The sequence below is a fragment of the Dipteris shenzhenensis genome, chromosome 9 (genome assembly GCF_047967505.1).
Source record: "Dipteris shenzhenensis isolate YYH24624 ecotype China chromosome 9, Dip_SZ_1.0, whole genome shotgun sequence".
Classification (NCBI taxonomy): Eukaryota; Viridiplantae; Streptophyta; class Polypodiopsida; order Gleicheniales; family Dipteridaceae; genus Dipteris; species Dipteris shenzhenensis.
The window spans coordinates 12,433,642-12,562,724 of record NC_141604.1 but is presented as its reverse complement, the minus strand read 5'-3'; the positions used below and the strand labels follow the sequence as shown (position 1 = coordinate 12,562,724).

The window sequence follows — 129,083 nt, the reverse complement described above, 5'->3', positions numbered from 1 at the left end:
TTCTACATGTGTGCCATCCACTAAAATTGCATTATTTCCAAACTGTTGTACCAACACTCCTAGTTCATTTCCTCCATAGCTTTTCAGCTCTTGAGTTGAAGGAAATGTGGAGGGTACAAGGATTTTAAAGCTCTCCAACACATGATTTTCAGAAAACCGAGATTGCAAGTTACTTTTGCCTTCATTACAAAAAGCACGTTGAAATTCAAGAGCTTCAGCAAGATCACTGCCAATAACACACCTATCAATTCTTTTTCCATAGTACAGATCTCCTTTCAAAGCCCTGCGCATAGTACATAACCAACCATCTTGGCTGCCAAACTCAGGAATAGAAGGGAATCCATAACCATCATGACCTTGCATATTTATATTGATGTCTTGCGGCCCCATAAACTCCATCTCTAGTAGCGAAGTGATGGTGGAAGCCACAAGGCTAGGAATTGTTGTAACATCCACATAATACTTTTGAAAAGCATATGACAAGCTTGCGAGATGATCCATCACATCACCCAAGAAATGCAACATGTACATAAACTTGATGTTTGAAACCAATTTAAACAATCTTGCATTCTCCTCTTATAAGCATACCAAAAGTGGCTCATACATTTCACATATCTTGGAAATTACCTTAAGCCTGCTCAACCATCTCATCTTGTGTATTTTCTCCATCCTCAAGCTAGGACAATCAAGATGAAGAGCCAATTCAGCCAATCTAGAGGACCTTTTAGAGCTTTTCTTCAACATTCCAACAATCTCATTCAACACAAAATCCACATGTTGTGCATCAACATTATGCTTGAAAGTGTTGGACACACATAAGTGAGTTCGGTGTGCAAGACAATGAATCGATGTCAAGAAAGGACTCTTCTTTAACAATGCAGCCAATCCATTTGTAGAACCAATCATCACTGATGCACCATCATATCCAAAGCTAACCATTTTCCTCTCATCTATATCATATTCTCTAAAGAACTTTATTATTGCAGTTTCCAAACCCCTAGCTGTCCTGTCATGCACTTCAAGCAATCCCAAGAAAGAAACTCGAGGCTCATGATCACAGATATAAGTAGCATACACAATCAAATGCTCCACAACTGAGATATCAGTAAACTGATCAACTAAGAGACCAAAAAATGGTGATTTATTCAACCTCTCTATTGTAGTATTTAAAATGGACTCACTGATGTAACTAGCAAATATAGCTGTAGCTTTCTCATTCCGGTATAAATCTCTAGGAACCAGAACACTTCCACACAAGTGCAGTAAATCCAGAATTGCAAAAAATTTCAGAAACGCCATGTCTTCTCAAGACCATCGAACAAATACCAGGGAAGTGGGCATCATATTTTTCTCTCTGACATAAAGCGCTTTGCTTTACATTTTCTAGAAAATATACATTTTTTAAAATGACAACTCCAGAAATGGATGGTATGAATAGGGAGGCCGAGGAAAGGGCTAGAAAGGGAAAAGCGATAGTTGGAGAGGAAATACATGAGGAGGTACAAACTGAAACTCAAGAGGATAATGTAGAAATATGCGGAATTCTATATGCGGAATTCACTAAACTTGAAACTCGAACGCAAAATATAGAAACACAGTTAAGGGTTATCAGTGAAACATTAAAAACCCTCGCTGAAGCTATAACTAAGATAGCCGATTCTCAATCGGTATCTATTACTGAAAAATCACCAATTCCTCCTAATCAAGTTGAGAGGTCTACCTCTTGACTTAGGGAAACCTCAAACATCCTTAAGGACTTAAAACTGCCAATTTTCAATGGGGAAGAAAAGGAGCGTAATAAAGATGCAATTAATACGTTCTTGCAAAAATGGCAAGACTTTCATCGACTCAGGAATACACCTCCTGAAAATCAAGTCATGGAAGCAAGTCTTTCCCTTGGAAATAAACCCTATAAATGGTGGATGAGCCTCAGGGAGAGTAATAAAATTCCTAGATATTTGACTGAGTTTGAACAAGCCTTCCTAAAAGAGTTTTTACCAGAAAATGAATTAGAAAGAGCGTGGGAGGCTTGGGACAATTGCAATATCGGTAAAAACAATCTAGTCCCAGTACATAGTGAATTATAGGGAGGCAGTCCTTAAGCTGAAGGGAATTGATGAATTCCAAAAGATAAGGGGTTTCGCGAGAGGTCTCAAAGACACTTATAAGGTTGAGGTGAAAAGAAATTCTTCAAAAACCTTTGAGGAAGCCATTAAGTATGCCCAAATATATGATGATACGATGGGGAAATTCAGAATTGGAACTTTGGAGCAAACATGTTTTGTTCCAAAGTTCAATAAATTTTCCAGTTTGAAAAGGAAGGGGCACTTTAAGAAGGAGGTTCCTCAGGCACCACCTAAGAAACCTCAAACACAAAATTATCCTCTCTTGAAGAAAGAGGATTATGAAAGGGCTAGGCAAGAAAATCTTTGCTTCAAATTTCTAGGCAAAGACCATGCTGCTTGGAACTGTCCTAAAAATAAACTAGTGGGAGCTAAAGCCCCAAATAGACCTCCACAAAAACAAGTGCATGCAGTGCAAGTGTTACCGCTCAATGGTACTGAAAAGTACACTGAGGTAGAGGTCTATCATGAGGATAGCACCCATATGTGCTGTCTATCATCGGCAATGTGGCAACCCACCTTTGGTCCTCATGATTTGATGAGGATGCATGGAAATATCAAGGGGCAAAGAGTAAGAGTGATGGTCGATGATAGTGCAACACATAATTGCTTAAACTACTCATTAGTTAAGAAATTAAAATTGCCTAAGAGTCCAAGTGCCCATAAATATGTGGTCTCTTTGGCGAAGGGCAGCGATAAAAAAGTTTGGGACACCATGATATATGGTGTAGAGATGGATATTTAAGGCTATCAGGATGCCTTCGATTTCCAAATCATGCATCTTGACCGAACAGATGTAGTGCTTGGTCGAGAATGGCTGTATAGTCTTGGGCATAGCTTACAGAGGAGTTATCTTAATAACTCCATTATGTTTAAAAAAGATGGTAGAGTCTTTCAGATTCAAGGAGAACATGATGTGCCTAACTCTCCTCTTATTTGTTCGATGGAATTGGAACGACTACTACACCAAGAACACAATGCGAGGTATATCTTTGTGAACTTACTTTTATCGGTGATTTTATGTCTTTAGCATCGGAAAGAAGTAATGTTGTTTTTTATAATGTTAAAAAGTATAAATCTTCTTTAAAAGATTTAATGTTTGAATTTAAAGATGTTCCTAAGACACCATTTCGTACTAGGTATGGGCATTATCAATTTAAAGTAATGCCATTTGGATTAACAAATGCTCCAGCAACTTTCATGACACTTATGAATAGTGTCTTAAGGCCATATCTAGGGAAATTTGCTGTAGTATTTCTAGACGATATCCTTATTCATAGTAAAACCTGAAAAAAACATTTGGAACATTTGCAAAAAGTGTTCCAACTGCTTAGAGATAATTCACTCTTTGCAAAAGAATCCAAATGTGAATTCTTTGCAAAAGAAGTGAAATACTAGGGACATATAATATCCCAAGAAGGGGTTCGTATAGACCCTAACAAAGTAAGGGCCATATTGGAATGGCCACATCCTACAAATCTAGAAGAATTATAGATATTCTCAGGTTTGTTAGGATTCTATAGGAGATTCATCCAAGATTATGTTAAGATTGCTATTCCGCCGATGACAGACCAGCTTAAGGGGAAGGGAAGCACCTTCATATGGGATGAACCTCAAAAGAGAAGTTTTGAAAAATTAAAGGTAGCTATAGCAGCAGCTCCTGTCTTAAAAGTAGTGGATCCCAATGAACCATTCGTGGTTGAGACAGATGCCAGTGATTTTAATGTTGGGGCAGTACTTATACAAAAAGGTCGACCAGTGGCTTTTGAAAGCAAAAAGCTAGATCGTGCCCAACGGAATTACTTGGCATATGAGAAGGAACTATATGCTATAGTCTATGCTTTAAAGAAGTGGAGGCACTATTTATATGGTGCAAAATTTGAGATCATCTTTGATCAAGAAAGCATTAAATGAATTTGTAATCAGCCAGAGCTTAAAGGTAGAAAAGCTAGATGGGCTGAGTTAATGCAAGAGTTTGATATACAATTGACATATAGGAAAGGGAACTTTAATGTGGTAGCAGACTTTCTTAGCCGAATGCCAATTGTTAATGAATTGAGTTTTACTCAATTTCAGAATGATTTCCTAGAGTCCTTAAAAGGGAAATGTGAGTTTGATCCTCACTTCTCTGAAATATGGAAAGCAAGCACTTTTGGATGCAAAGAGAAAACAAATATTTTTTAAAGGGCGTTGGGCTATTAAATGGCAATTATTGTGGAAATGATCTCCATAAATGGCAATTTGAAACATACAACTTATTTTTTGGGGAATTGAAATCTTGTATAAATTAATTCTCTCTTTTTTTAATTACACATGAAAATTCACTATCTCTATGAAGGCAGTGCTAATAATAAAACAAGGGTGCACAAGTGTGCCTTGGCACTGCCTCCTAGTATAGAGGTAAAGCAAGTGCTTTTAGATGCTCATTTATAAAGGACATTGGGCTTATCATAAGGAAATTTTTATAGGACGATCTTCATAAATGGAAATTTGGAACACACACCCTAGTTAATTTTCTTAAACATAATTTAGTGGCAATTCACAAGAGTTTAAATCCTCCACTAGCACTACCACTGAATAAATAAGGTGGGAGGAAAGAGTTCTCCATGAGATGTCTGGTGGGTGTAAGTGCCTCACACGGCAAATCTGACTCTCAAAACAAAATTTACGATACAAGCCCGCTTTACTTGTTTATTTATTTTTTGCCTGCCCCCAATGGGATAAGGGCTTATAGTGATGATGTTTTCTTGAAAGGAAATCGTCCTTATTGGTCCATGTGTCAAGTTGGTCCATCCTCCCTAATTACTCTTGTTTGCTACCAATTGGAGTTCAGTAGGCATTGCATGCATAGCCAAATGACCCTCCACAAATGCTCTGTGATGCATGGGCCAGGTGTTAGCCTTGCCTCGACCGGTTGTTCATTCGTTTGCAAGGCAATTCATTGTTGCATGCTTTTGTGTGGTTCTGTTGATATTATTGAGCTATAGATGAGGTCATCTCGAGCATAGCTCCATTTGATATCACTTGGTGATCTCACTGAAGGCTTCCACGTGGTTTTCAATGATACATTAGTTTGTCGATGGCTATGAGTGCTTGGACCCTAGTTGAGGGAGTACGATTCGTCCTTGCAGTAGTTACTGTATATGGTCCAATAATTTGTCTTTAGTAGCTCCATTGATGTCACACATTCTTCATTTAGGGTTTGTCATTGGGCTCACTCCCTATAAGAAGGACCGATTTGTTGTCATGGTGTTCATGCAATTCATTATCTTTGCAATTTTGATTATTGTTCTTTGAGTTCTTATATCTTTTCCATGATGACTAGATGTGAAGCTTCGCATAACTCCATGGATACGATTTCCAATAGTTTTGGTCCACGTCTAGCATCTCTTTGATTTTTTACTTCTTTGTTTGACCTTTGCATTTCCATCTTATGCTTTTTCCCTTTCGATAGAGCTTGCAAAGAGATGTGCAAAGGGTGTGGAGTAATTTTGGGATGAAGTAAACTCAAGAAATGGTAAAACCCATGTGTGGGCATTTATCCATTCCATGAATCATTGAGTTTCCCATCTGCAACTTCACAATTGCAGTGATATTGTGTGTTTGGACAAACATTGCAAAGATATATGGAAAGGAGATGGAAGAATTTCCCTATGAAGTAAACTATGCATAGGTACAAGCCCTATCTTATTCTTTCTTCATTGTGTTGATCCAAAATATCATTATCCATAATTTGAGAATTCAGGCAATGTGCCTTCGCAAAAACCTATGGTTGGATAGCACCAACCCCAACGAAAGCAGTTCATTCTTTTAAGCAATTTGCATGTCTAAGTGCACCTGTCTTTTGGATTGCTCTTGGTACATCCCATAAGGAGTTCCACTTGCTGAAACATTCAACAATTAATAAAAATGCAAGAAGGCATCTATGTAAGGTGTTTCAGGCAGCAACAAAGGAGGCGTACACAAAAGGTTCATATGATCTTTATTTTGCCAGTTGTGTTTTCGAGATGACTTCTCTACATTTGACATCGTTTAATCTTCCGCAAGGTGCTTTTACTCCAACAATAGGTTGTCAGCCTATTGTTGCAAGTATAGCTCCTATTGGCAATGCCCCTTGTGTGTTGATGAATTCTTGAGACAGTTGTAGTTTTCAGTGAGAGTTGTGGCACCTGCAATTTTTGTTTCTAGTGTTTCATGGGCTAGACATGGGATTGAATGTTTGTTAATGGGAATGTGGATTTCATTTTGATGGTTGCAATGTCTTGCCAATGGCAAAACTTGACAGTCGAGAAGATTGAAGTTTGCCAATTGTGGGCCTTTGTAGAGACTAGCATAGGCGCTTGCATGCTATTCTTTGTATTTTTGGTGTGCCATTTTGATGGGATTGGCCAAGGTACCACCGTGTGTTTGTTTCTTTACACAAAGAGGATAAAGAGGAACTTTATCCAACATGGATGGACCACATAGCTTACTTGCAACCACCACGATGTGTCCATGATACTGGACCAAATACCCCCAGAAAGAAGATGAGATAGACACACTCATCCATGGCATATACACAAGCCAACAAGTCATAGAATGAGAGGACAAGGCAATACCTATTCTACGATCTGAAGGACTCAAATATCTGAGTATCTTCAAAGATAAACTTGGGAAGAATTAGTTTTCCCAAACCTTTTCTATGGCAACCACATTCGAGAGTGCACTACTTATTAAGAAATAGTACAATGGGAGCTCACCGATAGAGACTGATGATTTGCATGTCAATAGAATATCTTTTCTTCAAAACTATGAAGGTTTTGATCCGACAACTCCTATCCTCCACATGGGTTCGTATGCAAAAAGGACAACTTTGTGTGCATAAATTGCGAGTGAAGAATGCATTGGTACACACAAATTGGAGAGACTACTGCAGTCACATATAAGGTGCAGACTTTGCATGCATGAGGACGTCCTCCGATTACAAACACAAGCTAGAAAAGAACCTATTCGCAATGGGGCGACAACTAGGGGCACCAACTTTTCTCGTTACCTTCTCTACTGCCAAGAAATTATGGCTACCATTGTTGCAATGCCTAAAGGAGCTTCAACAACAAAACACGTAGGTGCAGATGATCAATGCTATGCATAGCAAACTAGGAACTAGATACGTGGGGATCCAGTGAGACAAGGGGCAATATTATGTCTACAGATTTCAGGTAGCTAGCACACACCAATGTACAACACATCATCGAGTGAAGACATAAAGGAATATGTGGACCGCTACATAAGCATAGACAAGTTGACAACATATTGTTGCAATTGCTAAACAAAGAGGTTCAAACTTACAAGCATAGGAAAACTTTCAAGAAGAGGAACAAAGGTTATTGCTTTGGATTTCCACATCTGTTGGATGTGAAAAACAAAGCTATTGCTACCCTTAGATAAGACATTAATCAACTCCAGGTCAACTCAAAAATTAAGAAAGACATGAAGGTCATTTCATCAACGCTCTTGGAGGAATCTACATTGCTACTTGACTTGGACACTTTCCTAGTAAAAATATCTTTAACTAAAAATGACTACATCATTGCTCTACATGCAATCACAACACAACCAAATTAATTTCTTAAGAGACAACAAAGGATTTATACACAAACAATTTCAACCTCGCATTGTCATCACTATGGGGTGTTAATATTGATCTTCAAGTCATCTGAACGCACATGGTGCTACATCATATTGCACCTCATATATGACTAAGGTTGAGAAGACAAGTACTAAGGCAGTGAAGAATGCATTGACACAATGCCTGCAAACAAATGCTCTAGCAATGAACGTGTTTGCAAAATAGGGAGCACAATCTTAAACACATACACATTAGCTCACAACAAGCAATGTACTTGTCCTTGTCATTGCCAGTAACAAGTAGCACTAGGGCTTCTACTACATTAACACAAGCCCACAAGAAGAGCAACATTGCTTTTAAAACTACATGCACAATTGGGAAAAATGCACCCACAAAGCAATTACATTTTTTTAAAAGACATCACCACAAAGTACATGCTATGAAGAAGGAAACTCAACGACGTATGTTTGGCAATGTTCAGTAGTGAGTATGCAACATTGAAAACAAAAATAATAGTATAACATACAAAATCCAAACAAATAGTGAGTACTAATCTGTATTTTAATAGTGAGTACTAATCTGTATTACAAAATTTGAACTCCGAACAATGAGTCCTCATTGAAGACATGCTCCTTAAGATGTGTGTAGACCCACCTCTATGGGTGCACTTATTCCTCACTGGTAATGCGAGCATATGGAAAACATTCAGGATGCTCATGTTGGTACAAGCATTACTATGACATTATTCATAGTAAGAAACATCAAATATAGATTTACCAAGAGCACTCCTAATGGCATACATGAGGAAGACAGCATACAACATAGGGGGCACAACCGTACATTTTGCACTCCACCTCCCCCTTGTAACCTCATCATACAAAACTTTCATAGGCGAAACCCTTCAAACTCTTTCAAGTGTACACAAAAACCTAGAGCTTATTATGCTAGACAAAGTGTCACTCATAGGGCAAAACACTTTCATTGCAAAGTTGACATGCACATGCAAGAAATAAACACAATCACATGGAGCCATTCGACAAACTGGATGTAGTTCTTTGTGGAGACCTATGCCAAGTAAGTCCAAGAAAAGCCGATTGTATTTTCTTTTAAAAAAAACACAATGTTAGAAGCTACCTTCGGTTTGGTAGGACCATGTAATGTACTACGAGCTTAGATAGCCAATGCACCAAAGAGAGAACTTCTTCATTGATGTTCTAAATAGGGATACGGGTGGGCAGGCATACGAATAAAGACCTTCAAAACATAAATAGGCTATATTGTTGCAAACCAACCATAAAGCATGCGATCTCTCATCTTTACAAATCCAAAGACTAACACAATGAAGAGTTGCTTGATATGCTAGACACAATGCCACATTGTCTAATAGTAAGAGATGTCAAGCACAAGACATGTAGCAAAAATATCTAAGTGCCAAATGACCAGAGATCCTCAAAAGACCTGCATGCAGAGCTGAGACAAAAAACACGAATGATACGTTAGATTTGCTTAGACAACTTGGACATTGCTAGCGACATTGTCAATGGAGCTAAATGTATTTTCAAGTCAACAATGGTAATTCACCAAGGCAAACACAGGCAAGCAAACACAAATTTCAGAACTCATTTCTATATTTCGAAAACACTCCACTACACGTGAGTTTCAATTAGACAAAAACCATCTTAATGCAATATGTTGATACCAATCCAAAATACAACTAGCAGTAATAAGGACAATTCATCGTTCACAAGAGTTGACCATTGATTCCTTATCATTTAACACTTCAAACATAAAGTTGCATGGTCTAGCTTACATAGGACTATCACGCGTATGTGACCTAGCAAACCTGTACATTCTGACAAAGCTTGAAGACAAACACATCAAGGTAGATACAATTGTCCTTCAAGGGATCAAGCGACTAAGGAACTCATGGCAATACAAAATTCTTCAAGTGGATTTTGCAATGCAGAATGAAATAATTTACACCTTACAATCCTTGAACACGAGAGCATACAAATTACATGGACACAAAATTCTTTCAAGCAAAAGCATACTAGCATCAACAATACTGTGCTTACAACAAGAAACACACAGCATACCATCACACAATGCAAAAATAGAGTGCTCTACTTACACTTTCATTAAAAAAGTGTCCTGCACAACCTTCTTCCACGTGGAGTAGCCCATGTCTTTCTATTTTTGTGCTCTCTCTCTCTCTCTCTCTCTCCCCCCCCCTTCCCTTTCCCTCCCCCTCCCCCCTTCCTAGTGAGTAGTAAAGGTACTTCTTGTCTGCCTCTCTCCCCCTCTGTGCCTCCCTCGCGTAGTAAAGGCAATGCTCACGAGTTCTTGTTCTAGCTTTCTTTTAGTTTTCAAGAGTGGATGAACGAATAAAATCCCACAAAATAATTTTAGCTTTCAAAATGAAAGGTGGCACGGGGCAGCCAAAAAACGCTCTGAAGTGAAAGAAAGGTTCTAGGTGTTGCTCTGCATTTTGGCACATCACGGTGACATAGGGCCTTAGCACATGGATGGGGCTAGCATGGGTTTAGGATGGGAATATTTTTGTCATCATTACTCCCATCCTACACCAAGTGGTCTAGGATGGATTTAAAATGGGAGTAGCCACTTTTTCTCGCATCCTGCACCATGGCCTCTAGCCAGAATGGGTTCCCCTTTTTTAGGGATTCAAAAACATGGAAGGATGACATGTGTCCTTGTCCCCACAAGGTCCCCATCTCTTAAACACATGAAATGATGCCATGTGTCCTCTTCCTCTTAAACCCATACCTAGTTCTTTTTTTGTGCTAACACATGAAATGATGCCATGTGTCCCCTTCCTCTTAAACCCATACCTAGTTCTTTTTTTGTTAGCACATGGTGCGATGGGAATAGGATAGAAATATGCATGGGACCACTTGGGACCACCTTTTCCCATTCCCATCCTATTTCTTCCCGTGTGCTAAGCCCCATAGGGCTATTTGAAGTAATTTGCAAGCTCCAAAGCTCTGATCACAGTACAACACTATGTATGGTAGCTCTAATGATGGCTTGGCGCTCGAATCTCAGCATCGACGCCAACAAGGGGGAGCAGCCCCTCTCCCCGGTGCTTCTGCCGGGGAATTCGCTGTCTTCGATGGCGACGGTCTAGTTGCCAACCTTCATTCTTGAAATTTCCATTAATTGCGCTTCTCAGTGCTCCTCCTCACCACAAATCCGTGTCAAAGAACCCCTTCGCTCCATTATGGTTTTGTAGGTAGACGTATACGTAGACCTGTGCATAGACGAACCGTCGATTACACCTCTACTGCGGTTCGTTACATTCAGGTAAGCTTTTTTTAGAAAAGGCTTAAGTTCACAAAGGGATACTTGTTTTACTTTTTTGTTGGTGTAATGTCGTCAGGCTAAAGAAGAAATACAGAAGCTACAAGCGAATTAGACTGAAATTTGCGTGACTGTTGTTTCCTGCCATGCAGACACGAATGTGGCAACGGGATTGGAGAGACTCTACAGTGTTACAGCCAACACCACTAGCCTGCATAGACGTCTGTAATCTCTTTGCACTTTTCTGTACTCATTTTTAGTTTGTGGGAGTGTAATTGTGTTTTTTCTCAGTCAATTGGCTACAAAGTATCCGCAACCGTGGATATGTCCGTTTTGAGTCAGCCTTCACACGTTCACATTTGAAAGAACCCTGAAGGCATTGCGAAGTTGTTTTCTATTCGCTCTGCTTCTTTTGGTTATCCTAGGGTCACGTGGGTCATTAATAGGAGATGTGGCGCCTAGTACAAGTGGCACCTAAAAATAGCTGCGCTTGGGGGAAGTACTAGCCCCCTTAAACCGAACAGAGAAAAGAGAAAGAGAGAGTCTAGCACTAGATACTGCAAGTACAGCAAAAAACAAAAGCAAACAAGGTGAGGAAAAAAGATGAAAAAAATGAGACCCCTATGACACATCTTGCATCTAGGGCACCTCTCTTCCCACAGCTAGCATCTAGGGCACCTCTCTTCCAAAGACCTAGATGACCATATCGTGTTCTGCTACCAATACTATATGTGATGAGATGCATGTCGAGTTTGTAGAGGTTATCTTTTTTAAGGATCCGTCTATCATTGTGTAGTGTATTCCACCCATAGGGTTAGGGTTAGGTTATTTAAGGTTCCACGAGTCGTTTTAGGGTTTGTTTGAGCTTGAGCTCTACCTATTGTGGTTTTGTGCTTTGCTTATCCTTTTTATTCCAACGTAAGAGATCAAGATGGGATTCCTACCTTCAACAAGAGGGGGGGAGGGGATGCAAAAATTTACCACACTAAGAGTTCTAAAGGAGGGCTTGCTCAAGGGGGCTGCCTATGGTCTCCATGAGTAGGTCAGACAATGAGGAGCGCATGGAGTCTAAACAATCATAGAAAACTCTCTCATTACAAGAGCTCCTTTACTCTTGCAATTCGAGGCGTTATCCCTCATGACATGCATAACATTTTTTGGTCCCACTTGTAATTAGTGAATTGTGATCCATATAAAGAGCTAATGGAAAATTTGCCTAATGCCAAGAATGAAAAATCATAAGATTCAATAGCATCATACACATTGCATGCTTACCTCTATAATCGTTTGTCAAATGTAATGGTAGATAAGCTCGCCAGTGGTCTTTCTACCATCCTTTCTTGCGCTAACTACACACAAGAAGTGTGTGCTAGCAAGAGGAGACAATGATATTGATAATACTCCTTATTCTCCACTTGATGTTTCAACCCTGCTCCCAACATCTGATATCATATCCTCCTCCATCTCTGGTGAAACTCCAAGAGCATGTGTTGTTGCTAAGTCTGCAAGGTTTGAATCTTGTTACATTATTTTATCAGCTACATTACTAGGCCCTATACCCTTACCTCCCAACTTGGAAACATGAGGGAGGATTTGCGTGATAGAGCTATGTCCCGCTGTGCCACAATAGTTGCACCTCCATTTCCTACTACTGGAGCCGGCAGGTAAAAGGGGATGAGAGAAGGCTGAGAAGGATTCGAGCTGCGAGAGGGCAAGGGTTGAGAGAGGGTGAGCATGGATAGAGAGAGGACAAGGGGCTCAGCAATGAGAATGTAGAGGGCTGAGTAAGGGGCTTGGGCTGAGAGAGGCAAGATGCTGAGAGAGCCTAGAGGCAGACTTTGAGAACTCCAGCAAGCTGCAGAGCCGTCACCCAAGAGCAAAATAAATGCCAAGCTTGAATGCAAGAAAGAGTTGTGTGGTGTTCTCATTGCCTAGGCGAGTTATGAGTTAATTTGTTTTAAAGTAAAGCAAGAATGTACCTAATCAATGGAAGTGTCCCAAAACGCCTGAACGCTTCGAATTGCATGTATCTTTAACCGAATTAACCATTATCACGTCCGAAGCTGACCCATTGCTATCCATACTCCATGTGAGAGATGAATCTGTAGATATTCTAGTGGCCCTATGAATCCATTGGTTAGATGGAGAGAATGTTCCTACAAGAGCCTAATCCTATCTCGTGCTGCATATGTCATGGTGAAGACCGGTCCCCTGAAAACTGCCCCCAAATAAGTGTACTCTCTAACAAGCTCAATGGGCTGTCCGTCATAAGTGAAGTAAAACTCATCCGTGCTGTAAATACGATCAGAGGTGTTGAAAACCATAACCTTGGTCTTGCCAAGCTATTGTAGCCCCTCGAAAGCATGCCAAGCAATAGCCTAGCCATCTTGGTAGAATCCATTCTTTGACCAACTACCGCCAACTGATCCCTCACTACCTTCATCTTGGTGATGTGTTCTTGTATTGAATCTTCCTCATCCATGCTCATGCCATGGAGCTCAATCCCGAGGTCAAGAATCCTCGCTTCCTTGTTCATCTCGTAGATATCCCTCAATGTGGGCATCTGCCGTGGTGCCAATGATAATGGCCAAGGCCTCCTCATCATGCATCTACCAAGCTCTTACTTAGATAGCATCCGCCAATACAGTCACTGACGGGTGTGGTCATCGGGGCTGGAGTCACGATGTTGAGGCATTAACTCTCTATCTGTTGCGATCTCTATCAACACCGAATGGCTCCGGACTTTGTCTCCCACAATGAGTAGTCAGTCCCATCTAGCTTGCCCATCTCCCCAAAATTAGAAACAGCATATCTGGTGGCCATGACAATGAACTGAAAAGAGATAGAGTCGAAAAGTCGTACACCTATCTAAACTTGAGCCTCCCTCGCAAGGGTACCGTCTTTCAGACATCGAAGATGATTGCCCTGAGCTTTGAATCAAGGTCATCCTTCAACAAGGTCCTTGCCTTCAAGCTCCACTTCTTGAGAAGTTCCGTCAAGGCTCCAATACCATGTTGGAAAACTAAGCATCGTAACAAAGGGTATGCACTGCAGAAAGACTAACAAAGCATCTCTAGGAATTCACAGGTGTACTTAACATACATGTGTAGTAAGTAAATGAGCAATGCATAGGAAAGATGTAGAACCAGCAAGACTTATATTTCCATCTATTTTGATACCCATTTGAATCTGTATGATTGGATATATTGTTGAAATGGGAGCAAGAGGGGATGCAAGAGAGCAGAGAGCAAAACTCAAAGCTGGAATAGATAAGATTAGAGAACAACAAGTGTGGAGGTGGTTTTGTTGCTTAGCGACAAAACCACACTAACCCACTAACTGTGGTTAGGGGAAAAAACCTCTAGTGGGGAAAAGTGCCCCTAACTCACTTATGGATTACATTGGTCACGGCCTAGAATATGCCAATAATTCTAACACCCCCCTGCAGTGCCAATGTGATGATGTACAAGGAAATGATCAATCACCAAAAGGAGATAAGTTCAAGGCATTGCGAAATGCCTCAAACTTCTCATGTGGAAGTGCTTTGGTGAAGATCTCTGCAACGTTGTCATGTGTTGACACATAGATCATACTGATCTCCCCGGCATGCAACTTCTCTCTGACATAATGATAATGAACCTCAATGTGCTTCGTGCGAGCATGAAACACTGGATTCTTTGCCACTGCTATAGCACTTTGACTATCAGTGTGCAAGTCACCCCCCTTGGGAAACATCAAGCCATAAGACTATGTGCCTTGCAAGTAACGGAAGATGCATTTTGCAGCCTGCCAATGTGTTGTCTTTGGGCTGTGCATATACCTGCTCACCTAAGATATTGCATACTGAATATCGGGCCGTGTATTGCACAAATAAATGAGGCATCCAACAGCCTGGCTGTAAAGTGTGGCATCCACTGACTCACCTGCGTCATACATAGTAAGCTTCAGCCCTGGCTCCATTGGAGTGGCATGTAGGCTTACAATCTTGCATGTTGAACCTATCCAAGAGCTTTTGCACATACTTGGATTGAGACATAACAATGCCATGCTTGTCTTGTATGAACTGGATCCCAAATAGAAATTTAACATGCCCAAATCTGTCATGTCAAATTCAGCTTTCAATTCAGCCTTGAAATCTACAATTATTTTCTCATTTGACCCTGTGAGCAGCATGTCATCTACATAAAGAATGATGACTAAAATATTCCCCCATCCTTCTTGATGTAGAGTACTTGCCAAGAAGGCATCAATCTTAGCACATCATGCACGTGGGGCTTGTTTCAGCCCATATAAAGCTTTATTCAGCTTGTAAACTTGAAGTGCATTGCCTGAAAGTTCAAAGCTAGGAGGTTTGCAAGTCCCCATTAAGGAAAGCTGTTTTTATGTCCAATTGATGGACATTCCAAACAAAAGTTGCAGCCATGGCAATATCTCATATGATGGTAGTCATCCGGGATGTAGGAGCAAAAGTCTCCTCATAATCTATGCCCTTTTTCATAGCATAGCCTTGGCAACCAGCTGTGCCTTGTACCTATCAATAGATCCATCTGGCTTCCTTTTCACTTTGAAAACCCATTTGGTACCAATGGCATATTTTCCTAGTGGTAAATCCACAACATCCCAAGTCTGATTTTTATCAATGGACTACAATTCATTGTGCATGTCATTCAACTAAATAACACATTATCCTTGGCTTCTTGAAAAGTTTCAGGTTCTTCTTCATTAAGAAGAGTACTTGCATAAGTTGATTCAACAGAAAGAGCCCCCCCTGCGTGCCTTGCTGCAACACTACAGTCCTGCCAGGCAAAGGTGCCTCAAGTCTACTCTCCTTGAGAGTCTGTAGCAACCAGTTCGGAACTATTTTTGCTACATGTATCTATTGAATTTCTTGCTTGACAACATCATCCACTGCCTGTGGAGGAACAAAATCAGCATGTGGCTGAATTGGGGCATGTGGAGTAGGTGGAGGCTTCTGTAAATGCTGATTTTCAGCATGAGCCTCAGCTGGGGAACCAAAAGCAATAGGAAGCAACCCCTCAAAAACATCAAGAGCTGGAATGAGCTGAATTCTCTGAAAAAATTACATCTCTACTCACAAAAATCTTGTGTATAGCCGGATTGTAGATTGCTTTGTGCACTATACCCAACAAAGATACACTTTAGTGCCTTATCTGACAACTTATGTCGAAACTCCATAGGCACGTGGGCATATGCAACACATCAAAAAACATGAAAGTGATCCACTGAAGGCTTTCTCCCATGCCAAGCCTCATAGGGAGTGATTGTCTTCAAAGCCTCTGTGGGAGCCGGATTCAAAACATAATTGGCACACATGAGGCCTTCGAGCCAAAAACTTCTTTCCATGCAAGAATATCTGCTTTCCCTTTTTGATTTGCTGCGTGAACTCAGCATGTTTTCCTTGCATGGTTGCTTGCAAATGTGTGTGTGTGTGTGAGAGAGAGAGAGAGAGAGAGAGAGAGAGAGAGACTTACAAGACTGGTGAAAATGGCAGCTGTTGCCATCTGTAGCCTATGCTGAAAGTCCAGCGACTAGCTTTGCCACCAAATTTGTTCACGCCTCAACAAACAAAGTACGGTGTTCAATAAATAAGGTTTTGGTATGTATCACTTCACATTTTCGTGTTTTCTCCTCTCATATTGAAGTTTTGATTCATCAAATACCAAGGGTTTTAAATTGACAATTGTTTGTATGCTTAGTAGTTAGTGGCATCTTTGTCATTAATCGTGTAGGACTGCATTGGATACATAGGTATCGTTGTTTGTTTGCTAGATGGAGCATGCTTTCCTAGCTCCTTTGTTCATTGAGATCTTATCTTAAGCACTATATGCTGAGGAACACGGTTTAACAACTAGCATACAAGCCTTTGCTAGTTCTTTGCAATGGCCTTTCTGACACATGTAAAAGGGTCTCAAGATATGGTTGCTAGTTGTGCAGGCACCTGAACTTTTCATACTGTCTTGGTCTATTTCATGCTTTATACTCGTTTATGCTGTGTCCAAGCAGATATCTTCTGAAATAGTCATATTGTTGAGGATCTTGTTTGTCAAATGAGAGTGATTTCTAGGGTTTTGTTAAGAATCCTTTGGCCATATCAATATGACAGTTGAATTGTACTGTGTTTTTAAGGACAAGCATTGAATTTGGGCTTCAACTAACACTAAGTTTTATCATCAATATATTGTTGATTGCCCAATTTGCTCTTCCATTGGGTATTGGAGGCATGACATGGATTTTGGAACTGGTTAGGGTTATGGGGAGCTCTTCCCAAGTCCATAGATTTTCCCGCCTTTGTACAAATAAGGAATCTTTTATCACACAATGTAGTAATTTGATCACTTTGCTAATATTGAAGAGTTATATTCCAAGAAAAATAATGAAAAAAGTATGCACAATCTTAGATATCTATGGTGTATTGCATCAGGCATGTTTAGAATGATTGAACATAAGCTGAAAACAAAAAGCGTGAAGCTGAACAGCCCGCTTTTATTTTAGTTTTAAAAGAGAGTTAAATTGAGTATGCATGTGCTTTCTAAGTAAGGAATTTAATCTTGCTTTGTTGTAGAAAGCGATACATTAGTGTAAGTATTTCCTTTAGTTTTTGAAGTTTTAAATGATTCATTCTTTAATTTATGAGAAAGAGAAAGAAAGAAAGAAAAGATATATCAACGTCTGCAGAAGACTTGACAGGCTTATGGGACAAGGTACAAAGTACACCAAATGATGATCTGATACAAGCCTCAGTGGGCTGGAGCAAAGGGCGCACTAAGGCCCTTGCTGAGTGCTAAGACTGCTAAACTGAAAAACTGAAAAAGTGATGGCTCTACAGAGTTCAATGGCTTGAGCAAAATTGGGTATAACCCGGAGACTAGCAACTATCTGAGAACTGCAGCATGCTGAGATCTGAGGTTTAGGCTTAGAAGCCAAAGCCCGGCACCATGGTGGCTTGCCTGTGAGTGGTGAAAATGTCTCGGATCTGCGTCTGTCGGGCTGTGCCATGTTGTGTGTGAGAGAGAGAGAGAGAGAGAGAGAGAGAGAGAGAGAGAGAGCTTTTATTCCTTTGTGTGTGTGTTTTTGGATCTCTTCTACTTTTTTGGGTCTCTCTTGTTTCTTGATTTGTTTGTTTATTCTTGCTTAGTCATCTTTTTCCTTTCTTGTTATATTTCCCTTTTGTTTAATTGACATATTTTTGTAAGCACTGGGTTTTCCCAAGAGACACTGAGGGTCTTTAGAAACCAGTATAGCTGCTTATGCTTGGGCACTGATGACGACATAAGCATTGCTTTGCTTGCTAGGTATGTCTACATTTTGTTTTTCAAAATTTTTTTTTGTTAGCTTATTTTTCTTCTCTTTCTTATTTTTCTTTTATTTCCATTATAGAATTTAGGTCTTTAGAACACCGAAGATCTGAATTTGTACGATTGGATATATTCTAGTTTTACAAAGGTATATACATATGGCGAGCTGTTTTGAATGACATTAATTATAACCAGCATTATTATTTTAATTCTTTTCATTTTGTTTAATGTTTTACATTTGTTTTTTCTTTCTTTCTTTATTTTTATTTTTATTTTTTTTGAATTGGTTAATCTTTATTTGGTTAAAACTTTTTATCATTTTTATTATTTTACAAAAAGTGAGCTTTTGCTTTTTGTTTTAGTTGATCTCAACAGCTTGTTGTGATCCTTTTGTTTATTTCAATGTTCGTTTCTCAATTCTTGTCTTTGGTAGTGTTGTTCTCTATTTTATTTTATTTTATCTTTGTAACTATCCTCTTCTCTTTCTTTTTTTTTGGTGCTTCTAGGGTGAAAAAGCTTGCCAAAGAGACTCCGCGGGTCTTTAGAAACCCAGTATAGCTGCTTATGCTTAGGCACTGATGGCGACATAATTGTTGCTTTGCTTGCTTAGTATGTCTTCCTTTTGTTTTTCAAAAATTTTTGTTACCTCTTTTTTCTTCTCTTTTGTTTTCTCTAGAGTTTTGGACTTTAGAACAATAAAAATTCTAAATTTGTGCGATTTGATATATTCTAGTCTTTCAAAGGTATATATACAACCAGCATAGATTTTGACATTTCGTTTTTTTATTAAAAGAAATATTTTTTAAAAATTTTGGGTTTTCTTTTTTTGGTTTTTGACATTTCAGAGAGAGAGATTGGATGTGGGCTTTAGCAACCCTCAAGTTCATCAATAATGCAGTCTTTACATAGGTGAAATGGATAAGACACTTTTTACGCATCAAGCAGCTTATCTGCAGTCACATGACTTTCTGCTTTTCTTGTGGATACTTACAGTAGCTCGTAAACTGAATCTATCTACTCCAATTTGCAGTCTCTAAGTCTAGGACTTTTTAAATATCTTGTAGAAATGGGATATTGAGCTTGCTTAAACCAAGGTCTTCAAGTTATTGTCATTGTTTTTTTAGAAATCTTGATTAGGTTGATGCTAGCCATTGCTGCCTTAACTTGTGCAATAGTAAATTGATAGAATATAGTGTGATAACTATTGATAGGGAATGATTAGACAACCAGCATACTTGCTGAAGTCTCACATGCAAGACATGCGTTTTTAAAGAATGTAGGATGATAGAAGGGACTCATTTGCAATGTTCAAATCTCACTTGATGCGGAGCTAGATTCAAGGTCATGAGCACTGTGTTTTAACTTCATGTTGCATAATTTATGAAGCAGTTAGAAACACGATACTTGTTGAATCCTCTTCTTACTTCTAAAGTGGCATGGGATTCCCTATAGCTACCACTACAGATGTGTAGTAGAATAGGTCTGTGAATGAGTTTACAATTTCACAGTTTTAAGCTCAATATGAAAACACTCAATATGTACTTTTGGGAAGCCTGGGAAGATCAACTGCTTGCCATTGTTGCTCCAGTGCATTTACGACTAATTGCATTGTTTTTTTAAGGCAAGACAGTGAACTGCTCTTAAATTACCAAAACCCAGGATAAAATCCTGTTAGAGCCTCATACAAAATTCATGCAGAAACGAGGTGAGGCTATCTAACCAATCTGGGGAGTGTAAATGCCATAAAGGCCTGAGGAACAGACTATCATTTCACTCTCGTATGAAAGAAGCTCTCCTGGCGAGTGTGGCATGTGAGGAGCCCTGAGTCTAACTCCAAGTGGCCATGAGGGTGTGAACAATGTCTAAAATTGACTGAGAGGCATTAAGTCTTAGTCCCATCTATAGCCTTCGTGCATTTGGATCTCCAAATTTGCCATGTAGTAAGATTGTCAAGCCCACTCTACAGAAGCAGAGCGAGGTCTATGCAAAGACACATGTATTGCATCTAGGATGATAAACTGAGGGACTCCTCTCTGGATCGGAGTGGCTGTGTCTGAATGTACTCCTTCATAGAATACTTAAAATCCTGACACTGTAAGCTAGTTCATAGAACCCCAAGTGATGTACCTTCTTCATTCTGTCAAGCAAGAGTGCAATGTCCTGCTAGATCCTTTGGGTCTCTTGGCGACCTTAAAATTAATGCTGAATGGACTGTACTGCTATGAAACATCACGAGTGCACCAAAGGCCTATATCCAAGTGTTGACTAGGAGGACAAGGGGTCAGGGGACATGGGAAGGTAGGATTACCTGCTGCTGTCTGGACCTGTTTGGAGGTTTGTCTGCATCAGAAAGTGGAGCAGCAGGACTGTGATTGGTTGGCAGCATGTCTGCGTGACAGCAGGATTGCAGGACAGCAGATGGCACTGGCAGGGCCTATATATATGTTGGCAGTGGGCAACAGTTGCAGCAGCAGGTTGGAGTCTGAACAGGAGCATTCGGAGCAGATTTCCAGTTGGGTGTTTTTGGGGCAGACCTGGTCTGTGTCTGCAAACACCAGTCAGGTGTTTTGCAGACAGGGTCAGCCATTTCTTGCAGGGTTCCAGCCCTCCTCTATGCCTATAAATAGGCGCCTATTCACCAGTACACGTCCTACAGCTGCTGAAGCCCTGCAAGGTCCCACAAACTGAAGGAGTGTGATAGGACTTTCTCTTCTGTAGTTCTCAGTAGTGAGTCTAAGGCTTGGGGAATCTTAGAGGAAGACGTCGGCCATCTTTTGTATTTTGGGTGAGGGGCAGGGGAAAATGGCTAGCATGACAGGGCAGGGAGGGGGAGATGGGCCAATTCATACAACCATTTTCAACTCATGCGGAGAGGAGAACAATTGCACACATGGCTCCAGTTAAGTTAACCTGCAACGTACTCCCCCTTTGCACATGAAATACGAGCATAGATAAAGACCCCTCTGATAGGCTTTACCTGTTTCTCGCTGACTAACACATGCTCTCACACCCAATAACATCGGTGGAGTATGTTTAGAGAAATTGAAGGTTTGCATATCTCTGCATGAGCTAATACTAACGAGAAATGTTAACATTCATAACATTGTGTCCAGTAGACTGATGCTCTTTTTGTATGATGTGTATGGAAGTGGACGCCAACAGGACGGAGGCTTATCACTGGGTCTCAGAGTGGAGAATTCACACTATGGAATGGCCAGTCATTCAATTTTGAAATGATTATACAGGTTTGCCATGAATGTGTCTCAGTATATCCTTTCTTTCTATATGTATGGCTGTATGGTGGGAAACTAGACCTCATTATTTAATAGTCACTACATCTCTGTCGGAGGGTTTCGACTTCTTAGCAAAAGATTTACATTTTGCCTAACAGGCACATGATGAAGCAATAGGGTCTATGGTCTGGAGTCACAATGAAAACTGGATGGTGACAGGGGATGAACGTGGCTGTATCAAGTTAGTACTTCTCACTTCATGGAAACTATAGATTTCAAACTGAGCAACTGTACCAAGTTAATACTTTTCAGTTCATGGAAGCTATAAATTTCATTTTGAGCAACCTTCCTAGCCCTGAACAGTTTGTGAATGTTGGTTTGGACAGGTATTGGCAGACAAATATGAACAATGTTAAAGCCAATAAGACGGCCCATAAGGAGGCTGTTCGAGATTTAAGGTGTGATATATAACATAAGGCTAGCATAACCAAAGCCATGAAACAGCATTGTGAGAGGGAAACTAGTTTTGTTAAGCTTTTTGAAGAAGCGTGTAAATTTATGGGGATGAGGTTTAGGTACCATGGATAGAGCTGATCGAAGAAAGGCAAGGCTAATGCAGGAAAGGCAACACTATTTGGAAAAAGAAAGCTATTTAGAGAATGGTTTCTATGGTTGGAATCAGATGCAAATAATACATAGAGCTAGGCATTTTAAATACATGCCAGGGTGAAAATGTAATCATTCTATCATTGTAGAAAAATTCATTCTAGTTATATAATTTAACCGACCAATGACCCCAAAGGTCTAGAACTCAAATTCATCAAGACTCAAACATGGAATCAGAGGTCCTGGAATGTAAGGATGCATGCAAATTTATGCAAAGACAGATTCTTGCTGCTAGAGCACAAATTTCACATGCAAAATCCGTTTCATGGCTTTTTATAAGCAATACCAGTGTATGTGTTTCCTCAGCGCCATTCTTTGAAGCTTCTGCGACTGTTTCTTCTTCTTTTTTCTTCTTCTTCTTATGGTCAATATTCGATGTAGTGAAGGGGGAAGGGGCAGATTTGGAGATGGGGAGAGAATAGTAGAAGGAAGGGAGGAGAAGAGAGAAGAAGGGGAAGGAGAGAGGAAGAGAGAGAAGGATGAGGGGATAGAGAGATAGAGAGAGGGTGGAGAGAGAGGTTTGAGCGTAGGCAGCAAGAAGCAGGAAGGAGGAGGGAGAGTAGATAGGATTATATGTCACATCAAAAAAAGGTCCGTACAAAGGTGTGGAGGTGGACTCATATAGTCTCCCTCCACTATATCTCCTTTTTGCCCCCCTCTAGGCCTAAAAATCCCCTACGCCAAATCAGGCCTAACCCTCACTAACTTGGCCTGATCTTGGCCTTCATTACAACCATTCCTGCTCAATATAATTTTGCCCTCAAAATTGCAAGTGGTGGCTGGAAACAAAGGCTCCTTGCTGCTGCAAAACGGTGAAACATATGCCACCCGGGTCAAAAGGAAAATTAAGATAGTCCTTGTCCCCATAAGTTGTGGCCGGGGTCATGTAAGTGTTGATCCCACCTAGCACACTTGTCATGAAGAAGCTTCAAAAGCACATACAGATTGGCTCTCCCCAAGACAGCTATTTTGGGGACCTCTCCGTGCCTTGCTGCCCACTTTTCCCCACATTGGAAGCATTCATTGTTTTGCCATATACCTCGTAAGGCAGCTTTGAAGGAGGAGTTGTTGCATTGTATTTTTTAACTGCCCATTTGCTAGGAAGTGAAAATCATTCTCATCATAGCTTCTGTACTCAGGCTCTAACACTTCTAGCAGTGCTTGTGCTTCCTTAGCGTTCCAAGGATTTTCAGTCCTCACCTGTAAGGCCTTCAGCTCTGGGCTGTATTGCTGTAATTTACTTCTAACCATGACACCCATGAGGTTTTTGAAAGGTGTGTTGGGATATCTCAAGGTGTATGCCTCAGGCACACCTTGGTTTCTATGTGTGTGTGCTAGTGGCACAGTTAGGTGCCCATAAGCACAGTTAGGTGGTGATAGAAGCCACATAGGATGATTGAGAGAATCTAGGAGCAGATTGAGGAGATGATTGTGGAGCTCAGAGGTCATGAGTGATGTCAGTGATCATGTAAGAGGTGCCTACTTAAGGACCTCATCTTTCTTCCCCTTCTTCCCAAATCTTGCTAAAGCTTGTTCTCCTCCGTTTCTCCTCCATTCTCCAAGACCTTCCTGCTGGAGATACCTCTCAAAGGGGCGAACCTTCACCTGCAAGGAATTGAAGTATCATCATCTCTGCTGGTCGCCATTTCGCGCAGATCATCGAATCTCTATTCTACGTTTTCTCTGTGCCTGCTCCACCTTTCTCTAATTCCTTTCAGGGGAAGCTTCTCCATACCGTGGGCTATCTTGTGTTGAAATTTGAGCAGCAATGGCTGCATATTCAAGGAGAAAACAAAGAAAAACCAGTCGACTTTGAAGAAGCTAGCTATGGCGACGTGACGCGGATTTGCGCCTCTCCTCCTCAGTGGATCTTCTCTGGTATATGAGCTTTCTTTTGCTTCAGAAAGCCCCTTTTTCTTTGCTTTGGAGAGTGAGATACAAGCCCTTCAAGTTCAGGCCTTTGTTTTGGACAGTTTTGACAAGGTTGTGAGTTTGATGCTACATTAGATGCTACTTTAGCATTTCTAATGTTTTAAAGTGTTAAATAGCATCAGTACAACTGTGGCTACAGCTTTGCTTTGAGTTGTTACACCTAGATTTGCGTGGAAAACTTTCATTTAGCCACCTCTGTGAAGCATGTAAGTGAAAGCATCATTGATTGAAATTTGGTCACAAGTCTTTGCTACATTAAATGCTTATACTTTGAAGCTTTTCAGTTGTTATTCTAGCCTTGTAAGAGAGAAGACACTGCCCAATTCCTGGGTTAGACTCTCTTATGGCTACCATATTGAATATAGATAAGTTCAGTGGTAAGGGCTTCCACACATGGCAGATGAAGGTCAAGTTTGCATTAATGAGGGAAAACCTCTAGGGGCTTGTCAAACCGGCTTCAACTTCTTCTTCAACAGCCTCCAATGCTGGAGAATCCTCAGCTCCGACACGCCCGGCAAGAGATCTTGCTAGAGAGGAGAAAGCATATGGCATCATTGCTCTTGCTTTAGGAGATGAGTATATTCATCACATCTCTGACTTAAAGTCTCCTTCAGAAGCTTGGCAGAAGCTTGACATTATTTGTGGTGCTAGCTCTCACATCTCAAAATTATCACTTAAGATTGCTTTCTTTGAATTGAAGATGGTTAGTGGCAATCCTTTGGCTGCCCATGTCAATTACATGCGGAGTCTCATGACTTAACTTGCTTCTATCAACTCTCCTATCACTACAGTTGATGCTATGGCAGTATTGCTTAAGAGTATGCCTGAAGATTATGATCATGTTGTTACCACTTTGAAAAATCTTCCTAATCCTAATCTTGAAGGTCTTATCTCTGCTCTTCAAGAAGAAGAAAGGCACATGGAACTCCGGAGAGGCAATGACACAGCCTATGCCATAAAAATCCAAAAGGGCAAGTTTTCACCTTGCAATCGTTGTGGGAAGACACTAATCACCTCTCAAAAGACTGCTTCAAGATCAATCCATGCAAACACTGTGGCAAAAACAATCATCATGAAAAGTTTTGTAGAGCCAAAAAGGAAGCAACTTCAAAGACAGAAAATGCCAATTACTTTCAGTTGATGTGCCTCCACAAGATGAGGCATTCTTTGAAGATTATGCTTTTTGAATCATCTCCATGTATGCTCCAGATCTCTCTTTTTGTTGAGTCAAGGTACTCAGCCTGGATAGTCCTCCAAAATGAATGAAATAAACTATTGTGTGTTTTGTAAACACCTTTGGTCACCGTATGATGTAGGCCATGTGTATGTGTTTTTGCTCCATGGTACCTCTTGCAGACATTGTGTGCATGTACATGCAGGGGAGATAACCATTGGAAGGTCTTTTGTATCCCTTTTGTTTACCTTACACCCATGGGAACCCTTGCTAGCTTGAGATCCTAGCCATTGATAGATCCATGACCACCATGAGATGGCATGTGACACCTTGTGCTAGCTGTATCCTTGACATAGCCTGAGGCATTCCCTTGAGGGGGGGTTTTGTTGGGATATCTCAAGGTGTATGCCTCAGGCACACCTTGGTTTCTATGTGTGTGTGCTAGAGGCACAGTTAGGTGCCCATAAGCATAGTTAGGTGGTGATAGAAGCCACATAGGATGATTGAGAGAATCTAGGAGCAGATTGAGGAGATGATTGTGGAGCTTAGAGGTCATGAGTGATGTCAGTGATCATGTAAGAGGTGCCTACTTAAGGACCTCATCTTTCTTCATTCCATAAGCAAGAATTCTGAGTTTGTGTTCACTCCATGCTTTCTTTTCAGTTTACCAACAAGCTGCCCATGTGTAGGGCTTCCAAGACAAAGCCCTCAACTTTAACCAAGTGTGGGCATGGTGCATGCCATCATGAGGAACCTTGCCCTCATCATCCATTGGATATAATCTTTTTTTGCCGAAAAAACAGTTCTAATTATATTACTTCGAGAACAAGATACAAGAGGTCAGCTTATAGCTGACGGGCTGCGTTCACAAACCGGACGCAGCCCAAAAGGTAGCATAATAAATCCTACTCTCACGGAGGAATATGCTGAGTGTGAATGAACAGCCATCGGGGTGGTGAGTAGTGCCACCGAAGGCCCTGCGTAGTCTGCTCGAAGAAGAGGCTCTGTGAATCCCAAGCCTGGAGGAAGCGTCTCCGCTTCTCCTGACCAGTCCGGGAGTCTCCCTGAATCTGGTCCCACTGGCCTCTGAGGGTATGAATAATCTCACTCCAAATCTCCGCCATGATCTGGGCAGTCGATAAGGAGGTGCCACCGAGGATCTGCGCGCAGCGCGAGGTCCAGATGTGCCATCCTGTAATGCTGCTGATAATCTCCCAGACTGGCTGCCTCTCCCGAACTCCTGTATCAGCCTCTGCTAGGTGCTGTGGGATACCCTCGAGCGGCCCCCACGTCCCCTGTGTGATAAGGAAAGTGGGGTCCTGCTGGCATGCCTCGAACAAGTGATGAAGACCAGGTGCGGTGCTGCACCAACAGAACGCGCCCCAAGTGATCACTCCTAGCTCTGGTGCTGCACGAGTAAGAAGCCCGAAAGTCCACCTCCACACTTCCTGGGCGCGCATGCAGCTCCACAGGCAGTGTTTTGGTGACTCCTCATCCGCATGGCAAATCTGACAGCAACCGTCCTGGCCTATCTGCCTCAACCAGCTCCCCACTGGAAGACCTTTGTGGGTAAGAAGCCACAGGAAGTATGAGATCTTCCGCGGCCGCCAGCTCTCCCACAAGGCCTTCCAGAAAGCCTGCAAAAAGAACCTGGAAATACCCTGTGCGTACCAGCTAGGACGCTGGGTGGGGGGGCGGCTCTGCATCCTCCCGAGAACTCGCCTGCCCAGAGTCGTGCTGTAAGCGAAGAAGGAAGTCTGCCCCTGTCCTGTCACAATCTCTGGCCACCACCACTCTCCTGGGTCCCACTCAAGCTCTGACAAGGCCCGCCCCTCCCAGAGCCAAAGACGCCAAAGCTGCAACTGGTCCTGCTCGATACTAGGGTCGGTATGCCAGACCTTCCCCAGAAGGCCTACGACCCTAACCCTCTGCCATGGGAGTAGGGGGTCAATGAGCGCATCCTCTCTCCTGAGTCGTCCGTCCCCTGAAACCGCGAAGAAGGCGATAGAGGAGTCATCCAAACGTCCTGCGACCACCAGTGGGATGCCACGGGGGGTGAACTGTCCCAGCCAGTGGGTGTCTCCAGGCATGAGGACCTGAGGCTCAGGTGGAGCCAACCAAGCGGCTGGGATCGCACCGTCGATCTCCGTGCGTCTCGCCTGGACTCCGCGTGCACCTCCCGCTGCGTCTGCCAGATCGGCCATCTCCAGATGTCTGTACGTGTCCCTCCAAACTCGAAGGGACCGGGCTGGCCCCCTCATCCAGCCGTCCCACCTGATATGTGATCTCTCCCCCAGCTGAAGGCCCTCGGCGTCTCTGACCTGCCCATTCCAGACGAGCGGCTGGCGATCGATCTCCTCCTGACAGCTGGGCTGGGACTGAATGAGACTGAGACGGAGCCGCCTCCAAACCATGAGGAGGCTACGAACGAGTGGGGAGCGGGACTGAGTGAGCGGGGCGGAAGTGAAGATCCACCTGAAGGACGGTAGCCACTCTCCACCTCGGCGCGGGACACAAGAGCCGACTCCCTGCTGAAGTAACATCTTCCACGTCTGCCCCCCTGGGGTCAAACCGCGGATGATAAGCTTGCCTAACAAGGCCTGACTCTGAAGCTCTGGATCAATGACCCCCAGACCCCCCTCCGCCTGCGGAAGAATGACTGTCTGCCAAGCAACCCTGGCTCTGGTATCTCTCTGCCCATCCTCCCCAGACCAAAGAAAGTTCCGAACCAACCTCCTGAGCTGTGCCACGCTGGATCTCGAGAAGCACCAACAGGAAGCCACATACCAAGCCGTGGCTAGAAGGACCTGGTTAACTACTAAAGCACGACCTGCAAGGGACAGCTTAGCAGTGCTCCAGAAAGCCAGCTTCCGTCGGATGGAATCTAGCACCGGGAGAAACTGCTGAGCTGGCGTAATGTCTAGGCCAACCTGGAAGCCAAGGTATCTAGCTGTCTGTCCACGTGGAATCCATCTGAAGCCCAGGAATCGCCCCCACTGAGAACACGCCCCCGGGTCTGTGAGAAAACCAACTGATTTGTTCCAGTTGATTTTCGCACCAGCGGCCGAGCAGAAAACCTCCAGGGCCATCCGCACCCTCTCTAGCATCCTCTCATCGTCCTGGACATAAAGGGCTGTATCATCTGCGTACTCTGAGTCCAGAAGCTCCGTGTCCTCCCGGAGTGGAAGGCGAACACCCCTGAGCCCTGTGGACCTCGCCCGAAGGTAGTAAGTCATGGCCTCGGCGAAGAAGAGAAACAGATAAGGAGCCAGGGGGCAGCCCTGACGTACTGATCTCTCCAAGCTGAAACGCTCACCCATCCTGCCTCCAATGATGACTCTGCTAGACGCTGTCCTGTACAAAGCTGAGATACCCTGAATCCAGCCTGCCGGGAAACCTAGTCGCTCCAGAGTCCCCTCCAAAAAGGACCAATCCACGCGATCGTAGGCCTTCTCGAAGTCGAGAAGTAAAATGGCAAGGTGTGAACCGCTGTACTGAGCCCACTCCGCCGCCTCTGAAAAGGTGAAGACATTATCCAGGATACTGCGATCCTGGACAAAGCCTGTCTGAGTGTCATGGACGAGGTCTGGGAGTAGAGGTCGAACTCTGGCACTGATCATCTTGGCGAGGATTTTGTAGGCAGTGGTAAGGAGAGTGATCGGACGCCACTGGCGGATCTCCTGTCTATCTCCTCCCTTCGGGATGAGGCAAATCAGTCCCGAGGAAAGGCTCTCTGGCATCTGACCGCTGCTGAAAATCCCCTGCAGAGCTGCAAGGAGGGGCTGATGGATCTGGTCCCAGAAGGAGGTGAAGAAAGCTCGGGATAGCCCATCCTCACCTGGGCATTTCTGCCCATCAATAGCCATCAAGGCCTCCAACATCTCGTCCGCGGTGAACGGCGCCAACAACGTCGCCTGCATGCTGGGCTGGACCAGGGATGGAATGTGCCTCCACACCTCCTCACGGTCACGACTAGCACGAGGGGCAAGTGGCTCCTGCTGGAAGAGGGTCCTGTAGAAGTCAGTGGCCAACCCCAGGACCTCCCCCGGGTCCGTAACAATGTGACCATCCGCTGTCCTGAGACTCCGTAGCTGATCACCTGCAGCTCTCTGGCCGTGTGTCCTGAAGAACTCCCTGCACATCCGGTCACCCTTCCGGGCCCAGAAGGAGAGAGAGGCGTGAAAGGAGAACTCGGAGCGACGCTGGAGGGTCTCCTCCAAGAGGGCTCTGGCTCGAAGGGCCTGGATCCGAAGCTCCTCCGAGCCCGGGGAAGACTGCTGAAGTCGCTGAATGGAGGCGAGGTCCCTCCGAAGAGCTCTCTCTCTGCCCCACCAATCCTGTCGAACCTGTAGGGCTGCGAGCTGGCAGATCTGGCTGGACTCCTGCAGAGCCTGCGCGACCGAGTCTACCAGATCCATGCCCTCCCCCCAGTCTCTGTCCCAAAGACTGCAAATGCTGCTACGGACGTCCGCCCTCGAGAAGATGGAATCGGGAATCCTGCATGATCGGGGGGGGAGAGTCTGGGCTGCCGAATCTAATGAGAGGAGCACAGGCGCATGGTCGGATAGTGTCGTCCCTGGAACAATGCCCGCCTGGCCACCTCTGCTGATGGCCCAATCGCTGACATAAAACCTATCAAGCCGCTCCAGGAGTCTGCCTCCTTCCCTGCGGAAGCCCCAAGAGAAGTCCAGGCTCCCGTGCCAACGCCGGAAGGACGGGTCTCTCCAACTGTCCCTCCCTCCTGTCGCGAAGATGAAAGAATCCCAAGCTGACTGCTCTGCCTGAGCCATACCTGTGAACTCCGGATCTCTACCCTGCTGGTCCTCCAAGGTCTCCAGGTTGTTGAAGTCTCCTCCAACAATCCAGGAATCCATGTCTGGAAGAATCCCTGTAAGTGTCCTCCAGAAGGTGGCTCTGCATCTGAGGTCTGTGGGAGCATAAATGTTGAGGATTCCTATCTTGGATCCCTCCAAATTCAGGCCTACCCAAAGGGCTCGGCCTGGGATCAACGTGCCGTGACCGAAAACTGACTGAGCTAACTGCTCGCACACGGAGGTACAGACCCCCCCGCTCCTCCCCTGTGCGCCGATCGAAGGCTCCCAATAAGTGTAGGAGCGTCCAGGGAGAACCTTCCCGCAGCTACGGGCATGAGCCGCAGAAAGCTTGTGCTCCTGGAGCAGCAGTACATCCAATCGACCAATCACTGCAGGCTGAAGTTCCTGACGCAAAATGAGCTTCCTGGGACCACGGGTACTCGAAGAGTGAAACCCGTTCACATTCCAGGATACGAGGTGTAGGCTCATGGAGAGGGATGGGGGGCTGCGAACAGCTGTCTGCTCGCAGAAGAAGTCGAAGAAGAATCAGACAGATCGGAGTGGAGGCGCTGCCGCTTGTGAGAAGGTTTGGAGGGGGAGACGGGGTCGTCCTGCCCGTTCTTCAACACCTTCAGCAAAGGCGAGAGGCCTCTAGTGCCATGAACAAATGCTTTCTCGAGCCAGCTCGAGATCTCTGAAGCAGTCATCCCGTAGAAGGTTCGGAGTTTCTGTTGGGACCAAGCTCTGACATCCTGGGGAAGAGGCCATGCCAGGGGGGGTCTGAGGATCACAATCAATCGGAAACGTTTGGCAGCGCAACGCCACCGCAAGCGCACATCGCCCTCGGACCACTGAGTCTCGAGGAGCTGCCCACCGGACGGGCCTATCCAGGAGCAAATCTGGGCGTGTGTCTGCTCTCTGAGAGCCTCCCACACCGAGTCGTCTGTCCAGGTCTCGGTGCCATCGCTGAGGAACGTGAAGGCGAAGCTAGGGCCATCCCTGGGAGCCAAGGCACCAATCCTCCCATCCGCCCCTTTGCGGAGCATGAAGATACTAATGTCGAGACAAGCCGGGAAGGTCCCAAGGTCGGCCACATCCAGGTAGTCCCAGGGGCCAGATCTGTAAAAGTCTCGAGGGAGCTCTCTCTCCTGGAGCTGAGACCCAGCTGAGTCTGCCACTGGGGGGCTAGCGGGAAGGGAAACCTGCTCCACTGGTGGTACAGACACCGGGTGTCCTGCAAGCGGGGGAGGAGGGGGAGGAGGCTGCGGGATAGGCGACTCGGGCTCCACGGAGGCGACTGGCGGAGAAGGTGGAGGAGGTGGAGCGGAGGCTGCACTCGGCTGGGAAGGCGACGGTGCAGCTAACTCTGTAGGAGGGGCGAGGGGAGCAGGGGGGGGAGGGGGATGGGGATGCATCTGGAACTGGGGCTGAGAGGGAGGGGGAGGGGGAGGGGACTGAGGAAAAGGAGGCGGGGGCTGAAACTGCGGGGCGGGCGAAGGGGGGGGAAACTGGGGAAACCGGGGAGAAGGCGGGGGGGTGGGAGAGAGGAGGATCTGAGGCTGTGGAGGGCGGGCTGCCGTCGAAGAAGAGGCTCTCCCAGGTCCCTGGGGCATCTGCCTGTCAGGCCTGTGGAGTGCTGCTGCAGGAATGGTGACCTCTGCCTCCTTGCCTTTATCCGAAATCTTCTTATTCTTTCCTCTTTTCCTTCGAACCTCGGTCCAACCGCCCACTACCTCTGGCCCAGGCTCCGACTGCCTCGGCTCCTCCTGACGTGGCTGTCCGGGGGGGGGAGGTGGGGGCGGAGGGGGCGGGGGCGGGGAGGGTCGAGACGAGCTGGCAAAGCGTGGACAAGTAGCCGCCAAGTGCCCAAAGCCATGGCACCGCAGGCACTGACCTGGCTGTCCGGTGACTATCATGCTCTGGGTGATACTGCCGGCACCTGTAACGATCTCGATCACTGCAGGGAGAGTCGCAGGATCCGCCACAGCCACATGGACTCGGGGAGCTCCTGCCGTGGTCACCGCGTCGGCAAAGGTGTCGTGCATAACCCAGCCAAAATGGGAGCCCAAGTCCCTGACAATCGGCCGCAGCTCAGTAGCAAGCCCTGGAAAAACGAGTGTCACTGGGTGGCGAGGTATACGGAACCGAGTGTCGAAATCCGCTGCGCTGAAACCACGGTACCACGGGACTATCATGATGATCTTCCCATCCACCGATGTGGGGGAACCGGCAATCAGATTGCTCGCAGCTTTCTCACTGGAGAGTTTGAGCCAGAAGATGCCCCTTCCCATAAGGGCCACCTCCTCGATATGGCCATCCTCTAGCAAGAGAGTGGACTGGAGCCAGTCCCTGATGGTAGACCTGGAGGGGGAGTGTCCAATGACTCTACCGTAAACAGAGGTACGAGCAAAGTCACTGGCTACCTCCTGAACACGAGATGATTGTTGCTCTGTCAGGATAACGCGGTAGGCATCTGGAGAGGGAGGGTCCGACTGGGCCTCCGGATCCGGGCTGGGGGCCGCCATACCGCCAAGACTAACTGCAAGCTTCCGATGAAGAAAAACAGGCTGCCACCCAAGAAGAGATGAAGCGGCGGTGGAGCCTGGGGGTGAGGCGGCGAGGCGGGATGGAGCGGAGGGGGCGGCTGGAGCGGAGGGGGCGGCTGGAGCGGCGGCGAGGCGAGGATGGAGCGGAGGCGGGCGAGGCGAGGCGGGATGGAGCGGAGGCGGGCGAGGCGAGGCGAGGCGGGATGGAGCGGAGGGGGCGAGGCGAGGCGGGATGGATCGGAGGCGGGCGAGGATGGAGCGGAGGCGGGCGAGGTGAGGCGGGATGGAGCGGAGGCGGGCGAGGCGAGGCGAGGCGGGCTGGAGCGGAGGCGGGCGAGGCGAGGCGGGATGGAGCGGAGGGGGGGGCTGGAGCGGCGGCGAGGGGGGGGGGTTGGAGCGGGGGCGAGGGGCGGGATGGAGCGGAGGTAAGGGGCGGGGATGGAGCGAGGGGGCGGGATGGAGCGAGGGGCGGCTGGAGCGAGGGGCGGAGGTGAGGCGAGGGGCGGAGGTGAGGCGAGGGGCGGGATGGAGCGAGGGGCGGAGGTGAGGCGAAGGGTAGCGGGGTGCCGGCGGGGGGGGAGGAGAGGGGACGGGGGTCGAGGGCGGACGGGAGGGGTGGAGGTGGACGCGGCGAGGGGGGGGGGGGGGAGCGAAGGGGAGGTAGGGGCTAACGGCGAGGGGGGAGGGGAAGCTCGCAGGAGCTCATCTCGCGTGTGGAAGGACTCTCATTGGATATAATCTGAAATATCCTTCCACAAAAATCTGTCCAGGTTGCATTCGAGGTCGCCTAGACTCTATGTAGAGCCTCATGTCTGATTCAAATCGAGGCCAAATCCTCTCATAGGCATTGGGCTGAAGCAAAGCTGAGAGATGAGTGCTAGAGGGACAGGCTCTCCCAAAAACATCAACATGAGGTTGGGATGTACCAAATGGCAGTGGGCCTATATCGCCTGCACGTAACTCAAGGATATCACCCCTTAAAAGAGTCGCTGGTGGAAGTCTCTGGCTGAAATTTCCCATGGGTGAGATCATAGTGGGCTGCTCACTCATACGCTTCCCAAAGATGGAAGGATTTGGCTGGTTGTGTAGTAAATACTCTACCGCCTGCCCACCTGCATCTTGTGTATCACCCTTCTCAGAAAGAAGCTGATTGCCTTTGTCCTGTAGGATACCCAACTTGTGTTGTGGGAAGTTTGCCTCACCCCTAACTGTAGCTCTACCTTGGTCTCCTTCCATCGCACTTCCATGTGCATCTTTTCCATCATCTGGCAAATCTGCATTAGCATGCTGCTGTGCACCCATGTAATGTGCATCTTTTCCATCATCTGGCAAATCTGCATTATCATGCTGCTGTGCACCCATGTACTGTAGCTGTTTAGACCAATATGGTTGTGCAAGGGTTGCTTGCCATCATACACCTTCTCAAAAGTGTCATAACAGGCATCTTCCTTCTGCCATCCATTGCCATAACAACCATCTTCTTTGTGCTGTCCATTGTCTTCATAATTTGGGCTGTCATTGCGAGGTTGTACCATGTACTTGCAGCTTTTGCCATTCCTACTAGTCATGAACATATGCCATCTGGTAGTATCCCAGAAATCTGCATGCTTGGCCTGGTTTCCATTCCTACCATTAAGTTCAGGCCCAGATGAATGCATCTCTATTGTGTGCTTCATAAACATGTCATTTAAGTTGAGCAGCTCAATTTTTGATTGCCCTTTGAAAACTTTGTTCTCAAATCTTGAAAGTGCCAATACATGGCAGCAATATTTATGACATGCTGCCCTTGCATTTACAGCAATCATGCGAAATGCCTTCATTCCCATTATGGCTGCTAAGTATTGGAGGCAAAACTCCCAGGTATAGTCATTTAGGGAGCAATAGTGAAGGGCATTATTCATGTGGCTTTCTTTCCCAATGTACTGCTCCTGAATGTGTGGTGATGCAGCTTAAGGGATTAAATTGTCATGCATACCTTGCTCTTGCTGCACAATCTGCTTCTTAGTAGATTTGCTTTGGCATCCTTTGTTATCATCACCATGGTCTTCCATATTTTCTTCCTTAATGGAGACTATACAACGCTGGATACTCACCTTCTCCTCAAAAACTTTGTCCTCAAAGTTTGCATGCCTGGACATGTCAAGTGCAAGTGCATCCACATCCTTACCTTGCTGGTCAACATCCGCATCTTGATTTCTATCATAGATTTGCTCAACATTGCTTTTCTCATCATCTGTCTTTTCAACCATTTGGCCTGCTTCATTGTCACTGTTATGTAGGCTTCTGCCATCACCATGCATAAATGTATTCCTTCCATTGGTATGCTGAACTGCTAGGGCATCGTCTGGAGCAATGTATCGGTCCTGCAAACTGATACACCAACATCCTTGCTGTCCATATTTGTTTCCATCATGTGGGCTGCTGCTTTTATTTGAGCAGCTATCCCAACATAACCCTGGTATATTGGCAGCAGTAATAGCCTGGAAACAACCAGATTTTGTCCTAGATATTGAGGCATCTTCCACGGCTTTGAAGCATGATTTAGTTGCGTACTAGGGAGATGCATAGCATGGCTGGGCTGCATGACAAACATTGGCGTGGCTGCATTCTCCTCAGATGTTGGGTGTCTCTTATAGGCTTGCATAGCCTTTGGCATCACTCCCCTCGGAATCATAGTTCCAACAACTTGCTCTATGGCAGTTGTATCTCGACATTTAGCATAGGACATCGCTGTCATGTGTGAGGTACAACCACCATCATATATATCCCGACCTTGCAAGCTGCTTCATGCTTGCAATGCACTAGCCTGTGAGGCATAGTGTAGTTCAGCTTGCAGACCACCTGAAATTGGATGCATGACAATCTTATCAATACACCCAAAAGGAGAAAATGCTTGATACAACACATCCAATTAATGGGGTACACCAGATTGTGGATGGTAATCAGAAGGATTTCATTGGGCTGTGAATTTCCCCATGTTGAGGCTGTCCTAAGCTTTTTGCATGCTGCAGAGAGCCCTGTATAACCTGTCCAAAACTAGAGGCATGTCGTCCCATTTTCCTTTCATACGCATGCGGCTGTCCCATCGTGTACATTAAACCTTTGTGGCTGCCCCACTATGCCAAATACATGCACATGTGCTCACTTTTTTGCTTGTCTCAAAGCTCAAAATGTGATGGAGAGGCTCGGAAGAAAAGTTGATGAAGATGCTTGGGAGGAAGGTCGTTGAAGAGGCTTTTGAACGGGGTCCAAATGAGCCCAAATAGGGCTGTGGAAAGCCCCTAAACGAGGCTGGAAATCTGAGTTTTTGCCCTTCGTTTTTTTTTGGAGGGTTTTTTTTGGCCGGGGGGGGGGTAGCTAAGACACCTAGGACAGTTACTACCTAGGACTTATAGGACACTGGGCTAAATTAGTCTATCTAGCACTAACCTCACCTAGCCTAACCTAAGCTAACCAAAGTAACCCAACCCACTAACTGGCTAGACCTAACCAAACCTAAACTAACCTAACCAACCAACTAACCCACTAACCCACTGTAGTTCCCGGCAACCTTAGAGGCTAAGGTTTGCAGGATAGGGGGCGCACGAGCGTGGACGGCGGCATAGCGATGGCGTGCACGGGCGGAAAGAGGCGCAATTGGGAGACGCATGGGAGCGGACGGGCAAATAGGATGGACGGGTGACGGTAACGGAGGTTGACAATGACGGGCAGAGTAAGAAAGAAAGAAAGATATATTAACGTCCACGGGAGGCCTCACGGGCCTATGGGACAAAGTACACAAGAAAGCGAACTCATACAAGCCTCAGTGGGCTGAAGCAAAGGGTACGCTAGGACTCTTGTAGAGTATTAATCTATGCTAATAGAATCATAATCATAGAGAAAAAAAAAGTCAACTACAATTGTAGAGTGGGCCATATCAATCAATCAATCTATCCAGGTGCTGGGACGAAACCGAAGCCTGGTACAGTGATGGCTCTCTGGTGGGCTGCGAAGATGTCTCGTATCTGCATTGAGGGTGATGGTAACGGAGGTCGACGGTGATGGGGACGATGGCAGCTCCTTTACGGGATGCTTGCAGAGGAAGCAGGGGCGAGACCTGCATGGTATTGTTGGCGTGCTCTGAAGCTGAGCAGTGTAAGAGTGTCGTTAGGCGCAGGCCACGAAGAGCGGATCCGTTAGGCACAAGCAGGTACAATCCGGAATACCCTAGCTAAGGAGGAGCTCTCCGAAATGTAGGATGTATCTGGTGCTGCTTTCGGTAATTCCCGTTTGCAAAGAGGCGTGGTAGAAGCCCTTCGCGATGCTAGCGTCGAATGCTTGCTGGCCTGATTCGTCAATTGCATGCTTGGTGTTACACGGCCATACCTTGTGCGCTCAATTATGATGTTCCTGCTCCAGGCTATAGGTTGTGCAACTGGCGTGTGCGTTGCACTTGTTGCTCACCAACACAAATCTCTATCCTGCCTGAGAGGTATCGGTGGGCTATGGCATAGCATCTGGAATTTGGAATGAAGGATGAAGGGGGAAGTGAATGTGCCAGAGATCGGAGCTCTGATACCAATGTAGTGAAGGGGAAAGGGGCAGATTTGGAGATGGGGAGAGAATAGCAGAAGGAAGGGAGGAGAAGAGAGGAGAAGGGGAAGGAGAGAGGAAGAGAGAGAAGGATGAGGGGATAGAGAGATAGAGAGAGGGAGGAGAGAGAGAGTGTGAGCGTAGGCAGCCAGAAGCAGGAAGGAGGAGGGAGGCTAGATAGGATTAGATGTCACATAAAAAAAAGGTTCGTACAAAGGTGTGGAGGTGGACTTATATAGTCTTCCTCTACTATATCTCCTTTTTGCCCCCCTCCAGGCCTAAAAATCCCCTAAGCCAAATCAGGCCTACCCTCACTAACTTGGCATGATCTTGGCCTTCATTACATTCGAGATGTCCAAGAGACATGGATTTCCTAGAGACATGGACATGTTGGCTAGGGAGTAGTGGCCTGGTGGAAGGGGTATGTGGTAGGGGATGCATGACAAATGTTCAAGCAAACTTAGCTTTCTCAATGATCTAGACCTCAGGCTAAAATAGTGAACATATGGTTGGGAGGTGAGCTTGCTAGCTCAACCCTTATCGGGAGGGCTACCTAGTGGTTCTTCTTTTTTGTTGCGGTTTGACAAGTTAGCATTACCTGGATGTAGGGACCTTGCATTGATGTCAAAGCCAGCCTTGTGATCTGAAATATTATTACTTGCTCAAACTATTTGTCTGGTGGCACTTGGGGTGAAATTGATTCTTTCATTAGTTTGTGCCTACACTGGATGAACTACTTTCAAGATGTTATTCCACTAATAATCTAGAAGTGAATGATTGCTTGGAACTTCTGGCCATGATTAGACAAGGGATGCCCATGGTGAAGCCATAGTGTAGTCCGATAGCTGTAAAGTTTGGGTTGTGCATGGCAAGGGCTTTGTGCTCAGTTAATGACGTCACCTATGAGAGTAAGGATGTTGCCATGATCAGCCTGAGCATGGATCAGTTGGCTAATTATGATATTGGCCAAGACTAGTAGAATTGCCACAAGCACCACCGGGCCCATCATGATAACCCACTCTCTTTTGGGGCCTCCACTCATGACCAGACTTGACATTGGATCTGATTGGATATGATGACGGTGATAATATTATGATATGTAAACCTAAGCATGGATCAGTTGGCTAATTATGATGTTGGCCAAGACTAGTAGAATTGCCACAAGCACCACCGGGCCCATCATGATAACCCACTCTCTTTTGGGGCCTCCACTCATGACCAGACTTGACATTGGATCTGATTGGATATGATGACGATGATGATGTTATGATATGTAGTACTTAGCATCTAACATGGGTGATGATGCTCGTAGCTCCTCCCTTTCAACTTATTGAATTAGGTTTCTCACATTCTCATATACCCACTGGTCTTTTGAAGACTTTAATAAACCATCTCTCTCTCTCTCTCTCTCTCTCTCTGCTGCCCCATCTCCCTCCATACTGGCATGAGGTCAGAGAAAGAAAGAAAGATATATTAACGTCCTTGGAAGACCTCGCGGGCCTATGGGACAAATATATCAAGAGAAGAAACTCATACAAGCCTATGTGGGCTGAAGCAAAGGGTGTGCTAGGGCTCTTGCTGAGTGCTATGCCAAGTTAAAGAAGTCAAGAGCTCAAACTCAAAACCTCAAAACTGAAAACTGAGAACTCAAAATCTGCCGTGGTGGCTCTTCAGTGGGCTGCAAAGATGTCTCGGATCTGCGTTTGTTGAGTTGTCTCTCGCTGTGGTGGAGGATGTGGTCTACTCGATCTCTGTATCCGGTGGGCTAGGTCAAGAGTGATGCCTTGTCTTTGACGGTCTTCTCTAAGGACAGCTGAGATGGACCGGACCTCGATCTTGTGTGCTCTGGTCACTCTCCGTGTAGTGTGGTTTCTGCCTCTCTAGCTCGGCAGCGTTGCGCTGTCTCTCCTTGCTGACCCTCATGCTAGCTAGCTCCTCCCCCTCCACTCCGCTATGTCCTACAGCTGACTCCGTCACATATCGCTGCGCTTGGTCTACCTCAGCCTCCTGTGGTGCGGTCCCCTCCTGTGCTGTTGTCTGATCTGTCTCAATAGTGTCTCTCTGTGCTGTTGCATCTCAATCAAATAGAGCCCAATGTAGAGATGGTCATGGAAGTGTATCAACTGTGATAGTGGACCAAAGCCATGCCCCTCATGAAAGAGGCGTCCATCCTCCGATGCCCTCAAGAAGTGGTTGTGATAGGACTGGATCTGGTGGGGAACTCTTGGTCCCCCCCCCCCCAAGTTCGAGGCATATGGAGCTAGAGGAGATCTAATCGTATGATATGGTTAATCTCATCTCGTGGATCAACTCGGGCAGTTCATCCATGTTGTACTGAAAGGGGGGAAACTGGTCCATCGGAATACCTTGACTGGCAAACCACGTGGATACGCGTGCATACCATGCTGTGCTGACCCTGCTCTCGCTAACCGTTTTGATGACTCCAGTGCCAGCCTCGGCAGTCTCTAGTTGGTAAGGCCCAAACTCTGTGGAGGAAAGTCACTGTCTGAAATTTGGCATCAATCTGGAGTGGTGTCATGGTGAACTCCACCTGTACTATTTGATGGGGTATTGAGGGCTTACTCCGAATTATCCTAGACCCCATAATCACATGTAGCCACTCAGATCTCCTCCAATCTATCGCCACGGATCTTGAAAGTGCACCTAAAATCACTGTCTCTCTAGTCAGGCCAAAGCTCCCTGTCCTCGTGTGAGTCGTGGGCCCTTGGTTGCATGGATTATTGTGAAAATTGGCCCTGTGAAGACTACCAAGAGTATGTGTATGACTGCACTATCTCCATTGGCTCACCTCGGTAAGTGAAGCTATTTCGGTGCAGTGTTGCACGTGAGGTGTTGAAGATCATAACCTTGATCTTCCCAAGATTAACTATCAAGTCTCTCTCTCCACAAACCACCTCTAGGGCCTCTAGATATCTCTGTCATCCCGCTGCTCCAAATGACATGAGGACTATATCATCTACGTATAGCAACATCTGTATCATCAAATTAGCAGCAGTGATCCCTCTCCTCCTAGGCGGTTAGTAAATAATGTGATCGTGTCAATGTAGAGCCCGAAGAGAGTGAGTGAGAGGTGGTATCCCTGCTTCAATCCGATCATTTTCTCAACCCAATCTAATAGGCCTCTTGGGGCACGAACTCTCCCTTTGATGGACTCGTATAGGCTCATCACCCCTCAAATCATGACCTCTGGAATCTGCATCTCCCGAAGTCTCATGATCATGTGAGATCGTGGGACAGTGTCGAATGTCTTTCGGGAATCCACAAAGAAAGCGTAGACTTTCCAGGATGTTGACCTCACCTCCTCAACGATACGCCGTAGTGTGAAGATCTGGTCTAGGTGGAGTGCTATCCCCGAAATCCTGCCTATCCTAGAGACCGTGGCTTCAGTGCCTCTATGTAGTTGCTGATCTCCCTCTCTAGTACCGATTTGTAAACCTTGGCCAAATTGTGGCCAGTTCCCAATGTCCATGGGATTCCCTGCTTTGTGTATTGGCGCAATGGTGGTAGTACTCCAAGCAGGAGGGAATCGGTGGCATACAACGTGGTTGAAAATCTGTGCTAAAATCTAAGCGAGTGTGAAAGATAATTCTAACTCTACAAGCACATATGAGACATCGAGCCATAATATCGTATATGTTGCTGGAGTAGATCCACATAGTCTTCTGCCAACCGAGAGATTCCAGGAGAGGAAGAGCTGAGCTCAGTGATGAGCTCTACGCTTAGAGAATTGCGCCATCATCAGAGTGAGCAGAATTCACAGGTGTTGACAGCTTCATGCACACCTCTTTAGTGCTAGCCTTCGTCATGGCTGAGTTTGCCCTTCACCTCCGGATTGCCGACATAAACTCAATACGAAGACTTTGTATAAATGGATGCTCAAGTATGTGTGGGTATGTGGATTTGTATATGTGAGAGCATACTTTTATACTATGGTCTACACCCACTGTTGGGCGCTGATGACGTCAGTGGGGATGTCATAGTAGCTAGTCCCTGCTATGCATGATGGAGTTTATGGTTTTCAATCTTACGAGTGACTATCGTGAGATTGAAACTGCACTATGTTGTGTTTTTAGAGGATGAGTTTGGGAATGTTCCTGGATTCATCTAGGTATATACACCTCTTAGCTAAATCTGCCACGTAGTGTCCATGCAAAGAGTCGTCCACACCCACGTGAGGTTTGCTCTCCTCCAACACCCCCCTCAAACAAAACGCTGGGAAAGGTGACCATGAGCTTTGAGAGAAAAATTCACCACAATAGGAACACACAAACAAAGTGCTTCCCAGACAAAGGTGGCATAAAATGAACCAAAATCGGACTCCCCTTATGAAAACATAGATGAAGGAGTAGGCATCAACAGGTTCGAAAACAAATCACCGCTCATGGCAAAAAACAGAGATCTTAAGAAACAAGCTCAACATAGTTGATGCTAGGAAACATTATGGACTCCCCTTTTTTTAAACGTGATTCTGAAGGCAAACCTAGAAGGCTCAGCCGCCATCAACCGAGCTTGGAACATCAACACACAGATTCGCAAGGTGTTCTGCAGTATGCGCAGTCTCTTTCTTCACTTTCTCCTTGGAGGCTTCATCGTCCTATTTCTTGAAGTAGAAGTCTTCTGTGTGGCCTGACCTCTTACAGTAATCACAGTACAGCTGCCTCCGATCACCCTTTTTTGATCCCTTCCTTTTGTCAACTATAGCATACATATGTTCTTCTGCGTGGGAAACTTGACAACACTCTTCATCTAGTAGGGTGTCTATCATCTCATTGAGTGTGATGGTTGCATTTACTCGAAGTATTTTAATTATATTATTATACACTAGAGGGAGGCTCGATAATAGAACAGCTTTGGAATCATCGTCATCAACCCTAACATCTAAATCAGACAATTGACGAAGTATTGAATGCATGCAATTCAGATGCTCACCCAGAGTACTTCCTTCCTTTGTAGATAGACTGAAAAATTGTTGTTTAAGCAGAATCTTTGAATTCTTCAAGCGTGAGCCAAATAGAGTCTCGATGGCGATCGAGTTGTCATGCACAGACTTTCCGAAATCCAAATGATGATAAGACCTACAACCAAGAGCTCTGCCAAGAATTCCGAATGCCCGTTCCTGTCTGTTCTCTTGCTGACTTGTCATGTTGGACGACGTATCTTGCGCCTTCTCCTGCTTGGCTTTTTTGAAATCCAAATGATGATAATACCTACAACCAAGAGCTCTGCCAAGAATTTCGAATGCCCGTTTGTGTGTGTTCTCCCACTGACTTGTCATGTCGGACGATGTATCTTGCACCTTCCCGTCGGTTTCTTCTCGGTGCCCAAAACAATGGACCAAAGGCCCTTCTCCATGAAATACAATCGAACTCCAAGTTGCCATGCAGGGAAATTCTCCCCTGTGAAGACTGCCAGCTTCGTTTCCATTCCTAGACCAACTGCTCTGATACCAACTGTGAAATATAATTCGAACTCTACAAGCACATATGCTAAGAATTCATTAACAAGAAGAAGAACCCAAACTGAAAACTAGACAAAGCACTTTATTATCAGACCGAAATCTCAGTACAACCATCTTGGGTCCTCCTCATCCCTACGCAGCTTGTTTGAGGACAATGAGCTACAATATTTCCAGACACACGGCTAGAACTACTGTCTACTGGGCTTCTTCACGTTGAATCCAAGACATCGAGCCATAATATCGTATATGCTGCTAGAGTAGATCCGCATAGTCTGCTGCCAACCGATAGATTCTAGGAGAGGAGCTGAGCTCAGTGATGAGCTCTACGCTCAGAGAATTGCACCATCATCAGAGTTAGCATAATTCACGGGTGTTGCTAGCTTCATGCACACCTCTTAGCCAAATCTGCCACGTAGTGTCCATGCAAAGAGTCGTCCACACCCACATGAGGTTTGATCTCCTCCAACATGGTATCAAAATTTTGGCGCGACCCCACACGTGTGGTCGTGGGCTCTTTGGCGGCGGATTGTTGCGATCCGTGTGGCGACTTGAAGTGTGACTTCATGGTGATTGTGGCGGCAACAGCTATTGATGACTCCTGATGTGTGTACCTCCTTGTGGACTTTGGCACCTGCGCTACTTGTGATGTTTGGTGGCAACTGGCCTTTGTTTAGTGGTCCATGTTGGAGGTGGTGGCCTTCACCCCTCGGTTGGCTAAAATGGAGCATGGTTTATGTGTGGAGCTAGCGCGTTGTCGACATGTGGCAATTTGATGGGAGACTAATCTCCTATGCATTGGTGCCCCCTTGGGGGGTTTGAATATAAAAGACTTGTTTGCCGTCTCTCTCTCATCCCTCCCAAGACTTTTTGGGAGGAGAGAGAGGCTCTGGTGCATGGCTAGGGGGTGGGGCTTGGGACCCCCCGTACCTGGTGTACACGTAGCACGCTCCGCGTGCTAACATGGTATCAGAGCAATCGATCAAACTACGGACTGTGCAGAATTTTGGCGCGGCCCCCGCGTGGGCGACACGTGATGATCGTGGACTCTTTGTTGGCGGATTGTTGCGATCCGTGCGGCGACTTGAAGTGCGAGTTCATGATGACTGTGGCGGCAGCAGCTCTTGATGACTCTTGAAGCGTGTACCTCCTTGTGGACTTTGGCATCTGCGCTACTCGTGGTGTTTGGTGGCAGTTGGAATTTGTTTGGTGGTCCAGTCTTGTGTTTGTCTGTGACCAGGTTTGGTCAGCTCAATGGTTTGTTTACCTCGAGGTTTGTCCATAGGGGGTTGTTGGAGTTGGTGGCCTTCACCCCTCGGTTGGCTAAAATGGAGCATGGTTTGTGTGTAGAGCTAGCGCACCGTCGACACGTGGCAATTTGATGGGAGACTAATCCAATATGCATTGGTGCCCCCTTGGGGGGCTTGAATATAAAAGACTTGTTTGCCCTCTCTCTCTTATCCCTCCCGGGACTTTTTGGGAGGAGAGAGAGGCTTTGTTGCATGGCTAGGGGGCGGGGCTTGGGACCCCCCGTACCCGGTGCACACGTGGCACGCTCTGCGTGCTAAAAGCAAGGACCTCTTGCCCATGGGTGAAATGCTTAGTCCGTAGCCCGTCATGATCTTGGGCTCTCTGGTTATGGTGCCGACGGAGTGCAGTCTGTACATTCTGTGCAGTAAACAAATGACAAATAGGTGGCTTCCCTTGAACAGAGACCAAGTGCAACTACTCTGTGCTTTTTAACGTCTCGGAGATAGGGATTTACAGACTTTTAATGTGGAATTTTACGAGGTGCTTATGGAAGCATATTGGAACGGAGATTGCATGAGTGAGAGCTTGCATAACTTGACAAATTGCTCAATATGAATAGCAATAAAGAGATATACACAATTACACTTGGATTGAGGGACCAAGACGGCCGTGCCCCCCCCCCCCTCTTCCCCTTCTCCCTTCTTCTCCCTTATCTAGGCTCTTTTATTTCTTGAAATGGAGATACAAAACTGGAGTGCCATGCACCCTACAGACTTTGACTCAAACTCTGGAGAGTGAAGACATAGATATGACTGTAGAATAAGAGTGCTCAAGTAGAGCTATCTACAAAGGATGGCTCAAAGGCTGCAGCTAGTGAGAACTGGACTCCAGGGGTACCTCAATCCGCAAGGAAGATCTTGCATCATCACAATTTCAGATGCATGTTCAGGATTTCTAGAAAAGAGAAAATTTCAATGCGAAAATGTACAACAAACAAACAGTGCTCAGAATCAAAACTTCCCTTCCGCTTGTGCTCCCTTGAAGATGGAGCCCTTGGTGCACTTGCAGCCCCTCTTGCTTGTATGGGTGAAATCTTGGGACTGGAGAGAGAGAAACTTTGACAAGTTCAGTTCTTCAACGAGATACAGAAAGAAGACTGCACAGTTGAGAGAGAAAGACTGGCAGAGGAGGGAGAATGCTGTTGCTGCTGCTCCCAGCCAGGGGGAAGAGGAATGGAGTGCTGTTGCTACTCCAGGGTTCAAAGAAAGGCCTGGAATTGTAGAGAGAGAAGCCTGCACTGTACAGAGAGAAGACTGCACAGTAGGGAGAGAAAGATAGGCAGAGAAGGAAGAAAGCCTGCTGCACCACCAAGCGGGAGCTTGTGTACTCCAAGAGGAGAAGGGGAGGCTGCTGCACCAAGATGAGAAGGAGAGGAGCTGCAATATGTGTGGGGTAATGTGCATGAATGGGGGGGGGGGTCTTCTTTTATAGGCTCAGCCCACCGTCTGCCTAGGATGACAAGTTTATGGGGGGCTGGGCTGGCCTAGTTTAGCCACAAAATTCACCCCAAACAGCTCGTTCTATTCCTAGCCCCCGCTGCTCCTTGCCACTTGCCCCCTCCCATTGCCAAGTGTTTGGGCCAGCTGACCCTGTTTCCAGCTTAGGCCTGTAGACTGCCATGTGGCAGCTTGCCACATGTCACAGAAACCGTAAAAATTCAAAGTTGTCAGAACTGAATTCTGACTTTACTATTGGGTTCCTAACAGGTGGTCTTAGACATTGTCCTACTTTAAAGTTATTTTTGAGCTTGATTAAGATTTCTTCGTTTGTCGTCTTATCTTGTATCTCCATGCCTCTTGCATGTTTCTTAGCTCACACCCAAGGCTTGGAGACATTCTCTTGGATGGTTGCTAGGTCGGTTTGCAATCTGTGCATTTGATTGCTCTAAAAAATGGATACTCATGTGGGGTGTGATCTGATGCCCCTCTTGGAAGAGGGCATCTCTCTTGTGGGTCACTAATGCCCATAGCCCGAAGCAAGGGGGCCCACATTCAAATGCTAGACCTAGCCCCCATGGCCTAAATGAATAGTCCCTCCATCTTTCATTCTGTTGTCCTCAACTGAAATGCTTCCTCATAAGCATCGAGGATTTCAGGAAATGCCTGAAACATAGCTGTATCCATCCTTCTTGCGTTGACGGATGGAAATCCATGAGATAAATCTTGCAACTCTTATCTCCTCGTCCCGTGGTGAGGTTGTGGAAGATGATTTGCTCCGGGATCAAAAGGATCTCATTGTCCTCCACTTGAGGTGGGTCGTCCAACTTGGCGCATACATGTCAACAAGCGTGTTCCCTACAACTACATCTGACCCAAGTCCACTTCTGTTTATCTGGTCATGGATCAGCCGACCCTCCCTTATAGCTCTTGTGCTGTGACATGCTTTTAAAAGGGACAAAAAAGTAACTCTATTTGGCTTGATGCCCCCCTGTTGCATCTTGCGATGCAAATGTAGAGCTCTCTCACCTTCCCCAAGATTTGCATGCGCTGAAATAATTGCATTCCATGAATAGATACTTGGTTCTGCCAGCTTCCAGAATACGTAATTTGCTTCCACCAAGCTCCCACAGACTGTGAACAGGCGGATCATATGGTCCCCCAGAAAGGAAACTGAATCGAATCCGTTTATGACCATAAGAGAATATACTCTCCTGCCAGCTGCCAAATGTTTTCTGTCGATGCATCCCTGCAGGAGACCGTAAATACTATCCCTTGATATGGCATTCCCTTGCTGAACTGTACGTGCCAGGACTTCCAGAGGTTTCTCCTTTCCCCGACAAAGGGTTTTACCAAGTTCACGTGGAATACATTGTGTATCTTCCAATGGGCTGGAAGGCTCAACCGAATTGACACATTGTTGATTACCTACAACACTTTGAAGGCACCATAATACTTGAAAGAGAGTTTGAAGTATATACTCTAGTTTTTAATCTGGCTTTATCAAACTTTAATAGCACTCATTGGCCCTCTTTTACTTCAAATGCTCTCCGTCTTTTATTTGTGGCTGCCCTTTTTTTTTTCTTGAGCTTTTTGAATGGCTGTCCAGACCGTTGGCATAAGCAGAGTCATAGTCCTCAATGAATTGACCAGCGGCAAATATGTTCTCTTTAGTTTGCATTAAAGGAGTTGATAAGGATCTTCCATAAGTAATCTCAAAAGGGGCCTTTCCAGAGGAGGAATGGATGGTGTTATTGTAAGCAAACTCTATAAGAGGGAGAAGCTTTTCCCACAACTTTTACTGATCATGCACATAAAATTTAAGCAAATCCAAGAGGTTGTTATTTGTAACTGAAGTTTGACCATCCGTTTGGGGATGGAAGGCTGAGGAGAAACTCAGGAGGGTTCCAAGATTCTCAAACAAAGCTTGGTAGAAGTTACCTGCGAACTTTGAATCTCGGTCTGAAACTATGGACTTGGGCATCCCGTGGTGCCTAAAGATGTGCTTGATAAATAAATTTGCAGCTTCAGATGCTTTCTACAAGGGATGAAGTAAGCTTGCTTGCTAAAGCGATTGACTATTACCCAAATCATATCATGACCTTGATTTGTCCTGGGAATTCCTATAATGAAATCCATAGTAATGTGCTCCCAAGGTCTTTCTAGAATGGGTAAAGGCTGTAATAAACCTTTGGGTTTCCCTCTGTCACACTTGGATTTTTGGCATGATAGACAAGATGAAATGTAGGCAGTTGTGTCCTTTTTCATGTAAGACCAGCAGAAATGTCTTTCCAAGGCTGCATACGTAGCCACAATGCCTCTATGGCCAGCATAGGGTGGAGTATGATTTTCTTCCAACACTTTGGACCCAAGGTCTTTTTTAATGCATAATTTTTCTTGCATGAATAAGTATCTATCCTTGAGGCGGTAGGTATGGTGAGTGCTTCCCGTTACTAGATGTGCCCATATCTGAGAGAAATCAGCATCTCTTGCATAAAAACCTTTAAGGGCTGTCAATTCATCATGGTAAGTGACTGAAATATTATGAATCTTTGGTCTACGGGAGAGGGCATCTGCCACTATATTTTCTTTTCCAGGAGTGTACTGGATCTGAAAATGAAGGGACTGCAGAAGAGTCGACCATTGCATATGTTTCTCTCTTATTAGAGGTTACTTAAGAAATATTGAAGGCGTTGTTGATGGGTTTTTATGAGGAAGTCTATCCCTAAAAGATAGTGTTTCCAAATCTTCAAAGGATGAATTACAGCCAATAGTTCTTTCTTGTATTTTTTCAGTAGATGTTGCACATGTTGTTTTATCTCTATTCCCCATAGTGTTTGTGCTGAGTTATGACTCTACAATCATTAAATAGGATGGCCAAGATGTGTACATTCCTACATATCCTTGGAAGGTTCTGAGTAGTTGTCAACCAAAGAACTTGGAGGTCACAGATCCATTCCCTCAAGATGTTGAGTCACAATTGATGGAACTAAAAATCTTACCTATGGGTGAGATTGACATTTTCCAAGTAGCTACATATATCAAACAGAATTGTCATAATGCAATTCAGCATCCCTTAGCCACCTGCTTTCATAGGCCACTGCATGCTGATCCTGAGTAAGAGTAGCACCAATGCAATCGCCACTTGCATCAGCCGCGACCAAGAAAGGTTTCCTCAAATTAGGAATGATAAGCGCAAGAACTGTGTTCAAAGCTGAAGGGATTCTTTTTCCTTGGAGGTCCATCTAAACTTGAAATTTTTCTTGATGAGGTCATGAAGAGGGGCAGCAAGTTTAGCAAAGTGCCAAATGAACCTACGGTAATATGAGCATAGACCCAAAAATGATCTTACCTCATGAGCATTCTTTAGGTCGGGCCAATCTACAATTGTTTGTATCTTGACCGGGTCCATTTGGACACCTTCACGGGAAATAATGTGTCCAAGATAGTGGATCTCGGCTAGGAAGAATTCACTCTTCTTTTCATTGATCAGGAGAGCATTTTCATAAAGGATTTGGAATACAATTCTCAAATGTCTCTATGTTCTTCTTCATTCTTGCTGAAAATGAGAATATCATAAAAAAGAATTGCTGAAAACTTCCTATGATCTCGAAACAAGCATTCCATCAGCCAATTAAAAGTGGCTAGGGCATTGGTAAGGCCAATGGCATTACCAGATACTCATGTAGTTCGAAAGTTGTTTGGAATGCTGTCTTATGAATATCTTTAGGCACATTACAGACCAGATGATAGCCACTCTTAAGATCTATGCGGATGAATATTTCAGATCCTACTAGACAATCACAGATATCTATTCGAGGGATTAGGAAGCGGTTCTTAACGTTCTTCTTGTTTAGAGCTCTATAGTCTATACACATCCTAAAAGTTTTATTTTTCTTCTAGACTAGTATGACAGGAGAGCAAAAAGGAGAGCTATTCGGTCGGATTAAGCCCTTGGCCAAGAGTTCTTGAACTTGACTGAAAGTTTCATCTTGTTGGGTTTGGCTAACTCTACAAGGAGGTATATTTGGTGGTGATGATCCACGAACTTAGTCAGTCTTGTGATCTTTAGGTCTTCAGGAGGGAGATGGCTAGGAAATTCTTGAGAAAAGCAACTTGAATATCCTCTAAGAAAATCTAGTCTTTCTTGCGTGATTGAACTTGAGTTTATTTCACTATCTTCCTTTGTGCGTGCAAAAACAAGGAAAGAACACATTCCTTTCTTAATTACTGTGGAAAATCGTGAATGACTTACCATAGGAAGAGTTCTCTATGTTGGAGGGTTATAATACATCAGCCCCTTGAATTGGAGCCACCATGAAAGACAAATGATCTAGGTACCCTTGAATGTGTAGTCGTAGCTTGCCGATGAGAGGGTACACCTTTTTTTCTTGACAGATGCTTCCTGGACCTTTCCTTTGTCTTCTGAGGCTATCCCTAGATCTTGTGCCAAGCGAAAAGAGAGCAGATTGATCCTTTACCTAGCCCCAAGTTTTGAGCAAACTATGGGCACCAATATTAGCTTCTTTTTCTGGAGGAGCCTCCACCTTATTGACCACCGGGGTTGTCTTTTTCAGGGCTGCTTCTTTATGTCCCATTGGCCATCATGTCCCTCTTGAATTCTTTGGGCAAGAAGTGGTCTTGTAGCTGCTTCTTGAAGCGCTTCTAGGTAGTGGCTTGCTGTCCCATACTTGCCATGGTTGTCCACCGAAGTGAAGCACGGTCTTGCAGATGTAAGGCCACAAATCAGAGCTTGGCCTTCTCTTAATACTTGAAGAAGTACTCGAGATCTTGGATCCAGGCTAGCAAGACTTCGGGCTGATCCTCTCTCGATACTTGTTGAATTTCAAGAGCTTGTCTCCAAGAGGTACTTTATATTTTGAATAGCTTCTTCTCCTTGAGCGCCTTAAGGAGATGAACTTCGGTGCCGCTTTCTACCTATAGGGGGATGGTAAGTCATCCTCTGTTTCCCCTAGATGTCCGCACGGCCTCTTTCTTGGGATTGAGGCTTTGAGTCGTGAGCTCCCACCTGGTTGCTTTCCAAAACTTGAATTTGTTGGGCTATATTAGACAATTGAGAACTCAACTCATGGAGGTTAGGAGGAAATTGCCATGATGGTAGGTCGACTAAACAAGAGAAAGAACAGAGTAGAGGACCACTGCCTAAGTTCTTATACCAATGCAACTACTCTATGCTTTTGAACTTCTTGGAGATAGGAATTTACAGACTTTTAATGCAGAATTTATGAGGTGCTCATAGAAGCATACTAGAAAGGAGATTGCATGAGTGAGAGCTTGCATAACTTGACAAATTGCTCAATGTGAATAGCAATAAAGAGAGATGCACAATTACACTTGGATTGAGGGTCCAAGTCGGCCCCCCTCCCACCCTTGTCCAGGCCATGTATGTTAGAAATCAACCAACAGAGGGTACACACAGCGGAAGACTGATAGAATAGCCCAGGAGCTCACACAGTGTGTGTGTGGGAGGGGAATCACAAACTTCTTTACTTAATTTGCATCAAATAGATGTGCAGACTCATCAATAGACAATAATCCAGCCAGATATAGAAGCCACCATTTCCGTCCAAAGCTATGGGTACAATACAAAAGAGATAGATCCAAAGTCCCACTAGAGCGTGGTCCTTTGATCTTACCACAAGGTACTTCTACTATCTGCCGGATATCTCTCGACTTGAGCCCGCATGCTCCACCTCGAGCGTATGTAGAATGTCGAGATCACAACACCGTGCTGCCCTAGAAGACAGCCAAGGTCCAGCCCCTAGGGAGCTCAGTCTGCAGCACACTTTCAACTCTCCTTCACCTCCAAGATGAGGCCCAACGGAATGCCTTCAGGCTGCTCCTATCTGCTCCTCTTTCTGCTAAACTGTTGGATACAAAATGAGGCCTGGGGCCTCTGGCTCCAAGAGCCCTCAAACTGACCGACCAGCTAGCCCTAAATGGACTGACTGGCCTGGTTGGTTGCTGGCCAACTTGGATGGCTGGCCCAACCAACTTGGTTAGCTCAGCCCAACCAGCCCTATATAAGGGCAAGGGGCCAGCCCCCCCCTTGCTCCTTTCTTGTGCTGTTGCCAGGGCCTTTTGCAGCCCTTCTGCTGCTCCTCCATGTCCTCCATGCAGGCGCCTCCAAGACCTGCTGGTTCCGCCTTTTGCTAGGCCATGTCCACGCATCCAACGACCTGTGCCAGTCGCGTACAGCCACGTGTACTCAACGGTACTAGAGGCGCTTCTGTTCCGTACTGTTCCTTCAGGGATCCTCCACCTCAGCGCTTTGGTCTTTGTGCTGTCCACATGACAGCCTGTTTGCTTTCCATGCGGCAGCTCCTTTTCTTCTCTCTTGGCTGCGAGGTGCTGCCCATGTGGCAGCCCCCTCCCTCTCTCTTTTCTTGTCTGATCCCTGCCCTCATGGAGGCCATGATGCTGCCCATGTGGCTCTCCCTTAGACACCAAGTTGACCCCCCCCATGCTCTCTTCATATGGGGGATTACAGATGGGGAGGTGACCTTTCCAACAATGCACCCTACAAACTCTAACTCAAAACTTTGGAGAGTAAAGACTTAGACGTGACTGTAGAATGAGAGTACTCAAGTAGAGCTACCCACAAAGGATGAATCAAAGGCTTGAGCTAGTGAGAACTGTAGCCTGCACAGTCACAACTTCATCCCACACAAGATGCATGTTCTAGATTTCTAGAAAAGAGAAAATTTCAATGCGAAAATGTACAGCAAACAAACAATGCTTAGACTCAAACTCCCCTTCCACTTGTGCTCTCTTGAAGATGGAGCCCTTGGTGCACTTCTCTTCCTTCGGTGTTGGTGGTTGCAAACTGTTTGGCCTGCTTACTTCCTTCGGTTAAGGATTTGTCTTCTTCAAAGATTGTCTCAAGCCTTCTTGTCGCTCTTTCAATTTTGATGGTCCACTCTTCTTTGTTATTGGTATCTTAGTTGACATCTTGTTCTTGCGTCCGTCAGCTCCGACATTCACCACCAGTTGATTTGCTTGCATGAGTTCTCTAGCGCAGCCACTTCGCATTCCGCTGCAGGATCACCAAATGTTAACGATGAATTCTGGTATTGTGTGCTTATGCTTCGGTTCTTCTTGTGGCCTTTCATTTCAGTGGGGCAATTACTCTTTCTAGATGACTAGCGGGATATTCACTATTTGTCGAGTGATGCCAATCGTTGTTCAGTGGATATGTAGCATGGGGGCAAGGGGAAATGCACAACGCAAAATGCGAATGATGAATAGAAAGAGAGAGGAAAGGTATGCACACGAATGGGGACTCAATACTCATCTATTACTTAGCCAAACCGCAATTGAAGGCAAATGGCTGAAGGATGCACTCTATGCACACAGGTTGCCTTCATAGTAGGAACGACCCTAACTCGTAGAACTCTAGGACCTTATATACATGACCTTCTTCAGAATATGGCAGTGGGTACCACCCACTGCATTTACAATGGTTCACACCTCTCCTCTAGAAGGGGCTATGGGCCATTACATTGTATCAGACCTTCTGACACTTTCAATTTGCAGATCCTATGTTCAACATCATTTGCCCATAGCTTAGTCCTCATTGTTTGACTCTTCTTAAGGTTCCGATTGTTTGACGGCTGGGCCATACTCTTTCTCAGAGTCCCTTCCTCTGTTGCTGCTGCAACATGGTTAGCTGACTTTGACAGGTGGAGTCCTTCTCCACATCGCCTTGTCGTGTAGTGACGCCTTGCTTCTCTTCTAGTGCTGTCTACGGGGGACGGGGCATCCAGTACAGAACGTTGACAGGCGACTTTGCCTTGGTCTTCACCCATTCACTCCTCGGAGCTTGGTTAATTCACTTCGCTCTTTGTTGAAGCATTCGCTTTCGGCCTTAGTTGAATCTTTTAAACATCAGTTCGAGGGTTCAACACCTTAATTCTCTAGTAGACAAAGAGATTAAGATACGAGAGGTTGGAAGTTGCTGATCAATTCAAATGATTTTCTGCGTAATTATAAAATAAGTCAATGTTTTTGTTAAGAAGGTACAATCCTGTGCAATCAGCATTTGGTGATCTAGAGAGGAGTTGGAATTTCATTATGAAGAGAATTAAGGTGCATGATGGTGATGATGCAGCTTCTCAAGTACAGATCTGAAGTTCTGCTCATGCTCGGATGATACCACTGTGAAAGTTTGGGATTTTGCTCGTTGCCAAGAAGAGCGCTCACTTACTGGTAAATTACTGCTGTACTTCTGTTTCTTGGGTTTCTTTGTTGTTTTAGGGTTGCTGCTACATCTTGTAAAGCCTGGTGTCTTGATTGTGGTGTGCATTTGAACTTTTACTAGCCATTTGTCAGCTTTAGGGGGTTGCTTATTCCACATGAAACAAGTCTTAGGAACTCTAAGCCTCAACAGGCTAAATGTAAATGAGATCTCCGCTGTTGCACAGAATGTTTGCCTATAAAGGAAGTATAAAAGTTCTATATTGTGCGAGTATGCTGCTTGCTATGCTGAATGTCATGGATATGTTTTACTCCTTGTTTGCTCGATTTCATTACGTTGGGCTCCCGCATGTTCTACATGATAAGTAGCTTATGACATATAGTGTGTGTGTGTGTGTGCCACACACTTTTTTTTGTGTGTGTCACACACACACACACACACACACACTTTCTACCCCTTCTTCCTTTTCTCCCCCCCCCCCCCCATTTCTTCACTTAGTTTTTCTAATCTACCTTTTTCCAAGTTCACGTTTCTCTTTTTTAATCATTTATAATCCATTTTTATCTTATTTATTCCTTTCTTTCTCAGTTTCCTTTAATATTGTCTATTGCTTTATTTTTCCCTTTTATTTTCCTAATTTCCCTTCATTGTTTCCTTTTTTTCTAAAATTTTCTTAATAATTATATATTTTCTAAATATATTCTTCTTGATCTTTACACATGGCTCCCCCTCCCCCCTCTTTTCATTCCTCTCTCATGGATTTATTTAAACCCCTCTCCCACCCCTCTCTTAGCTTATTTTTTTAATAGAGAAATACCCTTGTCCCTCCCCTTTACTTCGTACCCTTTGTTTCACTAATTTTGTAAATTTTCACTAATTTTGACTCAAACTGTATTGCAAACTCTCACTTCTCTCCCCCTTCTCTTTATGATTATTTCCTTGTTTCCGACTTTCCCTCTGCTTCTCTAAATTTATTATTTCCCTTTTCCTTTACGCGCCCCTCCCCCGCCCCCTTTTTAACTTTTTAAATCCCCCCATTCCTCTTTCTTTCTACTGCATTATAATTTCCTTTTAAAACTCACGCTCTAATTTTCCCCTTTCTCATTCTATATCTATTTGCTTTTCTCCCCCTTTTTATTTATCTTCATTCCCCCGTCTATTTATTGATTTCCTTTTTCCGTTTTTTCTTTCCTTTTTCTTTTGTCTTTTTTCTTCTTGTTCTCTTTCTCCCTTTTTTTCTACTATTCCCCCTACTATTCCCCCTTGGCTCTTTCTCTCTCTCTCTCTCTATATATATATATACATACATACATACATACATGTATGTATGTATGTATACATATCCCTTTTTCCCTCCCCCTCTCTACTTATTTAACTTCCCGTGATAATTTCCCTCTATGCCCTCCCTTTATAAACCCTCTGTAAAAATTTTCCCTCTCTGATTAATTTTTTCTATTTCACCTCCCCTTCCCCTCCGTTATTACCTCAAGATGGTTCACCCCACCACATTCACCTCAAATTGGTTCACCTCACTCTATAAGCTGTAAATCCATATATTTTACACCTTTAATGCCACCTTGAGCTATTTAAGTTTATGGTTAAGCTTCTAATTTATTGTGACTCCGATAACAAGGGAGGGGTATTTATGACATCTGTCTTCCCAATCAAAGTTAACCTGGTTCTTACCACATTTTCTTGTTGGATGGTGGCAAGTATGCACTCTCCTCTTCAATAAAAGAGACGCTTGTCTGGACTTCTACAAGCTCAAAATTTTTTTGTGTGCAATTTTTTGCAAATTTTGCAAGAACATTATTGTCATTTGTTATCAAAACTCTTATATATTTTGTATCTAATTTAGTAGGTGTTTTACCTACTTACTCAAACTCTTCCTAAACTCTATAAAATTCTTTCTCTATCCTTTACCTTCTCTCTTTTGTCTTTTTACTATGCAAAAGGGGTTTTTGTCTTGTCTTTCACACACACACACACACACATAGAGAGTCTATCAACGTCCACGGGAGACCAAAAAGGTCTATGGGACAATAGAAAATCCATCTAATACAACAACGTAGGGAGGGTATAGGGCATCTAGTGCATAAGGCAACTCCAGTTATTTAGAGTACCTAAACCATATCTTGAAAAAAAAACATATTTAATTGGCCATACATAATTTTAAACTCCTTAATGAGTGCTATTCCTCCGCGGTACACTACCCACTTTCCATCCTTCCTGGCTGACTTAACCTTTGGCTAATTCTATTGCTTTATCCTTTAACTGAGCTCTTGTAAGTTCGTGAGCTATCCATAGCTTGGTTCCTTTTAGTTGTGTGAACCTTGAGTCTTAAATCTCATGAGTTAAATGAATGAGAGAGAGAGAGAGAGAGAGAGACAGAGAGACAGAGAGAGAGAGAGAGATTTTATTAAAAGTCTTCAGAAAACCAAAGGGTTTATGAGACTAAAAAAGAAACCGATACAATGGGTTGAGGGTGGAGCCACTAAGCAGGCATCAACATCCATGGCGAATACAAATGGAAACCCAAAGTCTTGAACATAACGGCATCGATACATAGAAGAGAACTCTCTGGGCTCTCGGAGTGGGAGCAGGGCATCAACTCTGGGAGAGGGGCGTCGATGTGCGAAGCTGATGTGGTGGTGTATAACTTGTGGTGGGTCTCTCTGGTATCTGTGGTATGGGTAGGATAGGAAACTAGATAGGGATCCAAGGCCATCTATGAAAAGGCAGTAGTAGCGACCTCTGATATCATAGTACACATGCATCTGAACGTTAAATGCTCCTTTGACTTGATCTCCCGAGAATCACATATAGTGCAGATGCAGCCCTCTTTGAGTATCCCCTCTATCCGACCACTCTTAACACGGAGGCGATGTGATGGGACTTGGGCCTGCCCTATAGATATCCTTAAGGAGTGAGGGAGGTGGATCTGTGTATACCCTGGTGGGTTGACGAAGCCCTCCGCGGAAATCTGTAGGCATTGGCTCTGTAAAAACTGAGCTTCACGAGGAAGCTCACGAGGTGCCAAGCGTGTATTGAATGTGTGTAACTACAAGAAATCCTCTCGGATGACCTGGTTCACCTTGTGATGGATGAGCGGGATATATGTGTGTGTGTGTGTGTGTGTAGAGAGAGAGAGAGAGAGAGAGAGAGAGAGAGAGAGATGTATTAACGTCCTCGCGAGGCCTTGCGGGCCTATGGGACAGAGTACAAAGTACACCAAAAAGGAAAATCTCATACGAGCCTCAATGGGTTAGCGAAGGGTGCGCTAGGGCCCTTGCTGAGTGCTAAACTAATCTATTGAGCTCAATAGCTCGAGCCAAATCAGATATAAATATATGAAAATATATGAAACAGAGTCAGAGACTAGATGAAGTAGGCTTGGAGCCGAGAGAGAGAGAGAGAGAGAGAGAGAGAGAGAGAGAGAGAGAGAAGGAAAGTTGTATATATTAACGTCTTTGGGAGGCCTCACGGGCTATGAGACAAAGTACAATCAATAGAATAGCTCATACAAGCCGCCACGGGCTGAAGCAAAGGGCTTGCTAAGGCCCTTGTTGAGTGCTAAGCTAAACTAATAATCTCAAGAACTAAGAAGCACACTCTCAGAGCTCTTAGGAGACTCCAGTAGGCATTGTGAAAGCTCGGAGGACATATCCAAGAGTCGTGGTATCTCTATGATAAGAAGCGAAGATATCACATATCTGTAGCTATTGAGTTGTGTCCTGACGTGGTGGGGATAATTGTTTTTGGGACCTCTGTATCCGATGGGTAGCATCAAGGGTGACACCCCGGGTCATTCGGTCTCCTTTGAGTATAGCAGCGATGGGTTGAACATCTATCATGCCTGCTCTGATCCTCCTCTATGGCTCCCTATCATCTACTTTGTGTCGTCTGTGCCTAGTGATCCAAGGTGCCCTCATGTCGGCTATCTCCTCATCCTCTACTCTAATGTGTTTTGGAGCTGACTCAAAGGCATTAAAATCAGTGACGTGTCTATGTGCTTGATCAGTGTCCCCTGGTGCTGTCTCCTTCTGTTGTCTGATCAGGTGTATCAGAGTCTCCCTGAGCCACCGCATCTCCATCAAAAAGAGGCCAACACATACTTGATCATGGAAGTGGGTCAATCGGGAGAGTGGACCGAATCCGCACCCCTCTTGGTATAAGCAGTGGTAGCGTCCTCGGATCTCATATTTAGTTGGGCAAATACATAAAAAGTGCTCCTCTGTCCCCACTACTGCCAGCATGCATAACTTGCAAATCCGCTGCTCTCTAGGTGTGCCCGCAGCCCTTCCTGCCTCAATCCTGAGCTGGTGTGACGAGACTCACATCTGTCCTATGGAAATCCTCAGTGCACGAGTAACTCGCCTATCCTTCGGATACTAGGCCTGATGATCAATCCGTCATCTGATACCCTCAAGAAGTGATCCCGGTAAAACTGGATCTTGGTAGGGAACTCCTTGCCCCCCTCCCCCCAAGCCCCCCAAGCTGAAGTAAAATTCAACTGTATGATACGGCTGATCTCATCTTGTGGGATTTGGAGGGATGGGGAGTTCAGACTATACTGAAACGGGGGGAGACGGTCCATTTGAATGCCCTGAGATCGAAACCATTTGGAGATACGTGCATAGCAGGCTGTGCTAATCCCGCTCTCAGCTAGCTGTCTGGATGACTCTAGTGCTAGCCTCGGTAATCTTCATGGAGGTAAGACCCACACCCTGTGTAGATATGTCACTGTTTGGAACATGGCATCAATCTGTAATGGTGTCATACTGAACTCAGCATGTATGATTTGGTGAGTCACTGATGGCTTACTCCTGATCATCCTGGACCCATGACGACTTGTAGTCGCTTGAATCTGTGCCACTCAGCTGCCGGTAGGTCATAGCCCCAAAAGGGTAATGTGTACATGGCTGTCGGTCTCACTAGTGTATCAAAAAGCCACCCCTTCGTCGGGGGATCCTAGAGGTGTGCCTTGAAGCATTGTCTCTCCAGTCAAGCTAAGGCCCTCTGCCCTCGTGTGAGTCGAGCTCTAGTTGGATGTGTCATTGTGAAGATAGGCCCAGCAAAAACTGCACCGAAATAGGTATATGTCTGTACTATCTCTGCTGGCTCCCCTTGATAAGTAAAGCTGTGTTGCTGGAGTATTGCTCGTGAAGTGTCGAAGATCATAACCTTGGTCTTGCCAAGGTTAATTGTCAGGTCTCTCTCTGCAAAATACCTCTAGAGCCTCAAGATGCCGTTGTAAACCCGCTGTAGAGGAGGAGATGAGAACTATGTCATCTGCATACAACAAGATTTATATCATCAAAATTTGCAAGTAGGGATCCCTCTCCTCCTAAGCAGCCAATGAAATTCGTGATCTCGTCAATGTAGAGCCCAAAGAGGGACGGAGAGAGTGGGCATCCTTGCTTCACCCCGATCGTACTCTTAACCCAATCTTACAGACCTCCAGGTGCGCATACCTTCCCTCTAACAGATTCATATAGGCTCATCTCGCCCTAGATCATAACCTTTGGTATCTACATCTTTTGAAGCCTCCGTATCAAATTGACTCGTGAGACTGCGTCAAAATCTTCTGAAAGTCTACGAAGCAGGCATAGACTTTTTGGGATTTGGACCTTGCCTCCTCGATGATTGCTCGTAAGGTAAAAATGTGATATAGGGTGAGTGCCGTTGTCGGAAACCTGCCTGCCCCAATGCTTACTGCCCATGTGCCTCATTATAGGAATTGATCTTTCGCTCTAACACTGATCCGTATATCTTGGCTAGTGTATGGCCTATCATGAGTGTGCGGTAGTTCCTTGTATTCATTAGGTCTCTTGCTTTGTGTATCGGCACAATGATAAGCAGAAGGGAAGCCATGACATACCGTGTGATTAAACATCTGTGCTAGGATCTCATGCCCATGTGCAAAGTATACCGTGTTCAACCCCTTATGGTCCATGGCTTTCTGGATGTGGAGCCGGCGTAACCCAGCCCGTACATTCTATGGTGTGGGCAAGGAGGAGGTGGTGGGCCTTGGTAAGGAAGACTAGTCCGGTGGTGTCTGCATCGGGACATCATATAGTGAGGCCGCATATGTGTGAGGCCAAACTCTTGGATCAGGGATAGGAATGGGTGATTTACCCTTAGAGAGGAGCCCCCTTGCAAAGGTGGGATCTCCCCCTCAAAAAGACCTGATCACCTCATCCATCTGATGTGAGAGAAAAGCCCGTCTCTTGTGCGAGTCACTCGATGTAACATTCGCTGTGCCTCAGTCCTCGTAAGACGCCCCAAGGTCTTCTCACGTATGACGTGGGATCTCATCTCTCGGCACTCATCATCGAACCATGGATTTTGGGGCATCTTCCTTGCTGGGGAGTGTGAAGTAGATCGGGATGTGGGGAAGGATATGACTGCAGCATCCTGAACCACTGATACTAGAGTGTCTGAGGCATGGGCGAGGCCTGCATAGTCTCCAAGAGAGTCTAGCAGCTCACGAGATAGGTGACTCATGTATATTGTGTTAAGGGCATGGACCATGGTCAAAATGTACGTGGACCTGAGTGGAAGTTGGTGGACCCTGCCCAATGGTCAGCATGGGGGCTGAGATGCTGAAAATCAGATAGGAATGGTCAGCATCTAGTGGGGGGGTGGGTACAGCGAGATCATGTATATGTGACACAAAAGATGGGGATCGTAAAAGGTAATCCACTGTACTCGATCCTCCTCCATGTGGGAATCAGGTGAGCCCCCCTGACAATGGCCATATGGAAAGACCGTTGTATATAATAATATTGTGAACTGCTCCCATATCCAATAGATGTCGGCCATACGCAGAGACATTTGGTGCATCATGTGAGCATCTTGCAATTCCAAGCTCTGTCAGGTCTATTTCTGGCACTTTGAGGTGATCAGCCTTAAAGTCAAGTAGGCCCACCTGTCTATCCCCCGTATGCGCATTGAAGTCACCCAAAAGTAGGATTTCCCCTTGTTTGGAGAACTCCAAGATATTATCAAATATCGTCTGGTATGGGCTATGATCCTCTGTGGCAACCTCATGTGCGTACGATGATGTATCTGGAGGGAAGTAGCATACTGCAAGGAAAATCGGGCGTGCACCAGGTTGCTGAATCCGGACCCACATGTGCCGTGCATGTTCCTCTTTTCTCATGATATATATATATGGCCTCAAATGTGACCTGAAAAGAACTGCCACCCTCCTGATCCTCGTATGCCGTCATCTTTCCTTGTTTCTTTCCTATGGGCTGATTCCCACATGTACCCTGTCACAATGGGCAGTTTTTGTTTAGGATCATTAAGGTAGAATTTAGATTTATTTCATGGTGTTCTGAAGGCATTACCTTCTAGCAGTGGAGTCCCCTCTCCGGGCTCTCATGAGTCTCTGTGTAAAAGATCACACCTTTGTTAGTGTATGTTTTAGCAAAACCCCCGGGATCAGACCAAAGGGTTCCATTGCAATTCCATACAGCCATTTGGAGTCAGTTTTGCACTCTTGTCTCAAGGCCCCGACACCGTCATGTGCTGTCCATTTCACCTTCCTCCTCCTCTTCTCTCTCTACTCTATCTGCTCTGTCATGGATGATAACTTCAGTGTCTCTGTATGCAGCCCATTTCCCTTCCTGTTGTGCTGCCATTACTTTCACCATTCCCTCCCTTCGATGTTTCTGCTGCAAGAGAGCGAGATCATCATCTAGGAAGGTTCTGGTGCCCTTCAATGCTGCTCTCATACTCATTAAAGTAGATCTGTCCTCTTTAGTCTGGAATCTCACCACTAATTCTCTTGCCGGTGCGTTCACTTTACCTACCCTCCATGCTGCCTCACAAAGTGAGGTTAACTCCCATCTTGCCGAACATAATTTTTGGTGACTGCCATAGGAGTATCTCCTACCAGTAAGCCTTTGACAAGCACATGTAATGACTTGCTGTCCCGCTGTTTGTCCTCTTCAAGAGCATCAGATATGATTTCTTTTTTAGGGGCTAACGTACCCTTTTTGACCACATCCTTCCATTCCAACATCTTAGCTTCTCCCTTGTTGATTTGTTGCTTGAGTTCAGCGTCCTTCCCTTGCATCGTGGCCTGCATAGCTTGTTGGGTGCAGGAAGCAATGGAATGGGAGTGGAGTGCGGGAAGCAAACAACAAGTTGGAGTAATACTACTCAAATGTGTAAGGAGAATATACAAGAGGGTGGCCTATATGGCCCCCAAGTCAACCATATAGTAATGAAAAAAGCATGATTTGTGATTTGAGGGGCAGCACGATTTGTGCGACTCTGCTCCTCTTGCAGGAGAAGGGAAACAAGCTGGTTGAAAGTATAAGTGTTGGAATTGCCCATGGCAACCAACCTCAATGTAGTAGCAAACCCCTGGTACGACTCATGAAGTCCATTGAGTGTTGTGGACACTACCTGAGCATATGGAATAATTTTATTCACATTGATGAGCTGCTCTTGAAAATCCTTGATTTTTGTGATGTATGCATCCATGCTGTTCCCCTCTTCCATTTTGACATTCTCCAATTGCCAGCGTAACTGATCTTGAGACAATACCCCAAAAGTTTTTGGCAACCAGCAAATGTTTCACCGTGTGTGACCACATGGGATAATTGGGTCCATCAAGCTTGTCCTCAGCGAACATACCCATCCATTCGTTGCTTCCCATTGCAAAAATAAATCCCTGAAGGAAAAATGTGTGCTCAAGAGTAGCCCCAAGGCTTTCACTGCAAAATGAGCTGTCTATCCAAAAATGACAGCAAATTGACTGCTCAAACAATGAGCTAAATGCACATGCTGTCCCCAAAAATATGACTTGCAAAACAATATTTGTCCGTTCAAAGGATCCCTGCCAAAGATAGCTGTCCTGCAAAACTATCAGCCCAAAACAAGGGGCAAATGTCTGCAAATGTATCCAATGATCAATTGAGCTGTAAATGTCCCAGATGGAGGCTGCGTGCCTCAAATCTGATAGGACAACAAGCCCAAATCAAGGGGCAAATGCATAATATACCCAAATTTAGCTTAATAAAGCAAATGTCACTGCATGGACAGCAAATCTAGCAAAAGCCCCAAATTCTGAGAGGGCAAATATGCCAAAAAGAGAGCAAATTGGGAAAAGCCCCAAATTGTGCTGCAAGTTGCAAGTGTGACGCAATGTGCTGCAATTCCAAGTCAATGATTGGCTGTACCAAGCCAATGTTACTGCAAATTTCAACAAAGTTGACAAAACCCCCAATTTCTGGAAGGGCAAAACTGTTAGATTTGGGGCAAATGACCAAAAGTTTCAAATTTTGCTGAAATGAAGCAAATGTGACAAAATGTCCTGCAATGTTCTGCAAATTTGCCAAAGTAGACCAATCTGACTGCTAGAGATAACAAATGTCAGATTCTCTCACTCAAATTGAGGGAAAAAATCCCTGCAAATTTGCCAAAGGCCATGTGCTTTGCAAAATTGAGGCTAAATGTGAAAAGCCCCAATTTCTAAAGGGCAAATTGCAGCAAAAGAGGGCAAAAGCTAGAAAAGCCCCAAATATGTGCAGATTTCCAACTCTGCCTGCAATGTCTGTCGGTCAAGCAGTCAGAGAGTCAAATGAGATAACTAGATCGGCAAATGTAGCCTATGAAATGAAATGAGTGGCTGTACAAAAAATGTACGCTGTTGTACAACAGGAATTCCTGAACCAAGCGTACTGCAAATATCCAAGCGTATGGCAGATTTCTGCACCTGTATGACAGATGAGTGGATAGATTATGGCAGCTTGTACGGACAGTATCGCCTGCAAGCTGTACGCATGACGTTGCAACTGCACAACCAATTAGTAAGTGTACGGATGAGATGCACGGACGTTGGCGTTGACCAGTACAGCAGAACCTGTACAGACGGGGTGAATCACAGAACTTGTACGGACGTTGGCACTGACTTGCAGTACGGAACGCACATGTGGATATCTACTAGTGTAGGCTGTACGATGTGCGGAGGTTGTACATACAAAACTGTACGAACTAAACTTGCAAGTTGTATGGTTTGTATAGACGATGGCAGGCGCTGTACGGACGTTGCATGGCACAGTTTAGTAGGATGGCGTAATTTGATGCAGTGTGTACGGTGGTGACGTAAAATTTGTATGGCAAGGTCTGGCGATGAATCTCGAACGATGGCATAATGTTGGTGCAAACTCGCGGTCATGTCCACGCAAAGGAAGCAGAGCCGTTGATTGATGAAGGCACAAAGATAAAGATGAAGCAGGACAAGGGGAGCAGGCACTAGGAGCTCTAATACAACTATTGGGTGCAGGAAGCAATAGAACGGGACTGGAATGCGGGAAGCAAACAACAAGCTGGAGCAAAACGTAGTACAGCTCAAAATGGCCCCCAAGTCAACCATATGGTTGACCAGTGAAGTCATCTCTATGAGTGGATGTGACCTACAAGGCACATACTAGGGCTAAGTGGTAACATAGCTGCAATGTCTTTCCTGAGGTTGGCATTTTCTGCTTTGAGCTCTTCCATTGCCTTGCATGTCCCATCCTTCCTCGGGAGGCCTCATGGGCCTATGGGGGACAACACACATCAAAAAGTTAAACTCCAAACATCAGTTATAGACTGAGAGTCTCTAGTGATTGTGTATAACACTCACTAACAAAGTCATTATAGGTTACCTACTATCTTTTATAAGAGATAATCGGCCTGCATTACATCAGTTTAAGACTGAAAGTCCTTAGGTTTGGATTTGAAATCTCTATTAGTGCTTTTCCATCTTTGTAGACAGCCCATTTTCCTTCCTTTTGAGCATCCTTCACTTTAGTCAATTCGGTGGCCTTGAGTTTGAGCTGATTTGGGGTGAGCTCCTCTGCTATCCATATTTTGGTACCTTTCAACTTACTGGTTTGCTTGAGAATCTTGCTTCTTTTCATCTTGTTCTGGAAGCATACTTTGGCTTGTGTCCCCTCCTGCAATACAGCTATTACATCTTCAGCTTCCCACTCTATTTGTGCGATTCTTTCCATGATACTTTCCAGCTTTTCCTTTTGACTTCCTTCAAGCCAGCCCTCTTGTAACCCCCCTATGCGTATGAATCGTGCATTAACCACTCTCTTTTCTTGTTCTTGTACTTCTTCATATACATCCGATGTGTTGACTTTACTGTCTAATGTTGCTGTAATTTCTTGTTTCACTGACTGGAGTTGAGTTGTAACCAAGTCCTGCACTGTAGTCACCATCTGTGGTGTGGGTGCTGCTGTGTTATGTATTTGCAATACTTCATGGATGATTTCTTGCTTCCCGTGTCCTTGCCAGGCACTTGTTTTCCTCTCTAGAGCTGCAAGTTTGAGCTTGAGCTCACGGATTTCCTGTTGTAGATAATATATATGTTATTGTGGGTCTATCATGCTCACGATTCTCTTATGCTGTAGATAATTCTTGGCAAATGGGGAAGGTGTCTTTGCAAACACGTAAGGCGGGGGCGAAGGGAGAGCTGCAATGGAGGAGTATGAGGCTTTTGTCGGGGTACAAGTAAAAATGTTGACCTTGGGCAAGGCCACATGTGTCTTGGGATCCCCATCCATGTTGGCCTGCATGTATTTAGGCGATCCCTTGCTGTAACTAACCCCCAGGGTTAGGCTTGATGCAGTTCACATGCCTGCCCACGAACACCGTGCTCAGCCCAAAGCTTGGGCCTACGCTTCTCTTTGCTGAAGCTTTGTTGAGGCTGCTCGATGACTTGCTGAATGGTGGAGAGAGAGAGAGAAAGAGAGAGAGAGAGTTTATTAAAGTCTTCGAAGACCGATGGGTCTATGACACTGATAGAAAACTGATACAAGTCAAGCAGAAAGGGTGGAGCTACTAAACGAGCATCAACACCCATGCTGAATGCTAAGTGCTAAGTAGTACATAGTCATATCATCAGTAGTGACATCATCTTCATTGCCATCAACATCATCATCATCATCATCCTCATACTCAGGTCAGCCACCATCAAGGCTGGCTGGCACTGGTCCATGCAAGTGGCCCCATAGAAGTATATATGTGTCAGGGGGATATTGATATGTAGTCAGTGATGGAGCGCTGGCGACTATCTGTGGGTGCCGCCCGTCTCGGTCTCCTGGCAATGACTCTGCTCTTGACCAGGGCTATAGTAACCCCTGTGGACCGAGTACCAGGCCTGAACAGGGATGGGAGGTCGCTCAGTGTGATTTGCATGTCCATTCGCTGTTGAGTGCAGCGTGCCTTAGGCTCTGGGTCTCTACTGCGTGTGACTGTAGGGCACATGCGGTCTGATTGGAAGAACTCTGTGATCCTGCTCTGAGAGGGAATGGGTCCTGTGTCTGAGGATTGTCTTTGCGTCCTAAGTAAGTGATCCGTGTAGCGGACCGCCTCATGGATGAAGGCGGCGAGGTATCCTTGGTCTGGGTATGAGAGAAGTCTGGATAATGGCCCAAGACCGTCGTCCCTACAAAGGCAATGGTATCGACCGCGGATCTCGTAGTACACGGGGCATTTGAACGCGAAGTGCTCCTCTGACTCCACCTCTTGTTGATCACATAACGTGCATATGTGTCTCTCCCTGGGTATCCCCTCAGCCCGATTGAGATCCATCAAATGTGAACTGCTCATTGCGCATGACGGCTCGAGAGTGTTGAAGATCATTACTGTGGTGTGACTCACAAAAAACCTGTAGTGCATCTAGATGTCGCTGGAGGCCCTCAGCTGATGAGGACATGAGAACCACGTCATCCGCGTATAATAGTATTTGAATCAACGTGCCGCTGAGAGAGCAACCAGCCCCTCCCAGTGATCCCATAAAGGTCTCGAGCTCGTCTATGTAGAAGCCAACCCTGTTTGACCCCAATGGTGCTCATAATCTCATCTGTTTATCTAGCACCTATCTGAACTCTGCCTGAAACTCTCTTATAGAGTGCCATAATAGCCCAAATGTACCTATTCATAAATAATTAATCTCTGTGTCGCAACCCACCTATGCCTCAATTAACCTATGTCGAATACACGTAATTGATGTAATTATTTTACTCTCTGATGAGCCTCGCCTCGCCATCTCAGACTTTCTTCTCTGTCCCCTCCTTGCGCTACTTTGTGTCAGGCCCTCTCCCTCCACTCCCTCTCCTCTCCTCTCCTCTCCTCTCCCTCCCCTCCGTCTCCTCTCCTCTCCTCTCTTACTCTCTCTCCACTGCGCTCAGCCCTCCCTCACTCTCCCTCCCTCTCCCCTGTGCTCAGCCCTCCCTCTCCCTCCCCTCCCCCTCCCTCCACTTAGGCGCCCCCTTCTGTTCTTCCTTCTTCTGAGGGAGGCTTTCACAGCCCCCCTTCTCCTCTACCCCTCCCCTGTCCCCCTCCCTCGTCCCCTTATATACTCGCTGGGGCGGTTAAGATCCTTCTGGATCTTCGAACTTTCTAGACTTTGCTTGGATATTCGTTAATCGCGCCTCCTCCCTTAGCTTAATTTGTTGTGCTCGCCCCCCCTCCCATAAAGAGAGATTAATTAATAGCGGTTCTTTTCTCGTTGGGGGGCTCTATTAGCCCATATGATCTTCTGGTCATACCCCAGTATCTGTAGGCGAGTGATGAGGCAGGCTCGTGGGACCGTGTCAAAGGCTTTGCGAGAATCCACAAAGCAACGCTATACTCTCCGTTTCCACGACCTAGCCTCCTCTATGATCCCCATAAGTGCAAGTATGGATCCATGGTCCATGATCACGTCGAAATCCTGCCTTTCCCTCGGCCCTGAGCCCCTGCATTTCTGCGAATCTATTGACCTTTGTGTTGAGTACTGATGCATAGATCTTGGATATGACATGCCAATTCATAATGGTCTTGTAGTTTTCCGGGTTCGTGGGATCTCCTACCTTGTGAATGGGCGTGATGGTGTTGAGGGTCCATGTGTGTGGGAAGCCAAGGCAAACTGCGTCATTGAAAAGCCTTGCCGGGATCGGGGCCAGGACGTCAATCTCGTATGCAATAAACTCAGTGCATAGCCCCTCATGATCTTTCGCTTGGTCGTTATGGAGCTTCAATGCCGCGTCCTTGATACCGCCTCTAGTGAATAGAGTGCAAATGGTAGGGCGAGGTGAGTGTGATAAGTCCGGGGCTGTTTGGTTGGGGACGTCATACAAGCTACATGTGTAGGTATGCGAGACTTGAGCGTTAGTGAGGGGTAGAGGTGATTTTTGCTCAAGGAACTTGCGCCAAAAGTCTTTAGAGTTGTTGCTGAACAAAGTATTCAATAGCTCATCCTTGTTTCGATGGACAAATGGCTGCTTCTTTTGGCGTACTAGGCGATGATACTCGCGTATCGTGTCAGGTTCACTCGGAAGGCTATATTTGGCCTCGAGTCGGAGTTGTTGGCGAAAAGCCTTACACTCCTCATCGTACCAACTATTGCAGGGCACATAACGAGGAGGTGGAGGTCTCGTGGAACGTGTGGTGTACGGGAAGGCATACAGGGCAGCCTCATGGAGTGAGCGGCTAACTAGGGCGGCATGATCCTCTAGAAGGGGTATGTGATCAATGTATGTGAGTAGTGTGTATAGCCATGCGGAGTAGGCAGGTGATAAGTGGTGATCAAAGTGTATGTCATGATAGTTGTATGTGATCGGCGGTGTGTGTGGTGCTGTGAGACGAGGAGTGGAGATGTTGAAAAAGTGGTAATCGTGGTTTGCCCCAGGTGGGGAGTGGAGAAAGAGAGAAGTTAGTGATGTGTGATGTGAAGGCAGGAGATCCCATGATGTAGTCAACCATGCTAGAGCCCCCCACCCCCCCTTGCTTGTGGGAAACAAGTGAAGCCACGTGAGGAGGGCCATAGCACTGGTCCCTGTCTGTCTGCAGATGCTCGTGTCATCCCTGCCTCATCGAGGTCAATGTCTGGCAACAGTATGGAGTCGTCTCGGAAGTCCAGAAGCGGTACCTGACGTGTGCTCGTCCTAATAAGGAGTACTTCTCCGCGGCTCTAGAGATCCATAATGTTTGGAAAGAGAGCTGCATATGGGGACGTATAACGCCCCTCACATGTATTTGTGGCCAAGTGAGATGTCTCAGGTGGGAAGTAGCATATTGCTATGAATAGATCACGTCCCCCTGTGTGTCGGATCCAGACCCACATGAATCTAGAGTGTGCATCCCTCCTTTCGATCGAGATGACCCCAATGAGAGAAGATCTGTATAGGACGGCCACTCCTCGAGATCCTCGTACTCCGTCCATCTCCCTCGTCTCATCCCTAAATGCTAACTCCCATGTGTATCCACTGACGATCGGCAGTGGGCGCTCTGGGCTCTAGTGTGTCTCTGTGTAAAAGACTATGTCTCGTCCGACAAAGGATTATGAGAAGTTCCCTGGATCAGACCATAGGGTACCATAACAGTTCCAGATGCTGCAAGAAAGGGACTCAGTATCCTGGGTCTCATAGACCCCATCTCCCTATGCAAAAGAGCGGGTGGCTGCCTGACGAGGGCCTATCAGAAGTCGGCCGTCTCGGACCACATCCCACTTCCCCTCCTTGCGGGCCACATCCCGCTGGTAAGAGAACATGCCTCTCCTTGACCTGCAAGGGTGTCAGGTCCTCATCCATGGATATCGCAGGGTGATCACACAGGGCTTGTCTACGTCGGAGCGCTGCCGGTCGTGCTTGGGTGTCTCGGAAGCGTATGACAAGGGGTTGCTCTCGGTTGGGATCTCTCCCTACTCGCCAGGCCCCCTCGATCCCATGCTCTGAGATCCCCAGGGTGGTGGTCACAAAGGTAATCGCATTGTCCACAGGAATGGTATCTGCACGTGGAATACCACGAACTTTGATGTTGAGGGCCTACTGGCCTTGTGCTACTGCTCCAAGAGGGTGGCTGAAACGATTGCCTTTGTAGGCCCCCGTTTTGCCACATCTACCCACTTGGTCGTCTCTCTGATGGCAGTCTCGTCTCTGTGATGGCAGACTGCATAGTGGCGATCTGAGCCTCTATAGCCGTCGATGGGGTATCTCCAAGGGCTGTCCTCAGGGTGGTCACCTCCTCCCTGATCTGTGTGATGTCTTGCCTGAGCTCTTGGATGAGGGTGGCCTGTTCCTGTATGACTCGGGCTTGGTCCTATGCAAGTGCTCGAATGCTATGTACCTCTGTGAGTAGAGACTTCCATGTGGCAGGCGGCTCGACCCTGGGATACTCAGGTCCATGTGGGAGCTAGAACTGGTAAGGGGCTGATATGAATGTATGGGAATGTGGCTGAAACACAGATGGTGACTGAGTGAGCTGAGTGAGGTGGGTGGAGAGATGTTTGGGGGCTCCCTACGCAATCAATCCCAGCAAACGGGATGGAACGGAAGCAGTGAACGGGGATGGCACGGGAGCAGCGAACGGGGATGGAACGGGAGCAGCGAATTGAGAGAGAGAGAGAGAGCGGGGGAGACGTGAGGGCGGTGATGGGGTTGTCGGAGGGGCTACAGGGCGTGGGGGGGGGGAGAGAGAGAGAGAGAGAGAGAGAGAGAGAGAGAGAGGGGGATGGAGTTTATTAAAGTCTTTGGAAGTCCTATGGGTCGAAGACTGTGAGAATCTTGAGACAAACAAACTGTGAGGGTGGAGCTACTAAACTAGCATCCACACCAATGTAGAATGGAAAAATCTAGTGCTAAGTACTTTATAGTCACCTCCTCCTCCTCATCATTATCCTCATCATCATCATCATCAACAGGTCATCAAGGTGGATGAGACAACGCAAGCATGAAGTCAGCGAGAGAGAGAGAGAGAGAGAGAGAGAGAGAGAGAGAGAGAGAGAGAGAGAGAGATTAACGTCCACAGAGAGCCTCGCGAGCCTATGGGACAAAGTGACACCAAAGAGAAAAACTCATACAAGCCACAAGGGGCTGAGGCAAAGGGCGCGCTAAGACCCTTTGCTGAGTACTGTGCTGAAATAAAAAGAGCTCACTAGCTCAAACAAAACGAGTACAAAAATAAATAAATATATCATATCATATCATGTGCTATCTGCTCTTGGGAGCAGGTTGAGAACTGGAACTGGACTGGAAACTCAGAAACCGAAACCGGACACTGTGGTGGCTCGTCTATGAGCTGTGAAAATGTCTCGAATCTGAGTCTATCTGGCTGTCTCATACTGTGGCATCGGAGGGGAGCGTGGTCTCCTCGATCTTTGAACCCGCCAAGCTATGTTCAGAGTGACCCCTCGTCTCAGGCGGTCCCCTCTAAAGAAAGCTGTGATAGGGCGAACCTCAATTGAGTGTGCTCTGGGCGGTCTTTGTGTTGTGGGTGGCCTCTGCACTCCTCTCTCGGTAATCCAGGCTGCCCGCATAGTAGCTAGCTCCTTCTCCACCCCACTGTGTCTTGGAGCTGAGTCGAATGCAAAAAAATCTGTGACGTGCGCTGTCTGTGGTCAGCCTCTGCGTCCTGTGGTGTGATTGCCTCCTGCTGCTCTCTGATCTATCGTAGCAAGGTCTCCCTGTGTCGGTGCATCTCAAGCAGGTAGAGCCCAATGTAGATGTGGTCATGGAAATGGATCAAGTGTGATAGTGGGCCGAAGCCACTCCCGTCTTGATATGTTACGCTCTAGCCGAGGTAGCATGACCTCGGAAGAATCAGTCGACATTTCCCTTAATGGATCTATCTCTGTAATATATGTGGTTGCGCTTCATGTAAATGATCGGGAGGGATTTAATGTCAAGGTCCTAGGTGAGGGCTGATAGCACCAGACTAGGTAGATCTAAGGCCAAGGGCCTAGTGCAAAAATTGTGCCTAGGGGCAAAGGAATTAATGCATCCCAAGAGAGGGGTGGAATGTTGCAATAGGAAGGCCCTATATGGATGACATGTGGCATCTAGATCTATCTAGGGAATTGGGGCTTGCTGAGGCTAGAGTGAGAAGAGAAGGAAAGGATTCACGTTGAATTTGTAACGAAGATCTCTGTCTGCTAATCAGCCTCAGCGAGATATGGCTGGGTGGAGATTCATGGTGCTACTCCCGTGATCTTCAAGAGGGGAAGTAGAGATAGTGCTTAACATTTGGTATCGGAGCCTGTGGAGAGATCGAGGATAGGTGACGAAGGAAGGTTCGGAGCACAGAGGTGACGTTATCACCTGTTCGTGACGTGCGAGGGACGTGTGGATCGTTGGAGCGGAAGATTCCTGCATGGTCTGTCGACATCGGTAATTGGTGGCTGACCAGATCGATAGGAAGCCCAAGGAAAGGCGCTGACGGGCGATTGGCCTACGCACTGTGGGCGCTGGACTAATTTAACGGAGGTCCCATACATGCATACGATTGACGAAGGATTCTGAATTGAGACTGTTGGCGCTCCCGCGATCACAGCGGAACCAGAGAGGGATATGGCGTGACGACGGACAGCGGGAAATTGCCACGGTGCCAGAAGTGATGTAGTGATGCTTGCTAGCCGTGGCCTGCTTCGTTGGCACGCATATGTGCAGCGATCTGCAACGCCAGCAATCTGCTCGTAACTAGTGACGATCCAACAAAACCTTGGGAACCCAGATTGAGTGTAAGGCTAGTCAAGGTAGATGATAGGTTGACGAACAACCTATTGGTTTTGTCAAAGATCACGCAGGCCTCTCTCAAGCTGCGACACATTCCAAACAGAAGTAAAGGAGAATAAAGGTTGTATCAGTTGCAAGCAGATCATACGTGGAGGCTGCAGCCTTCGAGGACTCGGATTGTGAGGAGCTTCCAGGGAGCATCAAACTTTCCTTCGCTATAAGATTTCAGTTTGGTTATACAGTTTGTTGTTTCAGTATAGCGGAGTCTACGGTTACTATGCCTGTGTGTATGCATGTGTGCTTCGATCAGAGTCAGTTTGCAGGAAATTCCCTAGTATAGGGAAAAGCGCTGTTTGGGTTATGCATGTATCAAATGCCTAGTCAGTGTGCATGTGGGATTGCAGGAATTCCCTAGTATAGGGAATTGTGTCAGATTGTTGGTACACTGAATTGTGTCAACTTGTAAATACAGTTGGCTAGCGGTGGTTTTAATTAAAAAAAAAAAAAAAACCCCCCAAATCAAATCAAAACAAACCACCCATAGAATGGAATGGAAGCAGAAGAAGGGGCTTCTAGGAGGGACCCTGGTGAATCAGGAGTCCGGCCGACCCAGCAGGGATCGCGCCCAGTAGCTCACACTTTATCTGGCAGGATTGCATTGCTGGAGGATGCCTTGCAACAGTTGTTAGCACAGCAATTACAGGCCAATGCAGGGCAATCCGAACTTAGGAGAGCGATACAGAGTATGTCTGCCAGACCTTCTCGAGAAGAGAAGGGAAAGGCTCCAATGGAACTGGAGTCTAGTGTCCATACGGTCGAGCCTAGGAAGGCTAAAGTGCCAAATATTGCAAATTACAGACCGGAAAAGTATTCTGGTCGGATGAACGACCGTAGCTCCGATGTCATTGAGACCTGGTTACACAAATGGGACGAGGCGTTCGCCATTTGTGAAATCAGAAATGACATCAAGAAGATCCGCGAGGCCACCCACATGTTTAGTGAGGCAGCGGATCGGTGGTGGATTAAACAACAAAAAGATGGTATAGCATCCACTACCTGGGAGGGGTTTAAAAGAGAGTTCAGGAAACACTTCTTACCTCCTGACGAAGCATCCTGAGCTTGGGATCAATATAGGAACCTTCGTTGGAGAAATTTATCAGTGGCAGAATACACTGATAAGTTTCGAGAGAGTGTAATGAAGGTTGACGAACCCCTGCCTCAATCAATCCAAGTGAAAGATTTCATATTTGGATTGAATGATCGAATAAAAATGGAAGTTCGGGCTAAGTACGCGAACACGCTAGATGATGCAATAGCTATAGCCCTGAACTACGAGGATGCCAAGGGCAGCAAGCCAAGTGGGTTTGCACAGGTCGGAACCCAGTATGGGTATCCGAAGAAATCTGGGTTTAAGAAGAAGTGGGCTAGTAAAGGGAGTGGTTCGCAGCCGAGTGGTCAAGCCAAGCAGGCGAGACCGACTGAAACTCCTAAACCAAGTACCACCATTGGAGTGAAGAGGAAAGTAACCCCAATGGCAGCCTGGGCTTGGTCTAAGTCTCCCTTGAACCCAGAACAAAGGGAAAAAGCGAGGAGAGAGGGATTATGTTTTGGTTGCCTTCAACCTCACCAGTGGAAGGATTGTCCACGTAACAAAGATCGTCGGATGGCTGAGATGGTGATCTTAGAGTGCGACGTGGAGATGCAGGGAAGTCCCAGAGCGGAAGAGATGCAGATTCAGCTAGCAGGATCTTCTCAGAGGTTAGTACCTGGTTTGTTATGTGTGTCTGTTGCTAAGTTAGTGACGAGTGCACCTGATAACATCCTATCTAAGCCCGCAGCAACGGGGTATACGGCCTTTAATGATACGGAGTTAGTTAAAATGAAAGGGCAAGTGGCCAATCATGATGTCATTGTGTTGTTTGACTCGGCGTCAACTCACAATGTAATTAACTCCAAGCTCGTGAAGAGGCTGAAATTAAAGACAAGTCCATCTGACTATGCGTATACAGTCCGGATGGCAGATGGAAGTTCAACTGAAGTATGGGACCAAAGGGTTACCCAGTTGGAGCTTCGTATTCAGGACTATGTTGAGAAGCTTGATTTTGAAATGACCAAGCTTGCTCATGCAGATATAGCCCTAGGTATGGCGTGGCATTCTAGGAAGAATCCAGCCATTGATTGGGAAAAGCACGTATATCAATTCAAGATGAATGATGTACTTTATGTCTTGCGAGGTGAGAAAGATATACCTCAGGGACCGTTGGTTTCCGTGATGGAAATCAGAAAAGCTCAAGTAGAGTTTTTATTCCTTTGCACAACATCGGTAGAGCCGGTTGATGATTCTTCGGCTAGCACTGATGTTGCGCAAAGTGGTGAGATGGCCAAGCTGGCTAATCTTATAACAGAAGAGTTCTCTGAATGTTTTAGGGATGAACTGCCTTATGGGTTACCTCCAGAGCGGAAAGTTCAGCATAAGATTGAACTGATCCCGGGGGCAGAACCTGTAAATAGACCCCTATAGAATGAGTTTTACTGAAGAGGCGGAGGTGTGTAGACAACTGGAAGAATACCTCAAGTTGGGGCAGATTCAACCAAGTTTCTTACCTTTTGCTTCGCTAGTGATATTAAAGAAAAAAAAAGATGATACGTTTCGCCTCTGTATAGATTACAGAGCATTGAATAATATCACTGTTAAGCACAGGTATCCGATGGCTCGGATTGATGATTTGCTAGATGCATTACATGGAGCCGTGATTTTCAGTAAGATTGATCTTAAGTGCGGCTACCATCAAATCCGGATTAGAGCCGAGGATGTGCATAAAACCGCTTTCAGAAGCAGGTTTGGTCATTATGAGTTTTTGGTAATGCCCTTTGGACTTACCAATGCTCCAGCGACCTTCGTCATGCTTATGAACGATTTACTACGTCCGTATATCGGAAAGTTCGTAGTACATTTTATTGACGATATCCTGATATTCAGTAAAAGTCTTACTGAGCATTGTGAACACTTAAGAGTAGTGTTCAGTACTTTGAGGAAAGCCAGTCTTTATGTAAATAAAAAGAAAACTATACTGTGTACTTGGGTTCATAATTACTCCACAGGGGGTAGAAATGGATCCGAAGAAAGTGGCTGCGATACTAACTTGGCCAATCCCACAGAGTCTAACCGCGTTGCGATCATTCTTGGGATTTGTCCAGTTTTATAGAAGGCATATCAAAGGATATTCCGGAATAGTATCGCCATTGACTGATCTGACCTCAGATAAAGTACCTTTTATTTGGGGACAGAATCAACAAGAAAGTTTTAACACCATAAAACAAGCTGTGGTCATAGGACCGGTGTTAAAAATAGTTGATCCCTAGAAACCGTTGTTCCTAGAAACCGATGCAAGTGGCATTGCGGTAGGAGCAGTCCTCCTTCAAGAGGGAAGGCCAGTAGCCTTTGAAAGCAAGAAGCTTTCTCCCTCTCAAAGGAATTGGCCAACTCATGAATTGGAGTTGTATGCTCTTATCCATGCTTTGAAAACATGGAGGCATTATTTGTATGGTTCAGAGTTTTATGTGGATGTGGATCATGATACTCTGAAACATTTTTGTAAACAGGCTGACTTGAGGGGCCGCCAAGCTAGGTGGGCAGAGCTCATGCAGGAGTTTAATCTAACGATCCGGTACCGAAGAGGAAAGGACAATAAGGTTGCTGATGCGTTGTCTCGCATTATGCACAACCTGAGTTTCACGGTATTAGAGAGTGCTCTAATGACCGAGATAAGAGAAACTCAAAAAGTGGACGAGTTTGTCCAGAGCTTATGGCCTAAGGCTCATGTGTTAAAACCCGGGGAAAATGAAAGGGATGACCTGGCATCCAGAAAAGGCCAGACTTATGCAAGATATACCATAAGGGATGGTATGCTAGTTAGAAATGGCAAGGTTGTAGTACCTAGTCAGAATGATCTCAGGCAGAGAGTCATTCGACAATGCCATGATAGCCCGTGTGCGGGACATCCAGGAGTCGAGAAGACATATGATCTCGTGAAGTGAGATTTCTTTTGGCCAAAGATGAAAAAACATATTCATGAATATGTGACACGGTGTTTCTCGTGTCAGGTAAGTAAGGCCGAGCGGGTGAAGCCACCACTTTTACAGCCCTTGGAAATACCACTAAGTAAGTGGGAGAGCATTTCCATGGACTTTATAGTAGGGCTGCCTATGACGCAAGGAGGGTATGATTCTATCCTTGTGGTGGTTGATCGTCTAACCAAGATGGCTCACTTCATTCCGACTAGGGAGTCTGTTAGTGCCCCGCAAGTGGCGGATTTGTTCATTAGACATATATTTCGTCTACATGGATTGCCTAGATCCATAGTGTCAGACAGAGATGTCAGATTTACCGGTCATTTTTGGACAGCGGTATTTGAGACACTAAGGACTGAGTTGGGAATGAGTAGTGGGGATCATCCTGAGACGGATGGTCAGACGGAGAGAGTCAACCAAACTTTAGAGGATATGCTGAGAGCATATGTGTCATTGAGGCAACATACGTGGGACAAGTGGTTGCCATTGTTGGAGTTTGCCTACAATGATAGAAAACATTCGTCTACCGGGTTCAGTTCGTTTGAGCTGAACTATGGTTATAGACCAGCCAATCCAACTATAGTTGGAGTACCTCAGAAAGTGCCTAGTTCCGCGAACTTTGTAGTTCAGATGCGGGAGATGCTAGCACTTGCGAGAGCTAATATCCGCCAGGCTATGGATAGAGCCAAGGTGTATGCGGATGAAAACCGGTCTATAAGGGTATTTAAGGAAGGAGAAAAAGTTTTTCTCAGAGTTCCTTCGCACTCAAAGTCGTTGACTTCAGGATAGTGTGCTAAGTTATCACCTCGATACTGTGGGCCGTGGTTAATTCTAAAGAGAACAGGCAGTGTAGCCTATAAATTGGAATTACCACAGGGGTGTAAGGTGCACCCGGTTTTTCATGTTTCGCGCTTAAAGAAATTTTTACATACAGGTGACTCACTAATCGAAGGTGTGGTTTTGTTTCAGGAGATAGAGGATATTGCAAGGCGCAAACCAACAAGAATCCTGGACCGAGGAACAATGCAAATACGAAATCGGAAGATACCCACGGTGTTGGTTGCATGGCATGGTCAGCCTCTATCTGAAGCTCCCTGGGAATCCGTATATCAGTTGCGGAGAGTGTTCCCAGATTTTATCATCGAGGACGCTGATGTCTGAAGAGGGAAGGAATGTTACGCTCTAGCCGAGGTAGCATGACCTCGGAAGAATCAGTCGACATTTCCCTTAATGGATCTATCTCTGTAATACATGTGGTTGCGCTTCATGTAAATGATCGGGAGGGATTTAATGTCAAGGTCCTAGGTGAGGGCCGATAGCACCAGACTAGGTAGATCTAAGGCCAAGGGCCTAGTGCAAAAATTGTGCCTAGGGGCAAAGGAATTAATGCATCCCAAGAGAGGGGTGGAATGTTGCATTAGGAAGGCCCTATATGGATGACATGTGGCATCTAGATCTATCTAGGGAATTGGGGCTTGCTGAGGCTAGAGTGAGAAGAGAAGGAAAGGATTCACGTTGAATTTGTAACGAAGATCTCTGTCTGCTAATCAGCCTCAGCGAGATATGGCTGGGTGGAGATTCATGGTGCTACTCCCGTGATCTTCAAGAGGGGAAGTAGAGATAGTGCTTAACATGATAGAGGCAGTGGTATCGTCCCCGGATCTCGTACTAGGTTGGGCAGGTGCAAAGAAAGTGTTCCTCTGTCTCAACCACTCCCAGTGTGCATAGTGTGCAGGTCCGTTGCTCTCTAGGTATACGTGCTGCTCTCCCTGTCTCAATCCTCAGCTGATGGGCTGAAACCCGCATTTGCCCAATGGCGATCCTTAGCGCATGTATTAACGTCTACAAGAAGCCTGCGACCTCGCGGGCCTATGATACAAATGCAAAGCCAAAAGGTAACTCATACAAGCCACTAAGGGCTGAAGCAAAGGGCTCACTAAGGCCCTTGCTGAAAGCTAAAGTGCTAAGCCAATGAAAAAAGTAGTAGGAGTAGCAAAATATTAGGAGAGTGTTAGGTGCTCAGAGCTAATGCTCCTAGTACATGCCCAGGTTTCATATATCAAGGTAACATAGTGGCTCTCTGATGAGATGTGAGAAGCTCTCGTATCTATGTCTGTTGAGCTGTCTCTCGATGCCATGGAGGGCGTGGTCTCCTCGATCTCTGTATCCGAAGGGCTACATCAAGGGTGACTCCTTGTCTCTGGTGGTCACCTTTGAGGAGGGCTGAGATGGACCGGACCTCGATTGTCCGTGGACCTCTCTATGTCGCATGTGGAGTGCGTGTCTCTCATCTGGTCCATGATGCTCTCATCTCTTTGAGCTCCTCTCCCTTGGCCTTGCCATTAACTGACTCAGATGCATAGAAATCTTTAAAAAGTGTCTGTGCTCTGTTGATCTCTGTGACTTGCGGCCTCAATCCCTGCTGCTCTCTGGTCTGTCGCATCAGTATATCTCTTTATCGTCGCATATCAATCAGATAGAGTCCAACACGGACCTGATAAGGAAAATGGATCAACCATGTAAGTGGACCAAAGCCATGCCCCTCTTGTAAGAGGCAGTGATGTCGTCCTCGGATCTCATAATATATATATATAGAGAGAGAGAGAGAGAGAGAGAGAGAGAGAGAGAGAGAGAGAGATGTATTAACGTCTGCAAGAGGCCTTGCGGGCCTATGAGAAAGAAAGAAAGAAAGTTTATTAAAGTCTTCCGAAGACCGATGGGTCTATGAGACTGTGAAAAACCTGATACAATGAGCTGTGGTAGTGGAGGTACTAAACGAGCATCTACACCAATGCAGAATGCAAAAAATGCAAAATGGTAGTACTAAGTCCTAAGTACAACATAGTACAACATAGTCATGTCGATAGTCGACTATATATCAATCTCAACACCATCATAATCATCATTAGTAGCAAGACATCAGGATGGATGAGGCAGTGGAGGCATGAGGTCAGCAATAGAGCGTTGTCGTCCCCTCAAAGGTGCAGTCCTAGTACGTCTCTTGGTCGTAGCTCTACGTCTAACCAGTGCCATTGTGACCCCCGTTGGTCGGGCTCCGACTCTAAACAAGGTGGGGATGTCCCCAAGTATGATCTGTGTGTCACCACTCTGTCTGAGCTGTCGGGTCACAGGCTGGGTTACGGTCATGTCGAGGTCTCCTCTTGCGGGGGTCTATGTGATCTGGCTGAAAGAACTCCGTGATAAACCTTTGAGAGGTATCAGTCGAGGAAGAAGTATGCTTCTGTCTCCGTGCTCGGAGTATCCTCTCGCGGTGTCTAAGCACCTCATGAATGAAACCAGCCAAACACTGCTTGCCTGGGGGTAGGATAGAAAACATGCCAAAACCCCATAACTATCTTTGAAGAGGTAGTAAAAACGCCCTCGGATCTCATAGTAAACAGGACACTTGAAGATGAAATGCTCCTCTGTCTCACCCTCCTGCATGTCACATAGTGTGCATATGCACCTCTCCTTGGGTAACCGCTCTGCTCTGCCGCTCTTGATACGAAGTCTGTGTGAAGAGACCCAAAACTGTCCAAGAGAGATCCTCAGCGAGTGAGGTAGGTGAATCTGCGTGTATCCTGTTGGATCAATGAAACCCTCTGCTGTGATATGTAAGAAGTGATCTCTGTAGAAGCCCAGCGTCACTGGAAGATCAGTCGGGCCCAATCAAGTCCGGAATGTGTGTAGCTGTATTAGATCCTCACGGATAACCTGGTTGGCCTCGTGTGATAGGAGGGGAGAGAACGGAGCATCCATGCTGTACTGGAATGGAGGTAGTCTGTCCATGTGGAGCCCTAGTCCCTCAAACCATCTCTTTGTGCATGCATACCAACACCTCTGGTCTCCCCCTGCTGCAAGTGCAATAGAAGAGGACAGTGCTAGCCATGGTATCCTGCTACGCCCAGAGGTGTAATCCCCATACTCCTTGACTCGGTACAAATACGTGAGGACCTGAAATGTAGCATCTAGCTGTAATGGGGGTGACCCAAACTCCGCCCGAATGATCTGGTGAGGAATGGATGGCTTAGCACGGATCATCTGTGATAACATGAGATCCTGTAACCGCTCCACCCTGACTCACTCTGTATCCCAGCATGGACTGCCATACATCCCTGCTGGGTGGACCAAGGAGTCAAAAAGCAACCCTTTGGTCCGTGGATTCTGAAAGTGAGAGCGGAAGCACTGCCTCTCTAGTCTAGCCGATGAAGCATATCCTCTGCTCAAATGTGCATGCATCGCGGGTCTCATAGTGAAGATGGGTCTGGAAAAGACAATCCTAAGATAAGTGTATGATGAAACTACCTCAACAGGGGACCCATCAAATGCGAACTACTCCTGGCGCATGACGGCTCGAGATGTATTGAAGATCATAACCTTGGTTTCACCCAAGTTGACCATCAAATCATGAGACTCACAAACATTAAATAGCTTTGCTAAGGTCGGGGCTAGGAGGTTAATCCCATCTGCAATGAACTCAGTGCATAGTCCCTCACGATCCTTCGCTCGGCCATTATGAAGTTTCATTACGGCATCCTTTACCCCCCCCCCCCAGTGAAGAGGGTGCAGGATGTGGGGCATGGCATATGTGATAGGTTTATTTACTGGCTGATTTGGGATATCATAGAGTGTGCGTGCATAATCAAACCACACCTGAGTGTCAGTGAGTGGTGAGGGGGACCGTCCCTCTAGAAATCTCTGCCAAAAGTCCTTAGAGTTGTTACTGAATAGAATGTTTAGTAGCTCCTCCTCGTTCCGGCGAACAAAGTCAAGTTTCTTCCTGTGTACCAGTCGACGGTACTCGCGTAGCGTCCCTGGTTCGCTCGGAAGACTGTTTTTGGTTTCGAATTGGAGCTGATGGTGTAAAGCCTTACACTCATCATCGTACCAACTATTATAGGGTACGGTCCCAGGTAATGGTGGACGGGTGGAGTGGGTGGTGTGGGGGAAGGCGTGAAGAGCAGCCTCGTGTAGTGAGCGGGTGACTAGGGCAGCACGATCCTCTAATAGGGGTATAAAGTTAATGTATGCGAGAAGTATGTACAAATGGCCAGAGTAAGTAGGTTAGTGATTGCGATCAAAAAGTGTATGTCATGGTTGGTGGAGTAAGAACTCAATGGGGTAGAAAGTGTTGTGTAGCGGGGGGTAGAAAAGATAGGTATGATCAGCCCCTGGAGGGAGAGGTGCTACGGTAAAGTCAGTGATGCGAGATGTGAAGGCAGGGGATCCAATGATGTAGTCCACAGCACTGAAGCTGTCACCACAATGTAAATATCCTAAGTCAAAGTATAGTTGACCATTTATTTGATCATAATTAAAGAATTTTCCATCTAAGTTAATTATGGTCAAAAGAGTTCTTTGATTGGTCAAAGAATTGACAACAGTCAAAGATGCTTGCCTTCGGTCAAGTAAGCCTGATTTTCGGTCAGAAGGCTTGGTTTATACCAAGAAGGTTAACTGCGGTTAACCAAGATGTGCCAACTTCGGTTGGAGAGACTTGACTATAATTAAGGCGCCTTGATCCTTGGTCAAAGCCCCCTAATTATAATCAAGAGCGTTGACTCCGGTCAACCAGAGAATAAATATATTTATATATTTGTTATGTGTGCACATGTGTTTAGTGGGGACGCCCACTGTGACTAGGATTAGTCCACAGTTTATTAATTTTGCATGCAAAGCGCTAACAATTAATGGGTACCTTGGTGGTGCGCTTTAATTAATTGTTGCAAGTACTAGGAAGGGTTATTTTTCCCAAGCACTATGGAGCCTAACAAGCATCTAGGAGGCTGTTCACATTTGAGAATGTGTAACAGCAGCTTCCACGCTGAACTCCAATTCTCTCTGATGAATAAAAACCTTCGGGGGGGTCCAGCCCGATGATTGTCTTGGGCCGTAGTGTATCTGTAGAGAGAGGGAGAGAGGGAGAGCTTATGAGAGTGTCTTTACTGTCTTTCACGAAGGAGGTTTCATTGGTGTCAGAGCAAGGCATGAATTGCCTTCTATGGCAATCAGGATTAGAGAAGACAATTTGCATCTGTGTGATAATGGGAAAATGAGCGAGGTCTTTGCTCATAGCCCAACTGACCATATGCTTGCAAGGTTGACGAGACGCGATGGTGAATTATTAGTGCTGCTGTGGCCAGGTATCCAGACCCAGCAATCGCTGACAGGAGAAGTGTGTACGGTGTCTGCCTGCTCTATTCCGTAGGCACACATGCACAAACATAAAAATGTTATTACTTGCTGAGGAAGTAGACGGGGCACCATGCACGTATGGACTCTAGAGGCCTGAGGGATAGCTTTGCTAATGGGACCATAGGCCCTACAGGAAAGCTTCGTGGCAAGCAGGTGAAGGCACGCGCGTGTGACAGAATCTAGGCGATTGGCGCACCGTCACGCTTGACACAGACGGGCCTGGCGCACCTTCACGCTTGACATAGACGGGCCTGGCGCACTTTCACAGCCTGACACCGACGGGCCTGGTGCACCTTCACGCGGAGACGCAGAAGCATGCTGAAATCTTCGTCGAACTGTTGTGAAGGTTCCCGGAGGAGATGAGGTGGCAGCCAAGCTGACGTGGCAGGCAAGGCAGCCAGAGCTGACGTGGCAGCCAGCTCAGTGGATGATGTGGCAGGACACGTGGCAGCTGGCCTGGACTGCCAGCTAGACAGCTGAGGTGGCAGACCTGAGGTTAAGCCAACCTAACCTTGGTTAGTGGACTGGTTAGAGGTCTAGTTAACTTGACCCAACCAGACTAGTCTGGTCACTGTAACCAGACTGTGACCAGTCCAGTTAGTCTAGTTGCAGACTAACCAAACTAGAACCAGTCAGTCTGGTTAGTGTAACCAGCAGTTACCCATCCAGTTACTGTCAAAAAAAAAGAAAAAAAGACAGTTGCAGAGACTGTTTCTAACAGTTTTCACCCACCTGAGAGAGTATTTACTGTCAGAAAAAGCAGAAGTCAGAGAAAATCAGAGATTTGCAGAAAAAGAATATGCATGCCTTTGAGCAGTGAAAAGAGGGAAAAACAGATGCTATTTGAAGTCATTTGCAGCAGCCAAAAAAGGGGCACACAGCTTTGAGTTTATGCCTTGAGTTGACAGCCCGGCATTGGCATAAGTTGTGAATGTAAGACACCTCTTGTTGAGGTAATTTTCTCTTTGAAAAGCAAAGGCTGCGTGCATCAGTTGTATACACAGTGTGTGAGAGAAACTTGCAGATCTTAGACAAGTTGTAGGAGAATGGCTTAATCACCTATCCAGTGGGATTCACAAGATAGGGATGCACATCCAAGACAGAGAAGTGTGCAGCAAAATCAGCAAGAATTTGAGCAGATGGTACGCATTCGTATGCAGGAGATGGAAAATCTCAGAAGGGATCCAAGAGCTCAGCATTTGTTTCAAGTAGAAACTATGCCTAATGCAGCTTATGATGTGCCAATGCCAGAGGCACACTCTCGTGTACAGACCGAGAGAGAGGGATTTCATAGGGGACGGTCTCGTAGCAGGAATAGATCGAGGCATCATCACCGATCTCCAAGCCCTTCATCGTCTACCTCGAGCTCAACTTGTGTATCTTCTTCTTCATCAGATAAACCATCCAGGAAAAGAAGGAAACACAAGAAGTCTAGCAAGTCTTCCAAGACCAAGGAATTCAAAGATGGAGGTAAATTTGTCAAGTTTATGACCTATAATGGACAATATGGTCATACAGACAAAGCACTGCAGTTCATTAGGCAGTTTGATGCAGTATTCGGTACATAAAAATTTTCAGAGTCCTCCAAGTTTAGAATGGTCAGTTTGCACTTGACAGCGACAGCTGTGGAAGGGCTTCAAGAAAGCCTTCTACCAGCAGTTCATGCCTAAAGAGTTTAGAGATCATGTTCTTCAAGATTGGAATAGTTTACTTATGGATGTAGGAGATACAGTGGATGTGTACAATCAAAAGTTTTGGGATGCTTATTTGCAGGTTGTACCTTTTAAAAAGATCTCCAAAAGAATCCAAATGAGAAAAGACAGAGCAGGTCTCACTCCAAAATTTCAAGCAGAAGAACATTTAAGACATTATGCATTCAGCTTCAGTAGCTAGTCTCGTGCAGATACAAGATCCAGCCACAGTGCTATTCTTGCATGCAAGAGGTTCTGAAAGGAAGAAACCTGATTTTTCAAAATCAGAAAAGAAAGAGTATCCCAAGGTTGAAAAGAAAGGGTTTCAGCCTTAGAAGCCACATAAAGGGGTACTCATTCACTCTTGAACAGATAGCTGAATTCCACAGAGATGGGAAATGCTTTGGATGTGGGAAAGAGGGGCATATGGCTGCCCAGTGCCCTGAGAAGCTTTCGGGTTCTAAGGAGCAGAAAAAAGCCACAAGTACCACTAGGACCAATGGTGGGAGCAGTCCCAGATGTTTTGGGTAGTACCTCAGACCCAAAGGAAAAATAGCTTTTGCTATCATGGGGAAAGGTAAGAGATCAGCAAGCATTAATCCTATTTGATCGAGGGTCTACAGACAATTTCATATCCGAAGATTTAGCCTTGAGATTAGGGATTAAAACTGAAGAGCTAGGCAGAGCTCTTGATGCTGATCAAATGTTCGAGGGAAATCCAGTGCAAGTTACTCCTTTTATTGGAAAGCTTCGTGTCCATGTGCAGAGTTATACAGATCAGGAGGACTTCTTAATTTCTCCTCTCAAGCGGCATGATGTTGTACTTGGTACACCGTGGTTACATCGAAAGGAAGTAAAGATAGAATACCCTGAGAGGGTGCTGAGTTTTATCCGTAGGGGGAAAAACCAGCGTTTAGTTGCCAGGAATAAAGGAAAAACTACCCCATTGTATTTGATGTTACATGTGGTAAAGCAATTAAGTTTGTAATTTCCGCGTACATGATTTTTGTAAAAGAAAAAGAAAATGATATGCATGCTGAAATGAATGATGCAGACAGATAAATTTTAGTTTCTTGTGAACTTTAAAGGTTGTTTTTCAGATGCTTTGCCAGGGCAGTTACCCCCAGAGAGACCAGAGGATCATCAGATAGAGTTAATGCCTGGTAGTGAGCTACCAAATAGACCACCTTATAGAGTGAGTGCGACTTAGAGAGAGGAGATTATGGCTCAGGTGCAGGACTTGCTGTCCAAAGGGTTGATTCAGCCCAGTTCGTCTCCTTTTTGCTTACCAGTATTTTTAGTATAGAAGAAAGATGGTTCTTTTCGAATGTTCATTGATTGCCGTGCATTAAATAAGATGACCATCAAAAAAAGATTTTCGATACCACGCATAGATGATGTGCTTGACCAGCTCAGAGGAGCAACAGTTTTCAGCAGGATAGACTTGAAGAGTGGTTATCATGAAGTCAGAATACAACCACAAGATGTGCATCAGACAGCTTTTCGCACTACATTTGGGCTGTATGAATACTTAGTGATGCCTTTTGGGTTGACAAATGCTCCAGCCACATTCAATAGAATGATGGATCGCATCTTCCGAAAGTACAGGCACTTCACGGGTACTTTCTTTGATGATATCCTAGTCTTCTCAAAGACAGAAGAAGAGCACCGGGAACATCTTGCTTTGGTGTTTCAAGAACTTCGAAATCATCAGCTTTTTGCCAATAGCAAGAAAAGTGAATTATTTTTGGAAGAGATCCATTATCTAGGGCACATAATATCCAAAAATGGGATACAGATGGATCCTGCAAAGATCCGAGCCATCCAAGAATGGACGGCGCTGAAAACTATGCATGAGATCCATAGTTTTTTGGGACTTTGCTCCTATTACAGGAGATTCATCAGGCATTTTGCTGATATCGCAGCTCCACTACATGACCTTACTAAGAAAAATGCAGCCTTCACATGGGGAATGTCACAGAAGAAAGCATTCAATACACTCAAGGAGAAGTTCACTACAGAGCCTATTCTTGTAGTTCCGGATCTTTATCAACCTTTTGATGTTGATTGCGATGCTTGTGGAGAGTGTGTTGGGGCTGCATTACATCAAAATGGACATGTAGTGGCATACGAAAGCCGAAGATTGCATGATGTGGAGAGATATCTGGGAATCTCTGAAAAAGAATTGTTGGTTGTAGTTGATGCTATGAACAGATGGAAGCATTATCTTTTGGGTGCAGATTTTACTGTTAAAACAGATCACCAAAGTCTGAGATATTTTCTAACTTAGAAAAAACTCTCCGAGAAGCATATGAAATGGGCAAATATGCTGTCAATGTATCATTTTCAGATTGTCCATACTCCCGGAGTTCGGAACAGAGTGGCAGATGCCTTGTCCTGAAGACCCCAGGTCAACATTGTGACTATTGCTTATCATCAGGTTTTGGAAGGCATGAGGGAGCAATATGCAATGATGTAGATTTTACAGCAAATGCAAGAGGGGCAGTCCACCAGTCACTATTCCTCAAGAGATGGGTATCTAATGAAAGATGACTGCGTATGCATCACCCAGGAGATGAGGAAAAAGATTTTGGAAGAATGCCATGCACCTCCGTATGCTGGACATAGAGGAATTACAGCACCAACTCTAGCACTAGAGAGGTATTTCTTTTGGCTAGGGATGCGGAAAGATATACATCAGTTTGTTACTGAATGCCTTACGTGTCAGAAAGTAAAGTATGATAGACGGAAGGCACATGGCCTACTCATGCCTCTTCCCGTGCCCTAGGCACCGTGGGAAAGTATTACAATGGACTTCATTTTTGATTTGCCAAGATCAAAGTTAGGGAATGATGGGATTTGGACTATCATTGATAGATTCAGCAAGCAAGCTCGTTTCATTCCGGTTCGAAAAACCATAAAGATAGATCATATGGCTAAGCTTTTCATGGCACAGATCTTTAAGCACCATGGTATGCCTAAGTCCATGGTTTGCTCCTATGCGAAGCGTGACAGCTTCCTCTCGCGCTCTTGGATGCTATGTACCTCTATCAACAAGTTCTCCCAAGTCTCTGATGGGTCAGCTCGTCTGTGCTCTAGCAGAAACTGAAAGGACTGTGGCATGAAAGTGTGGGGATGAGACTGGAGGCTGGGTGATGACTGGGTGAGATGGGTGTGTTATGGAGATGATAGTGGCGTGGAGGAGGCGATCCCAGCTGGGTGTGGGAACGTGGGCTGACTGAGAGGCAGGGGGGAGAAAAAGGTCGAGTAGTGTGAAATAGTGTATGATCCCTCCAAAGTAGGTGTCATAATCGGAGAGAGAACTGTAGCGGGAGAAGAAGGGAGAGTTGGAAGAGATGGTGTTAGTGACAACCCCTCTATCCTAGGGGAGGGTGGAGCAATCGATGTCATGTGTAGGGGTATATCAGAGCCCGTAGCTGTAGCTGTAGAGGCTGTGGATGGAAGTGGAGCTGAAACTGGAACTGGAGCTGACGCTGAGGCTGAAGCTGAGGCTGGCGCTGAAGCTGACTATGAGGATGTAGCTGAGATCGAAGTTGAGACTGAAGTTGAAACCGAAGCTGAGACTAAAGCTGAGGCAGAGGTGGACCCCGCCTTTGCTTTGCAAAACCAAAAGGTAACTCATACAAAGCCACTAAGGGCTGAAGCAAAGGGCTCACTAAGACCCTTGCTGAAAACTAAAAGCTAAAGTGCTAATCTAGTGAATAAAATACTAGAGTAGCAAAATAACAGAAGAGTGTCAGGTGCTCAGGGCTAGCACTTCTAGTAGATGCTCAGGTTCCACATATCCAGGTAACTTGGTGGCTCTCTGATGAGATGCGAGAAGCTCTCGTATTTGTGTCTGTCGAGCTGTCTCGTGACGTAGGGGAGGGCGTGGTCTCCTCGATCTCTGGATCCAGTGGGCTACACAAGGGTGATGCCTCGTCTCTGGCGGTCGCCTCTAAGAAGGGCTGAGATAGACCGGACCTCAATCGTGCATGCTTTGGTCTCTCTCCGTGTCACAGTGGAGTGTGTCCCTCGTCTGGCAGCATCATGGCAGACACTCCTACTGCTAATCCATGATGCTCTCATCTCATCAAGCTCCTCTCCCTTAGCCACACCGGCAACTGACTCAGATGCATAGAAGTCTGTAACAAAACTCTTTGATCTGTTGATGGTGACCTGTGGCATCAGTCCATGCTGCTCTCTGGTTTGTGGCATCAATGTGTCTCTCTTAGGATTCAGCACGGGTGATGATGCTCGTTTCAGCTCCACCCTTACTGTGATTTGTATCAGGTTTTCTTTCAGTCTCATAGACCCATCGGTCTTCCGAAGACTCTAATAAAATTTCTCTCTTTCTTTTCTTTCTTTCTCCGTTGATGCATCTCAATCTGGTAGAGCCCAACACAGACCTGATCGTGAAAATGTATCAGCCGTGTGAGTGGACCAAAACCATGCCCCTCCTGAAAAAGGTAGTGATATCGTCCCCGGATCTCATAGTAGACTGGGCAGACACATAGAAAATGTTGCTCCGTCTCGATCTCCTCCATTTGGCATAGTGTGCAAGTCCTCTGCTCTCTAGGTATGCCTGCAGCTCTCCCTACCTCAATCTGCAGCTGATGTGATGAGACTCGTAACTGACCAATGGCGATCCTCAGTGCACGTGAGACTTTCCTGTCCTCGAGAGATACTGAGGATTGATGACAAGACCGTGCTTTGAGATCCTCAGGAATTGATCATGGTAGAACTGGATCTTGGTGGAGAACTCCTCTTCCCCCCAAGCCCTAGATGTATGGAGCTAGAGGAGGTCTAACCGTATGATATGGTTGATTTCATCTTGTGGGATCATCCAAGGTGGTACATCCAGACTATACTGAAAGGGGAAAGTCTGTCCATCTGAATGCTGTGACTACCAAACCACGTGGAGCATACCATGCTGTATCAACATCGCTCTCTGCTAGTCGCGTGGAGGACTCTAATGCTAACCTCGGTAGTCTCCACTGGGGTAAGGCCCAGACTCTATGGAGGAATGTCACTGTCTGAAAGATGGCATCAACATGGAGAGACTTCATGGCAAACTTTGCCTGTATAATCTGATGGGCGACTGAGGGTTTAGTCCGAATCATCCTGGATCCCATGGTCACCTGTAGCCTCTCAAATCTCTTCCACTCAGTCGCTGAAATATTACTCCCCCTTTCTATATGACCTGGGGTTCAATGGCTTCGTTATCTCTTATTGGCCCACAGGTGTTTTTCGAGGGACATGATCCAGATCTAGATCCAGCTTTCATTGTACGACGACATTCAGTGGAGTCTTGTTCCCTCCAGGATGTTCCCCTCACTCCTTTCAGAGCTGCTCATGCCTCAGTAGACACGTCTTGGGAGATTTTGGCTAGCATTGGAGCTTGGCATATTTGGAGAGCTAGGTGCATATTTGGAGAGCCAGGTGCACAGAGGCAATGGAGGGTATCGAGGTTCACCCTTCCCAGACTATGGCCAGTATTTGGACTGACACAGTACACACTCTGATGGCCATTTGGGCAAGCATGCGGAGATCCTCCAGAGCAGCCACTGTAAGGAGAGTTACTTTTTTTAGAGTTTGAAGGGGATCTCCTTTCTTCTTTGAGTTTCCTTCAGGGTTGAGATGGCATTTTCAGCCTCCACCTTGGTTCTTTATTAGCTTACTTTGAGGTTTTTTTTCCTCATGCACATTAGGGGAGAAATGGGGTCTCAAAAGGGCCTCCAATTAGTGGTTCCTAATTTGCGAGGTGTTGAAGATCATAACCTTGGTCTTTCCAAGGTTAACTGTCAAGTCTCTCTCTCTGCAGAACATCTCCAGAGCCTCTAGATGTTTCTGTAGTCCCTCTGCCGAGGATGATATGAGGACTATGTCATCGGCGTACATCAATATCTGCACCATCATGTTAGCGGGGAGCGAACCCTCTCCAGCTAGTCCATCGACAAAAGAAGTGATCATATCGATATAGCGTCCGAAAAGAGTTGGTGATAGGAGGCAACCTTGTTTTACTCCGATAGTGCTCTCAACCCAATCTGATAGGCCTCATGGGACGCGTATTCTCCCTGTGACAGACTCATACCCCCCAAATCATGATCTCTTGGAGTTGTAGCTCCTGTAACCTCTTGATCAGGCGAGAACCTGGGATAGTACCAAATGCCTTACGAAAGTCTACGAAGCAAGTGTAGACTTTCTGATGCCTCGACTTTGCCTCCTCAATAATAGCCCTCAAGGTGAAAATGTGATCCAAGGTGGAGTGCTGTCTTCGAAAACTCGCTTGCCCAAGTGCCTGCTGCCCGTGACCCTCTGTGTGGTTGTTGATCTCCCTCTTTAGTATTGACCCATATATCTTAGCCAAAGTGTGGCCAATCATAAGAGTGCGATAGTTCCCAGTGTCCATGGGATCACCTGCCTTGTGTATCGGTACTATGGTGGTGGTGCTTCAGGTACGCGGGTAGCCATGGCATACGGCATTGTTGAATAGCTGTGCTAAGATCAAGGTCAGGATCTCTTGCCCATGCGCAAAATGCTCAGTGCGTAGCCCTCATGATCTGGTGATCGCTGGCTATCGAGCCCGAGAAGGGCAGCTCGCACATTCTGCGAAGTAAACAAATGACATGTGGTGGGTCTGGGCATAGAAGACATATCAGGTGGTGCCTGACATGGGACATTATATACAGAGCAAGCATATGTGTGCCAGATTGCGGGGTGTGTGATGGGAATGGGTGACTTCCGTTCTGACAAGAGCCCCCATCCTGTAGTAGGATCTCCTGCGCGAAAGGAAACGATCACCTCATCCATCCTGTGCATGAGAAAAGCTCGCTTCTTACGCCGTGTCACTCTGCGTGAGATCCGTTGTGCCTCTGGTGAAGTCAAATGTCCCAGTGCTCGCTCACGTGTAAGGTGGGCTCTCATCTCTCTGCACTCATCGTCGAACCATGGGTTTTGGGGCATCTTCCTATCTGGAACACGTGCATATCGTGTCGTGGGAAAAGATCTGGTGGCAACATCTGTATCACCGATATAAGGGTTTCTGATGCATGTGCGAGGTCCATCCCATCTCCGAGTAGTACTAGAAGCTTAGAAGCCCGGTGGCTCATGTACACTGGGTCAAGAGCACGGTCAAAATGGATCTGAATGCGAGTGGGTGGCGGGGGGCCCCTCCTCATGGCTTGGACGGCCACTGATATATGAAGGTAAGATATGAGTGGTCGGCTCCGAGTGGAGGAGGCGGCACAGTAAAATCATGTATCCGTGGGGCAAATGCTAGTGGACCGAACTATGGTGACGTGAGTCATTCCCTTTTACGGAGTCACAAGTTGACAATCACATCTAACATCTACCTTGCATGCATTTTCACACTGTAAAGCCTTGGCTCGAGCGAAACTGACCAAAGGACATGCTTCAGTTGCTTGGTGGAAGAAAGAATGTTTTTTGGCCCACTTCTAGCATGTGCATGTATAAACCCTCCTCTTGGGACTGATAAACATCAACCGAGGGACACCATATTAATGAATGATACTAGGTTGAATTTCTTCCTTACAGTAGTGAATAATACGAGGTTGATGCTGAATATCAAGTCTATGGTAATTGGTTAAGAGTAAATCAACCTTTTAGGAGGTCTCTTTAGCTCGGCTATCAACTTGAGGCATGGATAATGAAGGCTATTGCTATGCTCTTACTTGTCTGATCTAATTGTTTTATGATGTTTTAAATGTTGATCATCATCTTCTTCTAGTTAATTCTTTTGGTTGGCTTATTTTAAGGCCTTCTTGGCATCTATAGTTTTCAATGTGCTGCTAGTAGCTGTGCTCCATTTCTGATTCAACCTAGGAGTTGCTTATTCTGGAACTACTATGAAAAAAATGATGAGCAACACGTGGAATACGTCGCATAAAGATAGTGGTGTTTAGAAATAGCATGGTTAAATATAAGTCAATGATAAGCATAGATTTAGTTATGAGTGTTACAAAATACATAAATTTAAACGTGCAATGGAAATCCAATGTCAATCAAATATTAAACCTATTGTTGTTGATTGTGTAGGCCATGGTTGGGATGTGAAGAGTGCTGATTGGCATCCTCAAAAATCACTCCTAGTTTCCGGTTAGTTATGTCAACATAAAATATCCCATTTTGTTATTCAAGTTTTATAAGAACTTTTCTTATGTGGATGGATTTGACGAAATCCCTTTGATTTGGCTACAGGTGCTAAAGATAATCTTGTCAAGTTGTGGGATGCTAAGACTGGTCGAGAGCTTTGTACTCTGTGTGCTTTCCAACCATTTTCTCTTTTTTATGCATGAATGAGAGTCAAGTGGGGTCCTTTTCCTATTTCAACATAGGAATACAAAATTATTTGCATGTGCTTTCTAAGTTGGGATTGTAATTTTGCATCTTTGTAGGAAGCAGTACATAAGTGTGAGGGGTTCATTTAGTTTTTTATGTTTTAAATATTTCATTCATTCTGTAAATTCTTTCTTTCATTCCTACATGAGAGAGAGAGAGAGAGAGAGAGAGAGAGAGAGAGAGAGAGAGAGTCTTCGTTCCTGTTTTTTGGTCGATTTTGTTTCTTGATTTGCTTGTTTGTTTTTGTTCAGTCACCTTCTTCCTTCTTTATTTCTTGTTCTCTCTCTCTCTCTCTCTCTCTCCTTCCTTCTTCTTCTTCTTCTTCTTCTTTCTCCCTTTTGTGCGCGCGCGCGCACGTGTGTGTGTGGAAATATTTTAGTAAGAAGTGGGTTTGCCCAAGAGACTCCGCAAGTCTTTAGAAACCTAGTATAGCTGCTTATGTTGGGCACTGATGACGACATAAGTGTTGCTTTGCTTGCTAAGTATGTCTTCCTTTTGTTTTTCAAAAAATTTGGTTACGTCTTTTTTCTTCTCCTTCGTTTTCTCTTTTATTTTCTGTGTAGATTTTTGGACTTTAGAATTACAAAAAATCTAAATTTGTATGATTGGATATATTCTAGTTTTACAAAGGTATATAACTTATTTGATTACACATCCCTTAGATTGCAATTTTTAATTTCAGGCATGGCCATAAAAATACAGTTCTTTCTGTGAGGTGGAATAGCAATGGAAATTGGGTTCTCACAGCCTCTAAGGACCAAATTATCAAGGTGAAGTATATATTCGTACTACAAAGCTGTTAAATATATCATTGTGCAATCACCGGAATCACCTGCACATTCTTGTTGATGGGGTATGTTCAATAGTGTTATTGTCTCTTCTTGCTTGCAATGTTTGAATGTTCTAAATGTTGGTGGATTCAATTGTGTAGTTATATGACATCCGAACATTGAAAGAGTTAGAATCATATCGAGGGCACCAAAAAGATGTTACATGTAAGTGGTGCTTGCATAAAACTATTTCCTTTCAAAGGTTTATGTGTTGTGTTGTGTGTGTGTGTGAGAGAGAGAGAGAGAGAGAGAGAGAGAGAGAGAGGTCCACAAGAGGCCTTGCGGGCGGACAGAATGCAGACTACACCAAAGGGAAAACCTCATAGCCACAAAGGACTAGAGAAAAGGGCCGGCGCCCTTGCTGAGTACAATGCTAAAATAAAGAGCTAAATACCTCAAGCAAAATTAAGTACAAAACATGTCATATCATATCATATCATGTGCTATCTGAAGAAGTATGAGAGCTGGAGCTGGAGCTAGAACTGGAACTCAGAATCTGAAACCCGGCTTTGTGATGACTCGTCTATGAGCAATGAAAATGTCTTGGATCTGCGTCTGCTTGGATGTCTCATGCTGTGGTGGTGGAGGGATCCGCTAAGCTATGTTCAGAGTGATCCCTTGTCTCTGGCGGTCTCCGCTGAGAAAAGCTGTGATGGGTCGGACCTCACTCGAGTGTGCTCTAGTTACTCCCCGTGCCACGGGTGGTCTCTGCGATCCTCTTTCGGCAATCCATACTGCCCGCATATTATCTAGCTCCTCCTCCTCCACCCCACTGTGTCCTGGGGCTGACTCAAATGCATGGAAATCTGACATGCGGCTGTGTCTGGTCAATATTTGTGTCCTGTGGTCTGACCACCTCTTGATGATCTCTAATCTGTCGTAGAAGGATATCCTTGTGTCGCTGCATCTCAAGTAGATAGAGCCCAACGTAGACCTGGTCATGGAAGTGGATCAATCATGACACTAGGCCGAACCTGTTCCCATCCTGATAGAGGCAGTGGTATCACCCTCGGATCTCGTAGTCGGCTGGTTAGGCATAGAGATTGTGCTTCTCTGTCTCAGCACACCCCTACTGTGCATAGCATGCAGGTCCGCTGCTCTCTGGGTATACATGCTACTCTCCCCGGATCAATCCTCAGCTGATGGGATGAAAGCCCGCATTTGCCCAATGGCAATCCTCAGTGCGTGTGAGACTCCTTTGTCCTTGAGGTACTGGGGTCGGATAATGAAGCCCTCCTCCGAGACTCTCAGGAAGTGGTCGTGGTAGAATTGAGTCTTGGTAGGGAGCTGCTGATCCCCCCCCAGGTCTGAGTTATGTTGAGTTGGAGGAGGTCCAACTGTATGATACGGTTAACCTCATCTCGCGGGATGGAGCATCCGTACTGTACTGAAAGGGAGGGACCCTATCCATCTGAACCCCGTGTCTGGTGAGCCATGTGTGTCATCCTGCTTCAACATGTATCCACTTGCTTGATACTATTTCTTTTTGTTTTTCAATAGTATGCTTATTAAGAAATGAAATGTTTTCCTACTGTTCAGTTACGGACAATGGGGACTAGGTCTAGCATTTGAGGGTGGACCCCCTTGCTTGGGGTTATGGGCATTAGTGACCCACAAGAGTGATGGCCTCTCTTTGAGAGGGACATCTGGAAACCACACCCCACCTGAGTACCCAAACATGGGACCAATCAAATGCACAGATTGCATACTGACCTAGGAACCATTCAAGAGAATGTTCCTTGAGCTTTGGGTGTGGGCTTGGCAGCATGCCAAGAGTAATGGAGATACAAGATAAGACGACAAACAAATGAGCTCAGTATGGCTCAATTATGACCTTAGAGTACGTCAATAGATAGTCCAAGCTGTTAGGAACCCGTGGGTGCGATCAGAATTGAATTCTGACAACTTTGAAATTTTAGGGTTTTTGGGAGTGACACGTGGCAGACTGCCACATGGAATCTGAGCTGGCAGGTCAGTCCACCTGTCCCACACATGTGGCACATTGCATGGCAAGTGGCAGGGCATGCAGGCCAAGTGTCTGGCCCCAAATCTGGTAGATTTGGGGCAGGTTGTGGATTGTCCTCTTTGGGACTGCAGCCCACCAAAAATCTGGGACAAGTGTCCACCTTCCACTCTAAGTGGGGGGGGGGGCGGCTGAGCCTATAAAAGAAGGCCTCTCCCCTTCATTCCCTACATGAAAAACTCGTCACTTTTCTTCTCCCTCCTTTTGGTTGATGCAACAGAACCTCTCCAGCTCCTTGGGTGCAGCCAGCTTCTCCCCAGCACTTTCTCTCTCTACAGCAGCACACTCTCTCTCTACAGTTCCAGCCCCACCTCTTCAGAAATCTGCCCCCTCTCAGCTCTTTTGGAATAGCACCAGCATCCTCTCTCCTTCTCCTAGCCTGGAGCAGCCACAGCCCCTTTCTCTCTCCTGCTGCAGTCTTTCTCTCTCTACTGCAGAATTTCTCTCTCTACTGTTCCAGCCCCACCTCTTCAGTTCCAGCCCCACCTCTTCAGAAATCTGCCCCCTCTCAGCTCTTTTGGAACAGCACCAGCATCCTCTCTCCTTCTCCTAGCCTGGAGCAGCCACAGCCCCTTTCTCTCTCCTGCTGCAGTCTTTCTCTCTCTACTGCAGAATTTCTCTCTCTACTGTTCCAGCCCATTCCCCTTGCAGAAATCTGCCTTTCTGTGCACCTCTGGAACAGCAGCAGCTCCTCTCTTACATCCCCTCCCTTGGGATCAGCATTGGCACTCTCTCTCTACAGCTATCACTTTATAAAGGCTTTCTCTCTCTACCCTACAGGCTGTTTTTCTAAGCTGTTCTCATTCCAGCCCCATTTCCACACTCTCCTCACCCAAGGTAGCTTCAGAGGCATCAAGGACTTCATCTACAAAAGGGTCAAGTGATGAAGGGAGTCTGTATTGTCAAGTTTATCTCATTTACAGCACTATTTCATGTTGTTTCTACTATCTTTCCAGAAACTAGTGCTTGCCTCTAATGTTGGATGTAAGTGGTGATTGTTGCAGGCTTCTTCCTTGTGGATTGGGCAAGCCAAGAGTTGAAACCTGAGCTTGGAGTCCTCCTTTTTGTTGTCTACCTTGTACATATGCTCTTGAGTCTTGTATCTAGGTCCTAGGCTTTCACTGAGTTCATCAGTTTGGAAGGTGCATTGCACCTTAGTCTTGTATCTCCATTTTCAAGAATAAAGTGAGCTTGGATAAGGGGGGGGGGGCGTCTTGGCCCCTCAATCATATTGTAATTTCCAATTATGTCACTTTGTGTTTAAGCTGTATAAGTCTGAATTCCAGCATAATTGCAATCTCTTAAGTTCAAGTATATGTGTTTGGCAACTCGCAATCATTTCATTCAAACGCCTCTGCAAAATCCGTTCTCTGAATTGATAGAAAGCACTGAGTAGTTTACATTGGTATTAGAGCTTAGGCAGTGGTCCTGTACTCTGTGCTTTTTCTTGTTGAGTCTCTCCTTCATTGAGTCATCTTGTCATCATGGCAGCCAATGGACCTGACCCTCCTACTAACCTGCATGAGTTGAGTGCTTTTTTGTCAAACATTGCTCAACAGGTTCAAGTGCTGGAAAGCAACCAAGCAGAAACTCATGACATAGGGCCCTAATCCCAAGGAAGAGGCCGTGCGGACAACACCAACTCCAACAAGGAGGGAAGATCTTCCTCTTCTTCCCCTCCTCGAGGTAGACGGTGTCATCGGAGTCCATCTCCTTCGAGACGTCCACGGAGACGAAGGTATGCAAAGCATAAGGTACCTCTTGGAGATAAGCTCTTCAAGTTTACCAAGTACAAGGGAGAGGACAAGCTCGAGGTCTTGCTAGCCTGGATCCGAGACCTCGAGTATTTCTTTGAGGGGGACGAGTATGAAGACAAGGCAAAGATCCGGTTTGCCGTCCTGCACATGCAAGACCGTGCTTCACTCTGGTGGGCAGCTATGGTCAACACTGGACAGCAAGCCCACACCTGGAAGCGCTTCAAGAAGAACTTGATGAGGCACTTCCTGCCTAAGGAGTTTAAGAGAGATACAATGGTGGAGTGGGACATCCTTCCTACTTCTCTCGAAGACACCATCAACACAAGGAACAAAAGAGTAAGGAGACAGCAAAGGACGCACCAAAAGAGCAAAAGTCAGCCAGCCAGCCTCCTTCGAAGAAAGCAGCCCGCACTTTCAGCTCATTGTCTCCACAGTAGAAGCAAAAGTATTACTCCGAAGGGTGGTGTTTCAAGTGTGGCGAGCAAGGCCACAACTTCTACGAATGCCCTCAAGCTGCCAAAAACAGCAGCAACAAAGAAGCAGCCCCCAAAAAGCCAGTTTTGGTAGTTAACAAGGTGGAAGCCACCTCCAGAAAAGGGAGCTGTAAACGACACCCATAGTTTGTTGAAAACATGGGGTCAGGTAAAGGATCAATCCGCTTTGTTTTTGTTCGATAGTGGAGCTACTCACAACTTTATTTCTCATGAGATGGCACAGAACTTGGGGATAGCCCCAGAGGATAAAGGAGAAGCCTTGGAGGCAACTGCAGGCTTCAAGAACCAAGAAGAGAAGGTGTACCCCATCATCGGCAAGCTTCGAGTACACATCCAGGGATACTTGGATCATCTACCCTTCATGGTGGCACCACTTCAAGGATTAGATGTAATTCTCGGCATTCCCTGGCATAAGCAAGTCAACCCCTGAATCGATTATGTGAAGAATATTCTAACCCTCCAACATAAGGGTAGAGATGTGAGCATTACAGCGGGAGTTTCGGGAAACACCATTCCTATGGTAAGTCATGCACGATCTCCCAATTTGCTTGAGAAAGGAGTATGTTCTTTTCTAGTGTTTGTACGCGATAAGCAACCAAGTGAAGAAAAGTCAGATCCTCTCATAAAAGAAAGATTAGATTTCCTTCAGGAATTCTCTAGTTGCTTCTCTCAGGAACTTCCTAGTCACCTCCCTCCTGAGAGACTAGAGGATCACAAAATTGACATAGTTCCAGGGTCTTCACCTCCAAATAGACCCCCATATAGAGTTAGTCAATCTCAACAAGATGAAATCTTTAAGCAAGTCCAAGAACTCTTGGACAAGGGATTGATGCAACCCAGTAGTTCTCCTTTTTGCTCTCCTATCTTATTAGTCCAAAAGAAGGATAAAACCTTTAGGATGTGCATAGACTATAGAGCCTTAAACAAAAAGACGGTTAAGAATTGTTTCCCGATTCCTCGTATAGACAATATCTTTGATCGTTTAGGAGGATTTGAAAATTTCAGCGGCATAGATCTTAAGAGTGGCTACCATCAGGTATGAGCTGTACCTGAGGACATTCATAAAATAGCCTTCGGAACCACATTTGGGCTGTATGAATATATGGTAATGCCATTTGGCCTTACCAATGCCCCAGCCACGTTCAATCGGCTAATGGAACGGTTGTTCAGGAACTATAGACAGTGAACTATAGACAGTTCACTGCCGTCTTCTTTGATGACATCCTCATTTTCAGCAAGAATGAGGAAGAGCATAAGGAGCATCTAAAGATTGTATTTCAAATCTTAGCTGAAAATGATCTTCACATCAATGAGAAGAAAAGTGAGTTCTTTCTTCCTGAGATTCACTATCTTGGTCACATTATCTCACGAGAAGGTGTCTGTATGGACCCAGCCAAGATACAGACAATTGTACAGTGGCCTGACTTGAAGAATGCCCATGAGGTAAGGTCTTTTCTAGGCCTATGCTCATATTACCGAAGGTTTATTTGGCATTTTGCTGAACTTGCAGCCCCTCTACATGATCTCACTAAGAAAAATATGAAGTTCAGATGGACCCAAAAATAAGAGGACTCTTTTAATGCTCTAAAGCATGCCCTGACTACAGCTCATGTACTTATGATTCCTGACTTAAGGAAACCATTCCTAGTAGGAGCTGATGCCAGTGGCGATTGCCTTGGGGCTTCTCTTACCCAGGATGTGTTGGTAAACAAAAAAGAAAGCACGGAGTGAACACAAAATCATAAATCTTGCTTATAGAATGAAGAAAGATGAGGTCCTTAAGTAGGCACCTCTTATATGATCACTGACATCACTGATGACTTCAGAGCTCCACAATCATCTCCTCAATCTGCTCCTAGATTCTCTCAATCATCTTATGTGGCTTGTACCACCACCTAAGTGTGCTTATGGGCACCTAACTGTGCCTCCAGCACACACACATAGAAACCAAGGTGTGCCTGAGGCATACACCTTGAGATATCCCAACAAACCCCCCCTCAAGGAAATGCCTCAGGCTATGTCAAGGATACATCTAGCACAAGGTGTCACATGCCATCTCATGGTGGTCATGGATCTATCAATGGCTAGGATCTGAAGCTAGCAAGGGTTCCCATGGGTGTAAGGTAAACAAAAGGGATACAAAAGATCTTCCAATGGTTATCTCCCCTGCATGTACATGCACACAATGTCTGTAGGAGGTACCATGGAGAAAACACATACACATGGCCTACATCATATGGTGACCAGAGGTGTTTACAAAACACACAAAACACAATAGTTTATTTCATTCATTTTGGAGGACTATCCAGGCTGAGTACCTTGACTCAACAAAAGAGAGATCTGGAGCATACATGGAGATGATTCAAAAAGCATAATCTTCAAAGGATGCCTCATCTTGTGGAGGCACATCAACTGAAAGTAGATTGGCATTTTCTGTCTTTGAAGTTGCTTCCTTTTTGGCAACCATTATCTTGGCAATCTGCAGCAAGGAAGCCATGTTGGCATTCTCTTCCATTGCAGCATAACAAGACATTGCTTTATGATTTGGCTTTCCACATATTTTGCATAAGCAAGCCATGAGAGGGTCTAACCTAGGAATTGGGCAGTGTCTTCTCTCTTACAAGGCTAGAATAACAACTGAAAAGCTTCAAAATATAAGCATTTAATGTAGCAAAGACTTGTGACCAAATTTCAATCAATGATGCTTTCACTTACTTGCTTCACAGAGGTGGCTAAATGAAAGCTTTCCAAGCAAACCCAGGTGTAGCAACTCAAAGCAAAGCTGTAGCCACAGTTGTACTGATGCTTTTCAAAACTTCAAAACGTCAGAAATGCTAATGTAGCATCACATTCACAACCTTGTCAAAACTGTCAAAAACAGAGGCTTGAACAGGGCTTGTATCTCACTCTCCAAAGCAAAGAAAAAGGGGCTTTCTGAGGCAAAAGAAAGCTCATATACCAGAGAGAATCCACTGAGGAGGTTGGGCGAAATGGCGCGTTGTTTTGCCCGGGGGAGTTGCTGCAGGCTGAACCTGAGTTTTGACGATTTCTGCTTCGTTACTGAACCAAATGAGCTGAAAAATGACTCAAAATGTTCGTCTTCAGGTCGCCATCTACTCCTAAGAGGGCTCGAGCAATGGCGCAGCAAGCAGGGAGTATTTTGCAACATAAGAATGACGAAAAAATGCGCTGTTTGGAGAATGGCAGCCAGCAGAGATGTTTTTTTTTCAATTGCTTGCAGGTGGAGGTTCGCCCAAACAAGGGGTATCTCCAGCAGGAAGGGCTTGGAGAATGGCGGAGAACTGAGGGAGAACAAGCTTTAGCAAGATTTGGGAAGAAAGAGAAGAAATGGTGAAGATGAAGAGGAAGAAGAAGAAGATGATGTGGCAGGAATGGGCTCAAGGGGGATCAAAGGGCTCTGATACCATGTTGGTAAACTGAAAAGAAAGCACGGAGTGAACACAAACTCAGAAATCTTGCTTATAGAATGAAGAAAGATGAGGTCCTTAAGTAGGCACCTCTTACATGATCACTGACATCACTGATGACTTCAGAGCTCCACAATCATCTCCTCAATCTGCTCCTGGATTCTCTCAATCATCCTATGTGGCTTCTACCACCACCTAACTGTGCTTATGGGCACCTAACTGTGCCTCTAGCACACACACATAGAAACCAAGGTGTGCCTGAGGCATACACCTTGAGATATCCCAACAGGATGGTCATGCTGTGGCCTTTGAAAGCCGACGGCTAAGAGATGCTGAACTTCAATATGATATCTATGAAAAAGAACTCTTAGCTGTAATTCTCGCTCTCAAACTTTGGAAACATTATCTTTTAGGGATAGATTTTCTTGTAAAAACTGATCATGAAAGTCTTAAATATTTTCTAACTCAACCTCTGATCAGAGAGAGACATATGAAATAGTCTACCTTTCTGCAATCATTTCATTTTCAGATACAATATACTCCTGGAAAAGAGAATGTAGTGGCTGATGCCCTTTCTCGTAGACCATGGCTTCACCATATTTCAGTTCCCCATCATGATGAGCTAACAGCCCTCAAAGAATTCTATGAGGGAGATGCTGATTTTGCTCAGCCATGGGCACATTTGAAAGATGGAGGCACCCATCATGCCTAACACATCAGGGATGGCTATTTATTCATGGAGAACAAACTATGTATCACAAAGTAGCTTAGATCTAAAGTGATGGAGGAAAGCCATAACCCACCCTATGCTGGTCACAGGGGTATTGTGGCCACTTTTTCAGCCATGGATAAATTTTTCTACTAGCCTAACATGAAAAAGGAAACTGCTGCCTACATTTCAGCTTGTCTCGCATGTCAAAAAGCTAAGTATGAGAGAGGAATACCCAAGGGTTTACTTCAGCCCCTACCGATTCCTGAGAGACCATGGGAACACATCACCATGGACTTCATTACAGGAATTTCCAGGACCAATCAAAATCATGACATGATTTGGGTGATAGTAGATCGATTCAGCAAGCAAGCCCACTTCATTCCTTGCAGAAAGAATCTCAAGGCACGTGAAGCTGCCCATTTATTTATTAGACACATCTTTAGACACCATGGCATGCCCAAGTCTATAGTATCAGATAGAGACTCAAAGTTCACTAGTAACTTCTAGCAGGCTTTGTTTGAGAACCTTGGAACTCTTCTAAGTTTCTCCTCAACTTTTCATCCTCAAACGGATGGCCAAACTGAAGTTATGAATAGTACACTCTTGGATTTGCTGAAATTTTTATGTGCATGAGCAGCAAACCTTTTGGGAGAAATTCCTTCCTCTTGTGGAGTTTGCTTATAACAACACAATTCATTCCTCCACTGGAAAAGCTCCTTTCGAAATTGTATATGGTAGATCTTTACCAACTCCACTGATGCAAACAAAAGAGAAAATCTTTGCCGCTGATCAATTCGTGGAGGATTATGACTCTGCTTATGCCACGGTTCGAGCAGCCATTCAAAAGGCACAGGACAAACAAAGAGCAACTGCAAATAAAAGATGGAGGGTGCTTGCAGTGAAAGAAGGCCAATGGGTCTTATTGAAATTTGAGAAAGCCTGATTAAAAACCAAAGTGGGCAAAAAGTGCATCTACTTCAAGCTATCCTTTCGATATTATGGTCCTTTTCAGGTGTTGCAGGTAATAAATGATGTCTCAGTCCAATTGAGACTTCCAGAGCATTGGAAGATCCACGATGTCTTCCACGTAAGCTTGGTGAAACCCTTCATTGGGGAACCACCTCAAGAGCCCACACTGGACGATGCACCTGAAGTAGAGGACACTGAGATCTTGTTGATCCCAGAGCAAATTATTCTGCATAACTTCACTACAGGATGTCGAGGCACGACTCGCAAAATGTACCTTTTGAAGTTCAGAGGGCTCCCATCCACCGATGCCCAATGGGTGGACAGAGCTACATTTCAGGAGTATCCTGAAATCTTGGATGCTTATGAGGAAGCATTTCAGTTGAGGACAACCGAATGAAAGATGGAGGGAATGTCATCCTGCTTCAACATGTATCCACTTGCTTGGTACTATTTCTTTTTGTTTTTCAATAGTATGCTTATTAAGAAATGAAATGTTTTCCTACTGTTCAGTTACGGACAATGGGGACTAGGTCTAGCATTTGAGGATGGATCCCCTTGCTTGGGGTTATGGGCATTAGTGACCCACAAGAGTGATGGCCTCTCTTTGAGAGGGACATCTGGAAACCACACCCCACCCGAGTACCCAAACATGGGACCAATCAAATGCACAGATTGCATACTGACCTAGGAACCATTCAAGAGAATGTTCCTTGAGCTTTGGGTGTGGGCTTGGCAGCATGCCAAGAGTAATGGAGATACAAGATAAGATGACAAACAAATGAGCTCAGTATGATTTCTCTCATCCTCGAGTTTTGTGGCTGGACTCCTCTCTACATTTATGATACTGGATCAATGATTCGGGATCTGCATCCTGCTCCTATACGTGTTGATGTCACGATCTTATATATGAAGCGATGGATCCGATCCATAAAATCTACCATGCAGATAGTCACTTGCTTTCCATTCCACCCGTACTATCAAATACACTTTGTGGATGCTTCTTCTATCACACAACATCAAATCTTTATCAAACTTGTGAACATAATGATTTTGCCAAGAATTGCACCTGTTAACCATCATCTTCTAGTTGAAACATTAGCATCATTAGCAACTTTGGCCTTGAAGTTGGTGGGGTATATAAACAGCAGGATTGCCAATTATGACCTTAGAGTACGTCAATAGATAGTCCAAACTGTTAGGAACCCGTGGCTGCGATCAGAATTGAATTCTGTTAACTTTGAAATTTTAGGGTTTTTGGGAGTGACACGTGGCAGACTGCCACATGGAATCTGAGCTGGCAGGTCAGTCCACCTGTCCCACACATGTGGCAGCATGCATGGCAAGTGGCAGGGCATGTAGGCCAAGTGTCTGGCCCCAAATCTGGTAGATTTGGGGCAGGTTGTGGGCTGTCCTCTTTGGGACTGCAGCCCACCAAAAATTTGGGACAAGTGTCCACCTTCCACTCTAAGCCTGGGGGGGGGGGGGGCTGAGCCTATAAAAGAAGGCCTCTCCCCTTCATTCCCTACATGAAAAATTCGTCACTTTTCTTCTCCCTCCTTTTGGTTGATGCAGCAGAACCTCTCCAGCTCCTTGGGTGCAGCCAGCTTCTCCCCAGGCCATTCTCTCACCTCAGCAGCACTTTCTCTCTCTACAGTAGCACACACACTCTCTCTACAGTTTCAGCCCCACCTCTCTAGAAATCTGCCCCCTCTCAGCTCTTCTAGAACAGCACCAGCATCCTCTCTCCTCCTAGCCTGGAGCAGCCACAGCTCGTTTCTCTCTCCTACTGCAGAATTTCTCTCTCTACTGTTCCAGCCCATTCCCCTTGCAGAAATCTGCCTTTCTGGGCACCTCTGGAACAGCAGCAGCTCCTCTCTTACATCCCTCCCTTGGGATCAGCATTGGCACTCTCTCTCTACATCTATCACTCCATAAAGGCTTTCTCTCTCTAGCCTACAGGCTGTTTTTCTAGGCTGTTCTCATTCCAGCCCCATTTCCACACTCTCCTCACCCAAGGTAGCTTCAGAGGCATCAAGGACTTCATCTACAAAAGGGTCAAGTTGCGAAGGGAGTTTGTATTGTCAACTTTATCTCACTTACAGTACTATTTCATGTTGTTTCTACTATCTTTCTAGAAACTAGTGCTTGCCTCTAATGTTGGATGTAAGTGGTGATTGTTGCAGGCTTCTTCCTTGTGGATTGGGCAAGCCAAGAGTTGAAAGCTGAGCTCAGAGTCCTCCTTTTTGTTGTCTACCTTGTACATATGCTCTTGAGTCTTGTATCTAGGTCCTAGGCTTTCACTGAGTTCATCAGTTTGGAAGGTGCATTGCACCTTAGTCTTGTATCTCCATTTTCAAGAATAAAGTGAGCTTGGGGGGGGGGGCCCATCTTGGCCCCTCAATCATATTGCAATTTCCAATGATGTCACTTTGTGTTTAAGCTGTATAAGTGTTAATTCCAGCTTAATTGCAATCTCTTAAGTTCAAATATATGTGTTTGGCAACTCGCAATCATTTCATTCAAACGCCTCTGCGAAATCCGTTGTCTGAATTGATACTCATTGGAGTCTGTAGCTCCTGTAGTCTCCTAATCATGCGAGTGCCCCTAACCTACTTATTACATTACATTGGTCACTGCTAAATTATAATAATAATTCTAACACCCCCCTGCAGTGCCAATGTCATGCACAAGGAAATGATCAATCGCCAAAAGGAGATAAGTTCAGGGCACTGCGAAATGCCTCAAACTTTTCACGTGGAAGTGCTTTGGTGAAGATGTCTGCAATATTGTCATGTGTTGACACATAGATCATACTGATCTCTGTTGCATGCAACTTCTCTCTAACATAGTGATAGTGAACCTCAATGTGCTTTGTGCGAGCATGAAACATAGGATTCTTTGCCACTGCTATAGCACTCTGCTATTAGTGAGAATCGGAGAAGGACCTTCCAATGAAAGATGAAGATCAGCAAACAAACGACGCAGCCAAACACATTCAATTGTCGCTGTGAAAGCTGCCCTGCACTCAGCTTCACATGAGGAGGTAGCCACTGTAGATTGTTTCTTGCTCAACCAAGAAATGCAAGCATGTCCTGAGTCACTGTAAGCATGCATCTGCAAGTCACCCCCCTTGGGAAACATCAAGCCAAAAGACTTTGTACCTTGCAAGTAACGAAAGATGCGTTTTACAGCCTGCCAATGCATAATCTTTGGGCTGTGCATATACCTGCTCACCTGAGAAACTGAAAACTGAATATCAGGTCATGTATTGCAGAGATAAATGAGGCATCCAACAGCTTGACTATAGAGTGTGACATCAATTGATTCACCCGCATCATGCATTGTAAGCTTCAGCCCCGGCTCCATGGGAGTGGACATAGGCTTGCAATCATGCATGTTGAATCTGTCCAAGAGCTTTTGAACATACTTGGATTGAGACATAACAATGCCACGTTTCTCTTGAATAAACTGGATCCCCAAAAAGAAATGTAACAAGCCCAAGTCTGACATATCAAATGTAGCTTTCAATTGGGCCTTGAAATCTGCAATTACTTCCTCATTTGATCCGGTGAGCAGCATGTCATCTACATAAAGAATGATGACCAGAATATCCCCCCCATCCTTCTTGATGTAGAGGGTGCTCTCAGTTGAACTTTTGTGCAGCCCCTTGCTGGTCAGAAAGGCATCAATTTTGGCATACCATGCAGGTGGGGCTTGTTTCAGCCCATACAAAGCTTTATTCAGCTTGCATACCTAAGGTGCATTTCTTGAAATTTCAAAGCCCGGAGGTTGTTTGACATAAACCTCTTCCAACGTGTCTCCATTAAGGAAAGCTGTTTTAATGTCCAACTGATGAACATTCCATTCAAAATTTGTAGCCATGGCTATAACTGACCTGACGGTGGTCATCTTGGATGTAGGAGCAAAAGTCTCCTCATAATCTATGCCTTTTTTCTGAGCATATCCTTTTGCAACCAGCCTTGCCTTGTACCGATCAATGGACCCATCTGGCTTTCTTTTGACTTTGAATACCCACCGTGTACCTATGGCATTCTTACCTGGTGGCAAATCCACAACATCCCAAGTCTGATTTTTATGAATGGACTGCAACTCATCGTGCATGGCATTCATCCAATGCACATTATCTTTTGCTTCTTCAAATGTCTCAGGCTCCTCCTCATTAAGAAGAGTACCTGCATAAGCTGATTCAACTGAATGAGCTCCTCCCATGTGCCTTACTGCACTACGAGTTCTGCCAGGCAATGGAGCTTCAAGCCTACTCTCCCTGAGAGTCTGAAGCAACCAATGCGGGACTGTTTTGGCTGCGTTTATCTCTTGAATTTCTTGCCTGACAACTTCATCCACACCCTGAGGTTGTACCAATTCAGCTGGGGGCTGAAGTTGTACTTGTGGAGCTGGCGGAGGTTGCTGTAAATTCCGAGTTTCAGCGGGGGAACCAAATGCTATAGGAAGCATCCCCTCAAACACATCATCTGAAGGGGCCGGAATCTGAAATTCAGCATTTGTATGTGCAGAATTTTCAGAGAATATGACATCTCTATTAACAAAAATCTTGCGTGTAGCAGGATTGTAGAGACGATAGCCTTTGCTTTGTGAACTATATCCCACAAAAATGCATTTGAGTGCCTTATCACTTGTGTCTGAACTCCACAGGCACGTGGGCATATGCTACACAACCAAAAACTCTGAAATGGTCCACTGAAGGCTTTCGCCCATGCCATGCCTCATAGGGAGTGATTGTCTTCAAAGCCTTTGTAGGAGCCTGATTTAAAATATAGTTAGCACACATGAGGCCTTCCAGCCAAAACCTGTGAGGCAACTTCTTACTTGTGAGTATGCATCTATATCCATTTCCATCAGCTTTGCCATTCTGTTGATGTGTAAGCCTCAGTGTAAGCTGATGCATAATGCCTTTTTCTTTCAGAAATGTCTCAAATTCATGAGACATATATTTCTACCCTCGATTTGTGCGAAGTGTTTGCACGTTGAGTCCTGTCTCATTCTCAACCATAGCCACAAAGTGTTTGAAATGCATAAACACTTCTGATTTTGCCTTGAGACCATAGACCCAAGTGTAGTTGGTAAAGTCATCTATGAATGTAACAAAATAGAGATAACCCCCAAAAGCAGGTGTCCTCATGGGACCGCAGACATCACTGTAGATAAGCTGCAATTTTCTTGTAGCTTTCACTGCACCATCCTTCTTGAAGGGAAGCCTATGCATTTTGCCAAGAATGCAACCTTCACATGCATGAGGAGGAGGCGACTCCAAAGGAGGTAATGCATCAACCATATCATGTCTCTGAAGTGTCATTAAGCTGCCATAGCTCATGTGCCCATACCTGGCATGCCATAACTCCGCATTCTGCATCGCAGCAGTGGGAGTGCTAACTGATAATGCAAGATGGGATCTTTTTTCATATAGATCAAGCTGAAAAAGACCTCGATACAAAGTGCCAGGCAACCTCAAAGCATATTCATTTTCTTTGTCTCTGACTGCACACTTGTCATCATAAAAAACAACCTGAAATCCTCCTCTATTGAGTGAGGACACTGAAAGCAAATTCTTCTTTATACCTGGCACATAGAGTACATCTGAAATTCTGAAATCTGTGCCATCAGTGGATGTGAGAATAATGTCTCCCACTCCACACACTGAATAAGAAGAATTATTTGCACAAGTTACCTTCTTCTTGGTGGGTGAAAAATGTAGAGTTACAAACAGATTTTTCTTGGAAGTGATATGCTTTGAAGCACCACTATCAAAATACCAAGTATGTAGTGTCTCATCAACATTGAAAGAGCATTCATCCTTTGAAGAATCGTAACTACAAGTCAAAAAAGCATACGGGTCATCATGATTAGTGGCTGTAGTATCTGAACTACCCACTGAAAATTCTGAAGTGCAAGACAAAAAGGCATAGTGCTCTTCAACCAAGTTGGTTGCAACATCTCCTCCATCATGGCAATGTGGACCTGATGCATCTGATACAGCCATACTGGAATCCCTTTTCTTTTCTTTGGCTATGCGCTTCTTGCACTCTCCAATATAATGACCTAGCTTCTTGCAATAATGACAGATGTCCTTCTTTTTCTAGCTTGTTTGTATCACCATGTCATCATCTTCTTTCCCACCTCCACTTTCTTCTCCATTTTGCCCCTTTCTACCCAACCACTTGGAGGGCTGAATTCTCCTACAGGCGACCTCTTCTAGAGTCCTTCTGGCTGGAGAGACCCTTCATATAGGCGACCTCCCACGTTAGAGCAATTAAGGAATGGTGCCCTCAGACCCGCGCAATAGCCGCTTTCTTTTTGACGCCATTTCGTGCAATACGACTTGTTGGATCAACCATTTCAAAATTCCTCTGAACCACACTTGCACAACAACATGAGCTAGCCCCTGTCCAAATTTGAAGTGAAATGGTCCACCAAGGAGGGAGCAAACGCGGTATAATGAACCTCTTGACAGAAAGAGAAATTACTGAAAGAGCCTGTGCATCTCTAGAGTCCCATCTTTTCTGCTCTGCTGTGGGAGCTCTTGGAGCGGCTGCTCCAATCACCTATGCTGTATTTGTACAAACCTCTACCCCTACCTCCAGCTATAGGAGTGACAGATATAGGTGTTGTATCTAGTCTTTCTTCATCTCCATTGACATAATCCCAAAGATTTCTGCCAACCAAGATATTGCGAACCATGAAACTCCACAAAGAGTAGTTGGTGCCGTCCAACTTATTCTCTTGTGTGAGAACCCCGAACACCTCATTTGAGTTGTTTTGAGCCATTTTCACCAGATCATTTCAGAAAAAAAAAATATAGCAGACAGACCAGGTGAAATCCCTCGTGGGATATAAAATATACAAGTAAAATCTGCAAAGAATAATATGACCATAGTGAAAAACACTGTCACAGCTTGTCAAAGGCTCAAAATGCACCACACTGCTCTGCTCAATGCCCCAAAAATCTGCAAATAGAATTTGCAAAAAGTGGCAAAAGTCTGCAATTTGACTCGTACCGAATCCAAAATTGTTTGCAAACTTGCAAAATTCTCTTTTACCTGCAAAATTGCAACTCGAATGCAAAAGCCCCAATTTCTTGTGGGAGATTGCATACAAAAGAGGGCAAATAGTCTGAAAGCCCCAAGTGTTGCACAAATTGCACTTTGCCTGCAAAAGCCCCAAATTTCACTGCAAAATTGCAGTGTGATTGCAAAAGCCCCAATTTCTTGGACAACTTGCAATGTCTGCCCACAAATACAGAATGCCCCAAATTCTCTGCAAGATCTAAGCCAAACAATGGCTATCTGTAGATAATGCCTGCCAGAAAATAACTGCTTGAGTACTTGCAAGAATATAACCTGCACAAAAGTGCGGATGCCAACCAAAAGTACAAGGGCCTGCAAAATGTACGAAAATCCGTATGTACTATGTACATTGTACGGAAGTACCGAAACCTGTACGGTTGTATGGACGATTTGCAGGTGCCACACATGCGGCGCAGTTGTACGGTTGAATATACGGTGAAGTACGGACTGTCAATCCGTCGTACGGAAACTGATGGCGGAGTTGTACGGACCTGACAGCGGTACGGAATCGTATGATGGTACGGAGTGTACGGCGCCTGTGTACAGACGACTGTGTACGGATGCCTATGTACGGACGTACGGCCAGTTGACGAGCTACTGTACAGGTTTCGTATAGTCGACTGACAGCGGTACGGCTGCACAAAGATGGCGCGCAAATCGATGGTACAGACAACGTATAGGCTAAGTAGTTGCAGCACTTCACCTACGTACGGACGCGCTGCTTGCAGTACTAGCAGTATGGGCGTTGTACAGAATAGTGGCACAGATGTACGGGCTTGCGTAGGTACAGTACGGACAGCAGGAGCGTGAGCTTCGTAAATTGAAGCGTGGGCTGTACGGCTGTAAAGGGTTGTTGAGCAGGGAGCTAGGCAGGAAGTTAGGAGTAGGGTCTTGCTACTTTGATACCAAATGTTAGAAAAGAGTGTGTGAGAGCAAAAGGGCTGAACGTAGTGCTTGTAATAGAAGAAGTGAGTAATACAAGAAGTGGGATAGGTTTTGTGAGTGACAAAACCTTATCCTTCACTAACCGTAGTTAGTGAACTATCTGTGGTTAGGGGGAAAAACCTCTAAAGGAGGGAAAAGTCTCCCTAACCTACTTATTACATTACATTGGTCACTGCTAAATTATAATAATAATTCTAACACTTGGCTAAGTGACTTAGTACACTAGGTCAAGGGCACGGTCAAAATGGATCTGGATGCGTGTAGGCGTGGGGGGATTCTCCGCGTGGCTGGCATAGTGCCAGAGATATGGAAGGCCAAGTATGAGTGGTCAGCTCTAAGTGGGGGGGTATGGCAAAGTCGTGTATCCCTGAGACAAAGTCTAGTGGGCCTGGTAGATAGTCCACTGTATGCAGGAAGCAGGTCTGTTTCCCAGAAGATGGCCATCGATGGAGACCATTGTAGATGATCAGGTCGTAGATTGCCCCCAGCTCAAGCAGATGTCGTCCATATTTTGTCACTTGTCGGGCATTTACAGATTGTCTCAATATCCCGAGCTCAGCGACATCTAGCTCCGGGACTATGTGTGGATCTCTCTCATCTGTGAAGTCAAGCTGTGAAGTCAAGCAGGCCCACTTGTTTATTACCTGTCCGTGCATTGAAATCCCCTAGGAGGAGTTTGTCTCCCTGTCTGGAGAATTTCGTGATGTGATGATGGATGGTCTCATATGGGCTGTGTCCATTGGTATTGACCTCTCCTGCATAGGATGATGTGTCTGGAGGGAAGGAGCACACCACAATGAAGATAGGTCGGGCATCTGGAAGTTGAACTCGTATCCACATGTGCCGGGCATGCTCCTCTCTCCGGACCACAGAGATAAGTGATCTCATGTGCGATTTGAAAAGGACAGCCACTCCTCTAGAGCCTCATACTCCGTTCTCTCTCCTCAACTCCCTCTTATGAGCTGATTTACATGTGTATCCTGCTGCTGCAGGCAGCCCTCTCTCTTGGCTTTCATGTGTCTCAATGTAGAAGATCACATCTCTGTCATTATACATTTCCAAGAAACCTCCTGGGTCGGACCATAGTGTGCCATTACAATTCCATACTGCTATTTTCAGTCCGGTGTGTGCACACATCCCGTGGGCTTGACACCGTCAGAATTCTCCCTCTTCTTTATCCTCTTTATCTCCTCTCTCTCGGATGATAACTCTCTCGGTGAACTTAGTTTCCATATAGCCAAACTAGATGAACGTAGTTTCCATGTCATGAACAGTCTAGATTCTCTCTTTCAATCTAGGGTCACCTTTTAAATCCATCCATTTTAATGGGCTCCCTCTTGAGTTTTTCCAATTATCACATTTCCCATGAAATTAAAAACACTTGCCATCATGGCTTTGGTTAAGTTTTTTTCTTATTAAGTCTTGCCGTACCACTTCATTTAGAGAGGGTCACGTTGGATCTATCATGCTAGATGAAGTGAGGCTCTTATGTGGGTCATGTAAGGCGAAATATATATTTTGCCAAATCTTTAGCATAGGCAGTGTCCAAAGAAAAAGTGTAGACATGTAGAACTCATTCTTATGCAAAAACAAATGAGGAGTGTGAAGACTGAAAGCTAAAGTTTTAAGGGAAAGGGTATGTTAACCAGTGTAATGCATTGTGACTGGTCTTTCTGTAAGATTGAGTTGAGATGTCAATGCAATGTTTGTGAGGCATGTGATTGACACATTTGTAAAATTCCAAGGTGCAGATATTGTAACTATATTTTGATATTTTCTGTTGTCCTCGAAGAGAATAAGATGAAGTTATTGGGAGATTGTTTCGTGTGGTTGAGGGGACTGCATTTACAATTGCTATCATTTGAGCAAAATTTCGATTTTACCAGAAACCTTATCATAAAAGCTTCTGTGTTTGAATGTATATGAATAAATAAGAAGTATCATTGTATGTACGTACGTATGTATGTGATGGTATGCATATGTAGGGGCACCAGTAACTTGGTTTACATCACTGCAGGTCTAGCTTGGCACCCGTTCCATGAGGAGTTGTTTGTGAGTGGCAGCTATGATGGAACTATCATGTACTGGGTTGTTGGGTAATATTTATTTAATCCTTTTTGCCCTTTTGATGCAAAAGATGGGGTATTAAGCTGCTAGAACAACAAAAAATCTAAATTTGTATGATTGGACTTATTCTAGTCTTACAAAGGTATATTAAGCTGTTAGAAGTGAGCAATATTGTTAATGCCCAAATATCTGATGGGACATCTAAAGTAAATCAATGCATTCAAGTTTTGATAATTTATATAAGTAATTTCTGGTTAGAATGTGGTCTAACTACTTCCCTTCTGATAGGCATGAGATTCCACAGGCTGAAGTCACTAATGCTCATGAAAATAGCGTATGGGATTTGGCCTGGCATCCAATGGGTCACATTTTATGCAGGTATTTCAGAAGCCACCCATTTTGAGTTCCACGACACTTCAATTTATTATAAACCTCTATTCATGTGGCCTTTGCAAGTGTGATTATGTTCCGGTCCCATATGAGTAGGTAGCCTATGAGTTTTGATGATTCAATATCCAAGCATTTTCATAATTTTCAGTGGAAGCAATGATCACACTACAAAGTTTTGGTGTCGAAGTCGTCCTGGAGATGCTGTTCGCGAAAAGCATGGTGCTGCTCATTTGCAAGGTAATGGTTCTGAGTCGTTCTTGCTATATGACCATGTGTTGGACCGTCACAATACACCGTTGCCCTTCCTTTTATGAACTCAGATGTTTGCTTTTGTGTTGGCAGGGACTGCCTATGAGCAAGCATCACCTTTAATTGGGCATCCCCAGTCTTCAATGCCGTCTGTAGAAGGGCCGGTAACACCTGGAGCATTTGCATCTGGAGGCCCTGCTCGTGGTGAGGGTGCAATCCCTGGTGTGGGAATGGCCATGCCGCTTGTTCAGCCAACCATGGACAGTGGAGTTACAGCTGACTCAACGAGACAGCATTCAGTACTTGGTACTGTTCCTCCTGGAAACATCCCCAGAGGACCTCATCCCCCATCTGCTCCATATCCCTCTGTAATTAGCTCTGGTCAATCTATTATTCAGCAAGCCCAACTGCATCCTTTGCAACAACCTCCTCAGCAGCCACTTTTATCCCATCATCATCATCATCATCAGCAGCAAGTCCAGATGCAATTACCACCCCCCCCACCACTTCCCCCCCCTCGTCCAGTTGGACCTCCTGGGCCTCCACAACCTCCGCTTCCTATGTCATCACTAGGTGGCCCCTCTGCCAGTGTTTCCTCAGAACCTTTGCTTTCAAGACCAGGACTTGCACAATCGTCTGGACCTCTAGTTTTGGGTGGGCAGATTGGTTCTTTGATCTCTATGCAGGGACCTTCAAACCGTCCTGCACCTGCATTGGGAGTGCCATCTGTGCGGCCTGTATCTGGAGGTCAGGTTCTTTCACCATTTCAAGGTTCAGGGACTGGAGGAGAATTTATAGTCGGTGGGGGACTCCAAAGTGGTGGATTGGCTTTAGGTGGAGGTCAACCTTACCAATCAAATTTAGGTGCATTGAAGGCTCACCCACCTGGTATGATGGTTCCACTTGGTGCAATACCTTATCCTGGTCTAGGAGGTCCTCCATTGCCTACTTCAATGATGACAGCTACTGATTCATTCCAGGTGAGAGCTGATTCACTCATTTCTCATTTATCTTGATTTGCTGATGTTCTGTGCTAGAGTAAGCATTGTTTAAAGGTGAGTTAGCTCGTAGTAGGTTGGTTTATGTCTTGAATGGTCTTCTCCAAGTATGTCTAGAAAGTCTGCTTGTTTTTGTATAGTTTTTTTATTGAGTAGATGCTAACAGTGGTGAGTGTATTTTGGTGAAAGGATCATGATCTAGTGTGTTTAATGTGCTTTAGAGGGCTGTGTTGATTCTCTTTTCTGGGCTGAGTGGGTTACATGCCACATGCTTTTATATCTGTTGCAAAGAAAGAACAGGATAGCACTCAGTCATGGTTCCCAGCTAGCTTTTGTATTAAGTCTTATACGAAAGTTCTAAATTTGAAAAGAGTTCATTTTCCAGCCAGGTCTCAAAATTATTTCTCTCCATTCTAATAAGGCCTTCAATGCGAATCTGTATTTTTGCTTGTGACATAGTGCACAGCATATCGCTTGCTATATGCACAGATTGTCTTGTTGAATGCCTTCCAGTAAAAGCATGTTAATTTTCCCAATGGTAGTTTATGAATACATTAAAAGTTCCCTAGAGATGGCAGCTTCCAACATTCGGTATTGTGATTTCTGCCCAACAGCTGTGGACTTCACAATGATTCTAGCAAAGTTTGAACATGCAGTGTGAAGGCAGCCCCTAGGCAGAGTAATAGGGGTGTGTGAACACAATGAAGAGAACTGCTCCTCTATTAGTGATTATTGAATACAACAACCAAGTAACATTTCGTGTTTTCATCCTGCCATTTTTTGTTTTAGATTCTTAAAACTCGAACGTTTGTTTTCCCATGGCCTTATGTGATTTAACTCGTAATTAGTAGACAGGCAGTCATGTATGACCTTAATTGCAAATCTTTATTCAAGTACAAGGTGATCGGATATTCACAAAGCCAGTTGCTTTGGTTCTGCATGTGTTTTCTAGCCACCTTTGTATCCCTTAGTGATATTGGTTCTTATTTTCAGGGAGGTGGCCTTTCTGGAATGATGGATGCACGGGCAGTTAATATGAACATGGGATTGCAGATGGGCATTGGATTGAATGTCCCACCGCACTCGCATGGACCTGGACAACCACAGCTGTGATTTTGTAGTCAGTTATGTCTTATGGAGTGAGTCTTCAGCTTTGTGAGACTAGTTGTCTTGGAAGCGTCTCTATGCATGCTTTTGGTCTGCTACAGCCTAAATAACCCTTACATATCGTAATAATCAGTATTTTTATTCAAACTCAAAGCTTAATGAATTATTAACGAAGCCAGCTGCTTTCATTCTGCATACGTGCTCTAGCTATCCTAGTAATATTGCTTTTTGTTTGCAGAGAGGTGGCCTTCCTGGAACGATGGACGCATGTGCAGTTAATTTGAACATGAGGCTACAGAGGGGGTTTGGATTGAATGTCCCACCTCAATTCCATACAGGGCCAACCACATGCGTGATTTATTCAGATAACTCAGATGTACATTGCAGCAGTTAAGAAAACTGTTTATTGTCTGGAATTCACTGCTAGGTTTACCGTATCTGTGCTTTTTGTGTAGTGTGTAAATTGGTGTAAGAGAAACCTTAGTTTGGGGCTGAAACGGCCCGTTGCGGCATTCTCTGTAGGAACAATTTTGAAGTTCCTAATGTTACTAGTAGGTTATAGTGCCAAGTGTTAATGGAGGTCCATTTGTGATTTTAGCTATTCTTTACTACAATCGCAACCAAACAGGATCTCTCATTTGATAGATAGAGATTTTATGAGCAATGTAACCAAATCTCAGCAACAGAAACTGTTGACATCTTCCACAAGGAAGGCTGTCATAGGTTTCAGGATGACATGATATCTTAGGCTGCTACTTTCTTTGTCCAGTCATGAATGGATGTGCTGGTTGTAGGCAACCTGCCAGCTAACTTTAATAAAGAAATATCGATTTGGGTAATATGGTAGTCAGCACTCAATAAAACCCCATGATAGAAACATCCTTAGTGAGATCGTCTACTGACGGGGTGGAGTTTGCTCGTGTGTGACAGCAATTGTATGTTTAAGAATGGATAACTACAATGAGCTTAGAGGGGTTGGCTTTTTGACAATGGATCTTCAACTCATGTGGCACATGGGATGCACATCAAAGTTAGTAGATATCATTATAAAATTTCAAAACTAAGGTTTGGGCAATCGAAGTTTGTGCCCGATGCAGGTGGAACGAAAAAAGTTTGCTAGGGAGGATGAAGAACCTACCCAAGCAAAGTTGCAGAATATGATGGTTTACTTCTGGCAGTCTGGAGGATTTGTTGAGGCGGCTTTGTGATGGTTTATATGGTACAAATGGACCCGAAGAGACTGACATAGTTCATACCAGGAAATATCCTTGAGCTAGATTGAATATGAGATCTCACGGCATAGTATGAGTCACAAAAATCTTGCTCCGAATACTGCTCATACTGACCAAAGAGATGTAATTTGAAAAGGGGAGGAACATCCCTACTATATTTTAAAATCTCAAGCAAAGTTTTTGCAGGAATAATTGTATCTATATCTATAAGTTAGTTTCTCGTTTCTCGAATCGCAGCCAACGTATCACCACCCCTAAAGAATCCGTGTCTTACAGAGGCGAAAGAAGTAGGTTTGGTCCGCTCGTCCTTGTGTGGCAGAGTCAGAAAAAGCAGCAGGTCTATTGTTCGTTGCACCGATGAGTGTAGTAAGAGGTGGTTAATGCTTTTTGTCAGGGAAAGAGTTTCCTTCTTGAGTATTCCTAGATGCTCTGGTAAGCTAGATGCAGACGTACGAAAAATAAAAGATGAGACAACTAGAAGTAAGCCTTGATGAAGTATTAACTCGACTACGTAGATTGCGAGTCCATTGACGAGAAAAAAGCCCCTCCTTCCCATTCCCTCCCCAAGTAACACACACACGCACACAGTTATGGATAAATTTGTCCAAGGAAAAAGACATTAATATGTGTTTGTGTTTGTATGTGTGGCAATAGTATAATAAAAGCATAGGGTCCAGGGTTGAGGTGACAGGGCATGACCATGTGCCACCCTTCCACGCAAGAGGACCCATAAGGTGTGTTGTACATAATCCATGGTAGTAATATTATAAAATGTAAGGTGGCATGACTCCTCCATGTACCACCCCTCCACTTGGGCTGCATTTAGTGAGATATGGCTGAAAGTCCATGGGAGAAGTACTGAAAGTTCATGGGAGAAGTAATACAAAATAGGTGGAGATGGATATTATATTGGGTTATTCTCTCCATATAGGATAGGCCCATGTGGGGAAGGTATAGAAGGTCCAAGAGAGTTAAATAATGAGGAAAGTAGGATGAGGTGGCGAGATTCCTTGTGTCAACCCTTCACTTGTCCTCCTATAAGGTGTGTTGTACATAATCCATGGTAGTAATATTATAAAATATGAGGTGGCATGGCTCCTCCATGTACCACCTCTCCACCTAGGTTGCATTTAGTGAGATATGGCTCAAAGTCCATGGGAGAAATACTCAAAGTCCATGGGAGAAGTAATATAAAATAGGTGGAGATGGATATTATATTGGGTTATTCCCTCCATATAGGATAGGTCCATGTGGGGGAGGTATAGAAGGTCCAAGAGAGCAAGTTAAATAATGGGGAAAGTAGGATGAGGTGGTAAGATTCCTTGTGCCAACCTTTCACTTGTCCTCCTAGAGGTTTGACCAAGGGAGTATCATAGACTTGAGATATGGGGCTTGATTTATGTGAAAAAATGAGGCAAAGGGTTGTTATACACAATTGAGAGTGTGTAACCGCCTAGCTCACATCGGAGACTTTTCCACACGCACCATGCATGTGGGAGGATGCATTTATTGGGAGAGACCTCTCTTGGGTATAAAAGGAGGAGGCTATTCCTTGATGGGACAGGCTCATTCATGTAAAGCCATCTAGTTAGTACTTTGATTTCTCCCTTCCCTTCCTTTCAAAATAAAGCATGGTCCTCTTCTCTTGATGTCTCCATCTTTACATTCCTCCTCCCATCATGTACATGCTTCTCTTCCCTTTCTCTCTTTCGCCTTGTGTCATAGTCTCCTAGCTCACATCGGAGACTTTTCCACACGCACCATGCATCTGGGAGGATGCATTTATTGGGAGAGACCTCTCTTGGGTATAAAAGGAGGCTATTCCTTGATGGGACACGCTGATTCATGTAAAGCCACCTAGTTAGTACTTTGATTTCTCCCTTCCCTTCCTTTCAAAATAAAGCATGGTCCTCTTCTCTTGATGTCTCCATCTTTACATTCCTCCTCCCATCATGTACATGCTTCTCTTCCCTTTCTCTCTTTCGCCTTGTGTCATAGTCTCCTTCTTCATTCCCTTTTCTTCTAATTCCTTTTTCCCTTTCATGATAACGTTTCGCCCTCATGTTCTCCTTTCCTCCATGGCCCTCAAGCGTCGCCATGCTTGGTCTTGATTTCTTTTCCGGTTAATAACACACACAAACAGAGTAATTTTAATAGTAAATGTATCTCACACAGATACTTATTTCTTTACACACACACACACACACACATATGTATACTTTCTGAACTATGAATTATTTTTTATGTACTCATGAAATCTTTCATTTAACCACCTCACACACCAAGCACACTAATCCTTCCATACCTCTTCTCAATCCATACACTCATTCGCTTCGTATTCCACTTGTGACTTAAACTTCTCTGATGACTTAAACTGCTTTTAAATTATCTAAGAATCCATATGGTTGTCTATATTCCTAGGTAAAGTGAGAAGAAGCCAGAAAAATATATATTATCTGTCTATCTAAACGTAAGTGATGTTTTAACACCTAGTTTGTTTGGATGGTGACAGGTAACTAGATTGTGACCTCAAAACTTGGACTACTTGAGGATTTATCTTTTGTTAATATTGTGTTTGTCAAACTTAATATTAATAAAAATTCTTAAGTTTGATGAAATTTTTTGTAGATTCTAGTTGTATTTTTCAACTCGGATGTCTCAAATTCTAATCTTACAAAGGTATATGTAGATGTTGTAAATATTTTTTTAAAATATGTTTTTCTTGTTTTACTTTTTAGCTAATTGATCTAGCAAACATTTTTTACTTTTTGCTTTTATCTTATATGGCTTACACATTTTTTTCTTATATGTTTTAATTGATGAAATTAATTGAATGGCTCAATTATTGATGCGACCTTTTAATCTACACGCACATACACGTATGTACATCTACTTGTGAAGAAAGTCGCATAAGCCATATTATTTTTTTGATGCAACATGTTTAGGATTTTTTAAATTTATGGCATACAATATGTTATAATATGCACTTGTATGGTTTAGACTCATAAGCTATTTGTAAGAAAGCAAATACTGCCTAAACGTAAAGGTAAGACTCTCATGGTCACGTTTAAGATAGACACGTTCAATGATCAAGGTATTCACACTTAGCAAATGAAAATCAAATTTGTGCTTATGAAAGAGAATTGGTGGGACTTTGTCAAGCGAGGGAATCAATCATCTCAAGAAGGTGAATTCACCACAATCAAAGATACAGGGAAGGCAAGTGACTTCTTCGACTACACCTGCAGATACGAAGAGATTAGAGAAAGCTTATGTAATTGTTGTTTTAGGTTTGGGCGATGATTATGTACATCATATTTCATATTTGGAATCTCTTTTTGAGGCTTGGCATAAGTTATTCAACTATACCTGCAAATGCGAAAAGGTTAGAGAAAGCTTATGTAATTATTGTTTTAGGCATAAGCTTCTTTAACTACATCTGCAGATGCGAAAAGGTTAGAGAAAGCTTATATAATTATTGTTTTAGGTTTGGGAGATGTTTATGTACATCATATTTCAGATTTGGAATCTCTTTTTGAGGCTTGGTATAAGGTATTTTTAAACTACACCTATAGATGCGAAAATGTTAGAGAAAGCTTATGTAATTATTGCTTTAGGTTTGGGAGATGATTATGTATATCATATTTTAGATTTGGAATTTCCTTTTGAGACCTGGCATAAGTTAGATGTGTTATTTTGTGCTAGCTCTCATACTTCTCAGTTGAATTTGAAAATTAAGTTATTTGAACTTAAGATGGATGAAGATAATGTTGTAGCTCATGTTAATACTTTGAGGAGTCTTGTGACACAATTGATCTTAATCAACTCTCTAGTTACTGAAGATGATGTTATGGATGTGCTCTTGAAGAGTATGTCTCAAGACTTTGATTATGTTGTGACTACTTTGAAGAATTTTCAACCCACACTAGAGGGAAACATCAGTGCTCTACAAGAGAAAAAAAGAAAGAACAATTTAAGAATGGGTGAAGTGCATATACAAGCACTTGCAGTAAAGTTTACATCAAAGAGCAAGTACAAGGCATACGAGCATTGTGGAAAGATCAATCATCTTGAAAAAGATTGCTACTACAAGATTAATCTTTGCACTTATTGTGACAATGACAATCATTAAGAGAAGTTTTGCAATGAGAAGGAGAAAAACATGGCAAATTTGATTGAAGAGAACTCGATCAGCAAATGAAGAATCAAGCTTTGTGGTAGAAGATAAAGAATTTATCTTTTGAGCTTTTTTTAATCATCACTTGGTCAATTTTGAGATTCTTTGTTTGGAATAGTACTTCAAAAAGATGATATGTGTTTTGTCTTTTGTCTTTTGTAAATCACCTTTGGTAACTATATGATGATGGTCATGTGATATGCGTTTGCCTCCAGGGTATCTCTTATAGACATGAGAAACTAGATCCATACAAAGATAAATCCTTATACATGCAAGGGAGATAACCATTTGAAGGGGGTCAATCCCATTTTTATAAACCTTGACTCTTGGGCATCTTTGCTAGTCATAGATTTATACTTGACCACCATGAGATGGCTTGTGAAACTACATGACTAAATGTATCCTTGACATAGCAAGAGGCAAACCCTTGAGGGGGGTATGTTGGGATATGTGTGATCAAGGGCTTGCTAGGTGCATATGAGCATCCACTAGCAGGCATATTGTTGTGTGTGTGTAGAAGAGGCACACTTAGTGTCATAGGCCACGACATAAGTGATGATGTAATACAAGGCTCCCCACATGGGGTGATACCTATGATTTAGGAGTTACCTCCTTTGATGTAGGAGAGGTGCCATTGATTTAGGCTACCCTCTCTCCCATTCTATAAAAGAGAGGACTTCCTCTAAACTCAATGGAATATTTTGGCCTTTGGTTCTCACACTCTTCTCCATGATGTTCATCTTCTCTCCCACTCCCCAACAAAGAGGTGTTACGACTTGATTATAGAAGCAAGGATAGTGTCTATACGCTTTTGTAAAGTATCTTCAACTCAAATATAATACATATGATTTAGTTACAAAGCCATGAAAGAATGATGGAAACCTTTAGTAGAAGGATAACACATTGTAGAAATAATAAGATGCTTGTTAAGTAATATGGTAGCTGATGGAGGCAATGTAGAAACTCGCTACTACAAAAAGTTAAATGTGGCACTTTGTAGAGAGCAATAGAGAGTTGTTGTAACTGCTTTCACTTGTATATATGCTAGGAGGTATCTGAAACAAGACAAGGGAGATTGTAAGTGAATCATAGAGCCCTTAGAGCTCTAGGAGACACTTTATTTCATTAAGTTAATTGAACAAAAAACAAAGTTGATAGGCCTACACACAGTTGTAGCTAAGTGGAGGGAGCAATGTTGAAGCAATAATGACTAGTGCATGTAGTAGAAGTCTTTTTAAGGGTGAATGGATAAGTTATAGTTGAAAATTAAGATATAAGTAACATGTAGTGTGCAAGGCATCACAACAACCATCATAGAAGGTAAATGACAGCTTATAAGGTGAGGAGTGAGCTTTTGTATCACCATTCAAATTACATGAACTCAACGACGACAACTCCATGTGAGGAAGCATCATTCTCTACACCTATTGAGAGAAAGGCATGATAGCATAGCTGAAACGGTAGAGCAAGGCACCCTAGCAAGCAATGCGTATAAGGAAGAAAAGTACACTAGTAAGCAACTGAGTAGGCTATATATTAGTATGTAGGGCAGTGGCTAGTAGAGCACAAATTCGCCTCAACGAATATGAATTAAAACTACACTAGCAAATAACTGAGTAAGTATTGGGCAGTGGTTAGTAGGGGAACAAATCATCATGAGTAAGCATGAAGAGAGAAATGGCTAGGGAGATGAAAGATTAGCATTGCATGAGGTAGAGTAAGTGAGCAACAACACAATCATCCTACCTTTATTCATGAAGAAGGAGCCTCTTATATAAGCTTATGTTTTGCATGAGTCACATCATTGATTTGCTTTAAAAAAATGATTTCATTAACATTTTCACGTTTGCATTAAACTATCGTTAATGAACGTCATGTTTGGTCCCAAATAGTATGAGAATAATGTCATGATGTTGGATAATTAAAAATAAACCAATAAACTGGATAATATTGTTGCCAATAGTGGACCTATTACTGGTGATAATCGACATATTATTGGTGATAAAAGGCATATTATTAGTGGTAACAGACCTATTATTAACGCCTATTAGTAATGGTAGGGGGCCTATTATCGGTGGTAATATGGTCACTACCAATGGTAAAAGGACTATTACAAGTGGTAGGAGGCCTATTACTAGTGGTAATATGGCTACTACCAGTGGTAATATTTCTTGTTCCAAGAGTGAGAGATTAAGTCATTGCTCTTGTAAAAAGTGGTGGACTACTTCAATATCTTGCATGTTGGTGTAAGGGTTGACCACAACTACAAGTCAATGAATACAATTGTGAAGATGGAGTGATGGGTCAGGTTCCAATACTTTTTTCTCTTGAAAAGTTAGAATGGTTTTGTTTGGCAAGATTGTAGTTCATAGCTCTTGTATAGTGTGTTGGGGTAAGGTGGATTACAATTGAGTTGCAAGAATCCAAGAGGAGAAGATTGAGAGAGAGTGAGTGTTCATTGTTCTTGTGAAAGTGGGTGATTGCTCCAATGTTGGGATAAGGGTCTACCACAACTACAAGCCAATGAATGCGATTATGAAGATGGGTGATGGGTGAGGTTTCCAACATTTGTTTTCCTTGAAAAGTTTGATCTGTTTGTTTTCAAAAGATTGTCATCCATAGCTATTGTATCTAGTGTGCTGGGGTAACATGGACCACAATGGAGTCGCAAGAATCTAAGAGAGGATGGATGCGAGAGAGTGAGTGTTCATTGTGCTTCCAAAAGTGGTCGAGTGTCCCACTATGTTGCATGTGCTTGCATGTTGGGGTAAGGGCTTAACACAACTACAAGACAATAAATGTGATTGTCAAAATGGAGTGATGGGGTGAGGTTGCTAGAGTTTGTTTTTCTTAAAAAGCTAGATTGGTTTCTTTTGCTTGATTTGATGATGCAATGGTCTATGCAATGAATGATTTCTTTTGCTTGATTTGATGATGCAATGGTCTATGCAATGAATTCAATTGGATTGCTATGGATCTCATATTTATGGTTACCTCTATGAGTAAGGTGCTAGCAATATCTCAAGAGGTTGGATTGTAACTTGTTTGTTTGTGTGTCTGTGTGTGTGTGTGTGTGTGCATGTGTGTACGTGCCCACACGTGAGTGCACGCGCATGTACATGCATGCATGCCTATGCGCATCTCCATCTACCTTGTAAATTCATCTTGTGCAAATTATCCACATGTACCACACTGGCAACTAGTTTTTTAAAATAGAGATGTTATATTTAGTGAAGCATATATTTCATTGAATCCATCTGTGTAAATGTTTAATATTGTGCAAATATCACATCCTCACGTACACGCATGCACACGTGTCAATGAATATATCCATCTACCTTGTAACTTCATTTTGTGCAAATTATTCACATGTGCCACACATGCAACTGGTTTTGAAAATAGAAATGTTATGTTAAGCATATATTTCATTGAATCCATCTTCTTAAATTCTTATATTTTGCACTTTTTTATGTTTCATTGTATTAGTACAATTGTGTAATGCTTAGTTGACGTCATGTTTAAACACTACAACGATGCAAAAGTGGTCTTGTACATAGTTATTTAGGTGGAAGCATGGTCAGGTGTCCAAAATAGCTATGTCCTGAACATGAGTTATGAAAGCAACATATATATTGTGCCACATCTATGTATAGTGAAATTGTGTGCTATATAGTTGTTTGAACAACTCAAACAATGAGCTATATAGCATGCATAGTTCCAATGCACAGTGCCACAGTGTGATACATAGCATATTTAATGCACTATGTATTAGAACCTTGTTCTATATAACACATGTAGCATGCCACAAATGATATGCAATATAATAAGTTTTGATAGCACAAACATCGCCATAATGTTGTGTATAGTGAGAGGTGAGATCATAATCTATTTTTTTGCTCTTTTCTTGTCCATTTAGATAGACTTCTTTATGGTGTTCAAAGTTGCATATCCAAGTATTTGTATAGTGTAGCGATCCTTTGAGATGCTGAAAGCTCACTTTGTACGCAAGATTAAGGATAGAAACACATGTTGATGTGTGTATCACATACAAATGATATACTTGAAGGAAGCTCTTAACCATGTTTGCATGGATGCATTTGGTTTACATGGAGTTCCATGTTCTTATCTTTGCAGTATGTGCCTTTCCTTAGCAAGAATAGGCAAATGTGGTGCACAGGAGCATGCCTTTAGTGGGGTCACACAATTGTGGGGGTCTTGTCTTTGTGCTAGGTGCAAAGACTCATCATTCCATGATTGTCATGCCTCATGGAAAAATTTAAAATGTGTGATATACAAAAACTTATAATCTACCCACGAGAAGCAACACATGAGCCAAAAAAGGTGATGATCTAGGTGTTTGAGGATGTTAATGTTGGGATGAAAAAGCAGGGAAAAAAGAAAAAGCACAAAGTTTTATCCGTCAAAGGAGATGCCAGTCATCGATGGCATGTTATCAATATTAAAGGAACACACAACCAAGTTCATTACACACAACTTCATATACAAATGGTAGTCAGATCGGTTTAGGGAATGTTTGATGGACTTTCATTTAGATGCGATGCCATTGTGTGTGTTATAGATTGTGCAGAGAATCACTCTCATTTAAAGAGAAAAATGAAATTCAATCCATGCATTGGCATTCTAATCAATGTACAATCCTTGTTCATATTAGTTGTTGCCACAACTTTGTGGATGACTAAGTTATCAAGGAGTTTTTTTTCTATAATTTTGCTCTGAACACATGATACTCTTTTTGGAAAAAATTATTTTTTGCTTGACTACAAGTGGCTTAAAAGACGATTTGTGCAACAATCTTAAATCCGAGAAAGATCATTGCCAAGTGCCACTAATGTATGGAACTACCAAATGCTAATAGTATTGAGCTAGTATCACATGTGTGAATGTGTAACCGATGATAGTTCCAATGGGACTGATGCCACTGAGAACTAATCGGGTAATGGGTAATGGCTGACTTGGATTGGTGGAGTTGGATCTTCTCTATGGCGGTTCTAGTCTAAAGCTAGACTACATGTCGAAGTGCAAAATGCAGCAAAATGAATTCTAGTTTATTTATTTTATGTACTTGGTATGCTCCATCAGATCAAGAGGTGGTTAAATCAGAAAATACATGACGTCAAAATTCTCATCTTTTGGGCCAAAAGGGCCAAAAGAGAGAGTGCATTAACGTGCTGCCTGTTTTGGCCCAAAAGATGAGAATTTCGATGTCCTGTATCTTTTGATTTACAAATCCAAATGGGGTCACGTTGCATATCGAAACAAATGGCAAGGCATGATTTAGATGATTATCATGACCTTTTGCACTATTTAGTAAAACTTCATGCATCAAAATGTGAATTTAATAAACAATTAGCTGGTTTCTTGTATCAGATTTGGAGGAAAGTTTACCTAATAGGGACCATGTCAATATGTTGTCATTTTGGCTTCTACCATTGATTTCTATAAGAAAAGATAGATTTGTTTTGGAATTTAATTCATTTTAAAGAAAGGGATGTACTTACTCTTTAGATTTTGTTGGATTGGTGGGATGTAAGAGTGATTCATTAGGGAGTGTTTTTGGGCAAACAAAAAAACATGGCTTTTGTTCCAAGAGTAAATAGAGTTTCAAAAACCAAGCATTTACACATGCATGTAATGTGGACTATTCCATTCAAGCAGTCCTATGAAACTTTTTACTTGTGTGGAGATTTCATTGGTGATCCCACTTATGTTGGTGGAGAGAGAGAACTTGATTATGGAGGATTACAAAAAATTGAATGAGTAAAAGTGAGTGAAGATAGCGTGCGTCTTTACTAATGATGCCTTTGCCAATGACGTAGGTCCAACTCTCTCATGGACTTTTGAAGAACTTAGACAGTTGCTAAAATAAGGATTTGTCAATCTATTATTGTTTTGTTTTGATTGTTTTTTTGGCTCGCTCACTTTTTGTTGCTCGCTTTTTTTGGTTCGCTCACTTTTCCTTGCTTGCTTTTTGGTAATTCTCCCTCCAATGGATCACCCACATCATTGTGGCAAGTTTGAAATGTAAGTTTTTAGAGTTCAAGGGTAAAGAGAAGGATGATTCGAATAGACATATGGCTCCTTTTGAAACACAATGGCAAGTGGATAGCTTTGACACCCTATTTCCTGCTTGCAAGAAAGGTAATGCAATGATTTACCCCATATCAAGTGGGATATTGTTGCACATATGATGAGCTAAAAACATTTTTGGAAAGGTTTTGAAAGGAGAACTCTCCCAGTGACGTCCAGAAGAAGCTAAGAGAGTTGAAGCAGAAGCTCGTCGACACCCCTGCTCATGGCATGAGCACATGGGAAGGAGTAAGGGGAGCAATAGAGGGAAGCGCTCCCTGTGTGATTCAAGGACCTTAGCATCTCTGCTTCTTAGGATCTCGACTAGACGAGCCTTCAACCACATCCTGCAGTAGTCCTTCAGGCTCAAGAGTCAAAACCAATGCCGTATTTCATCAAGGAGCAGCCTACAAGGGAAATACAACCTCCAAAATCTTCCAGATCATTGAATTAATAGCTTGCTCTTTTCTACCGCCATTGCCACCCTTTGCACCTCTGCTTGGATTCTCTCCTTCAAAACACGTGCCCAAGGCACTGGTCATTGTTCTACTACCGTGATCATCCCACAAGACCTAGGAGTGATCATGTAGGTCTTTGCTTGCATACAAATAGACTCCAGTTCCAGCAATAAAGATCCTAAATTTGAACATCTTTACATGTGCTAAGCTTGTACTCACCTTGAGTAGGATTGCCAAACTCAGCCACCATCTCTTTTATTGAATACATTGGACAACTCCCCATCCATTGGCACAAATAGCCGTTGATAAATGAATTGGGTGGTGAGCTCCCGATGCTCTCCTAGAAACTCCATAGCCGATCCAAGTGCAAGCTACTGGTGGGTGAACGTTCACCTTCAGCCAATCAATGCTACTGAAACTCCAAATTTACAGCTTTTATAGACGTGTATCGATGGATTGAGAATCAATATATACCAAAGGGATGAAAGGATGGAACTGTGCATGTGCCATCACCATAGCGATGAGAAGAAGGGGGAAGCAAAGAGAGCTAAATGCAAGCAGTGGCAGGAAGACAAAGGAAGCTAAGAGGAATGATAGTGCAATGAGGAAGACTAGAAATGCAATAGGTACATGCAAAAAAATGACCAAAGATTGTAGTCCAGATTGCCAATACCCCTCTTTGACAACAAGGTGTTGCATGGTAGCAGCGGCACTGGGATAGGACCTCACAGAAGACTGCTATCATCATGCATCTTACCATCCTGCCACATGTCCTCTCATGATTGCTCCATTGCCTCCACCTCAACCCAAGAAATCTATGCCTCATTAGATACCAGAAAGGGGCACTAAAGACTTCTTTCATGATGATATGGATGCAGCCAAAAGCCATTAATTGGATGTGGAAGAACGTGCCCTTGCAAGTTTGCAAGATAGAACGATGTAGACCCACACTCATGAAATATCCATAATGGTCCCAACCATCACAACTTCAACTTCCTTGGCATCCACCCTAGATGACTATTGAATAGCACCATCAATTGCCCACGTTCAAAAAATTTCTTTTTTGAAGCCAAAACCATCCTCCGCTTTCACCTTGCTTGAACCTCTAGAGTCAAGTAATAGTTTTCCAGCCACATATCATCCAACTGATCAAGTACATCTAGCCAAAAAACCATGGACTCTTGTGGAAGAAGCCTATCCTCCATTGTAATTCGCAAACTAGGCACTACATGCTCGATCGGTGTAATTTCTTCTATCCCAAATGCCAACTTGAAAGGAGTCAACCCCGTTGTTGCCTTGAAGGATGTGCGGTAGGCCCATAATATGGCCAAAAACGTTTTATCCAAATCTGTGTGGTGCTCATTCACCAGCAACAAAATGATCCGCTTGAATGTATGATTGGTTGATTCAGCCAATACATCAGCTTGTGGATAGTATGGAGAAGACTTCTTGTGAATCACCATATAGAAAGAATTCATCTGCTTAATGACTTT

The 129,083-nt window shown here is 44.7% G+C and overlaps 1 protein-coding gene across 2 annotated transcripts; it reads left to right on the top strand.

Annotated features, from left to right (window-relative positions):
- Positions 1–10,678: 10,678 nt before the first annotated feature.
- On the top strand, positions 10,679–116,976 carry LOC147898212 (flowering time control protein FY-like). 2 transcript variants are annotated; one of them, XM_087379133.1, is made up of 18 exons: positions 10,679–10,870; positions 10,982–11,052; positions 11,202–11,270; positions 16,562–16,666; positions 21,515–21,610; positions 21,757–21,839; positions 21,985–22,056; positions 53,657–53,754; positions 92,262–92,321; positions 92,424–92,484; positions 93,247–93,334; positions 93,496–93,559; positions 112,843–112,921; positions 113,181–113,270; positions 113,431–113,519; positions 113,625–114,511; positions 115,523–115,668; positions 115,875–116,976. In XM_087379133.1, the coding sequence occupies exons 1-17, from the start codon at positions 10,753–10,755 to the stop codon at positions 115,640–115,642; spliced, it is 2,250 nt and encodes a 749-aa protein (XP_087235259.1). In that variant the 5' UTR covers positions 10,679–10,752; the 3' UTR covers positions 115,643–115,668; positions 115,875–116,976. The 2 variants fall into 2 exon arrangements, with proteins under 2 accessions (XP_087235259.1, XP_087235260.1); XM_087379134.1 differs by lacking the exon at positions 115,875–116,976 and having other exon boundaries at positions 113,625–114,278; positions 114,407–114,511; positions 115,523–115,658.
- Positions 116,977–129,083: the final 12,107 nt, after the last annotated feature.

Coding starts and splice junctions, on each gene's coding strand:
- LOC147898212 (XM_087379133.1), top strand. CDS start 10,753: ATGTATGGTAGCTCTAATGATGGCTTGGCGCTCGAATCTCAGCATCGA. Junction 22,057..53,656: donor GAGGCTGTTCGAGATTTAAG/GTGTGATATATA, acceptor GTGATGATGCAG/CTTCTCAAGTACAGATCTGA. Junction 112,922..113,180: donor ATCATGTACTGGGTTGTTGG/GTAATATTTATT, acceptor CCCTTCTGATAG/GCATGAGATTCCACAGGCTG.